The following is a 144,179-nucleotide window of genomic DNA, read 5'->3' as shown; positions in this document are numbered from 1 at the left end:
CAGAGGGCCTCACCTGTGATCTTCTTGTCTCAGCCTCCCAAGTACTAAGATTACAAGTTAGTACTAAGATTACAAGCACACTTGCTCTGTCTGGGATTTAAAAATAAAACAATTTTTATTTAGAATTGAATCAGCCAAAGTATTTAATATATCCATTTTTCTATAGAAGTGCTGAATACATTGACCATAGTTTAACTCTTAGCAATAGTTGACCTCTTAGAATAAATGACACAAAATAATCATAGAATTTTTAAAAAGAAAGTTTATATTTAGAATATATATTGGACACCAATTTTGAATAAAGCATAGTGTTTATAACAATGATTTAGAAATTCTAAAGGGCAGAGATTCTGTAGGGAGGTTGATTATATAGATCTGAAAAAGTAACTAAGATTAAGAGGCAATATAAACATGATAAATGACAAGTAAGAAAGAATGAATATTAGAGCAGTTCATATGAGAAAATAATAATGAAGTAGGGGAGTGGCTCTGGAACTGAGCTGATTTTTTTTTTAAGAAAATTAAATTAAAAATGAACCTTAAAGAGTCAGGTGTGGTGGTACATGGGTGTAATCCCAATACTTGGAAAGCTTAGACAGAAAGATAATAGGTTTGAGGCCAGCCTGGGCAGCTAAGTGAAACCCTTAGCAATTTAGCAAGACCCTATTTGAAAAGAAGAAAATAAAAAAGATTTGGGGATGTACCTCAGAATTAGAACACTCTCCTCTGGGGTTAAATCCCCAGTACCAAATTAATTTAATGTAATGGACCTTAAAGAATAGAAAATATTTAGCAAAATAGTTTGGCACTTCAGCCAGGGTTAATTGCATGTTGAAGGTGCACAAAATAAAATGCAGGTGTTGGTTCAACAGCAGGAGAGGTCTGTTTGGGAGCTGTTGTACTTGGGTCACATCACAATCATTACACACCCTTTCTTCAAAAATTGTACTGACATCACAGAAAGCAAGGTACCAATTAAAGTCGCAAATGGTCAGGGCTTTCTGTAAACAGAAAGTGAATTGGAAGTAGAGGAAGCAAAAGAGAGGAAAGAAATCACAATGGCAGAAATAAAGGACTAAGAGAAGAAGGCCCTTCCCAGTGGAGGCCCCGAATCCAAACTCAGATTAAACAAGCACAAGGAGGAAGGATGTACTCAGCATTCACTATAGAGTTAATTACGTTAATCCATAACCAATCATACCATAAAATATTTAACTAATTAGTTATGACTAGAGATAAGTTAATCAACCATGTCCTTAAGAAGGCACTGGAACAGAAATAGCATCCCCCTTCTTCTAGTATATCAGCGGCAATTGTTTATATCCAAGTTTGTAATTTGTTCTAAGAAAATGCAAGATACCTATGTGTGTGCATATGTGTGTGTGTGTGTGTGTGTGTGCTTGTGTGTGTGTGTGTGTGTGTGTGTGTGTGTGTGTATACATTACTTGAGTTGAAATCCAGGGATACCTTACACGCAGCTACATTCTCAGCCTTTCTATTGTTTATTTTGAGGCAGGGTCTTGCTTAGTTTCCCAGGCTGGTCTCACACCTGCTATTCCCCAGCTTCATCCTCCCCAGTCACTGGGATTACAGGTGTGTGCCACACACTGGGTGAAATGCAGTATATATTCTGAGTGTATTCCTGGATTAAATGTCAATGACAGAAAGGGCAATGCTAAACCAAACTGAGAATGTCCATGGTGGATAAGGAGGAATTTATTATTATTATTATTGTCATTATTTTTTTAACCAAATGTGAAAGCTCTTAGATTGCCTGTTTGTGGGTAATCTCCTGAGAATACCTTTCCTTCATTCTCAGCATACAATGGCTTTCCCGTTATGTAAGAGGCCTCCTGGGGAAATACACTTACATAACTATAGTGAAAATAAATACCATCTTAGCCTAGTCACTCAATGAAAAGTATGAAGAAAGACCCAAGGACCACCAAATATAGGACAGAAAACAAAAGTATGCAAGAGAAAGATCAAGATGAATAAAGCAAACACCTAAATGAATACTGAGAAAGAAAATAATTCATAAGACAGAAAAGAACTTCCATACTTTTAAAGTCAGTCCCCACACAAAAAGTCAAAAGTATTATATCCACAAAACAAAAACTGGTTGCTCCAGAAAAGGAAAAATCAGAATATTAAAAGTATGATTGCTAAAATAAAATATTTACTATAAATGTTAATTAAGAGAGTGGACCTAAGTGAAGATTGACTTAATAATACAAAAGGTAGAGTGGAATATATTTTCTTTTTTAATTTTTTTATTGGTTCATTGTAGTCATACATCCTAATGGGGTACAAAATGGCGGAGGCATACATGCACACATCACCCAATTAGCCCCTACCCAATTCCCACCCCATTCCCTCCCCCCTTTCTCTTTCTCATGTTTGGCTTAGTGATTGACTTTAATATGCTTTTGAATGTACATCATGTACATTAGAGAATTTTTCTCTTCCTCCATCCCATCTCCTGCAGGTCGACTTATTTGCTCATCTATAGCATCTCCTTCTTAGTCTAGAGTTCCTCCTATGACCCATTTTCTCCCTAGCTTCTGCATATTAGGGGGAACATCTGATTTCTTACTTTTTATGACTAATCTCACTTAGCATAATGTTCTCTAGTTCTATCCATTTTTCTGTAAATGATGTAATTGTGTTTTTCTTTATGGCTGAGTAAAATTCCACTGTGAACATATACCATAATTTTGTAATTCATTCATCTGTTGATGGACATCTTGGCTGGTTCCATAGTTCGGCTATGGTGAACATAGATATGTATGCATTAGTTTGGTAGTTTGGTTTCCATTCTTTTGGGTAGGTACCCAGAAGTGATATTGCTGGATCATATGGTAGGTTGTTTTTCATTCTTCTGAGGATTCTCCATACTGTTTTCCAAAGTGGTTGCACTAATTTGCAATCCCACCAGTAATGTATTAGAGTTCTCACTTCACATCCTCGCCAGCATTTTTTGTTGTTTGTGTTTTTAATGATTGCCATTCTAGTTGGAGTTAGATGAAATCTTGGGGTAATTTTGATTTGCTTCTCTATGATTGTTAATGATGTGGAGCATTTTTTTCATGCACTTATTGGCCATTTGAATTTCTTCTTTCATGAAATGTCTATTTAGTTCACTTGCCCATTTTTTGATTGAGTTATTAGTTTTTTGGGGGCTGAGTTCTGTGTATATTCTAGATATTGGTCCTTTATTGGAGGAATAGTTGGCAGAATTTTTCTCCCATCCTGTTGGCTCTTGGTTGAGATTCTTGATAGTTTCCTTTGCTGTACAGAAGCTCTTCAGTTTAATGCAATCTCACATATTGATCCATCTTTTAGTTTGTTGTCCCTTCGGGGTCTTGTTGAGAAAGCTTTTACCTGTGCCTATGTGTTGCAGTGCTTGACCTATGCCCTCTTCAAGGAGCCTCAAGATCTCTGGTTTATTTCCAAGTCTTTGATCTATCTTGAATTGATTCTTATGCAGGGTGAGAAAGTGGGATTTATTTCCAGTTTTTTGTACATGGTTAACAAGTTCTGCCAACACCATTGGTTTAAGAGGCTATCTTTTTTCTAGTGTAAGTTTTTGGCTCCTTTGTCAATCAATTGGCTGTAAGTGTGCAGATTTGTTTTTGAGTCTTCTATTCTGCTCCATTCGTGTATGTATCTATTTTTGTGGTGCTATGGATTGAACCCAGGGGCATTTTACCTCCAAGCTACACCCCCAGTCCAATTTTTTATTTTTTCTAAACAGGGTCTCACTAAGTTGCTGAGGTTGGCTGCAAACCCAGATCCTTCTGTCTCAGCCTTCCAAGTACTGGGGTTACAAACATGCACCACCATATTTGGCTCTCATGCTACCATTTCTAAATGAAAATTGCTGATTACTTTTGAGAACTTATAGCCATAAAATTTCGACTATGAAGAATTAACCAATAATTTTTGTATTTTTGTAATTTTGATATTTGTAAACTGTATATTTTTAGTTTTCAGTTACAAAAAATGACAAAAGTATTTCCTGTGTGTTTTTAGAAATTTTTATTTTGACATTGAGATTTTCACTAGTGAAAAATTTTCTTCATAGGATTAGTTATTACAGAGAAAACATATTTTCAAACTAGATATTAATAAATATTAACATAATGACACTTTATACTTGTCCTTCAGAAACAAAGAGCTTTTATAAGCACAATATCCGATTTGAAACCCACAATCATGGCAGCAGTTATTGTTTTGTGCTTTTAACGATGAAAAAACTAAAGTTTTGAGAAGCTAGGTGACCTTGGAGTGTAAACACACAGTTGGTTCTAAGCCAAATCTTTTAACTGAACATTTAATACATCTGCTGGTCTCCCATTCTGCTTTCCTAATTAGAAAAACAATGTTGACCATGATGTTGTATCTGTTGCTTCATTCCATGATGGGGAGGGAGCCATGTTCTAATCCAAAAGCAAGGTGTCTCAATCTTCTCTCTTGACAGTCTCAGTGGATGTCAGCTACAAAGCCCTATTAACAGGAGTACGCCAGTAACTCATTAAAAAAACCCACAACAAATAAATGATAATGTTTACAATTTAGAAAAGCTTCAAGGGATCCTGACGCATAAACAAACCTGAGTATCAAACTGAAGAAAAAAACAATTTTAAAATTTCCCAGCATGGCCCACATGATATCACCTTGTGTGCACTTCTTTCTGGTATATAAGACCTCACATTTGAGCTTCTGATGTATTATGTGCTTGTTACCTTCATTCAGTAACTGAGAAGTCAGAAAGATGAGTTTTACAATCAGTTTTTCCACTCTTTCAGAAAGTCAAACTTTCAGTCATTAGTGTACTGATTCTTAGTAAAGCTACAGATTCTCTGTGAGTGAACTTTCCCCTGAAAATACAAATAAATGCTATAATCTATCTTCAATAGCATAAGCCAAGAAGTCTTTTCTTCTTTCTTACTTGCTTGGACTTGTCCTTGCATTAGCCCAAAGGCAATGTTTCACTTCCTTGTTGGACTCACTTGGTGGTACCGGGCCTGAGGAGCTTTTACACACCCTCAAAAAAGTCATCACTTAGGAGCAGGGAGGGTCAGAAATATTATCCACACAAGCCTGCCAGGAGAGGACACAGATTCTTGTCTTCATTTTTTCCTGGAAAAGTTATCAGGAATAATATTAATAATAATAAATAAGCTTAAACATCCATTCAGTATTTACATGCCAAATATTACTTAAAATGTGTAATTTATATTATTTCACGGCCCTCACAGAAACCCAGTGAGGATAGTAATATTTTTACTCTGATTTTATATCTAGAAGTGAGAAGACACTGTAGTTTGCCTGGCAAAAAGCCTAGATTTAAACTCAGGTTGTCCACTAAGGGGATTGCTTCTAAATTGTTCTGATAACTTTATTTTTTATACAAATAGATGTTTTTCAATACAACACCTCCCCCTTCCCAACTTTCTCAATTTCTGCCATGTCCTTTCATGATAAGCAAATATGCCATGTTTCCATATGTGGGCCAGAGTTGTAGATAGAAACATCCATGTGGCTTAAGTAACAGAAGCGCTTGCATTTTCAAATGAGTTCTTGAAAGCAGATTGTAAATTAGATATGAAATCGTTTTCACCATCTGTCCTTTCATTTTCATTTAGTTTGTTCCTGATAAACTCCCTTTCACATTCTCAGAGGCACTGTCCCAAATCTCTAATCGTCCTCTCACTATGACTCTTACTCTCATCTCCAGCAAACGCCTTTGCCTTTCTTCTGGCTCATGGACAAACACAGACCATAAGTCAGGAATCCTCTGAGTTTTTCCTTTTACACAACTATGCCCCACTGATAGTGCCCAGTCTCATAGTCCTGCCACTTATGTCAGAGAAAGAAATGTTTTGTATCCCGGACAGGTTAATTTGCTCCTAATCTATTTCTTTTTATCTCTTTTGAGATGTTGAACTAGCAATTTATCTTAATCATCTCTATTTTCAATATTTCTCTTTTCAGAGTCTGCTTTTTCTCATCATAGAAACATGCTAAAGTCTTTGTATTAAAAAAAATAATCCTCCTTCCTACAAAAAAAACAACAAACTATTGCCTATTTCCCTCCTTTTTATTTACCACTAAGTTTCTGGAAAGTGTCACATAATTTGTAGTGCACTACTTCCAAAGATGCTTTCATGCCTCACTCCATCTCTCTAAAGATCATCTTCTTCAGTTTACATTTATCTTCTAATTATCAGACTTATAATCAATTTTCAGTTTTCATTTATGAGGATGTTTAAAATATTCCTTTCTTGATAGTATCTTTCTTTGTCTCATTGTTTTCTTTGGGGGGGAGTGGAGTGTCATGCCTTCTAAAAACATATTGCCTAAATATTTCATCAATTTTAAATATAAAAATACCAAGTCGATGTTACTATAGATACAGAAATATTCTAAGCTATTGATGCATGTATACTTTGTCAAGTTTCTTTAATATGAAGTAGATTCATCCATATTTTTGTTTACAAGAACAAAGTAACATTATTGAAAATTAGTTTACAAAACAAACAACCTTTCTACTCTCTGTCTCTACCATTTTGACTCTTGGGAGGATGTCATGAGTTGAATCGTATAATATTTGTCTTTCTCTTGATTATTTCACTTAACATAACATCCTCCAGGTTTATCCATGTTGTCCCAAATGACCAGGTTTCCTTTTATTTTTATAACAACAATTTTCCATAAAATAAATGAGACACATTTTGTTTATCTATTCATCAGTTGATGGACACTTGCCTTTACATTTTAAATATTGTCAATAATGCTGCAGTGAATATGGGTGTACAAATACTTCTTTGAGACTCTGTTTTCCATTGTTTTAGATACATACCAACAAGTAGAATTGTTGAACCAGATGACATTCATATCCCTCTCTCTCTCTCTCTCTCTCTCTCTCTCTCTCCCTCTCTCTCTCATCACCAAACTCTTTTCTACAGAAATTATATTCATTATTTTACTTTCCCACCAGCAGTGCACAGGGTTTTCCACACCTTTTTTTTTCATAGTAATTGGCCTAATTGGTGGAGTATTTCATTGTACTATTGATTGTATTAATAATGTTGAAAATTAGTTATGTTGAAAAGCACTTTATTGCCAAATCCAATGTCATGACATTTTTTGTTTTTTTCTAAGATTTTTTAAGTTGTAGGTCTTATATTAAGGTCTTTTTTCTGTTTGGAGATTTTTTTATTTTTTCCTGTGTGTTAAGTAAGGGCCTACCTTCATTCTTTTGCCTATAGGCATCCAGTTTTCCTATAAATATTTGTTACAAACACTTATCTTTTCCCCTTTGAATAGTATTAACCTCCTATCAAATATCATTTGACCATATATTTAAGGGTTTATTTCTGAGCTATTCTGTTCCATTAATCTGTCTTTATTCCAGTACAACACTATTTTTATTATTGTAGGTTTGTAGTAAAATTTAAGATGAAAAAGTAGGATCCACTCATTTTGTCAGTTTTTCAAAATTATTTTGGCTATTTAGGGTCCCTTGAATTTCCATATGAATTTTAAAATGTAATTTTCTATTTCTGCTCAAAATGTCACTAGGATTTGGTTAAGAATTGCATTGAATCTATAGATCACTTTGACTAGTACTGGCATCTTAACAGTAAAATCCTCCAATCCATGAAACTGGGTTGTTTCCCCATTTGTTTATTTCTTCTTCAATTTCTTCTGTAATGTTTCATAGATATCATTATACAGGTCATTTACTCTTTTGATTAAATAAATAAATTTATTCATTTTAAGGCTATTGTTGATGGAATTGCTTTTTTATTTCATTTCTCAGTTATTATTATGCAAAAATGAAAATGAGTATTGTGTCAACCTGATATCCTGCTACTTTGCTGAATTCATTCATTAGCACTAATGACATTTTTCTGAAATTTTTTGTTTTCTGTATATTAGATTACTCAATCTGGATATTTTGTTTCTTCTATTTCAACAGTGGTGACTTTTATTTATTTTCTTGCCTAAGTATTCTAGAGCTTCCAGTAATATGGTGAATTGAAGTGGCAAAAGTGGGAATTCTTGCCTTGCTCCCCTCTTAAGTCATAACCTTTTATTCTTTTACCAGTAAATATTTTGTTTGCTGTGGGGTTTTCATAAATGGCTTTTATTATTTTGAGATAGTTTCCTTATCTTCTTGGTGGAGTTTTTTAGTCTTTTTGTCATGAAAACTTGAATGTTATCAAATGCTTTTCTGCACTGAGATGATCATGAAGACTTTATCAGTCATTCTAGTATGGTGTAGTTATTGATTGTTTTTTCATATGTTGAAATATCTTAGCAAAGTACAAAAAGACAAATCTTCATTGGCATCTATGTTAGTTGGCTTTGCACTGCTGTTACTGAGGTACCTGGCACTAAAATCCTAGAGAATAAAAGGTTTATTTTGGCTTCTAGTTCCAGAGGTTTCATGGTTGACTTGCTCTGTTGCTCTAGGCCTGAGGTGAAGCAATAAACAAACAAACAAACAAACAAACAAACAAACTTGATTGAGGAAGGGCATTGCAGAGGAAGTCTGTTTAGCTCATGACATCTGTAAAGCAGAAATGGGGGGAGAAGATGAGTGAAGGGGAGAGAAACAAGATACAGTCCCCCAAATCACATCCCCTATGACTTACTTTCTTCAACCATGCCGCACCTGCCTACATTTTCCCCCATGTCCCAGTAATCTGTTCAGCCATCCATGGATTAACTCAAAAAGTCAATCACTCCCAATAATCTCTACCTTCAATATTGAAAGCCTTCAATACATGAGCTTTGGGGGACATTCCAGATCCAACCATAACAGAGGCCTCTAGTGAGGGTGTCACATGTTATTGTTCTTTTCATCTCCATAGTTTATTTTTAGTTCCTCTTTAGTTTTCTGTAACTCTGTAGATATTTCTATTTTGCTCATACATTAATTATCTTTACTTTCCTTTATCTTTATTTAGTACTCTAAGTATCTCTTTGATAATTGTTTTAAAATCTTTGTCTAGTAGATTGGCTATAAGGTTTTTCTATTGTCTAATGTTTTCCTTTGAATGGAACGTACTTTCCTGTTCTATTATGTGTACTATGATTTTTGTTAAAAGCTGAATATTAAAATTAATAGTGCCATAGTTCCTGAAATCAGATTCTTTTCTTTCCTTAGGGTTTACTGATATGCTTGGTTTTGATTTAATTTCTGCAAATTATTCTTGTGCTAAACCTCTGTCTGATACATAAATTGATGGTCTTTTCCTGACCTCTATCCGTCTCTGGGCATATATGGTAACTTTCTAAGTATTTCTTTGTATGTGTTTGTTTTTGAAAAGCCTATTCTTCTATGTCTACCTTCCAAAAGGTAATAGAGGAGAAAAATAAATGAGGAGAAGAGCACTAGCCCTTTAAATCTCCTGAAAACCACTGGAGGGGAAAGAACTGCTAACAATGAAAGAAGATGCAACTAAAATGATTTCCTGTCTTCATGTTAGTATCTCTGTGATCATAGGCATCAATCATCATTGAGAACACCAATATCTAATATTTGAAAGACAGATTTCTTATTACCCAGCCTAGCTCCTGCAAGCTGCATGTAAGCTACTTCAGGAACACATACATAGCTGCCTGCCATAGGGATACGAAGGTGGTGAATGGGTAGCTGCTGCCAAGCTAAGACCTGATATTGATTAAAATTACCATGTATTATTGTACAAACTCTTCTTGGAAAATTGCAAGCATTCAATAGACTCCAGATTTCCAAAATAGTTGTATTAGATAAATTCTGTTAGTGTCATTATTGTCTGTAAAAGGAGATGCATTTCTGGTGCTTTCCACTCTGCCATATTCCCAGTGTCTCTCATGCCAATAGAAACATGTTTAAGGCCCTTCAGTAGCTTCTTATACTTGAAATAAATGAAACAACTCAGGTGGATAAAAATATAATGTTCATATAGTAATTTTTAAATTGGACCTGAATTATTACTAAAGACCTTGTCCTATGATTTGCTCAATACATTATATAATTTTGATTCTTTTTCAGTTATTTCATAATATACTCTAAAATATGTTGAAGAATTAATTCTGAAGATTGCCAAATATATTATTTATTTTCTGCATTCTTTCTTATAGATTATTCTACTTTGTGACTTTCTACTTCCTTTATGGGTTCCATAAACTCCTATTGACTGGATTTATTTTCCTTGCCTAATGATATTGCCAGTGTCACCCAAAGTATTTGTTCTCACAGTCCCAACTTTGATTTTAGGGAAAATCAAGAAGTCAAACTCAAGAAGCAAATATTGTCTGAGTCACATCTGAAAAAGAAGTGATATATGTCCATATAAATCTTTAAAAGAACCATAATCTGTTTGTTAATAATTAAATCAATATCCCAAATTTAAGAAGAAATAAATACCAATATATAATTTTTGTGATGATAAGGTAAGTATTCTGGTGTAAGGTATGAAATCAATGCCCTGCTTTGAGGACTTTGGTCCCTTTCTTTATGAACTATGATGGGGCAGAGATGGGGATTCTCCTTTACCCTGGAAAATCCCCGCTTAGAACTGAAAGGGATTTACTCTGTGTTTTGAGGCTACTGGGGAATTTTAGCTAACTTCTATGAGAAAAGGGATGGAAACAATCATTCCTCAACAATCCCACTGACCAACCACAGGTTTCTTATGATCATCTCTAGGATTCCCATGCGTCCCACTGAGGGATAAGTGGTCAAAACAGAATCACCACATTTAGTCACACTCACTATACTGACTGCCACTAAGTAACAATTATTCATTCCCCCAAAACATGGATCCAACTGCAGCATGCTAGAAGTTAAGAAGCCAAGGGAGGCTTCCTGGCATGTGGAACAGTTCAGCACCAATATAAAAGGATATCTATGAAGTCAGACACCTGAACACTTAAACTCATGCCACTTCCAGAGTTATCTGAAACTGAATCCCATGTATTTTATGAAACCCAATATATTTCACTTCTGTCCAATCCACAACTCCCTACATCTTTCTCTACTTAGTTGTCAAAACTGAACCTCTCAGCCAGGCATGGTAGTGCACACTTGTAATCCCAGTACTTGGGAGGCTGAGACATGAGGATCACAGGTTCACAGCTAGACTCAGCTACTTAGTGAGGCCCTCTGAAACTTAATGAGACTCTGTTTCAAAAAAATAAAGAGCCAAACATGATGGTGGCTCCTGCTTGTAATCCTAGCATTTGGGAAGCTGAGACAGGAGGATCATGGTTCATGGCCAGCCTTAGCTTCTTAGTGAGGCCCTTTGCAATTCAGTGATACCCTGTTTCAAAATAAATAATAAAAAAAAACGGGACTGGGCTGGGGATGTAACTCAGAGGTAGAATGCCCCTGGGTTCCATCCCCAGTACCACAAAAAAAGAAGAAGAAATAGGGCTGGGAGTATAGCTCAGAGACAGAATGTCCCTGGGTTCAATCCCGAGCTCTGCAAAAACAAATAAACTGCACCTCTCTTGCTAGCATCCCATCTCTCTTCTGCTCTTGTCCCTCCATGCATTTTTTTTTTCCTGCTGCTCCCATTCCAGACTCTTCTACAGGTCTTTAGAATCATCCATTATAAAAAACAGAAAGGCAACCCCAAATCTCTTATACCATTAAATCTTTATATTCTACCAGGGTGCATCTTTTAAAAAGTCAGAAACCGATTTCTTTAGATTGATTTTGTATCCTGCCACTTTGCTGAATTGGTTAATCAGCTCCATTAGTCTTTTGTTGGGTATTCTAGATAAAGGATCATGTCATCTGCAAACAAGGATAGTTTTAATTCTTCTCTTCCTATTCAAATTCCTTTGATTTCCTTCTCTTGTCTTATTGCTGTGGCAAGAATCTCAAGAACTATATTGAAAAGGAGTAGTGATAGAGGGCAACCTTGTCTTGATCCTGATTTTAGAGGAAATTCTTGCAGTTTTTCCCCATTCAATATGATGTTGGCTTTGGGTTTAATGTATATTGCCTTAATGATGTTGAAATTCCTTCTATTCCAATTCCTTCTATTCCAATTTTCTGCAAAAGTGATCTGTAGATTCAATGTAATTACTGTTAAAATACCAACGACATTCTTCATAGACCTAGAAAAATCAGTCATTAATTTTATATGGAGAAAGAAAAGACCCAGAATAGCTAAAGCAATCCTCAGCAATAAAAACCAGGCAGGAGGTATCACAATCTGAACTTCAAATTATACTATAGAGCAATAGTAGTAAAAACAGCATGATATTGGCACAACAGGCAGACTGACCAGTGGAATAGAATAGAATAGAAGGTACAGAAACAAATCCACACACCTATAGTCAATTGATCTTTGACAAAGGGGCCAAACTTGTACGCTGGAGAAAAGACAGCCTTTTCAACAAATGGTGCTGGGAGAACTGGCTATCCATTTGTAGAAAGATGGAACTAAATCCTTACCTCTCACCAGGCACATGAATAAACTTGAAATGGATCAAGGACTTAGAAATTAGACCAGAGACTGTGAAGTTATTAGAGGAGGGCATAGGCTCAACACTCCAACATATAGGCACAGGCAGTAACTTTTTCAACAAGACCTTCAAAGCGCAGGAAAATAAAGCAATAATTAACAAGTGGGATGGCATCAAACTAAAAAGTTTCTTCTCATCAAATGAAATTATGAAGAATCTAGAGAAAGCCTAGAGAATGGGGGGAGATCTTTACCAGCCACCACTCTGATGGAGGCCAATATCCAGAATATACAAAGAGCTTTGACTCCCCTGATTCATTTTGTGCTTCCTCTTCATGTTAATGGACATCAATTCTCCTACCTAAAACCCTTTCTGCTCTTCAACAACCTGGTTTTGTTTCTTTCAAGACTCAGCTCAGGTTTCCCTTCCTCAATGACTACATCTCCAGTCTCTCTATAAAGCTAGATAAAGGGAAATTTTAATTGACTCTTTAGAAGATTCAGGGAGATTTTCTGAAGAAAGATATATGTAAATGGGACTGAAAAAAGGAGTGACAGAGAAATGGATTGGGATATATATGTGTATATATATGGATTGGGATGTAGATACATATATATGTATATAAATGTATATCAATATATACATATATGTACATGTGTGCATCTGTGTGCACATTGGTATATATATGTGTGTGTGTGTGTGTGTGTATATATATATATATATATATATATATATATATGTATGTATGTATGTATACACATATATAGTGAGTCAGGTGATATCAGTGCATAGACTTGACTTTGCATGATGGCATTAAGAATAAATATTGTAAAATGTAGATGACTCAGAACAAGGTTGGGATCCTCCATTACTGGTTCTGTTTTCTTGTCATGAAAGGAAAATATAATATGACTTATAGCCTAACTCAGAGTTAGAGTTTTATTAAAGAATTTTGCTTCATTTTTTATTTATGAAAAATATTTACTCTAAAACCTTTAAGAACTTAATATTTCTATTTCAAAACCGAGTGAAGATGTTACATCTGCACAGTCTGCTAGCTTGGCACGGATCTACACATGGAATTGTGACTTTTCTGGTATCTTAAAAATAATCAACTCATAACAAACAGCCTGTGAATCTGTAACTGGTCATGAGAAATGCACTCTATCCAAACAGCAGCAGCTTCTTTGCAAGTCTATTGCTTCTGCTTTCTTTTTATTCTCTCCCTCTGATGAGACTGTTACTCTGTCATCCTCCACACTCCTCCTCACCTCCATAGCGCAAACACAGTGAGCCCTGAACCTGCATGAGACCAGCACATACCTGCAAGCACCTACCTCATCTAAGAAATGTATGAAGAGCTCTCCAAATAAATCCTATTCTTCATTTCCTATGCAAACAAAATTGTCCCATCTTAGCATGTTTGTAATCCTTGTGAATGCAGAAAACAATATTACTCTATTGGACCTGGCATTTTACCCAGACCATTATCTGTTGATACTTGTTGCTATCCATTGTGACCTGTCATTATCCATCACTATCATTCATAGGCATAGGTTTTTGTTTGTTTGTTTGTTTGTTTGTTTGTTTGTTTGTTTGTTTTCTGTTGGTACTGTGGTTCCTGGAAACCTTTCTACCTCCGGGCTACACTCCCAGACCTATTTTATATATTTTTTAAATTTGAAAACAGGGTCTCTTAAGCCATCAAGGCTGGCTTCGAACCTGCGCAATCCTCCTGTCTCCGCCTCTCAAGCGCGTGTGCCACCACACCCGGCCATAGGCATAGGTTTTAATAATCATCCATTAAGAAATGGATAAACTTGAGGAGGAAAAATATTGTTAATCAGCTTTCCTTCAGTATAATGAGATACCTGAAATCATTAATTTATAAAGAAAAAAATTGTTTTGGCCCACTATTTCAGAGGCTCCAGTCCGTAAGCAATGTCCCAATAATTTCAGGTCTGCGGCAAGAAGGCACATAGTTGAAGGATGCTGTAGCAGAGCAAAACTAGTTACATCATGAGCCAGGGAGCAAAGATAACAAGAAAGGGCCTGAGGTCCCATTTAGAGTTCTATTTCCAATGACCTAAGGAACTCCCCCAAGGCCTGCCTGTCCAAGATTCCATCTCCTCCCTGGAGCGTCACCCTGAGGACCACGTCTTTAGTACTTGTACCTTTGAAGGACATTCAAGATCCAAAATATAGGACAGATGTTATCTGTCTCTTAAGGAAGAAAATATAAGGATATGAGTTGAAGGACTTAGGGAAAATTGCAAATATATCAGGTGATATCTTTGGCACTTTACCAAGAGTATCAATTTGAATGTGTTTTAATTTACTTTTCACAACAAATACGTGTTACACTCTTTCTTTTACAGATGAGAATCCTGAGGCTGAGAAAGAATAACAGATATAAAGTAGTGTAGGTACAACACACATTTATTCTACTAAAATGTTGAGTTAAAGAATGGAATAGGTATAAAAGTTTCCCTTCATATTTGTTTTGTAATAGTTATGACAGTACTCTTCAACATAATTTTTTATATTTTCATGCGCAAACTGACCAAAAATTAATCAGGTGGGTGTGCATTGATAAGGATTTAAGCTAATTATAGACTCAAGGATGAGTTTCAAAATCTAAGACTTGGGATATCACTTGTTTCTAATGGAGACAGTAACAAAGGACACAGTTAAATGTCTACCTATTACATCAATGATTCCTTCATTCATTTATTTTAATAATATCATTGGTTCATTTTAAAATCAAGACAATACTCGAAACAGAATGTGGATCCTATACTCTAACACATTTCTGTGACCTTAACATATGTATCCAGACTTTTATCACTCACAGTCATGCCCCAGACAGAGGAAATGACTCATCTTTTTAAAAAACAGGAAGTGTTCAATATGTAATATAAAAGTTTCATGACAAGTATTTCTCTTTATATAATATAGGAAGTAGTTACTTGTGTTTTATAAATTTAATTCATTTTCAAGCCTTTAATTCTTAAGCATTTCTGTCAAAACTCAAAATGTCAGTAAATTTATCAGTTAATTAAAAATAAATGGGTTATCAAAAACAATAACACCTATTATTTGGTTTAATTTTACCTCCAAACTTTATGTGAAACCTTAAAATATCACCTATTTTAAAATATTCAGCTGGGCATAGTAGTGCATGCCTGTAATTCCAATACTTGGGAGGCTGAGACAGAGGATCAGGTTCAAGACCAGTCTCAGAAACTTAGTGAGACCCTGTTTCAACATAGAAAAAAGTAAAAATAAAAAGGTCTGGGGGAGGGGGGTTATCATGGAGGTAGAATGCCCCTGGGTTCAAGTCCTAGTACTAAGAAAGAAGGAAGGAAAGAAGGAAGGAAAGCAGGAAGGCAGGCAGGCAGGCAGACTCATCTATTTATATTCCAAAATGCAGACAAATTTCCAAAACTGTCAAGAATGAGAATCTATAAAATATATAGGTTACTACAAATAAAGTATGACTCACAAAAACAATAATTTGGCTATTGAATTTAAATATTTAACTATCCCCATAGTCAATTTGAGGCAGTAATTTAAATTATTGAAGGGCAACCTGATTTCAGTACAGGCATTCAGTAGGAAAAAAATTTCATGCAATGATGCTCAGTTCTCAATATATATTTTTGATATAATAAAGCACAGCATCCCAGAAGACAGAGAATAGCTTCAAATATATGTCTCAAAATAAAAGAAAAATCAGAATACTATAGTGACACATGCATATTCATGTTTACAATTGCATAATCCACAATAGCAAAATTATGGAGCCAACCTAGGTGTCCATCAAGAGATGAATGGATAATAAAAGGTCATACATTCACACAATGAAATTTTACTCCATCATAAAAAAGTATGTTCTTTTTGGGAAAATGGATGGAACTATAAAATATCATGCTAAGTAAAATCACCCAGTCTCAGAAAGTCAAGGGTTATATGTCTTCTTTCATATGTAGACAGTAGAGAGAAAATATAAAACAAAGGACTTCAGATAAATGAGACAGAGCAGTAGACAAGTGGAAGGGAATTGGAAGAAGAACATGGAGAGAGGAGAGAGGAAGCTTGAGGAAGAACACAGTTCAAATCGTGTTACATCTCTATAGGAAGGGATCACTGCTGATCTCACTACCAGGCAAGGGGGTAGTGGGGTTGGGGCAGGAAGGCAATATATTAAGTGATCTATGCATGGATATTTATATGTTTGCATCACATTGAACTATAATATATAATTACAATATAACAATAGAGAGTTTTAAAAAGAAGCCCCAAAATAAAATAAATCATCTCAAAAGGAAGAAACAAAAGTTGGAGGTCTTGCTTCAAAAATGTATTTGCTTTGTACCTTTGTGCATGTCACACACAAAAAGCTATACATGATAAGGAGAAAGGATTGTGTGGCTCAGGGTTTGAAAGGTTACACTCCACAATCAGGAAGACCTATTGTTTTAGGTCTGTGGTAGGCTAGCACAGCATGGCAACAGCAGGCATAGAGTAAAACTGCTTACATCATGAGCCACGGAGAAAAGGCGCAAAGAAGAGGCTGGGGTCCCCATAATCCCCTCAAGGGCACACTCCCAATGACATAATGACCCTCCCTAAGACCCACCTCTTAAAGGTTCCTCCACCTCCCAAGAATACCACCCAGGGTTGCAAGCCTTTAACTTACGGGCCTTCAAGAGACATTCAAGATCCAAATTATACCTAGGCATGGTGGCACACACCTGTCATCTCAGTGCTTGGGGAGCTGAGATAGGATGATCCCAGGCTGGAGGACAGCTTCAGCAATGTGGTGAAACTCAGCAACCTGTCTCAACAGTGAGATCCTGTTTCAAAATAAAAAATAAAACAGGGCTTGGGACATAGCTTGGAGGTAGAATGCCCAATCTTTCTTTGAGAAAGAGAATAAATGACAGACTTGCTGTTTACTGGAGGAGTACAAGGGTGTGAGACACAGCAGTTAAAAAGCTTGACCAAGTACAGTATTCTGGAAGTGCCCCAAAGCAAAAGCATTGAAATAAAGGCCTAAAAAAATGCCCTGAAGTTTAAGGTTGAGACCAAACATGATTGCAAACAAAACTAGGAACCAAAGACATAGTCTAGGGTTGAGGCCTCACAGAAAAAAGGTAGGAGATTAAGGGAGGGAGGTCAAGGTGGGGAGACTTTTGAAGAGGGCAATGCAAATAATTCTATGTACATAAAAAAATTATCAACACCAATCTCAATAATATGCATGGGGAAGAAGAGGGAGCGGGTGGGATCTGGGGAGAAAAACACCAAGTGCTATGTTCACGTATGTTTCCATCACTCTGAGCTTCATTCTGATATATAATTACAATGAACATACAAAATCATACATTTTTTAAAAAAAGTAATGAGGGGATCCAGGTGTGGTGGTACACACTTGTAATTCCAGCACTTGAGAGGCTGAGACAGAAGGATCACAGGTTCATGGCCAGTTTCAGCTACTTAGTGAGGCCCTCTGCAGTTAGTGAGACCCTGTTTCAAAATAAAGAATAAAAAATCGGGCTGGATGTGTAACTCAGAGGTAGAATTCCCTGAGTTCAATCCCCAGTACCACCACCACCAAAAAAAAAAAAAGCCATTCTTATTGGAGCATGTTGAGAGTGGTGTAAGGCCTTGAGAAGGCAGTCTTTGCACCTGGTGAAGTTGTTTTAATGGCGTGCTTTCTTTGGCATGGATATGGAGGAGGTGAAGAATATGGGGAGTTGTTGGATATGACTTAGCACTTAGGGGATCTTGGTTTAAATAAACTGTTGGACATCCAGTAATAACAGGCAAGACATTTCTTAGTTTTTATTTTCCTTTTCTCTCCTCTGGCTTTTTTCCTGTAATTCCAGTCTCAGTTAATGACACCACCCCTCCCATCTTTGCATGACAGAAACAAGGGAGTTGTTTAATATTTAAAAACTATATTTTATTTAATAACTACCACTCAACCTCATATTACATGCTTGCCTTCAGGATTATCTGGCATGTTTTATTAAAATAGAAAATTATTGTTGGGTAGTATAACAAAATTATTTTTTATGAAAATAAGGCAATGTTATTAAATTTTAGCAGAAATTGACTCCTTCCCTCTTTATTTAAAAGTCTGATTAGTACATGCTAATTAAGACACAGATTAACTTCAAACTAAAGCTTTCTCCTTGAATTAATCATAAAACTTCAAAGATAATTGAAATGGTCCTCAGCGTCCCTGCTCACCAGCACAGGACAGGATGGGAAACAGGTAGCCTCCAGCGGATATTTGTCCAGGCAGAGTAAATCCATGTGCTCAGGGTGGGGCTAGTGCAGGATTCTAAAAATCAAGGGTTGTGTTTGTACTCATGTATGGAATCTAGGGAGAAAATAGGAAATATAAGGAACTTTAAATAATGTGGAAGGGGGTTAGGAAAAGGAGGATTGAGGAAGGAAACAGTTCAAATAAGCCTATAGCAATTTGTAATCGCTTTATATAGCGATTACTACCAATTTCACTAACATGTACAAGGAAGGAGGAGGAATAGGGTAGGATTTGGAAGAAAAGATACCAAGAGTTGTGCACATATATGTTTGAATTACAATCAACCTCGCTATCATGTATAATGGCAATATACTAATAAATGTATTTTTAAATAACTGAAAATAATTTTTGATTATGTGAAAAAATATGATTTAATGTTGCATCTTTATACCACCAAAAGTTTTCTGTAGGTGAGTTTCACACTTTGAGAAGCACTAGACTATTGGGTGAATCCAAATTTGATAGTCTGGAATAGTCTTACTTCCTTAAAATTACCTTTAATTCTCATCTCCTGCCACCTGAACTATATTCCAGGCACAAGACTTTATTTGGCCTCAAGGATTTCTCTATGGTGTCTGCAGGGAAGACTCTTGTCTCTTGCAAAGCCTGTGAAGTCTACAGGAACCCACCTAGCCAATTTTCTCCTTAGCATGAGCAACGTTTCTCTTATATAATACTGTTTTAAGTTTCCAACTTTCCCCCCAGAACCTGGAATCTTTTAAGAAAGATAAAGGTTGTTGAATGCAAAAGTAGTAAACTGAGAAACAGAAAGGGCAGGTAACTTTAATATGGTTGGTATATTATTATAGCCTTATTGACCAAGGCTCTGATTGCTATAACACTAGTAGACAATATGAAACAACAATATTTTTTCTCATAGATTAATAAAGGAACACTTATCAGAGATTTTTAAATAATGGATGAAAATTCATTTTAGATGCTTAATAAATGTAACTTAAGTACTATTTAAGCTGGGAATGGTAGAACACTTTTGTAATTCCAGTACTTGAGAGGCTGAGATGATAGGTTCAAAGTCAGTCTCAGCCACTTAATGAGGTCCTGTTTCAAAATAAAAAATAAAAATAGTACTAGGGGTGTACCACAGAGGTAGAATGGCCCTGGCTTTAAACTCCAGAACCTCAAAAATAAATAAATTAGTTATTTAATTAATTAATGTCAAGTAGCCTAAAACAATAAATTTGCCACTATGTTAAAGAATTTAGAAGACATTTAATTATGAAGAGTTCAGACATTAGGATACATATCATTTTAGTACAAAATAATGCATTTAAACCTGAGTTGACCATTTACCTTTATGTGCAAACTACTATTGCATACTTTCAGAAATTAGGTAAAAGTCTGTAAAAGAAAGACAGCCATTTAATTCTCAAACATAAAAAGAAAATTTAAAGTGTATGCTCATTTGAAGATAGGGTATCAGAGAAAAGCTCCGTATTGTAGAAACTTTTAATCTATTTTATATGGAACAATCAATATAAAATAGTGTGATTTCTTCCTGTTCCCCAGCAACATTAGGAGGAGACACAATATGTCACTTTGTCTCCTGTAGCTTTCACTTCAAAAACTACAATTAATCCTGAGCCAATCCTTTGTTCTGCTGCTTCCTAGCCAACCATAAAACTAAGATGCAAATGTTATTTCATCTGGAGTGGTGGCAACTTCTGTGGCAGGATGGCCTTCACTGGCTGGAGTCCTGCTCTTTACAACTTGATGAGGGTGAATAATGCCTAATAGAGATAATCTCTGCAGATGGCATGTCTCATCGGTTTCATTTCTTATGCACCTATGTGGAAAGGGGCAAAGAGACTGATCTTTTTTGTTGTTGTTTTCTTTTAAAGGTACTCTGCTATAGGATGGTATTTTCTAAGGTCAACTTTCACTTTTTTATATTAAAATAACTCTTTAAATTGCCACAGTCACAATCCTTTGCACAAAGCCAGAGAGCCTGGGATTCAGTCAGGATAAAATAGTTCTGTACAGGGACAGAGAGAGAAAAGGGAGCCATCCAGGGAAGATATACAATATTAAAATAAAAGATCGAACAAAGTGCATCGACTTCTAGAAGAGGTGGCACAAAGGGAGAAAGAAAAGACAAAACTGAAAATAAGGCAGAGAAGGACGCTGAATATAAGGATAATAGAATAAGAGCTAAAAGTTGACAAGGGACAAGGATAAGAAGAAAGAGTAAAATTGGAGAAAAAAAGAATTAAACACACAGCAGGAATAGCAGAGTAGGATGGGAAAATAAAGATCAGGAAAAGAAAGCAGGAAAAAACACTACAGCAGATGAAGTATTGAATAGAAAAGAAAAAGTGTCTACATTAAAAAGGGGCTGTCTAGATTATTAGGGTTAAATGCAAGCAGCTAGGAAGGAGGGCGCTGGCAGAGCAAAGAGCCACAGAAGGACAAAGATTTGGGGCCTTGTCTTTACAAGTGGAGTCGACGCCACTTGAAGGGAGCTTACAAATGCATGTGAATTATTTTACTGTGGTTAAAAGTCCTGCCTTGATGGTGTGAGGAATTTGACATAGTAGTGTCAGCCTTAACTAAGACCACCAGATTTTCTTCTATTAAACCAAAGCAGCTGAATTTACATCCTTATGCAGTTTGCAAGCTTTTTTCAAATACCATGAATTGGCAATAAGGAGGGAAAAAATTCTGGATGTTAAAAAAGAAAGTAAAAAAAAAATCTATTGTATGAAAAATAATCACTTGCTCACAGTCTTGTTGCTTTAGTTTATATGTTTTTTAAATCAAGTTTACTTAAATTTAGACAAAATATGGAAATTAAAATTGCTACTATAAGGATCAAATTGATAAAATAAAACAAGCCAATAAAAAGGGCCCTTTGTTTAAGTAGTAAGTTGTAAAAACCACTTGGGGGGGTGGTCTGCTTCAAGATATTGCAAGTGGTATCAAGATTCAATTTTTTTTCACTTATCAGGTCAAAAGAGATCAGAAATAATTTCTTAGCTTCAAGCTGAAGCTTGATACCGAGTGTATTTTCTGCCTTTTCCTCCTTAATAACCTCTAAGCAAACTATTCATCGAGTGAAGTTTATATCTTCAAGTTCAACTATGGTTACAGGTTCATTTTTATCTCTTCATGGGAACAAACACATTACCATGGAAACCGGGTAACACAAAATTCAGATGGTACAGAAAGCCTTATAGAAAAAAAGCTTATAACACAGCATTAACTGTCAAATGCAAGTGTGGCTGGGCTCTCTAATACCCAGCCTGATACAGCATACCAGCAAGAATAACTTGCTCTTGCAACTTATCAGATTTGGGGCAGTAAAACGAAATAAAAAAACTCGAGTGTTGTTTCATCATTAGAAAAAATGTAAAGGTTTGTTTTTTATTAAGAATAATGTTAAAAACATCAGATAAATTGTGGCAATTATTTGCATTGGCTAAAAAGATACATTCAAGATTTCCTTCTTTATGAGGAGTGTTCTGTATGTTATCTTATATTACATACCACCACAAGTGTTTGAGATGTGCTAGGCCTTAGGTCAGGGAAAGAAAAGTAAGGGAAAAAAAAGAGGGGCTGGGAGCAAGGATGTGAACACGGGGTAAATCACCAACATTGAGGGTAGTGAAACTGAGTTTCTGAGCCAGGAACAATTTTTATGGGGTTATAATCTGGTAGGGAAGATATGATAACAGAAATTCCAGGCAGTGCTAGGGTTTGGGTTTCAGATTTTTTAAAAATTGTTCATTCAGTCAGAAGCTCAACTCCTACCCAGGGTGTACAAAATAGGGTATGAAATTCAAGATCAAATGCTAGTTAGTGGGCAGAGCCCCTACTAAACAGGTGATTTAGCTTAGGGTACCAGTTGCAACAAAACGTGGAGGATATCCGCTAGCATAAGCATCCAGCAATGAGGTTTAAGCAACAACATCAGTACATCAGTGGGTGGGAGCTGCTGCACACCCCACAGGTATTCTGGATACTGGGTCTAGAAACAAATGGTCAATTCTTGATTCCATTTAATGAAGCTGAATAGAGCTCTTCATATTTATCTGGTTGAATTAGGATTTATTCTAAATCTGGATGGAGTGAAGTCTGAAACAAAGAGATTTTAGAAAGCCAGGTATAGTTGTGCTCACCTGTAACCCCCATACTTGAAAGGTTGAGTTAGGAGGATGACAAGGTCAAAGCCAGCCTCAGCAACATAGCGAGACCCTTATTTACTTATTAAGGTCTTGTTTCAAAATAAAAAGTAAAAGGGCTAAAGGGTGTACCTTAGAGGTATAATATCCCTGGGTTCAATCCCCAGTTTTTCTCTCAAATTAAAAAAAATAAAAAGATGGTTTTAGGTAAGTGGGTGGTACTAAAAGCAATTGAAAACAAAAAGGAAACCCAACTTACTAAATATAAACGAACACACAGTACATACAGAATTCTGTATTTACTATTTGATGTTGGTTGATTGTATACAGGAAGAAACAATCACAATTTATTGGCAAAAGAAGAATTCCCACACTAATGTCACATATAGCCACATTTTAATAATAAGGCATGCTATCAACTATTGTTTGCTACCTTTAAGTGAGAAATTATCCAAGGTGACTTCAACTTCTCTAATAAAAGCAACAAAATAAAATTCAGTAAAGGAGCTAACCACATCAAAATCATGCCTAGAAGCCATTTCAGTACTCAGGGTCAGCATTTTTCAGGGTCAAGCAATGGCTGTTGGCAGAAGCTCAGAGCTACTGCAGGGAACCAAACTGAACTGAACTGTGGTCCATGAAGTCTGAGATGAATGGACTGGCAACTCCTCAGCTTTTGAAAACAATGTGGTTGTTTTGTGTGTCTCATTGCACATTTAGGTTATGGTTAATTCAATTTTATGGAATAAAACAAGCCTCCATGCAAAGGAGCATTTTCACCTCTACATTTGTAGTAAATGAAGCCCAACTATTTTAGATATGTGTGTGTGGCACTGGGGATTTAACCCAGGCACATTCTACCACTGAGCCACAACCCAACTCTTTTTATATTTTTTCATTTTAAAACAGGGTCTTGCTAAATTACTATTAACTGGCCTTGAACCTGCAATTCTCCTGTCTCAGCTTTCCAAGCACAGGAAATACAGGTGTGTGTGTCACTGTGCATGACTAAGCACAATTAATTTTGAAGTAAAAACCTAGTCTTTCCTGTAACTTGTATGTAAATTCCCTGTGCTATAATAATAGAAATGTTCTATCAATTTAAAACAAAAGATTGTTCAAAATTCACTGACTGTGTGTGTGTGTGTGTGTGTGTGTGTGTGTGTGTGTATGTGTGTTACTGAGGGTGGAACCCCGGGGCTTTCTACTTCCGGGCTATCCTCCCAGACCTATTTTATACTTTATTTGGAAACAGGGTCTCACTAAGTTGCAGAGAGCCTCACTAAGTAGCTGAGGCTGACTTTGAACCTGTGCGATCCTCCTGTCTCAGCCTCCCAAGCGCTGGGATTACAAGTGTGTGCCACCATGCCCGGGGACAATTGTTATTTTAAAGGAAGAAAAAATCCAAAGGAGGAAGTTGTGAGATTTAATGGAAAAATTCTATTTATAAAGAATTCTGTAAAAACCAAGAAAGGTAGAAAGTAAAGATTGGCAAAATGGTCAAATAAAGGCACCTTGCACTCACCTGTTCCTCCACAAAGAATCAAAGCAACAGGTGCATGTCTGTATATTAGAGCAAATGACCATGAGAGAACAGTGGAATTCCACAGCAGAAAAATGGACATTCACAAATATATTAGCCAATCACTAAGCCAAACATGAGAAGGAGGGATGGGAAGGTAATGAGGGGAGGAATTGAGGAAGGGCTAGATGAGTGATGTGTGCATGTATGCCTCTACCATCTTGTACTCCATTAAGATGTATGATTACAATGCACCAATAATAAAAATCAGATATCTAGGATAGTAGCACAGCAAGAGAAACAAAATATTTATCATCTGCTACCCTGGCTCCACATCTGGGGGAAGAAGAGTCTCCCCTTTGTAGCATAAAGATGAGAGAAAGAATCCCATCAAACTATAAGCACAGATACTGGTAAACCTGGCCCTTGCCAAGTTTCACAGCTCTTCCAGGCTTACATTCTAGATAATAAGAGGCTCCAAATTTGCAAAATATCCCTGGGTTATTTTGCAGATTTTGCAGTGATAAAGTAATGCACTTTGTCTCTCATCACCTGGAGCCAGGAACCATCTTCAGAAAGGAACTAGTGTCTGAAAGTGAGCTTCTTTGGGAACAGAATGCCTTGTATATTCCCATCTATGGAACCCCACAGACATTCTACCACACTAGCTCATTAGGTAACTGCCTCATTACTCAGTCTAACTAACACAAATCCTACAAAAGTGTGACACAATGGGGAATAGGTGGTGTAAAGTAGAGGGGAATAGGAGGTGCCACTCTCAAGAACTGGGGGCCTGGGGACCTTATCATCTGAGACCAGGAACATGGCCAAATCACGTGGCCTCGTCTGGGTGTCAGGACTGCTGGCAGTTGCCTGCACCGGTCACACCACCACTTGCCCAGAGGGACTGTGTAAGCCTGTTACTAAAAAGGCATAGAAAGAACTCTGAGATTCTCTGCTCCCCCACTCACAGAGGCATCCTGGGACAGTCTCAAGTAATGCTGTTATGGCTCTAGCTGCATCCCTGAGGCACAAAGCCTAAGAAAACCCAGAGAGAAAGTTCACCAGGTGCCAGCTGCATCCTGCTTTGCTCACTTCTGCCAGCATCTCAGCTGAGAGGAATTTTGTGTGGCTCCAAGTGTGACCCGCTCCTGCCCAGGCCCTGGTAGGCACTGCAGTTGAATAAATCAGGAGAAAAGCCTCTGACCATCACTTATTCCTCAGGCATGCACAAGTAGGGGGCCAGAGGTCCTGCTCCAGGCTGGACATCCCCACAGAGCAGCAAAAAGGAAATAGCTTTAGCTGCCGTTGCCCTAAATGGGTCCCCTGCATCAGTTGCCCCACTCAACATCCCACACCTCTTTCGGATCACTTATTGCTGACAAAACTGAATATGAGGACCACAGATGTAAGTCCCGTTTCCATTAAGCACATGGACCCACACAAGTACCTAAACAGAAGACAAATGCTTTGGGCCCCTCACCACTACTGAGGTAGCCAGGATCAGGTATTTTTTTTAAGTACCATGACAAATATCAACAGTGCCCATCACCCAGTAGTGGCCACTGCCGCCTTTTTAGGAGTAGCCATGCAGGGTGCACTCAACACACTCTACTGTCTACACCTTATCTATCTGAATTGATAGAGTATTCTCACTCTTGCATGACCCACAGTGATGATGGGTCTCTCCAACTCTAGTGTGGTGTATGCTGGGCCAAGTTTCTAGTCACAGTCAAAGAAGCTACAGGGATTTTACACTATTGTGCCTAGTTGGAAATAAACTTAATATTGCATAACAAACCTATATCACAAAATCTTCAGGAGAAAGCCATTTAAGAAGGCCATATAATAAAAGTGGTAGAAATAGCCATTCCACAAGATGCACAAAGCTCAACAGAGGGACACAGGAAATATGAAACAAGAATGACATTTTCTGAATATCGTAACTCTAGGTTTGCTATGGTTAAATCATGAAGGCTGTAATCTCATCAGTAGATAATCCATTATAACAAATTTATCTGGGTGGTAACTTTGGCTGGTAGAAGGTGGGTCCTTGGAGTCTTAGGGATTGTGCTGTGTCTTTGAATTCCCTTATTTGTCCTCTGCTTCCTGACCTCTGATGTAAGGAACAGAGTCCATGTTTTGGGCTCTCCATTTCTGGCCACCATGCCCTGAGATCTGTAGACCCTGGCCTCACATAGACTGACACTTGGAGACCCGGAATCTCCAAGAAACAGTGAGAAAATAAACCTTCCTTCCTCTAAGTGTGGTCAGATCTTTTGGATGATATCAGTGAGAATGTTGACTGTGACTACAATTCAAAAGTAATGAAGTCAACATACTAAAGATACCTATATGTCCAAGTTTATTGCAAAATCATTTGCAATAGCTAAAATGTGGAATAAATCTAGGTGCTGTGAACAGATTAATGGAAAATAAAATACTACCTATATATTGATGATGATGATTCAGCCATAAAGAATAACAAAATTCTGTCATTTGTAGGAAAATGGATGAAACTGAAAGACATAATTAAAATAAGGCAGATACAGAAAGACAAGTGCCACAAGTTCTCTCTCATGCATGGAAACTAGAAAAACAAAAAACAAAAACATTGTAGAAAACTAAACACTAGAGACAGGGAAGAGTGCCCAGGATCAGGGTTAGGGTCTGTGTGTGGACAGAGGAAAGGAAGGTAGAACTTGACCATGTATCATGTATTTATATATGGAAATGTCACAGTGAAGCCTATTAATTTATATAATTAACAAATGTTAATAATAATAAAAGAAGAAAAGCACGTGATAAAGATTTTAAAGTTGTTTTACATTATAAAATTTAATTCATTGTGTGATGTCTTTCTTATCGTTTAGAGGTTGAGATGAAATTTAAGCTGTATGTTAATCCTTTCCTGATGGCCTGTTTAGAGAATTAAGTTAATTAACTTATTTTCCTCCTTCTTTGTACGTAGTTATTTAAACTTCATGATTTTTCCCAACAAAATACCATATCAATGGTGGATGGGTATCTATTTGACAAAATACTAGTTATTTTACTTTCTTAGCCTATGAGTAAAAAGAATATTGGCCATTTCTAATATAGGAGGCACTATACAGACACTGACCTGGATACCTGGAGTCAAAACTGAACACAGCATTGAAAATCAAAGTTATGGTTGACTGAATAATTTCAATATAGTGAATTAGAAGCAGGAATAAAATGCTATCAAAGATAAAGCTTAACACTAATTAAAGTAGTAAAGACAGATGCTAATAAGTAATCTACTATTGTAACAGGGGGAAAAAAGAGTCCAGCATCATTTTAAATAAAAATTACAAGCCGGGCGTGGTGGCACATGCTTATATTCCCAGTATTTGGCAGGATGAGACTGGAGGATCACTGTTCATGACAGCGTCAGCTACTTAAATAAAAATTACTATAAAATAATACCTAGTAGTGATGCTTAAAATGGTTATTCTAGAAGATTGGTACAAAGAACAAGTAGTTGTTAACATTAGTGCATCCAATAAAAAAAAAAACCAATGCCTACCTTTCAATATTTTATTCTTTCCTTTTTTTGCTAGAGCTGAAAGAGTCATAGATGGATAGGATATAACTTTTCATTTGAAAGCACAATGGAAAGAGAGAGGAAGCACACACCAGTACTCCAGGAAGCCATGGCTTCTGGTAGATGTTGCAAGAATGAGTTAGATAACTGACCTTTCTTCTGAAGCCTGTGGAGTTTCCAATTGCACAATGAACTTTTGGACAGTTCTGACATCTTTATTATACACTCTGACGTCTTTAAAAGCTATCATTTTGCTTAAAGATGATTTATTTAAAGATTTAAACAATCTTTTCTTAAGTTTCAAAGATAATTAGTCCCATAATTCAATACCAATACAATTATCTTCTCAGGTCTGCTTCTCTCATAATCAACATACCAACGGTCAAATTGAATCAAAATTAAAATTTGATTCTCCAATGATACTAAAATTTGAATACATTTATTTGTGAGATCTAATTCTATTTTTAGAGTTGTTTTTCACTGAATAAACATGGCTTAAATAGCCCATTTTACAAAACTACTTTCAAGCAAGATCATAAATTCTCAGAAAGTCAGACTGAGGAATTAATAATCATAGCTCTTGGTCGCCACCTAAAGGTTTCTTTCTTGTTTCATTTTACATGAGACCTACTGTGTTTAAAATAAATTGTCATTTTTATTATCACAGGTTTATATAAAATTATAGGGTAAAGAGACTCATTTTAGTATACTTTTTAACTTTTATAAATTTCAATGAACAGCATACATAATTGTATCCACCATTCAATATTCAGTACTAAAAAGCAATTTAAACTACATCCTCTAGGTGCTTGAGAGCTTTCCACTCATTCAAGAAATATTTAATTTGTCCTTTTTATGTACCATCCCCACTCTTGGACACCACTTGGAAATAGAAAAAATAGTTAAGTCATGTTCTCTAACTTCAAGAAGCATATAGTAGTTACCAATTCAAGAAGCAAGTTTTTCCTTTGTTTTAATGTGTACTAAAATTACCATTAATTGGAAGTCAAGGAATAAATCTACAGAAAGCCTAAAGAAAAATATGTCTTTCAATTTTCTTTTTTTTCTTTTTTTTCTTTTTCTTTTTTTTTTCCTTTTGGTGGTACTGTGGGGTTCCTGGAAGCCCTTCTACCTCCGGGCTACACTCCCAGACCTATTTTACACTTTTTTATTTGGAAACAGGGTCTCCTAAACCAGCACGCGTGGCTGGCTTCGAACCTGGGCAACCCTCCTGTCTCCGCCTCCCAAGCGCAGGGGATTACAAGCATGCGCCACCACCCCCGACTTCTTTCAACTTTCTAAGGTAAATGAAATTAAACTTGTTTTTTGTTGTACCATTGCTGAGTATAATTTAAATGCTAAAGTCTCAAATTCCATAGAGAACATTAATAACAGGTGTAATCATTTTTTTCTTTCTTTTCTCTTTTTTTCAGTACTGAGGATGGAATCCAGGGGCATTCTACCTCAGAGCTAAACTCCCAGCCTGATTTTTTATTCTTTATTTTGAAACAGCAGGGTCTCACTGAGTTGCAAAGGGCCTCACTAAGTAGTTGAGGCTGGCCATGAACCGCAATCCTCCTGTTTCAGCCTCCCAAATGCTGGGATTACATGCATGCACCACCACACTATAATCTCTTGATTATGCTTGAGAATAGATGAGATATGAGAATTAATGATTCTCTACCTCATACCCTATTTTCATTCCCTTTATTCTCTTTTAAAAAATGCTCGATCAAGCCAAATATCTCTGATTTCCTATTTGGACTTTGACAAAACCATGTTTGTATAATGGAATCCAGGTCATCTATGATACAATACTGAAAAGTTAGTTACAAACTCTACAAACCTCTCATTTCAAAATCCACATGGATAAAGCATCTATGAATCACCTACTCTTGTTAAACACGGAGACATGTTATATTGACATATGAGCTTGCTATTAGAGATTCTTTACATTTAGCTTGTGATTTATCTACGAAACACCATTCATTCAATCAATTAGAAAATATTTATTAGGAACCTACTATTGCCAAGAACCTTTCCCCTGCCGTATTTTCTTTTGTTTTTTCAGTACTGGGGATGAAACCCAGGGCCATTCTACCTCTAAGCTACATCCTGAGCCCTATGTGTTATTCTCTATTTTGAAACAGTGTCTCACTGAGTTGCAAAGGACTTCACTAAGTAGTAGCTGAGGCTGTCCACAAACCATGATCCTCCTGTCTCACGCCTCCAAATGCTGGGATTACAAATGTGCGCCACCATGCCTGGATCCACGGTAATTGTTTAATAAAGCAGACTGGTCTTTGCCCCCATAGAGAGAACTTGCAAAGGAAGTAGAACTCTGTGACCTGACTCAAGGGAACCAAACAGCACTGGGATAAAGGATAATGTTGGGGTGAGTTGGGCCTACATGAGAGAGAGAAGTCATGGAAGAACTCTCTGAGAAGGCAGTATCAAACAGAGACCTGAAGAGTAATGAGCCAGCTCTTTCAAGAACAGAGAGAAAGATGCAGAGATAACTAGCATGCAAATCCCAAAGGCTGAGAGAGGGCCATAGGAGCTGGAAGAGGGCCAGCAAAGGGGTGCTGTGGGATGGGGATTAGAGGAGTGAGAAGGGGCTGAATCAGGAGGGCACTGAAAGCCACAGTAAGGGCATGGGACTTTATCTCAGAGACTGGAAAGCCAACCACAGTCACAGGTTAAAGAAGAAAGTGCACAGAGAAGAGTTTGGGAAGAGGAGCTCTCTTATAGAAACACTGACGAAAGAGATGGGATGATGTTGATGGGGACAAAGACAGTGGCAGTGGAGGCAAAAAGCAGTGCACACGTTTGAGATGAGTCTTAGCGCGAGACTCAGTCGGACTCGGTGGTAGATCACATTACCCTTCCATTGCCTGGAAGCTTGTTAGTGTTTGCAGATATCATCATAGCTCTAAAAGGCCTGTATAGTTTTCATCTTAGATTTAGATTTACAGATTAGTTTTTGTTTTTGTTTTGCACTGAGCATTGAACCCAGGAACCTTTTACCTCCACGCTATACCTCCAGCCCTTTTTATTTTTAATTTTGTTTTTTGTTTTCTTCAAGTTTTTTAAAATTTTATTTTATTGGTGCACTATAGTGGATCATGTTGACAATGACATATATTCACACATTATTATGGAACAGGGCCTCGCTGCTAAGTGGCTGTGGGTCTATCTAAGTTGCTGAGACTGTCCTCAAAACTTCTCCAAGTAATTTCCAAGTATTGGGATTATAGGTGTGTATCTCTATGCTCATCTATATATTAGATTTTATGTCACACTTAAGATTTTTGTTTTCTGTGGTACTGGGGTTCCTGGAAACCCTTCTACCTCCGGGATACACTCCCAGTACCTATTTTTATATTTTTTATTTGGAAACAGGATCTCTTAAGCCAGCGCGGCTGGCTTCAAACCTGCGCGATCCTCCTGTCTCCGCCTCCCAAGCGCAGGGATTACAAGCATGCGCCACCACGCCCGGCTCACCAAAACTATTTTATTTACATTTATTTATTTATTTATTTATTTATTTATTTATTTATTTATATTATTTTATGATAGTACTGGGGGTGGAACCCAGAGGCTTTCTACCTCTGGGCTATACTCCCAGACCTCTTTTATATTTTATTTGGAAACAGGTTCTCACTAAGTTGCTGAGAGCCTCACTAAGTAGCTGAGGCTGGCTTTGAACCTGGTGATCCTTCTGCCTCAGCCTCCCAAGTACGGGGATTAAAAGCATGTGCCACCATACCCAGCAATTTACACACTTTCAAGAATTTTTTCTAAACTTTTTAATATTTCTCTAATCTCTTTCTTTTTCTTTCTTTTTCTGTTTTTCTTTTTTTTTTCTTTTTTTTTTTTTTTTTTTGCAGTACTGGGGATGGAACCCAGAGACATTCTACCTCTCAGCTATACCTCCAGTCCTATTTTTTATTCTTTATTTTGAACCAGGGTCACACTGAATTGCAAAGGACCTAAGTAGCAGAGGCTGTCCTCAAACTGCAGTCCTCCTGTCTCAGCCTCCCAAATGCTGGGATCATAAGCCTGTGCCACCACGCTCAGCTTCCCTAATGTTTTTAAAAGGATATATTTAAAATAAGTTTGGGCTTTTTTAAAAACTCAAATTTATCCCTATCCATGTATCATTTTTTAGTGCCCCTAAAAATGGTCAATGATCAGATGAGACTGGACATGTTCAGGGTGATATGGCCATAGAAAAGTAGTGACATATCAGTCTGGTGCAGGAACCCTTGTCTATAATTCCAGTACTTGAGAAAATAAGAAAAGAGGATTCAGGTTCAAGGTCAGCATCAACAACTTAGTGAGGCTCTCAGCAACTTAGTGAGATCTTGTTTCAAAATAAAAAATAAAGCTGAGGGCGTAGGTCAGAAGTAGAATGCCCCTGGGTTCAAGCCCCAGTACCACAAAGTAAAAGAAGGAAGGGAGAGAAGAAAACAAAATCTGTTTTCTCTGAAAAACTGAAAATTATTCACCTGCAAAAAAATTTTCATTTTGTCATCTCAGTTGTTTTTGGTTTTCATTGTGCCTGACCAACATCAACCCCATCCGAACATGTCTTCCTTTTGCTGTAAACTGGGAACTTTGCTATCACATATTCACGCGAGCTCACAGTCACTACGCTCCAAGGAAATGATATAAGATTTAGTTTTCTATTTTGATTGCACAGAGGGTTTTTTAACGTGCTGACCTCTCAAGTCTATTTTAGGCTGTTGAAGTTGCTTGATCAGCAACATTTATGTCAGCGCAATGTCCCTCTCATAGCATTTTATTTACCGCATTTTAAGAATGCTCCTTGAAAGTGGAATTCACGTTACCATAGGCATTATCATTGTAAGTTTCTACAAGGCTCCCTTCCTTAGGAGGCAACCTCGATTGCGCCACTGTAAATGTTGGGTTTTCATTTGATGCCTAAAATCTAGTTTTCAAACCTAACGTGAAGCTTAGCCATAGAAACTAGACTTAAACAATAATTCCAAGTGTCTTGACTGGGACCATAATGTTACATATTTTTTTTTATTTTGGCATGTCACAAAAACCCAAACAAATTAAATGTCTGTAAAATCCCAATCAGCAGCACTACTTTCAAAGTGTTTTTTGACAAGTAACACATGTATATTAGAAACCCAAAGGCAACATTTAAAAGTGGTTCTTCAAGACAGCTACATTCCTCAAAGCTGTCTTTATATCACCACCTTGTTTCATGAAAGAAAATGTGTAAATGAGTAAATGGTTACAGCATTAGTATAAACAAAGAACATTCTTAACGTACCTAAAAATTATTTTGAGTCCCCATTGAAGAACCAGATCTCAGACGTTTGTGGCCAGCCAGCCAAATGAATCGTCAAGATATAGGTCCAGATATTTGCATTTGGAACAAATATGCCCCAGCTGATTAATACAGGCATCTCTTAGAAGAGTTTTTGTAGCCGGGCGTAATGGCGCACGCTTGTAAGCCCAGAGCTTGGGAGGCTGAAACAGAAGGATCACACAGGTTCAAAGCCAGCCTCAGCTACTTAGTGAGGCTGTCAGCAACCTAGTGAGACCCTGTTTTCAAATAAATTATAAAATAGGGCTGAGGGTATAGCCTGGAGTAGAAAGCCCCCGGGGTTTCACCCTCCAGTACCACAAAAAATAGAAAGAAAGAAAAAGAAGAGTCTTTTTTTATAGTACTATGATCAACCTCAGGTAAGTAGTCCTCATGATTTACTTTTGCAATTTTGTGGCAGATTGTATTTTCCAAAGGTGACGGTGTCAATATGCAGCATAGCATCTTATATGCTCATTCTGTGCTAGGGCATTGACCTTTCCACTAAGTGATGGAATTCTGTTCAGTCAGGCCTGAATTGAATTCTGTTCAAGTGGCCTTGACCACAGTAGATGACGCTATGGGACTTCTAAGAATAAATATGCAGTAAAGCTTCTACTTGGTTTACTGCATTTGTGGGGATGTTTGCCCTACAAATCCAGCCAACATCTTGAGAAAAGGCCAATTGACCACCTGAAAAGGCCATTCATGATGTTTCTGCCATTGTTCTAGTTGGAATCCCTGTAGGCAGCCAGCCATTAACCACCAGGCATGTTAGTGAGAGAGCCTTTAGATGATGCCAGCCCCCAAGTTTTATGTTACCCCAGTAGAACGAAGACAGGCATGTCCCATCAAATTTCAGATTTGTGAATAAAACAAATATTCCTACTCTTCTAAGTTAAAAGTTTGATAGTAGCTTCTTATTCAGCAATAGAGAAACAAATTCCAAATACTTCTGCAACTTCTTCAGTTGAAGTATAAAGGCCATACAAACCTTCGTGTATTCCAGTTTGCATTTAAGGGTTTCTTATTCTATTGAGTCAGTTTCACTGCCATCCTAGACCAGCTGACTGGGTCCTATTTATGTAATTCTCTAGATCTGCCATTTTTAACCTGGAGTCATTTTGATCCCCACAAATCATTTGACAGTGTTGAGGGACATATGCAGATTGTCACAACTGGAGAGGGGTATGCAATTGGTACCAAGCAGTTAGAAATAAGAAATATTATTGAACATCCTATAATCCATAGCAAAGCTTCTCCCCTAACAACAAAGAATTCACAGGTGTATAGACTGGTGAAGTTGAGAAACTCAGGCCTAGATCTGGTCCATTCTGTAAGCTACTTAGCTCTCACCCATGGCCTTCTTCACAAGCATGTACACAGGGTTCTCCAACCAGAAGGTAAATAAGCAGTATGTGTGAGGAATAGAGGGGAGGGTTAGAATGTCAGGATTATCCACAAGTATTTTTAACCTATACTTAAACAAATACTAGGGCTGAATGCCTGTGCCTCTCCAAACCCAACGTGTTGAAACCTAATTCCCAGTGTGATAATATTGATAGGCAAGGCCTTTGGAAAGTGGTAGAGTCATGAGGGCTCCCATGAATGGGATAGTGCCATTTTAAAAGATGTTTGAGGAGACTCTTTTCTTTGGCTTCCTACCATGTACACACATAGCCAGAAGGTGCCATCTATGAGAAAGGGGCTGTCACCAGAAATGGCATCTGCTAATACTTGATCCTGCACTCCCAGCCTCAAGAACTGTGAGCATCAAATTTCTGTTGTTTCTTAATTACTCAGTTCAAGTGTTTCTGTTACAACAGCAGGAAAGGACTAAGACAACATATTAGCCTGGCATTCAAACATGGCTACAAATTAAAATAACTTTTCTCTTTACCCCAAAATACTAATACTAAATGCCCATCCTGAGAGATTATAATTTTAAGGGCACTGGATGCTAGTATTTATTGTTACTGTTATTATTGTTATTATTATTATTATTATTATTATTATTATTATTATTACCATGATATGGTACTGGAATTTGAAAGCCCCAGTTTGAAGGAGATTTCTACCTTTGAACTACACCTTCACGAATTTTCATTTTTTTTTTTTTTGAAGCAGATCTCCCTAAGTTGCTGAGGGTCTTGCTAAATTGCTGAGGCTGGCCTTGAACCTGCCATTCTTCTGCCTCAGTCTCTGAAATATCAAGATTACAGGCATGTACCACAACACGCAGTTGGGTACCAGTATTCCTTAAAAGTTCTAATTAATGTAACCCTAATGTGTAACACACACAAGAACTAGAGGCATTTGCCTCTTTGCCTGGAGATTGTGGTTTCTAACTTAAAAGAGGAGCACTGAGGAATCCAGAAGGTAAAATCAGAAATCCAACTGATTTTGATCCCTTTCCCGTTTCCCACGGAGGGCCTTTGATCTACCTGTTCCTTTGCATGGAGCCAGCCATATTCTGGCAAGAAAAAGATGTGGGCTAGAGTTGCCCTTCATTCTTCTGCACTTGTTAAGTTAAACAAGTAGGCATCATCATCCAGGGAATGCTGAACAATGGGTCCAGTCTGCCGTGTACCTCTCACCAATAAAATCATCCCTCCTGACTAGATTGTTCATTAATTACCTAAGAAGTATGTAAAAACATCAGTATTTTGAAGATATTAATACCTGAATGCCAAGCTAAATCAAATAATTTATATGACTTACATAGTTCAAAAGGATGATAAAAATTGCCGATAGTGTGCCACTCAGTGGAAGCTCAGTTCATCTCCCTCTAAACAGGGCAGACCTTGTCCCCTCCCAATATACTGCTCTGACATCTGCCTCAGATGCTAAGCAGATGAAAGTCTGCTCATTAAAAAAGAAATGATGGGCTGGGAGGGGAAAAATATGAAATAGCCTATTATTATAACAATTACCTCAGCAAAAATATGTTATTTCATCATGACAATGAGCTTTTCTGAACATGTTATTATTACATTGCACTTGTGGTAAAAAGAAAAAAAAATCAAAACTATGTTTTTCTTTTCAAAATGCATTCATCAAAGGAAAATACCAATTTAATTTAATAGCTTCTCAATGATTATTAAGTTACAATTTTTCTGTCTTCAACGCTTTCTCACTAAAGTCAAAATAAAATCTTTCATGTCACAGTTAGCTCACTGACATCTAAAATAATTTTGAGTACTAACTGACCAGTATATGTGCCTATATCTTTTAGACATCAGTCATGACTATGGGTTTTTGAGTCAGATTGCCTGGGCTTAAGTCCTAAGTCCACCACTTACAATGTAGTCTTGGACAGTTATTTTTATCTCTTGTGACTCAGTTTTCTCTTCTGAAAAATGGTGATAATAATACTGACATAATAATTGTCTTTGAAAAATAAAAGATAAAATGAATAGAAAGTGCTTGGCATAGTCCCTGTCACATAAGATATACTTAGTGAATGAATATATTTTTATTCCCAAATCTGTAATAACAATTCATACTTCTTTTTAAAGCTTCTGACCTATACTTCCAACTGCCTTCTGGATATCTCCATCTGAAATTATCTTCCCTCGTGTATATTACTTTTCCTCCAATACTCTTTGACTAATAATAATTTGGGCGATATCAAGTAGATATACTAGGGTAGGCCCAAGTTTGTGAATTAGAAATAGTTGTCATAATCGAATTCAGTGAAATTTATTCACTCACAGGTCCGTTTTCTCTCAGAATGATAATTCAATAAACACCTTCTGAAAATGAGGAAAAAATCAGTTTTACACAGCTGAAATGGGCATAATATATTTCTAACTGAACATCAAGAAAAAGAAAGTTCTTAACTTGTATGGTGACACACACCTGTAATAGCAACACTTGCAAGGATGAGCTAGTAGGATTGCAGGTTTGAGGCCCACACTGTAACTAAGCAAGACTCTGTTTCAAAATAAAATAGGGTTGGAGGTATGTGGCTCAGAGGAAGAACATCCCTGGGTTCAATCAGTACCATAAAGAGAGAGGGTGGGGAGAAAGAGAGAGGAAAAGAAAAAAGTTCTCAATTAAAGGGTATTTTCAATTGTAAAGTAAATCCAATTTAATGGAAAAGAAGCTGTTACAATTTGAAACCTCTTCCTATATGTCAAATAAAACACAGAATAAATGCAATGGAAGGTGGTAAGGGCTAAAACACTGCACAGGTTAACAGGTAATATATTTTGGCAAATGGAATTATGATAGAGAACTAGAATTTTTAGCCATGCCATATTCCACTGGCCATAATGTAGTTCCTACTAAGCTAATATTAAATATTTATTTGATCTTAAGGAAATAAGGAGTTAGAGATTGGACACTGCTCCCATTGTCCATGAATCATTAATGCAGGGATCACAAATCTAAATGCTCACAGGACTTGGGCATATAACACATACAAATGAACCCAGGCATATGGATAATAATAACATGATCAGAGTGAAAAATGACAACTGATACTTGAGAGGATAATAGAGAATGGTGAAGACTGTGGAAAATAGAGAAATCTGGGTCCTTTTTTTTAAAATGTAAAAAAGATATTTAGCTTCAGCTCATTGTCTTAGAAAAAAGTCAGTATAATTTTTACATTTCTTGTGCTAACTTTGTTGGGATAGAAAATTGGGAATGAATCTCTGATCCAGATGTACTACTTTTTAGTATCTTTCCAGTGTTTGAAACCAGAGAACTATAGTAATATGTGCATACTCATGTTCAAAGCAACACAATTCACAATAGCCAAATCATGGAACAAACATAGGTCTCCATTAACAGATGAATTACAAAATTTTGAGAAATACACACAATGGAATTCTACTCAGCAATAAAGGAGAACAAAATTATGTCACTTGCAAGAAAATGGGAGGATGTGGAGAATATTTTGTTAAGTGAAATTAGCCAATCACAGAAAGTAAACGGTTATATGTTTTCTCTAATATGAGCATCTAGGGAGTTACTAGAGGGACTCCAGGTAATGGAGGAGAAACCTCAGTGGAGCCAGGGAGAGAAGAGGAGGAGGAAGATTGAGGTTCATTAATGGAAATACTACCATTGACTATGTGTACATTTCAGTCCTCTGTACTGGCAAGAGGAGAGATAGGCATGGGGGGGCGCCAGGTGCTGTGTGCATGTGTGTCATTATCAGCCTGATGTACATTATGATGTGAGCTTATAATGTACCAATAAAAGTACATTAAAATAAATAAAAAATTATTAAAACAATAAAATCGGGGTGGAGGTGTAGCTCAGAAATAGAACTACCCTGGGCTCAATCCCTAGTACTACAAAAAACTAACTAAATAAATAAAACAAAATCAAAATCTTGACTAACAATAAATAAAAGGGAGAAAACAGGTCTTGCCAAGAACACAGACTATGAAAAGTCAAGTGAAAGTGGTAGCAGCAAGCCAGGACGCCTTGGGCGGAGCATCGGTAGGTGGGGTTGGGAAAGGGTAGGGGAATTCATAGAAAAGGTCACTGGGAATATGATTTGGATCAAAATGTCCAAGGTTTCATTATTGGTGCTAAATGTCCCTTTTATGGCCTGGGAGGGAGGTTGGGGAATGGCACACAATAAGCCACAGGAGGGTTTAAGGAAAGGATAACAGTTTTAGATTGGAGTTTCAGAAGGGAAGCTCTTCATGACATGTGGAGAAGGGCTGGCTAGGAGTTCCAGAGAAGGGCAAGAAAGCCTGTGCTAAGGAGACTTATCGTGGAGATTGCAAACACCTCACTAAGGTAGAATTTATATAAATAACAAACTAGTCATACTCAGAGGTACCCAAAAGGAATGAACAATCAAAGGAAACCAAGGGAAAAACCATGACACATTTCTGACATCTCACGGTGTTCTGCAAGGTGGAGAAAGGAAATCTCAACAAGACTGATTCAAACACCCAGGTCAGCTGTGTTCCCCACTGAGAAGAGGGAGAGGCCCGTAGACACAAGGATCATGTCCCGGTACTGGCGCCTCTGGTACTGCTGCCACTTTTCCTGCTGAAGTCCACGGCTACATCTTCACATAACACCCATCTCTGTAACGACACACCCCAACTCACCATATAATTACTTATTGATCATTGGTGAATGGAGAAGTTACTTATAAGTATATGTTTTTAATGATTTTCACCATGATGTACCATTAGACTTCCCACCCAATATTATTTCATATCTTGTTTGGGGGGAATAAAAGATTTCTATTACTGTCCTGCTATCTATTACTTAATATGCTCACTCATCCACGTTTTGTTTTCCAAAACGGAAGTCAGAAATGAATTTTCTCTTCTATTCATCTAACCAGGAATAAACCGTATAATATTTGTTAAGCAACTATATACGGGGCTGCAGTTTTACGGAGTCCTGGGGACTCAACAAAGAATTACATAAGCTTGTACTCTTCTAGAAATTAGAAGGATTGGAAAACAAGAAACTTAACGAAAATGGAAACATCGCAGGAATATATACAGAGCGTGGTGTAGGGAGGAACAAACCAAAGAGTAGCACTCCTGCTACTTGAAGTTGAAAATTTTGATGAAAAATGTGAAGAAAAACTATTCTCCAGAAAATAATACAAGTTAAGGTGGAGAGGTTAGAAAATTCATGGGGAATTCAGGGAGCAACAGGTAACTCTGTGTAAGAGAAGAGGCGACTAACTGTAAGATGTTCAGTGGTTATCATCCAAATTCCAAGAATATGGGCTGGGACGGCTTTGATTATGAAATGCATATGGATTTTTAATTGTGATTAATGGATTGCCATTTAAGTATTTTAAGTGCAAGAATGAGATGACCATATTTATACTTCATAAAGATGCTCTTTTCTATAAGAACAAATTTGAGGTTAATTAGTTTTTGGTGGAAAGATCTTCATTACAGAAGGGCTACAGATGGCAAATGCTGTAACAGACCAGGGTTGCCCAGCATATGCCTCTTTTATACAGGAAAAACAATATCTAGGGTACACTGAAAAATGCTGACAATCTTTTCTGCTACTTTAGATTGGAAAGGGTTCTACTAACAACAACAAAAAGATGTTTCCATCTTTTGTTGCAAATGCACATCTTTAGATATTTCTTATATTTCTGAATTCTTTTCTTTTTTTCTGTACTGGGGATGGAACCCAGAGTCATTCTACCTCCAAGCTACACTCTCAACTCTCAGCCCTATTTTTTAGTCTTTTTATTTTTTTGAAACAGGGTCTCACTGAGTTGCAAAGGTCCTCCCCAGGTAGCTGAGGCTGTCCGCGAACTATGATCCTCTGGTCTCTGTCCCCCGAGTGCTAGGATTACAAGCATGAGTCACCACGCGCAGCTTATTTATGAATTCTTAAAGGATTGATTCCTTAGACATGGTACTAGTGTCCCAAATATTTTAAAGATTTTATTACAAATCACCAATTTACTGCAGGAAGATTAGAGACAACTTATAATTCCACTATTCATTCTTATTTTAGCCCTGTATTGCTAGCATAATGTATTGTTATTTTGAAGTCTTTGAGCATTTGATGTGCAAAAATGGCATCTCATTTCTAAAACTAGGATTTTTTTGATAATGAATGAAGGAGAACATTTCCCATATGTCTTTAAGAATATGTATTCCTTATCCTTTTCATTCATTTTATCTACTGTACACTAAATGTTTTCTAATCTGATGTGTGAACATACTCTATAGTTTATACTTTCACTCTTCTGCAAGTTCTATAAACATGTAATGTTTTTAAGAAATCATCAAATTATTGATTTGTTTTCTTAAATAATGTTTACATTTATGCATAAATTTTATTACCAGTACCCCCAAATTATATCTAAATCCCATCATTTTACACTAAGCCCTTTAATCTATCATACATGTACTTTGATATAAAGAAAGTTTCTAAGAAATCTCTTTTCTAGATAGCTGAGAATTGTCCCATTGTTAAAATGCCATTTCATTTTTTAAATTATTTTTCCCCTCTTCATTGATTTCTGAAGTATGTTTTGTGTTATATTAAGTTATTAACTGATATTACGGTCTATTCCTGTGCTATTCTATTTACCAATTTACCAACAGAGACTACTTTTTTCCAAATCAGATTATATATCTTTGAGAAAAAGGATTAGGTTTCATTGATGTTTGCATGTTCCACAGGGTCTATCACTTTACACATAGTAAATGTTCAATAAATATTTATATATTTTGAAATGGATGCTTAAATTGAATATCCTGTGCCTCATCCACAAAGAATTTCCTCGCTATGTTAAAAGGTCGCATTCTTCAAGGTGAAACATGAAGTCATTTTGAAATTAGAGAAGGGGGCTGAGAATGGCAGTATTCCAAGTATAAAAATTCCATGTGAATTTGATTAGAATAATTTAAATTTGTGGTGACTTCACTCTCCAGAGGCCATGTGATCATGAGAAAATGCTGAGCGGGAGAATTGTGGTGGTCGGCTCACTTTGAGTTATTGAGGCTCAGAAGGCCCTTTAGCTGTGCAGTGATGTGCAAACCAGTTCACACACCACAGTGGCTTAACAGATGAGCTATGTCAATGGTGAAGCATCATCCTAATAATGTCTGCTGACACATCCATTTCAGAGAGCCAGCTGCCAGCCCTTAAAACAACTATACATTTCAAAAAATCGCATGAAACCCTTATTATATATGTTCATTTGCTCCCTAACTACATGTGAGTTTAATCACGTTAAGTTTTAATTAAAAGGCAATATTAAGTATACATGCCCCTATCATATTTACGTAAATGAATCCATCCTATAGTTGCATACTAAACTGTGCAAGGGTAAGTTTAGACTAAACAGACTGCAGAACAGTTCTGTTTGAGTAAGGGGACATAAAAGAATGCTAGGGTACAAGCTTCTATATAAAAACATGTTCACTGTATCTGTTAAGGCAAGGAAAGAACTGTAGTATTCAATTGTAGAAAGAGTATTGTAGTATTCACCAGAAAAGGTATGTATTCATGAAAAACAAAGATATTTTATGTTATTTTTATGATCAGATGCAAGTCTGAAAATATGTATTTGTGTATTTTCAATGTTGTACATATTGTGAAATTAAGATAACCTTAATTATCACTGTAAAACCCTTGGAATAATACATGGTAAATTCTAACATGTTTAGTTCATGATCTCTTGTTTGATTTTCAAAGTTTTACCTGGTAGTTTTGTTGTGGTATGTATGCCTACTCAGAGTATTTTTTGGAGCAGCTTCAGATTTAAATCAAAATCAAGGAGAAAGTACAGAGAGTTTCCATATATGCTGGCCCCAAATGTGCACAGCTTCCTCTACTCTCAACATCCCACACTCCAGTGGCCTGTTTGTTGTGACTGATGAACCTATATTACCACATCATCACCCAAAGCCCATACTTTACATTAGGATTTACTCTTGTTGAAAATTCCATGGGTTTGGAGAAATGTATAACCACATGTGTCTACCTTGTAATAGCCTACAGAATAGTTATACTGCCCTACAAATCCTCCGTGCTATATCTATTTGTCCTTCCAGCTTAGAGTTGAAATCAGATAATATGTAGCCTTTACAGGTTGATGTCTCATAAATAATGTATATTTATAATCCCTCTGTGTCTTTTCATGGCATGATAATTCTTTCTAGTGCTGCATAATATTTCCCTGTCTGGTTGTAGTATAATTTATTTATCTATGAACTAATTTTATAACATCTTGATTGATTCCAAAGTTTGGACAATTAAACATCCATGTGTAAGTTTTTTCTGTGGATATAGTTTTTAACTCATTTGGGTACATATCAAAGAGTATAATTGCTGGGTCACTTAGTTTTGTAGGAAATGTCTGCACTGTCTTCCAAAGTGCATTCCCACCAGCAGTGACTGTGGTTTCTGTTGTTACCCCTCCTTACCAGAATTTGGTATTGTTAGGTTATTAGTGTTTGTGATTTTAGTAATTCTAATAAGAATGTCCTGGTATTTCATTTTAATTTTCAATTTGGATAGTTATTTTAATAGTGTCATCACATCAATGAACAAACTGAGCCCAAATAAATTAAATAACTTCTCTATGATTTCTATAGCTACTATGTTACAGACTCATAGTTTTTTTTATAAAAAAAGAAAAGATATTCCAAAGCCCTTGTGCTTTTAATTTTTATTCTGTAGTTGTCTTATAGCTAAATAAGAATAGAAAATCACATTTGTATATTCATTTACCAAAGGTTAATTATCAGTCACATTACCTACTTACCTTTGTTTCGGTTCCTTCAGAAGACCCTGAGACAAGGAAATACCAGGGAGCAGCAGAGATGAGGGAGGGAAATGCAACAGAGGATAAGTTTAAATCCAGGTCTCTCTGCGGACAACTGCAGCTCACTTCTACCAGGATCATGGGAAAAAGGTACTCAACATACTCAGAATGTGACCTGTGAGAGCGTAGTCCTTCTATTGGTTGAGACTGGTCCAGGATGAGGAATTGATGAATATTAAAAGTATTTAGAAACTTTTACATCTTTAGACTTCCATTTTTTCTAATAATTCATTTTATTTTAGTTTTGAAAGTATCAGTCTATGATCAATTGAACATACAAAATGAGTCCCAACACAGTGTGGAATACCAGGCACAGGTGAGTCCAAATAGAAGCAAGGGACCAGGGGTATTTATACCCCATTTCCTATCTGGTTGCTGTAGGGTTGAGTCAACATACAGAAATTTTCATTCCCTGACTCTTCAAGCCATGTGAAGGAGGTAGGAGCCACGTCAGAGAGGAGAAGGCCAATGAGAACATCGTCTACTAAAGACTTGTGTCAATAAAGCTAGGAAATTAATTCAAATACGTTCACATCTCTGTGTACCATAAAAGGATAACAGAAAGCTGGGATTAGACTCTGTGCAAGTAAAATGTTTCATTCAACGGTACCCATATTTTTTCACTGACCCATGAAAATTAATGAACTTACCCAAGGTGAAGGGATGGCTAGAACTCATTCTTTTGAGTTATATACTTACTGGTATGGTTTATTCCTTTTTTGCTTTCTGGCTTTGTTCAGTCTTGATTCCAGCATCCTACTGATTCTATGGGTTCCCAATTTTCTTCTAAGAATTTTCTTTCTGTTTTCTTATAATAGTTACAGTATGGCTCTATTATTTGAAGTCATCATTGACAGGTAGTTGTTGGAAATCATTGGAGCTCTAATTCATGCTTGATCAGGAATTCTCTTATAGAAGTGAGGTTGGACTACTCTTTGTTATTCTGTGTCTTAGTTTCTATATTTGTAAAATGGCACCAATTCAGTGTGATTGTGATTTATGGGAAATTAGTCCACAAGATGTTCCCTGAGTAAAAGGTTTTTCTTCTACAGAATCTAATGCATGGTGGCATACTTGGATTTCTGGAAAATTCTCTAGGGAAAAAAAATTAACCCAGAATTTCCCCAGGTTAATCATGGAAGTCTTGTCTCAGAAAACATTAACATTTCAGGGATTCAGTCATCTGTAGACTATCTTGGCAAGAGCTATTGGCTCCAGAAGTTCATTTTTCTTTTTTAAATTTGCACCTGACACTGGACTTTGTCAGTAAACACTCATGAAAGACTTTGAAGAGTCTCTCTACTAACCCATTATAGAAAGGAGTTCTTCAACTTCCAGACATGTAAGAACCATTTCAGGAGTTTGTTATAATGCAAGTTGCTAAGCACCATACAAGACCTACTAATTTAGAATTTCCTGGACTAGAGAGAGGGAAATAAAGCTCAGAATTACCTTGCAAATGATTATGCTATAGGCAGTCTTCACAGTATGATGAGAAGTGCTATCTTATTGAAAATTTCAGTGAAAAATATCTTTCAGGAGCTTATCTTTTTATTACATGTCATGGTCACAATAATATATCCTACTGGTCAGACCATTTTCTGAGGATGGGCAACTTGTAACCATCCACTGAAAAGTCCCTGAGTGGCTCTGATCTTAACTCCAGAAAGACATAACTTGAACCGTGATTATGGTAGTATGTACAACGATTAAGTCAATTATTTGGGTAAATTCTGGTTAAATGAAAGAATTAGTCTGTCAGATGTCGCACGTTCCCACCTATAGCTTATTCATTCTCACTACAAATTTAGAGATAAATCACAAAGGAGTCGGAAAGAAAGTTAGGTCATTTAATTTTATGACTTATTAACAATTCAAAGAATTTGATGATAGGAAAGCTGGAATGAATAAGTAAAATGTTATTTTTAGACTATCTCTGAATTTCATTTGCTCTCATTATCACGAATGATGAAAAATTAGCTGTCCAAAATTTCAAAGTAACACAGCAGAACACGGTAGAAAAATAGGAATTAGTCATGTTATCATGTCTTGGACATTTCTTTTCTTTGTTAAAATTCTTCAGGTAATATGAAGATAATACCACATTCTTTGGAATATCCTATGTATATTTTACAGGAAAAAGGAAGAGTTATGGTGGCCAGTGACCTGTATTGGAAATAAACTTTGCTCCTAGGCTACTAGTAAGATTATCTGTAAGAAACCCCTACAGAAAATTTCCAGGACTTTGAGATAATTTACTTTTTATCTTTATAGCTACAAACATACAGATAACTTGTTTGTATATAACTCGCAAGGTCACAGTCTAACGGCTAGGATACGGTGTCTTATTTTATATTGATAACCAGAGATACAACCTCCTCTCAACTGGAAAGTGGTGATAAATGGTGCTGTGTTTACTCTTCAGTGACCCCATAAATTGGCACCCTGACATTTGCCTGGGCTTCATATCACAAAATGTGCATGTCTGTCTTTCTAAAGGGCTTCAAGCTATCCTGAAATGGATTTGTGAGCTTCGTTTTACTCCTCTCGATACAGACTTGTGTGAACTTGGTGTACAGAATACAGTAACACTGAACAATAGAGCCGCCAAAATCAGTGCATCACTCACCAGTGCCACCAAGTTACATCCATTCTTATTTCCATGTTTACACTTTATGGATTATTGCAACTGCCATTTGCAATTAAGAAACAAAAACCAAAATTTAAAAGTGTAATGTCACAGTCACTTTCCAGTGCAGAGTGGACTTACTTATCCTTATAGACATTAGAAATTTAATTTTTTTCCCTTCATTGTAACACTGTCGTCTCACAAAAGTGGCTATATTTTGGGGGCCTGTGACATGATCTCTGGAAAATATACAAGCTGCCCAACTGAAGAGCCACTTATCAAAGATCTTAAATGTATTACTTTTGGGTTCAAAATTTCAATTCCTCACCCCATCTCAACTACTTTTCAGGACCTTACTTCGAAACCTCTAAGAACAAAACCATAGCTGCCCAGTCTTAAAACCAAGGGAACCTGGGCGTGGTGGCTGGTGCACACCTGAAATCCCCAGTACTTGGGAGGCTGAAACTGGAGGATCAAAGGTTGGAGGACAGCCTCAACAAGTAGCGAGGCTCTCATCAACCTAGGGAAACTGTTTTCAAATAAAAATAAAATCAGGCTGGGGTGTAGCTGGAAGGTAGAATTCCTCTGGGTTCAATCAATCTCTAGTACCACACAAAACAAAACAAAAAGAGAAAGACAGATAAGAAAATTTATAAGTGAAATGGAGCTGATTTCCCTCTATTTTTTTTTAATAGTACATCATTTGTGAACCAGGTGTGGTGGCACACACTTGTAATCCACGTACTTGGGAGGCTGAGACAGGAGGATCATAGTTTCTCAAGGAGGCCCTCCACCACTTGGTGAGACCCTGTTTCAAAATAAATAATAAAATATAGTGCTGGAGGTGTAGCTCAGAAGTAGAATGCCCCTGGTTTCATCACGAGTACTGGAAAAAAAAAAAAGTGCATCACCTGTAGCTGTGTATACCAGTGTCACTTGCTAAGGTTTGGGCCGTCCTTTGGTCTCTCCTAAGGATCTGCTTTGTAGAGTTAGGGCACTTTTCCAACTGGGTTGCTGGCTTGCTTTAGGTTATTTTGTGTACCCCAAATATGCGGTCCTCACCTGGAAAGTGGGAGTTTTCGGATGTTGTGGTTTATTAACCAGGTACTTTCCGTTCACTCAGTTAACAATTAGAGAACAGAAAGAAAAAAAGAGAGCCTCCTACTTGTTTTTCTGACTCGAAATAAGGAGACGGAAACTATTAAACAAGAAGGGAAACTCCCGCATATTTCACCTTGACCTGGCTGGACTGGTCAGATGTAAGAGGTGGCTGTTCTGCTACGTAGACAGGGGAAGCTGGTAGCGAAAAAGGAGAGCGCAGACTTCAAGACTCCAGCCCCTAAGGAAAAGGAGAACTGTCATCACCCTGCCCCAAACTGGGAACAGTACCTGTTTCCAAACCAAGAACTGTGTTTCCCCACCCCCATTGCCGCGAATTGCTGTGGCTACGATCCGTGGCGCGCAGCGGCCCCGGGGTCGCTTAACAGGGCCCCCTCCAGCATCTAAATTTCTGAGCTGCAAGTCCACAGAAACGCCCTCCCACCTCCTCTCCCCCTGGGTCGCGGCCCTCCTAACTTCTTCGTTCTGCTTACTGAGAAGGTGACGCTTAAGGTCAACACACCCAAGGTAACCAGCAAAAGCCCAAAGCCACAACCAGACCCTTGGAAAAAAAGCAAGGCTGTCGAGCCCAGGACTGAGCTGGGAGTGAAGGAGCGGCGAGATCTCTCGGCCAGGAGCTCTGGGAACAACCCTGCGGACTCGTCCAACTCTCCAAGGGCTGGGGAGACGCGGGACAGACTTGGGTTGGGACGGAGGACGAGCTCCTAACTCTGCGAGCAGAGTGCGCGGTGCACCCGGAGCAGGGCGCCGCGGGCGGGGAAAGGCGCCGGAGTGCACCGTGTAAGCCGCAGCTGCGGGGCTGTGAGTACCGAACAAAGGAGTGCGCAGCGCCGGGGGAGAGATCGGCTTTGCTCCCAGCCGCCGCGGATGCGCAGCGAGGCTGCCCCCCGCCGCCCGGGCGGGCGCGGGGCTGCGGGGCGCGGGGCGGGAGGGGGACGGGCAGAGCCTGCGGTTCCCGCGGCGGGGCTGCGCACCGCGAACTCGTGTGAACGATGGGAATGGCAACTATCTGATCCAAGGGGGAGAGAGCGAGCCGGAGCTGGAGTGAGCAGAACAAAGAGCGAGTGTGGGCCGCGGTGACTTCATGCCTCACCAATGTCCCGCCCACGCTGCTCCGAGCAGTTGCCGCTCCTTGCAGCCGGGGGCCGCGGCCGCCTCTGCGGGCGACCCAGGAGGCGCGCCATAGCGTGGGGCGGTTTCCTAGCAACTCGTGGCCCGGAGCGCGCCGGGCTACCCGCAGGTTGGGAGCCCCGGGGGGGGGGGCAGGGCAGGACCACCCCACCCCCGCCCCTCGCCGCCCTCCCTCCACGCCCGGTGCATCCCAGGCGCGCCAGCTGCCAGGGCTCCGGGCGGCGGGACGCCTGAGCCGCGCACTGGAGCCAAAAGGGCCCGGGCACGAAGCCCCCGCCCCCGAGGCTGGGCTCCGGCGCCCCGCGGCACCTCCCCTCCCGCCCGCCGCCGTGCGCTCCACTCCTGGCCGGGCTGGGAGCCGAGGTGCCTCGCTGCGGCTCGGGCTGCCTCCCGGAGCCGCCTCCCCGCTGGTGACAGCCGAGCTCCCTCCCTCGCCGGCCAGGACCCTGCGCTCGCCCCTGCCCGCGGCCGGCCGCTGAGGCTGCCGAGCTGCAACTAAGCGGAATCGGGCTCCCTGGCCACCTGTGGGAGAAGCTCGCGCGACCGATGCGCCACCGCCGCCGCCGCCCCCTCCAGCCCCCTCGGCTCCCCTCCCACAAACGCAGCATCACCCAGTGAATATACATTAGGGTGGCTCCCCCCAGCTTCGGGCTTTGTTTGGGTTTGATTGTGTTGGGCGCTGGGCTAAGCTGATTTATGCAGCAGAGCCCCATCAGCTGGAGAGACACAGAAGCTCCTTTCTTTGTCCCGGAGCGGGCTTCGGAGCCCTGGATCGCGTCGCCGCCGCGGGCCCTCGGCGGTCGGAGGAGGTGCTTCTGGTGGAGACTGCGGGGCCAGCGGTGCGGAGCTGGGAGGGCCGCGTGGGCCCTGAGATGCACGGCAGCGCCCGGGCCCACCTACCTGCGCAGCTTGCTCCGAGCCGCGGGGGCCGCCTGCCTGGCCTGCGAGAAACGCCCTAGGGACCCCCGGCCCGCGGGCCCCGAGGTGCGCCCCCGAGGCGCGAGCGCGGCGCGGCGAGCCAGCCAGGCGGGCGCGGGCCCGGCCGCTTTGCAGGATGTGCGGCTCTGCCCTGGCGCTTCTTACCGCCGCATTTGTCAGCCTGCAAAACTGCCGGCGAGGTCCTGCCTCGTTCCTCCGAGCGGCCTGGGTGTTTTCACTTGTTCTTGGACTGGGCCAAAGTGGTAAGTTGTTTTGTTTTCCTCTCTCCGCCCAAAGTCTTGAGCAGGCTCAAAGAGCTTGGCCGAAACATCCCGGCCAGGTAAGTATGGGATGCACGCTCGAGGTCGACCCTGCGAATGTTAAGAGGGCAGGTGGGTGTGTGGCAGCGGGCTCTTTGCTGGAGAGACCAGGTGTCAAGCATTTCTGCTCCCGAGTGACAGCAAGAGTCAACTATACTAAGAGATGCCCTGCTGCTCCAGGGTGCTGGGGAGCCAGTAATGAATGGAAGTTCCGCAGGAAGGGTGGTGTTATTTATGGTAGTCAGTTTAGAGGTTCTGGTCCATCCTTGAAGGTATCTCAGTACAGAATGTGCTCTCTGTCTTTCTAGGATTGGGATCGACCAGCCACTAACGCATTTGACTCAAGGCTGTGGATAAGCTGGCTGTAGTAGTAGGCAGTCTTTCATTCTTTATAAAAGAAGAGCAACATACAAGTTTTTTTCTCTATCATAGGGTTCCGACTGAGCGAATTAAATACTTGTAAGGAATATTCATGTTTTAAGTCACCAACCTTGCAGATTTTTTTCTTTAAAAACAACAAAACTTGGCTAGCTAATTGATCCCGCACTGAGCTCAATCTTCCAAGAGTGAAAAGCATAGAACCTTGGGCCAGGATCTACAGTTTTGACAGTCTTAGTCCAGGCTAACCATTTATGTCAAATTTAACCTTGATTTAGAGAGGTCACAACCACTTTATAAATGTTATTGTCCTCATCTGTAAAGTGGGGATAATAATGCCTGCTTTCCTTAAGTCACAAAAGTTCCAGTGCACTAGAAGGGGTTTTGAAACTTTCAATTTACATAATCAAATCAAATGTAAGGTAGAAGCATTGTATTGTTGGCACACCCCCTCAAAAACAAGTAATGATATCCATCAATTTAAAATGAGTTTAGGATCAGTTTTCCATATCATTTTTTTTCAAGTGCAGTGACTTACATTCTTTTTTTTTTTTTAAAAAAATCACCTTTTCTCTGTTTAATCATTAATCCCTTAAATTCTATAGAGCCTTACTTTAACTTCTGACCCAAGGAAAGTTTAATTAATAATTGTGATTATTTTGTAGACTAAAATGTATTCCTATGCTTTGAAATGATGTGTCAATTTTCTGCCTGAAACTAATTGAAACAGTCATCATAGCCTTATAAATAAAGGCTTATCATGGAAACCTCAACTTTTTTTTAACTGTTCTGCATATAGTCTAATACTTGTTTCAGGGACAGTTGCCCAGTTATCTGAAGTGGAGGGGGTAATTCAAGTAAATTTTTATCTTGTAGTGAATTTTTGGCTTACATGTTGATGGCAAAATGAGTGAAAATTAATGTAAAGGAAAAAGTAACATTCATTATCAATTATCTCTTAAATGGAACATGTATTGATTGCAGCAGATTTTCCACTGAGCATAATTCCATCCTGTTTTAATAAGTAATAAGTGTTTTTCTACATTTAATAAACATACACACTAGTAAAAATGACCAAAATTTATGCCAACAGAGTATAACTTGTTCCTAAAATACAATCAAGGGGGAAAAGTCCCACTTGTCTCTACTGTTTTCTAATAATAGTAATTTTTAAGCACCCATTGTGCCTGTGAAGATCAGTCCAGTTCTTGTGTAATAGTACTGCATTTCTACCCAGTGAGTACAACTGACTTGAAGCAAAGAGCATGAATGGGTCCCCTCGCACCTGCAGACCTGAAAAGGAACTCTGAATTCAGAACAGGGCATCTTTTTCCCAGACTCTGTCAATATACAAAGATTTCTGATGTATACGGATTTGAATGGCAGTTAAAAGGAGGCAAAAAATTTTTTTTAATTATAGGCAGTACAACTCAGAAAATTAGAGATCAGCCTAAACTGTTATACTTTTGCGATATAGCTGCAAGTCTCAAATTATATGTTGTTACAGTGCAAATTAGACGCTTAAAGCAGGCTAGAAAGTTAGGTATCAGTTACAAAGGAAATCTTGTTCCCATGCTCAGTAGTTTACACCAAGAAAATGTTGAGAGCAATACAATCATACAAAGCAGACCATAAGCTACAGAAGAACAACATAACTTTGAATTTAATTTTTGAAATAGCATTTACAGGTCTCAAATACTTTTAATGATGAATTCATAGTAAGCAGCAGGTGTCATGAATAAAATCCAATGATTTCTGTCTGCTGTAGAGAATATACTGGAGTCTTTCTCCCTTTCTCCCTTCTCTCCTCTTCCCCTCTCTTCCCCTCCCCTCTCCTCCCCTCTCCTCCTCTCTTTCTTTTCCTTGGTGGGAATTACCAACAATTGGACAATGTTGTTGACAATAACACCATAAAATAGTTGTTGAGTAACTGGGAAACAAAGAATACCTATTGGTTAATATTGGAAGAGTTACTATAGCAACATTGTGTTCTTTCCACATTTTGCTTATTTTAAAAGATTAAGGTTGATTTTAATATAGCAATAGAAGAGTGACAAATTTCAAAAATCATATTTTCTGATTTAAAAAAAATAGTAACTTACTTCAATGAAAACTCATCTTTTATTTATTCTGCTATCAAATGTTTATGTTTTTTAAACCACAATCAACTGGAATAGTATTGCTTTGTGACTGGGCATCACTTTGCCTCAAAACATATTTCAAAGCATTAGGTATTCTCAGAGTTCCGTGTACTTTCCTAAAGTGATGAGATACTTAAGAGAATGGAAGCTTTTTTTAAAAAAAATTTATTCTTCCAAATTACTTGCATGCAAACAATTCAAATTCAGTTTTAAGTGATCAAGACACTATAGTATTTGTTAAAAAGACAACTATGCTTGCTCTAAACATGAATACAAGTAGCTGATATGACTTGAAAAGTATTTGACAGGGTTCTGAGCCTCAAAATAATACCTTATTATTACCAAATTATCAGAATTTCACTACTTATTGAATTTCTTTGGGTTAAGCATAGTGTTGGTCCTCTGTTTCTTTTTATTTTTTAGCATGGCATCATGGACATTTTCAAACACATACAGAAGCAGAGAGAATTGTATTAGGAAGCACCTCTCACCTGGCCTTATTAACTATCAAGTCAAAGCTAACTCCTTTCATCCTGTTCCCACTCCTACCAAGCTCATCCTCTTCCTCCAACTAAGTTATTTTCAAGTAAATTTCTCATGTAATTCTATCCTAGTTTAGTATATTGACACACTATTTAAAAGGAAACACACTGCCATTAAATCCTAACCAGGAATTTTTAATACAATTTAGGGCCACAAAAATGTTCATAAGCTTTAGAAGGAGAAACTGAAGAAGAGAGTAGTAAGAAATTATAGAAACACACTTTTAACACTTTTTGCTGGTTCTATTTAAAATATTTTTTCTTAAAACATATGCACGTGTAACAGCTTTTATGGTATGCATATATGTGAAGAAGAAACAATAACATAAATCTACTTATCAAGACAAATGTTAGTCTATCCCAGTGAAATCAAAGCAGTTATATTTTGCTAAAATGTTAGGTTCATGAAGATTCCTCTCCTCTCTCTTGCATCAACAATATATGGATATATGGATGTTATATAATATAGCATTATATTATATGATATCACAATATATGGATATTATAGTAATATCCATATATCCTATGATGCCTCTCATCTTCTATTTCTCATTCTTCTTTTGCTATAAGTCCTTAAAGAGTTATTCATACTTGTTCTCTCTAGTTGTTTTTCCTCAACTCTGAGAGTCTGCGGGGGCCAAGCTTTCTTTATATTGCCTCTATAGTTTCTTATTGTTCAGATGAGGTGACTTCTTCATTGCCTAATTTGATGGCCAACTCATCGTCTTCATCCTGTTTGACCTATCACCTTTCAATGAGTTGACACTTGTGGGTATGCCCCTTATTGGGAACAATTTTTCCCTTAGTTTCCTGGACCTACAATCTCTTAGATGTAGTACCTTCTCCATTTCTGGTGTTGGTTCTTCTTTATCTCCCAAATTCCACAAGTAGGAGTGTCCCAGGACTCATTCTAGAGGATTTTTCTTCTCCATGTGTACTGAGTCCTCAACTGGATGGATCAAGTCTTGGGTTTAAATACCATGTCTGTGCTGTCACCTCCCTGATATGTATCTCCAGTTCTGACCTCTTATCTGACCTCAGAGATTCCTGCAAACTGCCCGTTCAACATCTCCACTGTGCATCTAAAGGCAAAGTTGACCCTAAGGTGTTCAAAACCAAATTCCCAGTTTTCTCCCCTAACCTTGCTCTTTTGACTCTCTTAACCAGCTCAGTCCCAGACTCCAAGTGGATCAGGTCCATAGTCTGTGGCATCCTCGATTCTTCTCTCTCTCTCACCTTCAACAGCTGTTTCATGAGCTCTGCTGCCACCACTCTGCTTCACTTCAAGTTTTGCTCAGACTCTTGAAAGCCTATATTTGAGGTTCCCTGCTCTACAATATAGCCAGACCTATTTTTTAAAGATGCATATCAAAGCCTTCACTCCTGTCAACTCCCAGTGGCTTTTCATCTGTCTCAGATGGAAGGCCCAGTCCTTCCATGGCCTTCAGCATCTTATGTGAGCTATCCCCTGAGGACCCTGTGGACCCCTCTCCTCCCTTCTTTCTTTTTCTCACTTCGTTCCAGCAACACTGGTTCTTGCTACACTCTAGATGCACCAAGCACAATCCTGCCTCCAATACTTTTTAAAATTGTGTGTGTGTGTGTGTGTGTGTGTGTGTGTGTGTGTGTGTGTGTGGAGGGGGTGGACTGGTGATTTTACCCTGGAGCAGTATACCTCTGAGCTACAGCCCCATCCCTTTTTTATTTTTATTTTGAAGCAGGACCTTGCTAAATCACTGAGAGTCTCTCTCTGCATTGCTGTGTCTAGTCTTGAACCTGCAGCCCTCCTATCTCAGCATCCCAAGTACTGGGATTACAGGCATGTGCCACCATGCCTAGTCTACCTCCAGTCTTGAATGTGCTGATTCTTGTTTTGGGGATGCTCTTCCCTAAGATATATTGCTGAATGCCTCTCAATGTCTATTCAGATTTCCCTGTATCCTAAAGGGCTTCTCTGTCTTTCCTGTCAACTCCGAGTAGATTCTTATTCTGTATCTTCTCCTTTGATAACCCTTAGCATCTGCCCTTCGCATGCCCCTGGTATGACATATTGCTTTGCTTACTGTCCCATTCCCCTCCTCCCAACCCTAAAACTAGAATACAGCTCATGAGGGAAGGTACTTCGCTCTCTTTCTTTGAAAAAAAAAAAAAAAAAAAAGCCAACCATGTAAAGCATACCCAATATATACTTGATGGGGACTGAAAGAACAAATAAGTAAGTTTTGTTTCAAGGAAGTCTCAAATTGTTTCTCTCTTCATTCCAAGACAGAGTCTCGCTGATTTTCTCTGAATCTTTCTTCTCTTTGTAATAAAAAGATGCATTTCAGAATTCAGTACTATTATACTTTAATAGAAAAATCACAGAATCTCCTTAAAAAATGGCATTTCTACATGTAGCATAGAGATAGGCAAACAAGCTGCCCCTAATAATACCAATTTTGATGTTACTTTTTTTGTCCATTCAGATTTATAATACATGAATCAGCCGGGTGTGGTGGCATATGCTTGTAACCCCAGTACTTGGGAAACTGAGACAGAAGGATTCCAGGTTTGTGGCCAGCCTCAGCTACTTAGTGAGGTCTTCTGTAACTTAGTGAGACCCTGTTTCAAAATAAAAAATAAAATAGGGCTGGGAATGTAGCTAGGAGGTAGAATGCCCCTGGGTTCCATCTCCAGTGCTGCTGCTGCTGCTGCTGCTGCTGCTAATAATAATAATAATAATAATAATAATAATAATAATGATGATGATGATGCATGAGTCACTCCTATAACTCTATAACTCTGGTTTTTTGGAGAATCATGAAAAGCATTTTCAGGTGATACAACCATATATGGGACCCTAAAAATTAGATGACTGACAAGATAGAAAAAGTTTTTCAAATATTTCTACCAACCAGTAATTCTAGAAAATGTATGTTTAAGTTTTTTTGTTTGTTTGTTTTGTTTTGTTTTTTTGGTGGTACTGGGGTTCCTGGAAGTCTGTCTACCTCTGGGCTACACTCCCAGACCTATTTTATATTTTTGAAACAGGGTCTCTTATGCCAGCGCGGCTGGCTTCGAACCTGCGCGCAATCCTTCTGTCTCCGCCTCCCAACCGTGGGGATTACAAGCGTGCGCCACCATGCCCGGCTAAGTTTTAAATATATTATTTACCTATGAATATGTATGCCTACCAAGCTAATTATGCCTTGATTACAGACTGAAAACAAAATTAGTATTATAATAAGCCAGAAGATGTAAAGGAATATAGCTCAGAAACGGGGAACTTTTTGAATAAAATCTAATACAATCTAATACAGGCAATTAACATAAACATAATAAGTTTTCATTCCAACTGGATTTTTATGAGATCTGAGAAATATCTTGATATCATAACACCATATTGCCTTGCAGATTTTCCTGTACTCTTTTTTAAATGAAGTTTTCTTGTAGAAAACACAGCATTTGAGGCCATGTGATCTTTGTTCTTTTAATACTTGGGAGCCTTTCCTCTTCCACCGGTTAAATTCTCATGTAGGGCTACGTAGAAAAGAGTCACGAGTCAGCAAAGGGGTGACAGGACAATAAATAAGAGGGTGGCGTGAGGTAAAATGATTCAAGGAAAATAGATTTTTCACATATTTCTTAAAATCAAATTTTTGTTCACAGTGGTTTCCCAAATCTGTCCCTGCCTTTTACTACAATGCCCAAGAGGAGAGAAAGCCTGGATTAACCATCTTCATATGAACTTCCTAGGCAATCTCCATCATTTCAAGCCTCTCTCTACACTTGCCCTCTCTGCTCAGAATTTGCCATGGCTCCCCCACTGTCTTATGCTTTTCATATGGTCCATAACTCCCTACCAGAGCACGGCATGCCTGACCCTCTGTGCCTTATTTGTGTCCCGTGTCTCTGCACCCACCTGTGACCTCCTCAAGGAGAAACACTGTGCCCATTGTTTTTGTCTCCAATGCTTGGCGCACAGCAGGTTGTAATAAATTATTTGGAGTAAATGGTTTCATGAATGATGTGAGCGTAGACAGTGCGTGGTTTAAAATGGGGCAGTTAAGGGGAAAAAAACCCTAGTCAACTCTAATCCTAAGTAGAATTTGAGTTTAGAAAAGTAAGGTTTTCTTTTCAAAAGTGGGTTATACCATAAAAGACCCTTGTTTCTGCTTTCTCGGGCAACTCTAGAACAGTCTCTTGACCTTACAAGCAAATCTTTAACAAAGATCAAAAGCTTAGACTTTGCATTCTTGAATCTTATCTTTTTAAGCTTGTTTTTCTTTCAAAATTTCCATAACAATTGTTTCTTTTGTTGGTAAGTAAGAGAAGTGATCCTGATCCTGTACTCTTGGTGTTGATTTTTAAATTGATTTTTATTTAGATTATACAAACTGAAATTTGTAGTTTTTTTTACCAAATACTTTTAAAAACTAATAAAAACGACAAACTATTCTAATGAAGCTAATCATTATTCATTCAGACCTTCTTAAGGCACCTACCACTTTTTGATAGGCACTATACTGAGCTCTGGCGTTAAACAAATAACAATTGTTGAAATTTGTAGGTTTCTACTGGCCAGACAAGTTCCTGAAGACATGATATGAAAATATAACATGCCTTGAAGGCTTTTGTCCTCTGAGTTATATAATGTAAGAAAATCACACAAAAAAATTGAACAACTTCTCCAAAGTCTCTTACCTAATAAGGAACCAGAATTCAGAGCTGTGTGGGTTTGAATCGGCATTCTGAATCGCCCTCTAGACTGCCCTCCAGGGGTGAGCCGAGTTCCTACCCTGGACAGCTATGAGAGGGCCCAGCTTTACCCCTCCCCTGGCCATCCCCATCCAGGGGCAAGGAGTCTTTGGAGCATGTCTATCCAAAGTCAAGCATACCCTTCCAGAACATCTCCAGAATTCTCTGCCCAACAGCCCCAAGTTACTTTCAGAGCCTTCATTCTCTGGGTAAACCATGCCACCCATGTGCCAAACCCCTAGGTTAGGGTGGCTTAAGGCTGCTGATGCAGAAGTAAGAAGAACTTGGACTGTAGGCTGAGATGTTCAGGCAGGTAAATAGCAGATTATTTGTGGTTCAGATGAATGTAGATTTGGGAGAGGAGAGTGGCAGAGTCTGGCCTGGAAGGGCAGTACTTCACACATTGCCAAGTTCCCAGCCAGAAATCTAAAGAGTCAGAAATTCTAAATCCAGATCCAGCCTTTTAGGTCATTATAATTGTAAACTTATCAAGGACAGAAGATAGTACTTATTATACCAAATGATTTCTTGGCATAGTTGTTAACTGTTAAATATGCCCACTCTTCTTTGTACTCTTGCCCTTGGCCCTGAAAAAGTTAAGGTAGATTGTCGGCTAGTTAAAAAGTGATTTTGGGGGGAGGTTCAGACAAGAAAAAAGCACCAGGAACAATTGTATAGGAGCTACCTCAAATCAAGGAGCTTTTATATTTCAGTAAATAAATCCCTCTTGGTGAACTCCAAGATGGATACAGATTACCCAGAGTTCTACCCTCTTGCAAAGAGTGATATAGTGTAGCTAGTGTGTTCATATTCTTAAATTAGTTTTACTTTTTGCTTCTTGAGATTAATTTAAAACTTGTCACAGCAAAGAATTTTAACTGACATGAATGAACTCAATTTGGTCAAATTATTCAGCTGGCATATATTTAATATCTATAAGTGAATGAATAAATAAAAAAATGCTACCATGCTGCCTTCATGGAGTGAAAGGACTATTTTCAGTTTAAAATCAGTTTCAGTGTGACCTTTCTACCTTCACAGTAAGTGAATTAGTATAATTTACATACCAAAGAATACTATAATAAAAGTCAAATGGTTTCCATCACAATTTTATAATTCATTTAAAACAATCTACCTTTTAACAAAAGTGCAGCCATCAGTTCTTGCTAGGAAATTATAATATTAAGCATATATGCTAAAATCACTTTTTCAGGCTGGCAGTGGAACTCAGTGGTTTGATTACCAGCACAAAATAGTAATAAATAAAATTATCCTTTGTAATCCCTGTGCTTGGGAGGCTGAGACAAGAGGATCACGCGGGTTAAAAGCCGGCCTCAGCTGGCTTAAGAGACCTTGTTTCCAAATAAAATATAAAATAGGTCTGGGAGTAAATCCTGGAGATAGAAGGCCCCTGGTTTCCATCCCCAGTACCACCACACACACAAAAAAAATTATCTTTCTCTTTCTCGAGTTATTTTAAAATCTCCCCTTCTACAATCATTTTAGCAAATAAGATAAATATCATTAAAAGTATAATATTAGATTATAGTGGTCTTATTGAATATGTACTCTTAAGATGATTTTTAAAGATGCTTTTGAGTGCTATTATTCAAAATATTAAAAGGTCATATTTAAAAAAATCATATGAGGTCATTAAAGATGGCCTTTCATACTAATCTTATCAATGGGCCAACTGTCATTACTAGTGGTCTCAGACATGTTACTTCTGTTTGCAAGGTGTTTGTTTTGTTTTCACTGACAAAATATTGTTATATTTGTCAAAAACAGAGACTCTTGCCATCCCAGATAAGTACTGCTTCTGTTTGATTATTCTAGAACACACACACACACACACACACACACACACACACACACACACACACACACCACAGTCTCTAAATAGCACAGAGGTGGATACAATAGTTACCATCCAAGGTTTAGTTCAAGCCAAAGTCCTTGGGAAGAATTGAATTTGGAAGTGATGAGAAGGGATGGTAATGAGGACAGGAGGATGAGAGATAGGAACATTTTAGCTCTGACTAATTGTGAAGAGTATGCCTTCTTAGGTTTGTGAGATGATTTGGGCAGGACTATTTTGATAGACTGCATTACTTTGGTCTTAATTCTTATTGATTTTTCAAGATACACTGATGGGTATGCCTCAGTTGAAAGCACTGCATGCAGTTCTATGTATACACGTGGTTTCAAGGTCCTTTCCTTGGAACGGTTCTGTTGCAAGTAGTAGGTATAGAAAGAGTCTGGGTAGAAAGTTCACTCTTACAGAATGAGGAGTAACCACTATGCCACAAGGAATCTTTGAATACTTGTAGACCAAATAAAGTAATTAAAAGAAAAACCCAAAATGCCTTCACAAGGATTTAGCTGACAAAAGTACCTTAAGGACTGCCAAACTAGGATGTCTTTCCTAATTGCCTGCTGGATAGGAGCTAAAAGGCCAGGCTGGCTCTGCCTAGTCATGTAAGGTATTCATTGACTGCAGTAGAACAAAGAATGCAAGAGAGTTGTGGGATGGCCAGGAATTGCTGTAGAACTGGCTGTTCTAGTTGGAAACAAAGAAGTCATTGTAGCAAAGAAGTCATTTTATCATTGGCACAAAAATGACCGTGTCTGAGCTGATCTCTTTTAATACCTAGCATACCTCCCAAAGTATTACTCCGTTGTTCTCTGTGGATTTGGTTTGAGTTGTTATGGTTAAATGAACCCAAGAAAGCCATAACTTGCAAAAGAAAACCCTCTACAAATGCTAGGTGGGTCCTGTGTTCTACTAACATTTATTTTGAGGGGTAACAATGAAAAACAAGAGAAATATTCAAGAAAGAAGTCACCATTTCAGGTATCCTGAGTTTGGGTTGAAAAAGTCCCTCTTTCTCCCCCCCCCCTTTTGTAGTACTGGGTATTGAAGCCAGGAATATTTACTCCTGTGCTACATCTCCAGCCCCAATTTACTTTTTATGTTGAAATAGGGTCTCACTAAATTGCTGAAGGTACCCTCGAACCTGTGATCCTCCTGTCTCAGCCTTCCAAGTACTGGGATTACAGATGTGTATCATCAATCATTTCAACAACCTAGAGAAAAGAGCCCTAAAGTGAGGGGCAATGTGTAAAATTATAGTGCTGGACCTTTAAGGTTGGTGATAGAAACATAAGACCTAATGTTAATAACAATCTTAGGCTCAGAGGATGGTATGTATTTGACACCTCATGAAGAATCCAAGACCACCACGGGATACCCAGTGACATCGATGGGACTGGAAAGGTGGGGGGGGGGGCTCCTGAGCACTGTCTGTGCCTGCTGAAGGCAGCGTGGTACAGCTGGAGATTGCAGCCCAGCACTCTGATGAGGGTGCATTTGACAACAACATACATGGCCAGAGCTGATCCTCAGCTGTGTGGAGGTCAGAGATCACTGTTCTCTGAGGCTGGATTATCTGGTGACTAACTCCCAGACTTTGGGGACCAGAGATTGACTTTCGACATTATAACATGTCAGACATCAGGGCTCTGGGGAGACATTCTGCCTCCCAGAGATGTGTTTGATGTTAAAGGCCAAAAAAGGACAAGTGTTGCTTTTGACTAAACTATGAGTGTATTGTAGAGACGTTTGACAGTGTAGAAATGTTTGTCACAGGATGTTTCATCCTTTGTCCTCATGGATAAACTTCTTGAATATGGCCAGATGGCTTGGGATGTTTTTTCTTCTACACTAGATAATTATAATTCTTTGGGGAGTAAATTTTAACTACAAAACTATTTCATGTGTGGAATGCACATGTTTTTGGCCCTCTGTACAAATTATCTACTTCTAGCCTATGTTAAGATATATTCTGCTACAAAATACACAAGAATTTGTGCTTTTGAGTCCTGTTAGGCTGTCACAGAGGCAAAGGACCCATGATTAGTCCAGTTTAGGATCTTTATGAAGAGTGTTTATTGGCAAGCAGGAAACTAAATACCCTGAAAATTCCCCTCCCCAAATACTGAATTACCCCAACATTTGGAGGCCCACCTCTCCAACATAAGGTCACTCTTCTGTTTTTCTAGGAGGAATTTGGGCTCCCATTAAATTTGCCTTCAGTAGTGCAAACTCATCTTTCTAGTGCTTTGAGAATGGTAGAGAGTAAGAGGCCCAGGATAGTCTAAATAACTTGGGATGTGAGTCCAGGTTTTCTAGATGTTGCTGAGATGCACAGTGACTTCCTCCATCTAAAAGGTTTTGGAAGATGCAGCTTGAACACTAGGAAACTGACAGAGGATTCCAGAATTCAAGGGCATTGCCAGTCATGTACATACTCATGATGTATTTGATAAAAGTACTTTATGCATTTATTTTCCAAAGTTTTGGCATACAAAAGTGAGTTATGGAAGAGGTCTGGGCGCTTCAGGATTATTCAAGAGGCAAGAAACCAACACAAGCACTCAGACTGTATATGAAAGGGAAAAAAAAAAAAAAACCCCAAAACACTGAGTTTGGAGTTTGGTTGGCATTTCTTTGGCCATAGAGCAAATCTTTCCAGACCTGAAGAGGTAGATAAACCCATTCACCTCTTCATGGATCAACAACTCTGCAACATGGGTCTGATAAAGTCAAGAGACATCCCGTAGACTACCCCGATAGTAAGGGCTAAATCTGATATTACCCATTCAAATATGACTTGACTGTGTAATTTTAAAGGCCCCTGGGCATCTTTAGCAGAAGAGTTGGGTTAAACTTGAAATGGGCCATTAAGTTTTGGAAAATAAAATAGATCTGAGGTCCAAGGGGAAGCTGAATAGGAATTGGAGGGGTTCAAGCAACACAAATGAAACTCCTGTTGTTGGAGATGGGAGAATGATTTTGTGTCTCAGAGCAGGTTGCTGTTGTTTTTCCAGATGTACTGATCCAGCTGCATGGGCCAATTCTCAATAGCTTCCTAACAATATGGTGTGACTTTTAACACTCAATATATTTGGAAACCAGACAGAATTGCAATCTTGTAATAAAAGGACCCAGGAAATTCCTCAAGGAAGTTTTCTCTGGCCCTGCCTATCTCCCCCTGAGGTGACATGTGCCAGTGATCTGACGCCATAGCACTCTGCCTGTTCCTTTTCAGGACACACTTCTTAAGATTCTGCCTTATGTCAGGTTTGGCTGATACTCCATAAGCTTCACAAGAGCACATACCAGATCCCCAAGACCCTGTGCAATGTCATGACTTAATAGCAAGTATTAAATAATGACTAAAAAATTTACGGATGAGAAATGCCATCAGAATCATTACAACTCCGAAATCCCACAAGAAGTGGAATTTCCTGCTCTCTTCCCCCAAATGATAATGTTAGTTCCCTTTTAACCAAATCTTTGTCCATCTCTTCCTCAGTCAAGCAGCTTTAAATAATTCTAACAGTGCTGCCCACAAGAAGAGTTACAGTAAGACTCTTGCTACCTAGAATATATGTGAAAGGTGGCAATTTAACTAATGAAATATTATGGTCATTTATATTCTCTTTTGCAAATAATATTTTTAAGATGTATAGGACACTTACCTGTTTTGGGAAGTACACCATTTAAATTTCTTTGATATTTGAGGAAAGCTTCACCATTATCACTTAATCAGATTTGCAAAGCCTCATCACTGCCACTTAATAAGTCAGAAATGACTGCTTGAGCACCTAGTCAGTGAAGATGGCACTGGACTAGCTGCTGTGAGCAGAGAGTTTCATGTTGACACTCTTAACTCCCCCTGAGGAGCTATGCACAAGCCTTAAGAGATGGCAGGAGGGCTGGGGAGGAGTCTATGCAAACCAGTGCTGCAGGACTTTGGATTTCTCCATCAGACAAGAAACAGTCCAAGTGTGTTCTGATGCAAATCTCTTATGAATATTAATACTTGTGTTTAGTATTTTTTCTGTGAGCAGAGAATTAAGGTATAAAGCCCTGATTAATGAAAGGGACTGCTTCGATTTTACAGGACATGTGATTCACCTTCCTATGTATAGTATGCTCCTAGAGATCAATATAAAGTAAAATTCATGCTGTTTCCTGTACCCTAATGGTGTACATGATTTACCTGCATTGTTTTTAGCAATTAGTAGAAGCTGTTAAAGGTGTGTCTAATAAAGAAAGAACAGAAATGTGAGGCTTCGTGGACACCCATTCAACAAATACATACTGTTTTCAGTGGGAATATTTTTCTAATATCTGGAATATGGTAGTGAACAAAATAGACAAAATACCTGTTCTCTCAGACCTTACATTTTAATGTCAGGAGATAAAGAATAGATAAAATAAAGACATAGACTGCAGAGAATGCTGGACAGTCCTGTTTCTAGCATGTTCTAGATAGAGAAAAAAAAAACATGGAGTCAGGAGCACTGGAGAAGGAGTTGAGTAGTGAAGCTGTAGTTGAGAAGCCTACATCTGAGCGGGTCCTTAACCTCAGGAAGGGAAAGATGAATAGGTAGTCTCCGTTGCAACCTGTTACTTTGAAGTAGGAGATTTACATTTAAACATATGTTATAATCTAGTAAGTAATTCCTTATTTCCACTTAAGTCTAATAAACTAATGATAATTTTTTGGCATCAGGGAAGTTCTACCACTGAGCTATACCCCAAGCCTTATTTTATTTATTTTATTTGGAAACAGAGTTGAAGTTCCAGGAGGCATCATGAGGTTGCTGAGTCCGGCCATGAACCTTTGAGCCTTTTTGTCTCAGCCTCCCAAGTACTGGGATTACAGGCATGGGTCACTGCTTCTGGCTAACTAATAATATTTAAACATGTGTTATAGTCTAGGAGGTCCTATCTCCAGTAGAGTTTAGTAAATGATTAGTCATTTGATATTTTTCAACAATAACTGTGGAGCAAGCTCTGCTTGAAAAAAATGGGAAACAAAAATTTCTGTCCTTATGAGTTAAATTTGTGTGAAGAGAAACAAATAATAGACATATGGTTAGAAGTAAAGACATAGCATGTCATATGGTGATAAATGCAGTGAGAAAGAGTAGAGCACGTTTGAGGAATGGAGTGTTATTTTATTTATTTTATTTGGAAACAGGGTCAAAGTTGCAGGAGACAGTATGAGGTTGCTAAGTCTGGCCATGAACCTTCGAGCCTTTTGTCCCAGCCTCCCAAGTACTGGGATTACAGGCATGGGCCCAGGAGTGCTCATTTTAAGAGGATGAGACAGGTTGGTCCCTATGGATAAAGGTGATGCTTAAGTAAGGGCTTGAAGGTAGTGAGAGCCTCCTGGATGACTGGAAGAGCGATAGAGAAGAGATGGATATCAAAAGATGTGAGAGATATTCAACAAGAAAAATGATCAAAGGATGGAGGTTGCAGACTGTTGGTGTCTAGATCTTAAAGTGCTTTAGATTGAAGGAAAGGTAGTGGTGATTCAAAAGAGAGTGTGTAGAATCAGGATTGTAGAGAGATTGCAGTTACTGGCAACAACCATTTCTAAAGCTGTAACCATGGAAAGGAGTGACAAAATCAAGGTAGTAGACAAAATAAATAGAGGAGAAAAGAACAAGGGACCAGGACATATAGGTATTGCAAAGATGATCTGTGCATATACTGAAACTGCAAATAATTTAAATAAGAGTGTGGAGAGAGTGATAATAAGCGAGCAGCCACAGATTCCTAGACATGAGAGGGAATCACCCTAGAGACAGTGTCAGTGAAAGCCTGAAGCAATTCAGGGTATAGTGGATGGTGTGACTTGAAATATAAGTATGAACAGTGGGGTTGGGTTCGTGGGGATGCAGAAGGGAGGATGCTCTGTGAGTGACGATGAGGAGGACACTTGTACATCTCCAGCACACACCCTGTAGGTTATGACAGAAAGATCAGTCATGACTCATGTGGTCTGCAGTTAAAAACAGATCCTCAGGGAAGAGCCAGAATTCTATTAGATCGAGAAGGTAAGGAGAGTGTTCAGAGGACACTGAGATACAGGCCATTCTTTTTGAAATGCACAAGGAATTTCAGGGAATACAGAGGGTCTGTTCCTGGAATCATAAAGAATATGGAAGGAGAAGAGGGTTCGTGCAGATCCCTGTTGAGGTGAGAACATGGTGGGAATATCAAGGCTATCTGGGGAGCGTGGTGCATCTTGTAGAGACTGATGTAAACGAGAATGGAAAATATTCATCTTTAGCTACTCAAGGCATATACAGACAAAGATACTAAGACACTATGAGTGGTGAGGGAGAGGATTTCACTCTTGGTTCCTGTGAAAGAAAGGAAAGAGACCTAGGAAACCTGACTTGGTTCCAGTATGAGAGGCTCCTTCTAACCTCCTCTGGGTGTGTGTGTGTGTGTGTGTGTGTGTGTGTGTGTTTGTATTTGTGTGTGTGTGTGTGTGTGTGTGTGTGTTTGTATTGGGGTGAATGGACTTTCTTCAAGTGACCTGAGTTACTCCTGACTCTAGGTGATGAACCTGATTGCCCAAGAAGGTGCACAGTGCCTGAAATATTACTGAAGATAGTACAAGCCATCCTTTGGCAGAAGTGGTCTAAGAAAGACTTTCTAAATTATCTAAAACTCTCTCTTTCCTCAAAAAATTTACTTCCTGATAAATATATTTACATATGGGTAAGATATAAATTATAGACACATGTAATATACAAAATAAAAACAGCACACATATAGATAACTATATAGAATACAAGGATTACAATACAAATTCTACAAAGATTTCAAAGCCAAAAAATCAACTACACCCAAATAAAGGAAGCAGAAATATATGTGGTATGTGTCTACACTGGATGCTGGAGGACTGACTGGGTTATACCAGAGAAAGGTGCACAAGATGGCTCTGCAGAGTGAGAGGGACACTGACTGTGAAATAGGCCATCAGGAAAGAACTCAAAGAAAGAGCTGTAGAGTTAGCAATAGTAGATATTTAAGGACTTTTGGCTATGGTTCGAATGTTTATGTCCCTCCAAAGTTTACACATAAAAATGTGATTCTCAAGTTTGATAGTATGAAGAGGGAGCCTTAGGGAAGTGACTAAGTCATGAGGGCAGAGCCCTGTGGATGGTATCAGTGTCCTTATAAAAGAGTCCCAAGGACATTTGTTTGCCCTTTTGTCCTTCTGCTATGTAAGAAAACAGTAAGAAGCAGCATCTATTAGGAAGGGTTTCTTACCAGAGACACCAGACACCACATATGTTTGTGCCTTAAACCTGGACTGCACAGGCTCCAAAACACTGATTAACAAAATTTGTTGCTAATAAATTACCCAGTCTAAGTATTTTGCCACAGCAATTTGAACAAAATAATACACTTACTACTTCTCAGGTGGAGGAAAATTGCCAAAGGTTTTGTTTGTTGTTTTTTTCTTTTAATTTTTATTTTCTTTTTATGGTAGTTTAGTCATGTGATCACACTGTATCTGGCAGTGGATCTGGCAACAAGGGAAATAATCATGATTTTTTTTTTAAGTGTCAAATGCTAGCTGTAAGAAACTGTAAGAAGGTTATTACAAAAGACCAAATGACAAACAAGAAGGGTGCAAAATGGGATGAAATCGATGTTAATTGAAGGGGAAGATATAAATGTTGAAAATACTGAGGTAGAAGCAGAGTCCTGGCAATGGATGGGCTGTGGGGACTGTGACAGAGGGAGGGATCAAGTTTGCCACAAAGACCTGAATCAAAGTGAATGGGAAAAGAATATAATTAACAGAAAGAGGTGATTCAAGTTAGGAATGAAAACATGGCTTTCATTTGCGACTTGAGGGTAGTGCAGATGCACCAGGAACCTAGGGGGACATTCAACAGATGGTTGACAATTCAACACAGAAACCTGGGCAAGAGTTGACAACTGAAGGTAAGAATTTGCTGGTCCCCTGTGAGGGAATGGGACCTTCAAATTCTGTTAGCTCATGAAGCTTCAATGTGTGGAGTTTAGAGAGGGCTGTCAAAACAGCCAAAGACCTAAAAAGGAATCATAGTCAAAATGGGAGAGGTGACAGAGTGCCACCCACTGTTAAAAGCAGAGAACATTTAGACATTGCTGGACGCTACTTGCTAAATATAATTAGGAAATGATTGTTTGCCTTTGAATGAGCAATTCACTAGACACAGAGGAAATAATCTTGGCAAGGAAGAAAGCTCTCCTTTTTCCAAACAGAGAACAAAAACAATTTTGAGTGGAAAAGAAGGAAAGTCACTTAGGTATTCTCTGTGGTAGAAAGGTAAGTTTAAGGTCATACCTTAAGTAGGACGCCTTGTGAACAGTCCTAAGGGTTTAAGGAGGAAGAACTAGAAGAGTGAATGTAAAAAAAATGGAATGGAGAACAAGGAGGAATGAATGAAAGCAGGACTCAGGAGCTAATGAGAGGAGGAAGAAGCTTAGAAAGGACTTGACTGTCCTGGGCTCATGATGCTCTTTAAGGCTCTGGATGCATCAGGCCATCTTGTCGGGCCTGCTTCTGTTGACTTTCACTCCATGTTTTAGGGCTTTTGACTCAGTGGCCTGATTTCTGTCCCATTCTCCCGATTTATCACTTATTCTTCCTTTTTTGGTTTTTTGAGCCTAAACTCTCTTACATGGAGTCCTGATCCAGTGCTCCTTTGAGAATTCCCACTTCAGTGTCTGGCCTCAGAGATTCCTGATAGCTCTGTCCATGGTGGAGTTACCGAGGCACGGGGGTGACTTCGATACGGCAGAAAAACCTTGAGCAAGGGAATAAATGCATTGCAAAATGCAGAAAAGTACCTGGTGAATACAGCAAGGGGCATGTTCAGTGAGACCTGTGCATCTAGGAAGAAGAGAGACGGCGGAGTTGGGGAGATGGGTTTAGGTAGAATCTACATATTGTCAGCGGGGATGTTAAAGCCCTGTTTTAAAATTTCTCCAAGGAATGATGAGCTCTGTGTAAAGCTGAGATATGATGAAGGGGAAATATTAGCTGGACTATTGGGAAAATATGGAGAATATGAAACAATAATTTCAAAAGACAATATATAAACTGTGGTTTATAAGATAAAGATAGCAGTAATATTAAAATCACTGAATATACTCATTCTACTGTGTGTGTTTATTCAAATCCTACCTAGTCAAGTCAAATCTGCCAAATATCAACTTAAAAACTTCAGGGCAACTTAGATATTATAGAAAATTAAATATCTACCCTATCAGATACAATTAGGTTAAAATCTTTTTATTATAATTCAGAATTTTCTTTTGCTTGAGCCCCCAAGTAGAATAAATTCTAGAAAATATATAAATATTTGGAATCATCTTTGACATTGAGATAAGAAAGAATCTATTTTAGAGAATAGAATATAAATTAATGTGTAATGTAAACCGCATTAGTATTATTAGTGATAATAATAGTACTATTTACTAAGATAATCTTACATTGGTATCACTGCCCAGTCTGTTAGGATTATCATGCTGCTGAGAGTTTTTAAAAATCCAGTAGAGTATAAAATAAATAATTTTTGAATTTAAAGAAATGTATTATCTCATCAATTGAACTCAATCCATACAAAGTAACATTCAAATAATATATATTCTTATGATGCATAAAAGAAGATATATAAATTAGTCAAATACTATTCAGGGCTAAACAGCCTTATTTAACCATTAAGTGAAAAGATTTCTACAATGTGTGACTGGCTTACTTCTTAAATGCCACACCGTCTAATTTAATGTTTCTCTATATACCATCAAGGAAAATATGTATTTTCACTAAACACTGATTATCTTTTATCTAAAATATAATTCTCTAATTCTCTATCAAGTTAACTATAATCTTAAATTATATTGATATCATTTAAAATAAACTGCAGCCATTTAAAGTGTCTGCTGAGACAGGAGGATCGCACAGGTTCGAAGCCAGCCTCAACTACTTAGTGAGGCTCTCAGGAACTTGGTGAGACCCTGTTTCCAAATAAAAATATTAACAGGTCTGGGAGTATAGCCCGGAGGTAGAAAGCTCCTGGGTTCCATCCCTAGTACCACCAATAAATAAATAAATAAATAAATAAATAAATAAATAAATAAATGTTTAAAAAAAGTGTCCATGTGTAGGTTTTTTTCTCTCTCTCTTTTTGGTGGTACTGGGGTTCCTGGAAACCCTTCTACCTCCGGGCTACACTTCCAGACCTATTTTATACTTTTTATTTGGAAACAGGGTCTCTTAAACCAGCGCGGCTGGTTTGGAACCTGCGCGGCTGGTTTGGAACCTGCGCGGCTGGTTTGGAACCTGCGCGATCCTCCTGTCTCCGCCTCCCAAGTGCGGGGATTACAAACGTGCGCCACCACGTACCGTATGTAGGTTTTAACAGACATATACACCTGTGAAACTACTGCTTCAGTTAATATACCACGCCCTTCCAACCCACAAAAGTTTGCTTCTATTTGCCAACAATGTCAAAATATAAAACAGTTCATCATTACACATTATGGGCAACTGCTGTATCTAAAGTACAGAGATTTTGATGGTCTTCTAAAGTATTTCCCCTTTTATGTTGTATGTTAAATTAGTGCATAAACTAACAGAATTTTACATGCTAGAAAGTAAATACTCCCCATCAACCATGTCATTTTAACTTGTACTCCTATTTATTTATTTATTTATTTATTTTTGTACTGGGAATTGAACCCAGGGGCATTCTACCTTCAAGTTACACCTCTAGCCTGTGTGTGTGTGTGTGTGTGTGTGTGTGTGTGTGTGTGTGTGTGTGTGTTACTGCAGGTGGAACCTAGGGGCTTTTCTACCTCCGGGCTATACTTCCAGACCTATTTTGTACTTTATTTGGAAACAAACAGGGTCTCACTAAGTTGCTGAGAGCCTCACTAAGTAGCTGAGGCTGGCTTCAAACCTGTGTGATCCTCCTGTCTCAGCATCCCAGGCACTGGAATTACAAGCGTGTGCCACCACGCCCGGCTCATCCTCTAGCCCTTTTTGAAATAGGACCTCACTAGGTTGCTGAGAGCTGCACTAAATTTCTGAGGCTGGCCTTGAACTTGTGATCCTCCTGTTTCAGATTCCCGCATTCTGGGATTATAGGCATGCATGCCACCATGACTCCTACTCTACTTTTATTTTTAAATCGTTTTAAAATAATGTGTGTGTCTCTGTGTGAGTGTGTGTGTGTGTGTGTGTGTGTGTGTGTGTATGTTGCTAAGGATCGAACCCAGGAACATTTTGTCTTTGAGCTCTATCTCAAGCCCATTTTCTTTTTATTTGAAAACAGGGTCTTATCAAGTTGCTGAGAGCCTCAATAACTTGCTGAGGCTGGCTGTGAACTTGTGATCCTCCTGTCTCATCCTCCCAGGTCTTACAGGTCTGCACCATGATGCCCGGTTCCTACTCTACTTTTAAAAACTGTCTCCATGGCTCAGTGAAAGAAAACAGCATGTGGTGAGGCGGGGGAAATTTCCCCACTTGATCAGCAAAGAAGTGTAGTCTCCATAAAGTTAGTTGCTGAAGCCAAGGGTAGTAAAGGGTTAGGGCAAGAAAAAGTTGTCTTCTTCCCCATTCCAGATTTGGCTTCCATGGCAGAACTGAAAACTCACAAATTCCATTTGTGAACACTGTGAACACCATTTCGTGTGCATCTGCCTGATTAGCATGCAGCTCAGAGCCATCCCTGGCAAGAGACTGGGGAAACACAGTTGTAAAAGGAGCTGCTCTCCCGGGCTGAAATAGTGCCAGCCAATCTGATGCCTGCACACAGGGAGACGTTCAGGCCGGACTTCCAGGCTAAAACTCAAGCGTTTCCTTGTGCATAATAATAAAATGAATTTTGAAAAGGGCACTGAAGTATTAAGGGAGGTCTTTGGCACTGATGGGCTATAATAATCCTACTGGGGAGAATCTAACATCCTCATTTTTGGAGCAGCACAATGAGATTACATTAGAATAGATGGGATATAGGACAAAATGAGGTCATTCTGGTGTACTGAAGAATTACCTTGAGGTACAGGGGAATTGTTACTGAGTCATCACTTCAGGACTAATAATAGCACTAGTAATAGTACTGGCGAAGGGTTTTCAGGCATACTTTGGAATAATTTTTTGTTATTCTCCATACCTTCTAGGACAGTATTCACAAGAAGAGGCTTTGTAGTCAGAACTGGTTTCACATTTGGGCCTTGCACTTGTTAGCTGTGACTCTTAGATGCAGCTTAGCTTCTTGAAGATGCAGTTCCCCATCTGCAAAATGGTCATAGTAATGCTTTCCTCCTAGGATTTTTACAGATTTCAACGAGGCAATACATACTTAGTGATGAGTACAGGGCCAAAGTTTTTATTTTCCCTCAGTGTATGTGGATTTGGTTTTTTCAAGTGGTAGTGTTCAGTTTTTTAAACCTTTTTGAACTTTGAAATGGAATACAAGGAAAACTAAATTCTAAGTAAACTGAGATTCACTTTGGTTTTATTTATATTTTACTTGAAACTTAATTCTATGCAATTTAGGGTGTTACTTTGTTGTTCTAATCAAATGCACACCTAAAATGTAACTTTAGGTTTTACAAATACAAAATTGAAAATGCCTTTTACCCATCCTAAGATGCTTTTTTTAACCTCCTCAACTGAGGCATTTAATTTTTTGACATAAAAACGGGATTGTTTTGTTTTGTTTTGTTTCTTTATAAACTGTTAGAGAGGAAATTCATACCTGCCAAGAGCTGGAGAGGAAAATAGGAAGAACCTCTGGAACTCTTTCAGTCTAGTATGTTAAACTGAAAACACTGAGAGGAACAGAGTGGGAAACCGGTGAATATTTTGGCTTTTATAGAAAGGGAGTGTGCCTCATAAACAGGAGAGTTGGAATGTGTGGAAAAGTTCCAGTTAAAACAAGAAACAAAGCACATGACTAATATTGCTTTTCCAAGTTAGACAAATGCAGCTTTAACCAGAATTTACCTCAGGGTCCCCAGGAGCCTTGGGATGGTGAAACTCTCTTAAGTTACAAGTCTGAAGGAGAAGGATGTGCGGAGATGCTGTGCAGCCAGCCGCCAACTTCCTTCCTGAGTTTCCCTCACTTTTCTAGCTCCCAGATTCCCAGCAGGTGAGTGTCAGAAGACAAGTTGGCGGGCTTAGGTAAGTAAGCAACCACAAAGCCATATAGATTCTCTTCAGAAACTAGTCTTGCTGTATGTTGAGGGACCAGTTGGCCCACTCAAGAAAAGTCAGGGCCTAGCTCATGTAAAAACTGCAAAGTCATTGTCTAATGCGGATATGATATATATCTTCTTTATGTTCTTTAATCTCCTTTGCTCATCAAATAACACATCAGATGTCCATAGGATGGGATCTAAACATAACCAACTTTCAATCGGATTTTTACATTTTACCTATCCCTCAAATCCAGCTCCAGCCCAACCTGTATCTGGAGAGAGCCCTGTATGTGGAGAGACACTTGCTGTATTCTTTCTCCCAACATCTGCATGAATTGCCTTGTTTTTTTTAATTTTTACTTCTCATTCTGCACCACAAAATACTGTGAATTTAGGGTCACCTTAGCGACCAGGCTTGCCTAAGGGGTTTCAGTTTACATTTGTTTTATCAGTATAATTGATAGTGTGCTTAGCCAGGTGTTGTGGTTGGTGTATGGCTCTCGTACTGAACATGCTAAAACATAAGGAACCCAGACTCAAGGCCGGCATGTGGTACCTTACCGAGATCCTGTTTCAAAATAGAAACTAAAAAGGGCTGGGGTTGGAAGTTGGAAGTAAAATGCTCCTGGGTTCAAACCCCAATACCGAAGTAAGTAAGTAAGTAAGTAAATAAAAACAAATAAGTATAGTGTGATTTTTGAGGTAAAAATGTGGCCCAGGGTAGAACATAAATTACTCATTCATCCAAAGTTTGCTATGATCAGAGCTTTTTCAAAGCAAAACAGATTACAGCGTGTATCAGTGAATTACAATGAAAAGATTCTGATAGGATCCCATCTCTGAGCTTTTTGTGAAGACTAGTTTCACAAAAAGGCTAGCTTCACAGAAAGCCCAGAGATGGGATCCTATCAAAGAGTGTCATGAGGCTATACTTTAGTTCTTCTTGTAATTCCATCATGAACTAGAGCTCAAATTTACGCCATGCCAGCCCATTTGAGTTCCTACTCATGTTGGAAATACCCCAAAATGGGCAGGGCAGATAAGTGGGATGTCTAGTGTTGCCCCAACATTTCTTAACCTGCCTAAGATTGAAAAGGCTTTTTCTTCACCTCCTTTTGTTCTCCAAAAAAATCTTTTTGTCAGCAAAACACCCCACTATAATGGCATGAATTATTTGCTAAATAACAGGGAGTTTGAAATTTGTCCCTGAAACATAAAGGTTACATATAGTAAGAGACTAAAACAACCCAGCTTAATAAGAGCAAAGATATCAGTGCCATTTCCTAACACTGGCATTAGAAGGAAGTTCTGCTCAGTAATGAATTACCCAAAATGTAAAGGAAGAAAGGAACAGCTGCTGCAGCAAAATTTGTTTTAGGTCTGAGCAGTAAGAAAATGTAAATGAGTTTAGTGGCTTTTCAGCTGATACGGGTAGTATTAAAAAGTGCTATTTTAATTTAGTATCATTTATCATATATTAAGAATTATTGAGAAATAAATTTTATTTAAAATACATTATAGAACAATATATTGAAAGATCAAATGTTAAAAAATAATGTTAGAATAGATATGTTTGTTTTCACACATTTAGAACATCGAGATAAATTCATCCAGATTTGTATCATTACCAATCATAGCCAGATTGCTTTTTGAAATAAATCACTTTGGGAAATGAAAATTATTTTAAAATGTAAGTGATCAAGAGCTTTGAAACCCTCAGGAATTAAATTGCCAAATTAATCTGCCCTCCCAGAGACTGGGAGACTGAATATCTTACTTTTCTGAGGAAGAACAAACAGAACATGAAAAGAAAATGCATCTCTCTGTAGCAGATTCTTTAGAAAACTAAAACAGCTTTTTTTTCCACCTTTGAATGTCCTTGGGCTATCTCTTTAATCACTAAGACTTGAAACTATCATACTACCTCTTTTTCTAATAAGTACACCTTCAGACCTAATTGCTGGAGCCTCTAACAGAGAAGGCAAAAAAGAATGGGACCCAAATTAGAATTTTGCTAAATATATGTTTTTTCAAGTGAAAGAGGAGACAAAATTATTTAGACAAGATGGTTTTCCCATGAAGATGCTCATTTTCATTGCTGTGTGCTGAATGCTTATTTTCTACAAGTTTGAAACAAATAATATGATAGAAGAAAGGTAAAGAAATTTTCTGGTTGATGCTACCAGAGAGCAGTATTTTTTGACTCCACAGCTTAGGAACAAACTACAGATACTGAAGTAAATTTTTCAACAACATCTATATGGACACAGTTGAAATACACATTTGTTATTTATTAATTATTTTAGTAGTTAAAGTTTTGTCACAGATGTTATATCATTTTTAATTATGTCTGCTTTTGCCTATAAACAATAAAATTATGTTCCATATATTCTGAAGACTAAATAAAATATCAAATAAAAATGATAGTAAATAATGTGGCCTGTATCATGTATTTGCAAAGTAAAAGGATAAACCTAGAGGAAAAAGAGAATTGGAAACATTTATACCAATTTCTTGTTCCTGGTTTTGAGATATCATTTTTTTTTACTAACTAGCTGGTCAGGTGTCTTCTTTAGCTCTCCCACTCAGACTTGACTTTTCCAAGGAGCGCTCCATGCTTTCTCTTTCCCATCCCCTTTTCCAAGTTCCTATGAAAGTTTGACTTTTGTTTTATTGTTTGATTTTCAAAGAGGTATGTCTAACCACCTTGCTTTTGTTTTTTTCTAAGAATCTTTAGGAAACTTCCAGTCTTGGAATAATAGCACCAATGTATTTCTTTGCCTTTATTTTCATACCAAATGATAGCATATATTAAATTTCTGTGTGACTTGCAATAATCTTCAATAATCACATTTTGTATTTTGAAGACACCTATAATATTGACAAGACCAAGAAAATGCCAAACTCATACTCTAAACTTTCCCTTACAGGTGCTCAATTTGTCTGCTTTTAAGAGTAGAATATGTGTTCATTTTATTTAAGAGTAGAATATGTATGCATTATCAGATTAGAATATGTATTCATTCTAACAGTGTTTTCTTTGATTTTTAAAAGAAGTAGCTTTATACAATTATCTAATTTTAGTTACTTTGTATAGTAAAGCAACCAAGGAAGGGATACTTTCTGGGGGAAAAAAGCACATTTCTCACAAATCATTCTGTCTAGACATAATAGGAATATAGAATGATTGATTCTGAATATCAGGGATTTAAACCTTTATAAGTGTTACTTATTTTTGTTCTAAATAGTGTTTGTTGTAAAAATTTACCACAAAGTTGGGTGTGGTGGCACACACTTCTAATCCAAGAACTGAGAGGTTGAGACAGGAGGATCTAACATTCAAGGCCAAGCTCAGCACCTTAGTGAAGCCCTCCTAGAAGAATGTTCCCTTGATCTGATTGACTTTTGGAAAGATCTCAATCCAGAATTTAAACTTCTATTGTTTTCTTTTCCTTAGTTTGGGAGGTTCTCCCCAATTTGCATTTCTTCACTCTATAGACTAAGTATTCTTAAAATTATAAGAATAAACTGCACCATCTAAAACAAAGAGTACTTATATGGGAGTCATGAGAATATAGTCTCCTGATTTTTGTGTACTCTATACTGTTGTTGATAGACATTTTTATACTTTATGGCAAGCAGTATAGAGATCATTTCACATGTGTTATATACATTTAATTCTGGGAAGTAATTCAGAATCATTCAGCTTTAGTCAACGTTTACATCACAAAATGTAAATAAAATAAAGGTGTTCTAAGACATTTTCAGTATCAAATCAAAATTATATTTGTAATGGATTGGCCTGATATATGTTTATTTAACTTTCTTGCTTTTAGGAATCATTGTAAACAATTAAACTAAATGAAGTTACTTTTTACTTAACTGTGACTTTTATATATTAGCTATATTTTGAAACTTTTGTCTTTATGACCCAAGTGACGTTATAAGGGCAGCAAATTACATTTACCATAAATTTAGATACCTAACATCTTTTTGATTTCTGAACCTAGAACTAAGAACTACACACACACACACACACACACACACACACACACACACACACACGTAGAGGCATATATGTATGTATTATGTATGTATACACTATATATGTATATATAATAATGATAGTAACATTGTACCAGTTCCTTTATTGAACACCTACTGAATTCTGTGCTTGACATCCTCATCTCACTTCATTTTTGTATTAACAATCTGTCTGATCAGGGTATTGCCAATCCTATGATCCTGTGACACAGTCATGGAAATGATGGCTCAAGTAACTAGCATAGCGCCACATGTCTAATAAGTGGCAGTGCCATGGAGGTTTGGAGTTTCTTCCCAGTAACCATTTATCAACTCTACTTAATCACATCTGTGGCCTCCAGTTGTAACCTAATGAGAAGTAAGACTCCCCTTTATGCTCATGATCAAGGAATACAATTATCTAGAATGTATGCACTTATCAACAATACGTCACTAACTCACTTCCTGATTTCTGTCAAGGCCAGGCAATTTTTAATGACACGGGGCTCATTAAAAGTGACTAAAGGACTAAAAAAAAGGGGCACGTAGAAGGATCCAGAGCTACATAGTTTAAGCATCATCATTCAGCTTTCAGTCCTTAAGAATTTTCATTAGGATCGATGCAAGTTATCTTTCATAAAAATGTAGCACCAGAGAATAAGGAATAGAGGGCTGTAATACCACTCCACTGGCCCAGATAGCTGAATATACAACAACTGCAAGGGTAAAATGGGAGAAGGAAGGATCCAAGAACATGGTCTCGTGAGGGCTGGTAGATAAAGCCTGCAGAAGAGTTGTTTCAGGAAAAAACTTCGCTGAGCAGACCCGAAGCCTGGTGACAAACTCCCAGTGTCTATAAACAGCAGATGTGTGTTGGTGTGTACACAAAGGCTTCTACTCTCACAGTAGGGTGTGTGTGTGTGTGTGTGTGTGTGTGTGTGTGTGTGTGTGTGTGTGTAAGAGAGAAAGAGAGAGGGGAGAGAGAGAGAGAGAGAGAGAGAGAGAGAGAGAGAGAGAGAGAGAGTGTCATGCTGACTGAAAACTCAAAATAGTTTGTCCATTCAGTGACAAAGGATTACTATGATTGGTGTGATACTTGCATGTTAGACATCTTCCTGACTGGCATATTTTAAAAAGAAAAAGAAAACCTTTACAATTCTGCCTGTCAAAGTATATCTGGCATGTCTTCTGTGAAGCGTAACCATGACACTCTCCAGATGTAATGTTTGACACTGTTCCCCTGGAGTTCAGTTTATGGCCTTCCTCCAGTCCTGCAGAGCCATAAGCGTGACCTCTTCAGATCCATTTATGGGATCTTTTTTTCTGCAGCTACGTAGACTCTGAGAAATGTCAGCCCTGGAACCTGGGAAGTATTGACAGGACCTAAGTCTTTATCTCTTTTGGTCAACATCTTTAGGTGTCTGCAGTTTGAGAACAGAGCACTATAACTTTTTAAAGAAAGAAAATGCAAAGCAAAGAGATTTTTGCTTGCAAACTTGTTATGTACCATGCATGCTATGGGAGTAGTAGCTGGACCTGAGTTGGAACCTCGGTTAACTTGGGAGAAAATCTATCAATTGCTAGAAACAAAAACCAGAGCCTGAGATTTTGCAGCTTCCCTTCCATGAGATGCAATCTTAACTGCAGACACAAAAGTTGTACTCGCTGAGTGAAAGCTTGGTCAAATGTAAACTGAAATAGACCTCGCTACATGTTCCACTTGGGCCAAGGCCAACAGCTGGTAGAAGTCAAGTTAGGTCTGTGTCTTAGTGTTTTTATGTTACTAAAACAAAACACCCGACATACGGTAATTTATAAATCACCGAAATTAATTAGTTACTTATTAGTGGTGCTGAGGATCCAATCCAGGGCCGTAAACATACTAGGAATGTACTCTAACACTGACCTATACCCCAGCCCCAAAGACTTAGTAATATTTCTGTTGGCTTTGCAGTGCTGGGGATTGAACCCAGGGCCTCATGCATGCTAGAAAGGCACTCTTACACCACTGAGTGACATCACCAACCCCGACAGAGACCAGCAAGTGGGGCTGCGAAGTCCAAGATAAAGACACTTGGATTCAGTATATGGTTAGAGTTTTCTATCTTTGCATGGCAAAAATAAATAAATAAGTAAAAATTGTAAAAGGGCTAAAAAGGGCAAGCACTGCCTGAAGACACATTCTTTTCACGAGGGGAGTCACTGACCTAATCATGTCCTTAAGACTCCATCTCTTAATACTGTTGCACCGGAGACCAAGTCTTAGCATATAAACTCCAGGAGACGCACTCAGATCATAGCACTTTGCCAATGTGCTTGATTTCTAGACCTATATTATTTTTTTTAATCTGATAACTAAAATTTAAAAATTCATTCACTCTTTTGAATATGTCAGGAATAAGCTGTTTTTGCATTTTGCAGGCTAAGCTAGATGGAAAGCTTTTAGGCTAAGGAGATTTCATACTTAGATGATAAAGCTGGTAGTGAGGGAGCTCAAAACAGCGATTTCTTAGTTCCTGGAATTCTAGGCCAGATCTGGGAAGATCAGTGAAACATTTGTAGATAATGTATGTAAAAACTGATATCAAGCCAAGGACGAAGGGTAGAGAGACATAGCATAAGAGTATAAATAAGGGAACATTAGGGGTATGAAGAAAGATGCTTTCAGCTTAACCCAAACCATGCCTGGGGAAAACAAGGAAGGGAGCCCCTGTACCCCTACACTGCTAGTTAGCACTCTGTGCTTTGGTCCTGCCCTTGCTCCCACTGCCAGCACCCTTGTGCCGTACCCAAGTCAAAACCGACTTTACCCTGGATTCCAAGATGTTGGGGACAGTTGAGAGAAAGAGATGGAAAAGAGAAACCAATTGGAATGGGGTAGGGTTATGATCTCTTTAAAACTGCTATGTCCATGTGTGGACACACACACACACACACACACACACACACACACACACACTTTAAGGCCTATTACATTTTTTTAAAGAAGTAAACACAGGTTAGAAAAACAAGAGGAGATGGTAAATAGCGGTACCATATGTCACTGTCCCCAGGGAGCCATACTGAGAGCTGCCCTCCTCCTCCACCACTGCCAAGTCTCAACCCCAGGTTCCCATGGCGACTAGGTGAAATCTCTCTAGTGCTCGTCATGGTGCATGTTATTGTTTGCTTATGTGGTTCCCTCTTTACCTGCATAGTGAGCAAATTACAGTCAGGATGTCTGCCTCATTTACTGATGCCTGGGAGTGAGATTAAGAGAATCACACTGACTTCCAGTGGCCTTAGGACATTTCATGGTGGAAGAAAAACTGTAGAAAAATGTGTTGTTCCCCAACAAACTCATGATAAACTCATATGTGAGCCATTCATTCTGTATAGTAGCTTGTGTGTCTCATGTCTATAATAATGAACTTTGTTTTAATTGTTTAAGTAGTTAGTTCATAGAGGAATAAAAACAAATAATTTCCAGGTACAAGAATGCTACTGAAGTATAACTTACCGTAGGAATCTATAGAAATGTGAACTGTCCATGACCTTACAGTGATCCAGTCTGAGACATTAAATTGGGTTAAACAAGTCATTAAGTTTAACCCTTTCCTTCTAAAATACTGAACTGTGCCATTATGTCTGCCTCTAATATTCTTCACAACACAACAGTAGATACTAAAGCAATCGGAGTTTCCACTTTAACTAGTTTAAATGTTTATCAAGATTATTTCTCAGAAACTTTTTTCACTATGACTCAACAGAGCTTTTAAATGTTGAAATTTATGTCTGCATATGCTAATCTTTACAGGAAGCAAAATGGAACACCTGCTTGGTTCAGAAAATCTAAAATATGGCCAGACTTAAACATACTAAAAAACTTGGAGGATTCCTTTGTATTGCAGAAGACTTCAAGCCAAACCCCCAAATTTTGCTGAAATCAATTTATATCCCTCTACTTTCTTCCAACCTTATAAAAATAAATAATAACTATCCAGATATTTAATACAATGAGCAGATTCACACTTTTTAAATAAAGTACATGCTGTTTGATGTTATGTATTTAGAACAAACAGTTATCTTATTTAAGTTTTGTATATATTTTGCTTAGAATGGTGTACCTTGCTAATTTGAGAGCAATTATAACATCTCATTTTCTCCTTCATTACAGAAGACAACAGATGTGTCTCTTCAGACGCAGTGGCCTGTGCCAGGTGCCTTGCGCTGGGTCCAGAATGTGGATGGTGTACTCAAGAGGTGTGCCTTTTCTTTTTTTTCTCTCTTTTTTCCCACCCTCAGAGTTGACTTTCTCCCTCGCAGGATCTCATTGCCCTAATATTCTGTGCCTTGAAGGTACACCAGGAAAAAGAAAGATAATGCTGAGCATCAGAAGAAATATATTTGCAGGGAAATAGCATATCTGGCCAAGTAAAATCAAAGTATACATTTTTTATTTGGAAAATTATGGTAATTTTGAGATGAAGTGTAAGTCATTTTATGTTTTCCATCTGTTGTATAGAGAGAATTGGCCAACACAGATAATAAACTTTGATAGTTTCATAGACTTTGGTGTGAAATTCATGCTGTGGCTTGAGGCACGGGGTTATATGCCCAAGTTGGATTGTTCCCTTGTATGTGTTTCTTTAAAAAGACAAACTAAAACCACTCTGGTCGTACCTGCCTGTAATCCCATTACTTGGGAGACTGAGACAGGAGTATTGCACTTTCATAGCCAGCCTCAGCAACTTAGTGAAGCCCTCTGCAACTTAGTGGGACCCTGTTTCCCTGTTTCAAAATAAAAAATAAAATAGGGCTGGGGTTGTAGCTCAGAGGTACAAAATCCCTGGATTCAATCCCAAATTCCACCAAAAAAAAAAAAAAAAAAAAAGCAAGGTAGGCCAGGCACTATGATGCACTCGGGTAATCCCAGTACTTGAGAGCCTGAGAAAGGAGGATCTCAGGTTTTAAGCCAGCCTCAGAAGTCCTTAGCAATTTAGTGAAACTGTGTTTCAAAATAAAAATAAAAATAAAAATGGCTGGGGGTGTAGGCTGGAGGTAGAGTGCCTCTGAGTTCAATCCTCAATACCACAAAGAAAAAAATAATTGCAAGCTAATTTGTTGGTCCACTTCACTTGTTTTTATTTGAAATATTTGAAGATAAGTGATTACTTCATTTTCTAATCTTGTGCATAAATGTATTGGTCATATATGGAAAATGTGATACTTTTGACCTGTGACCTTGTTCATAAGATAATTATGTATACTTAAGTTCTGTGGAATGGGAAATAATTCAGAATTCTTTATTGTCCAAAATTAGTGTCATTGTATCTACCTAGAGAAATAAATCCTAATGACAAAATTCATAGTAAAATAATTTTAATAGTTTTATTCTTTCTTGGCTCTAAAAGTTTTTTTTTTTTTTTTTTAGTTTTTTCTTTTGTCAATAACCTCCTATTAGAACTACTTGTATATGATAAATTTCACCAAAGAAGTCATTTGCTAACTGAGGTTTCTTCTCTAATGAGACTGTCTACATGATTTTCCAGTTATTTGCGTAGCTACTGAGAATTGGAGCTGATAGATAGGATTTAAGGGCCTTTTGCTTGACATGGAGCTAATCTCCAGGTTTCCTGTCCTCTGATTTAACTCAACAACTGTGCTCACCACCTTATCTTCCTTTATTCTTCCTTCCTTTGTTGCTGATGCCCTGAGGTATTCCCAGGAGAAAAAAGAAAGATGAAAAGTAGCCAGGGATGGTGGGCCTAATGTTCTTGTGTGAAGTAAGTCAGGAGGAGGAGAATGTTCAAAATAACTACCATGCCTGAAAACCAACCTTCCTTGCTGACAATCTGAAGCTCAGCAGATGCACCCTGGGTTATTCATGAACTGAGAAGTGCTTTTCCACAACCCCTGGAACCAGGCAACACAATAGAGAAGTCAATTATTGGGTGCAACTCCAACACATTCTGTGATCCAAAGACCTGACAGACTAAACTCATTCTCAGAGCCTCCCTTTCTTCATTGCTGTAACCATGAATTTTGAGTTTATTTGGAGTTTTGTCAATACTGTGTTATGGCTTAATATTTTCTGATCCTAAACTAGCACTCCATTTTCAATTTCTACTTCCTCACTGAGGAAGATCCTTAGAGCCCTGAAGTGTGTGCTGACCTGTCCTTTACTGCTGAATGCTTTAGTGAAGGTAGTTTGGAGGAACTTTCAAAAGATGCTTCAGAAGATCAGTTGTCACTCAACTGGCAGGGCAAGTTATAGATGGACCCCTTCTCCTATCCCTGACAGGCACAGAAATACAGAGAAGCCACAGAACTGGCAATAATAGTCCGGCCATAGAAGGAGGGATTGGGGTAACCTAGAGGGAGGATACTCAGGTGGAAGGAGGTAAAGAAAGGGGGGAGTGGCTGCTGGATGAGAGGAGGCAGACCTGTGTACACCACTGGAAATTTCTATATTCTGAGAGTTTCAGGTGAAACTCTCAGCAAAAACATTCAAAATTTACATGACCCCCAATTTTCTTCTACACAATGTAAAGTGTTCTAATTTATGTATTGAAAAGGCAGGCTCAGAAAAGAGACTAAACTGGATTCAAATCCTAGTTCTGCCAATTTCCCGGTAGATTTGTGCATCTTAATCACTCTGAGCCTCAGCCTTCCTACCTCCAAAATAGGAATAGTCATTGCACCTGCCTTACACTTTTATGAAGACTGAAGACAGAATAAAGCAATGTGAGAGAGGCATCTGGCACACAAGTACCGCTTAGGAAATGGGAATTATGACTCTGAAGAGCTTTGGTGAGGTTTAAAAAACTAAGAAGATTAGCTAGGTGCAGGCCTGTAATCCCAATACTGGGAACACTGAGACAAGTAGATCACATGTCCCAGGCCAGCCTCAGCAACCCAGAAAGGTCCTTGGCAACTTAGTGAGACCCTGTTTCAAAAACAAAATGGCTTGAGGGTGTAGCTCTGAAATAGAACACCACTGGGTTCAATTCCCAGAACCCAAAACAAAACAAAATAAAAATAAAACAAAACAGCAACAACAAAAGAAACCTCTGAGGATTGCCTAGGATGGCTAATAACAGGCTTCAGGGGAAGCGTGAAGCTTTCGGACTTGGTCACTGTGCACAAAAATCACTAACAGAAGGAGCTGTCCACTCCCTGAAGGCTGACCTGACATTGCTGTGAGGCAGCCTGGATGGTTGGATTTTGGAAGATCACCCATCATTTAGGTGAAGATACAACTGATATCTGTGATTTCCCAGCTAGCAAGCTGGGAAGTTTTTTGGTTGTTTTATTTGTTTTTGTTTTGTTTCTTCTTTTGCTCGTGATGAGAACAGATAAGTAATACCATACACCTGGACTGTATAATTGTCAAAACTGGTCAAAAGTAAAAAGTAACTCAAAAGTTGAGACAAGGTATATTCTGTTGTTTGCATTCTTACGTAGGCTTTAAATCTGAATTTCTATATTCTTTATTTCTCTTTCTTTACATGTTACATGAAAGTAACCAGAAAATAATTAGAATAGAAAGGAAGGACTTTATCAATATTAGGTTTAATGTCTTATGTGTCTTGGTAATGTTCATGAAAGACATAAGTTTTGAAGAATTCTCTTCCTTCCCAGATAAGATATATCTGATACCGGGGGTCACAGCACAACCAGATTAGACAACCTGGTGTTATAGTTATTCTAAAATATGATGTGAAGGACATTTTCTGTTAAAATAAAGATGATAGAATTTTTCTACTCTACACAGGTTGCCATATTTGGCAGCCAAAAAGTAAAAAAAAAAAAAAAGAAAAGAAAAGAAAAGATAAAAAATGAGACATAGCCCTGTGTGTGGTACACATCTATAATTGTAGGACTTGAGAGGTTTAAAGAGAAGGGACATATGTTTTCTCTAATATGTCCAAGCTAGGGAATAGTGGTAATACCAGAGGGACTCCAGATGATGGAGGGGAAATCTCAGCAAAGCTTGAATGAAAGGATAGGAGAGGAAGAAAGCTGAGGTTGTTCAATGGAGGAGCTACATTCGAATATGTGTAATAGTATAAATATAACATGGTTAACCTGGACACTCTCTTTGGGGGGGGGGACAGAGGGGGAAGAGCATGAAGCACAATCTAAATGTACACCACTTTCAATATGTTCCACTTATAAAAATAAATAAATTTTAAAAAGAGAAGGATCAAAGGTTTGTGGCCAGCCTCAATAATCTAGAAAGACCCTCAGTAATTCAGAGAGACCCTGTTTCAAAGTATAATAAAATAAATATATAAAATAAGGCTGAAGTGTGGTTTGGAGGTAGATTATCCCTGGGTTCCGTCCCTAGGATCAAAAAACAGAAAAACTTGGACAAAAGTAGGAGGAAACCTTGGCTTATTCGTACCACGAGAATATTGCATTAGAATGGGTAAAAGTAGTAACCGATTAAAAAAAAAAAAAAAGAGTGACTTCAACTTGGGCTTTTCATTCTCAAATATGTTTTGGATACAGAAAGTTAGTATGAATTTGCCTGTGTTTTTCTGGTAGAAAAATAGAGCTTAAGAATTAGAAAAAAAAATTGAACTGAGACAAAAATACTAAAAATTAAAAGGGTGTGCCTTTAAGTTGCTTTTCTTTCTACAAAGAAAAAGTAGGCCACAACTGGCAGGAACGGCATTCCATTCTTGAGTTTTATGCCATGGTCTTTTCTTGCCTTTTCAAACCTAATTGGCCAGTTGGCAATGTTTTTCTGACTTAGTTTTTACTGTGGGATAAAAACAGCCATGCTGATTCAGATATTGCAAAATAATTGAGAACATTTTGCCGATTTCAGCAAAACTATTTGACATTTAAAGGTCACATGGTGTACCCTGATGTATAGTTACAGTAAATTAACCACCCTTCTTTCTTCTCCATTCTGTACACACAGACTGCCTGACTGGCTGAATAGAAAACTAAAGCTTTTTGTACTTTATTTCCTGTCCACGATTTGAAGTCTTGGGGCTTCACATCTGTAAAACGCACGTGGCCCTTTGTCTGTAGCATGTCATGGGAATCTCAAGGAGCGAGTGTTTCTTATGGCCTCTCAGCATTCCCAGCCCTCTAAGAAATGGGGTCCTCCTCATAGGCTGGAGCTCCCTGGAAGAATGTAACACAGACCAGAGCAATTATTCACCGCCTTTCTCTGAGGAACCCCAAGCGGTTTGTAGCTTGTATCTCACCTTCACTGCCTAAGTTTTTCCAGTATATAGGATAAATTTAGATACTAGAAATTGAGGCTTGGACTATTTTAAACTTCTGGCTAAAACCTAGGTGTTTGATTAATCACAAAGAAAATTTAATGTTTTCTGTTCTATGACGCTATTTATAAAATGACACCTGGTTGGAAAGAAAGGCACACTTCCTTTCTGCCTTCTGACTATGCTGAGATTGCAAGCGTGACCCATACTCTAATTCAGGATTAATGCTGCCACGGACCACATAGTCAACTCTTGGTTTGGGGGGGGCCACACCCTACCTTTACATACGCTATTCTCCTTGTTTTGCTGTTTCAAGTCTTTTATTGGCACTGGAACCAGAGAAAAACAAGCCAAAAGCTGCATTTGTCTCACTGACCCTAATCTGTCGGGTGCCCTGGTCTAACTTAGAAAGGAATAAAGATTTCCATCTGGATGTTTTTTCTGTTGCCTACCACCATCCTAATTATTCACCAGTGCCAGGGATGTCCTTGTTTATATTAGGAGCTTAATATTTAACACTCACTGTCCACTAGAGTTGATAATCCTCTTTCTCCATAGTCGTGTGACATTCTGTGTTTCCCCCGAGTTTTATTACCATACCCATATTTGTTGGCTTAATGACTGAATCCACCCATATTCTGTTGACTTTGATGAAAGGCCTCTGTTTGCCTGCCTCTATTTTGTGCCACTAGTACCGCATAGGCTATTGTCCCTGGGCACATATTCAACAAAAAATCTGTAACTGAATAATTGTTTAGAAATACAGTTCTCTGTACCATCTAAATTAAAGAAGGAATGACTGAATAATGGATCAACATAGCCACTGCCAAGAAAATCACTGAAAGAATATTCGGCTCATGTTTAAGCAGATATCCCCAATACTACGTACCAATGTAATATATAAAATAAAGCACATTTCCATGTTTTTCAACATGCTTTTCATTCTTAGGGGGGGGAACCTGGTTACATGAAAATTAAAACTAGCAATCTTTTACTTCACCAGGATAATTCAAACTTACGTCATTATTTCAAGTGTATTGCATGGCTCTTAGATAACTATCAACTACTTAATGGTGTATGATAGTAAAAGTTTTCGATTCAATTACAAAGTCAGGAGAATTTGAGCTCCACTCTGTTATCTCTCTACCTCATCATTAATATCTTCCTTGATTTATTGAATTATTTACAGGCCGCTGCATGTATAAGAAGCTAGGCAATTTTACGCTCTAAGAAATTTGATTTTTAATTCATTATTTTATGAATGTTTAGTACTTAATTAGGCATGTGATTTCTAAGGATTTGCTTTCATATTCCAAACCTAAAAGTATATGAAAACATATTGAAAACTGAGGCTCACATTTGAAACCAACAAATGGTCTATTTTGGCTACATTTTCTTTTGGATCTGTCTTTCCAAAGTAAAATATTTAGAAAGAATTAAATTGGCAGAGTTTTACAGTGATCAGTTAACATTTAAAATGCTTGGTTTAGGTCTCCTTTTAAATAATTCATTTTCTTCTTTTTAAATGAAATTTAAAAATTAATATTTTATTCATGTCAAACATGCCAGCAGTCTTTATTTGAAACACGCAGCTATTTATAACAGTTGCATAATTTGTTCTACACTTAAATAGCAATATTTGCTTATAGGTTCTCTTTGGTTATAACTGAGATGATTTGCGCTAAAAACCTCAGTGATTTTCCTTCTTTTAAACAGGATTTCATTTCAGGTGGATCAAGAAGTGAGCGTTGTGATACTGTTTCCAATCTAATAAGCAAAGGCTGCTCGGTTGATTCCATAGAATCCCCCTCTGTGCGGGTCATAATACCCAGTGAGAATGAAATTAATACTCAAGTCACACCAGGAGAAGTATCCATCCAACTGCGTCCAGGTTTGGTGATTTTTCAAATGAATCTGTGATAATCTTTAAAGTTACAACTCAATTTTCTCACTTTCCTTTTATGCAACAGGCGATATTGTTGTCGTAGAAATCAGAGTGAGCTCAGATTCAGAGGGCCAGAATTCTAGTTTTTATCATGCTTCTAGCTAGCCGGCTGACATCAGACACCCTGCAGACCTGACCATGATATAGCATATCGTTACATGTTCTGACCACAGAACTCTGTGAAGCAATTGTGTTTCTGCTCCACTAGAGCTCAGCAAGGATGGGAACAGTTTCTGTTGCATTCTTTCTTCAAGCCTAGCAGAATGATGGCAGAATGAGACTCCATAAGTACTTAGTGAATTGATTGATTGATTGATTGATTGATTGATTGTTTAATGGGACATGTGAATTAAGCTAAGTACCTAGAGCCTTTGCAATGAACTTTTAAGCACAAAACTTTAATTCATGATTATCATGATTACGTTGAGCAGCCTTAGGATAGCAATGATATTAATACACACCTGTCATCCTGTACTTCTCTGATACTCCCATGTCCATCACTGTGTATTTCACAGTTTTCTGTTTGTTTGTTTTTACTTTTTGTTTTTGTTTGTTTTGTGATACTGGAAATTGAACCCATGTGCATTCTACTTCTGAGCTAAACCCCTATCTCTTTTCACGTTTTTGTTTTTGAAACAGGGTCATGCTAAGTTTGCTCAGAATCTCGCGACATTGCTGAGGCTGTCCGCAAACCTACAATCCTCCTGTCTCAGCCTCCCAAGTACTGAGATTATAGGCATGCACCACCATGCCTGGCATCTGTCCTACAGTTTGACAAATGTTGTAGACCTCTGGGAAATATTTCTTTCCTCCAAAGCTAGAGACTTTCAGTGTATACACTACATACAGCAAGAGAAGTCAAGGCACTCAGAAGTCACACAGCACTCAGCTAGATGGACTGATTTAAATCCGTATGAAATAGATTTCAAGTCTTCATTATTTCCCTGTAGGTGGTCCTGTCTTGTGATTAATTTTTAAAATAATCATTCTTGACATACTCCTCATCTCACTCCAAATGCTGAACCATTTCTTCCAGAATCTTTGATTACCAGAAAAACAAAGTCCACTTTTCTCTTGGCCCTCGGAATGCTCCCAGCTTCCAATTAAAATGGTGCACTTCACCATATAAAATAATGACACAACCCAGTGTGACCACTCATGAGAAACAGTTGAAAAGGGACATGAAAAATTGAGAGTTACATTGGTAAGATTATGGTTCTTGCCACTTTCTACTGCAAAGAGATATGTGTATATTTAGTATGGTCGAGTTCTTTTTTAGAAAGAGCAAGGAGAAACAAGAATTACATGTTCTTGTTCATTTAACTCAATATGTTCACTAAAATCTTCCCTTAAATGCTCTTATAATTGCACATGGGTCTGTTTTGCACATGATAGCCTTTTATGATTGCTCAGCTGTCTTTAATGATTTTTTTTTCTCTTCATGCTATTCTAAGGTTAATTAGCCCAGTTTTCCTGATCTATATAAGCTTACCTAGTATTCTAGGCTGCTTCCAAAATCCTTAATTTCTTTTGCATTTCCGTATCTCCAGCAACACTTTCTTCTAGTGCCTTTTCCACTGTTCATCTGCAAGAGGCTTCAGGTCTCTCCGGGCTGTTGCCCTTCTTAGGCCGTATCGGTATCAAAGAGTAGCACACAGGTAGCTCAGTTATATTTAGACTTTCTGACTCAAGCATCTCTGGGACTATCTCCCAGTATCCATTTGAGTTTGAGGGCAAGTTAAGATTTTCATCTTCACTACACATTCTTCTTCCAATATTCTAGACTCCTGCTCTCTACTCTTCATTTTCTTGCATTATATCTTTATATTAGGAGAATTTAAAAACATACCCCTTAATACTTACAGATGTGGCAAATAGGCGTTATATAATAGAACAACTGAACTTAGTCAAGAAGCAAACTTAATGCCTTGGTCTGTTTGGCTGTAATAACAAAATACCATCCATTTGCTACCATAAACAATAAAAATATATTTTCTCACAGTTCTAGAAAGGCCACAAATATGAAAGACCAAGGTCATAGTGCTAACAGATGTGGTTCCTGGAGAGGGCTTACAGATGTTCATTTTATTGATATGTTCTCACCGAGCAGAGAAAAAAAAGAGAAGGGGAGAAAACTAGAGTCAGAGAGAGGGAGAGAGAGAGAGAAAGACAGAGAGAGAGAGAGAGAGAGAGAGAGAGAGAGAGAGAGAGAGTCAGAGAGAGAGACAGAGAGAGAGAGAGAGAGAGAGAGAGAGAGAGACAGAGACAGAGACAGAGAGAGAGAGACAGAGAGAGAGAGAGAGAGAGAGACAGAGACAGAGACAGAGAGAGAGAGACAGAGAGAGACAGAGAGAGAGAGAGAGAGAGTCAGAGACAGAGAGAGAGACAGAGAGAGAGACAGAGAGAGAGAGAGACAGAGAGAGAGAGAGAGAGAGAGAAAGCAGTATCTCTTTTTAGCAGACCACTAATCCCACCATGATGGCCCCACCAACAAAGACCTCATGTAAACCTAATGTTAAATACGTTAGCAATTATCCAAGGCCCTGTCACCAAATCCCATCATATTAAGACCTAGGGCTTCAACATAAAATTTTGGGGGAAGGGAGGATACAATTTAGTCTATAACATTTGATGTATAAAATCATGTTTTTAAAGACCATTGGATGTTTTTAGAAATTAACCATTTTTTAGACAGGAAATTCAGTTTCAAGAAGTGAAAACTTTTTGCTTTTATAAGTCAATATCTTTGAGCCCAGTGAAATAAAATTTGAAATCAACATAAAATGATAAATATCAAGTAACAGCAAAATTAAGATAACCTCTCCTAAATATTTCTTTTTTTTTTCTTCTTGTGGTACTGGGGATGAAACCCAGGGGCTTTCTACCCACAGGGTATACTCCCAGACCTATGTTTTATATTTTATTTGGAAATAGGGTCTCACTAAGTTGCTCAGAGCCTAACTAAGTAGCTGAGGCTGGCTTCGAACCTGAGCAATCCTTCTGTCTCATCCTCACAAGTACTGGGATTACAAGTTTATAAGTGTGTGCAACCACACCCGGCTCTCCTAAATAATTCTATCTCCAAGAATAAATCAAAACTTTAGTCATAGATTAATAATAATAATAATTAAACATATCAAAATATAGCCGGGCGTGGTGGCGCACGCTTGTAATCCCCACGCTTGGGAGGCAGAGACAGGAGGATCGCGCAGGTTCTAAGCCAGACGTGCACGCTGGTTTAGGAGACCCTGTTTCCAAATAAAAATGTAAAAATATGTCTGGGAGTGTAGCCCGGAGGTAGAAGTGCTTCCAGGAACCCCAGTACCACCAAAAAAAAAAAAAAAAAAAAAAAAATCAAAATATATGAAATTCACTGAAGTTGTTCTCAAGAAAATTCAAATTTTGACTTTTATTTTTTAGAAAGGATAAAGAAGACCTAAGCATCCAAACAGTTATGAGCAGGAAAAGCAAAATAAGCATACACAAGACCAATGAATTCATAAGCTTAAAATAATAATGAAATGCAAAATAAAAATTAAGATAAAGTGCATATATAAATTCAAGAACTGATTTTTCTGTAAAGCCCAATAAAAAAATAAAGTTTGGCAAGTCCAATCAGGAAAATGGGACAAAAATAAATAAGTTGTGCAAACTATAATCACACAAATAAATATTTTTTAAAAATTTTTTTAAATTATGGCAAAATGTTAAAATCTTGATAAACATAACTAATCCTCTGGGAAAATATATATGTCTAAAATTGACTTAAGAAGCAGAACCTTAAGAAATCTAGATATATAAAAGTTAAAAAAATTGCAAACACCCCTTTGTTAAAATCAGAAAGAAATACTCACCAAAGAAAAGTGTTAGTCCTAAATGTTTTCATGGTAAGAAATGTTTTATGTTGAACCAAACATCCAAGTAACACATTATCCCTCTGTCCTATAAAGTCTTAGATTTAGAAAAGTCCTAGAAGTTGCTCACTCAATTGTTATAATCCTGCCTACTGTCAAATCCTTCATAAAAGTTTAGAAAATCAAACCATACTGCATATGCTAAGAATTATATTATGAAACAAACTTAAAGGTAGTTAAAAAAGGTAATTGGTTGTTGGAATTAATGTATTTTTTGTGATCTTAGTTTGACAAAAATACATAAAAAATATCATTATCAAGCCAGGTGTGTTGGCACATGCTTGTAATTCTAGTACTCGGTAGGCTGAGGCAGGAAGATCCTGGTTTGCAACCAGCCTCAGCTATTTAGTGAGGCCCTCTGCAGCTTAGTGAGACCCTGTTTCAAAATAAAGAATAAAATCAGGCTGGGTATGTAGCTCAGAAGTAATATGCCCCTTGGTTGTTTAAACTTTATTAACACACACACACACACACAATATATATATATATATATATATATATATATATATATATATATATACACACACATAAATATTTACCTCAATAGATACTGTAAAACTATTCAGTAAAATTTAGTGTCCATTATCCATTTCTGGCAATAAAACAAACAAAAAACTTCCTATTAAGGAAGTATTAAAATTCTTAGCTGGGCGTGGTGGCACACACTTGTAAGCTGGGCGTGGTGGCACACACTTGTAATCCCCGCATTTGAGAGGCTGAAACAAGAGGATTGCAGTTTGCTAACAGCCTCAGCTACTTAGTGAGGCTGTTTTAATCCAATCCCATTTCCTGAGGCCTTCCCCTTTTCCTGCTCAAATATAATGAACAACGTTGGCATCCCTTTCTTCCTCCTACAGTTCTCTACATTTTCTTGTGGTTTTTCAGTTTCATCTTATGCAGAACATTTTTCAGTTGTCTTTTCTTGGTGTCCAGTAGTTTTTGTTGTAGCCAGAACATCTGAGATGCTCACAACATCATTTGAGTAGTCAAAACTCATTCTGACCGCTTTTTGTTTCTTTGGGCTATTCAATCCAGTCACTGGCAGTAGCTCTAAGTAGGTCGTCAACTTCCCTCCAAGTCCTTCTCTCACTCTGTGTCACAGACTCACTTCTTCCTTTTGAAGTTAAATGAAGGAAATAAGGAGTTGATGCTTCAGAATCTCAAAAGATATGAGGAGGTGAGGAGAGGAGGGGCTTCTCAGAGATAACACCTGTGTCACCACACAATGTGGGGCCAGCTGATATTCTTTTCCTCTAAACTTTCCTTACACTGTGGGAAAGAAGTCCTTTATACTAGCTTGCTTTCTTGGCCTTTTGGAAATGCCATCCCAAAGTGTATTCCAAACACAGTGTAACTATAGAACATTACAAGTGACCACATGTGCCAAGCGCAGAGGCTTCAGACATGAAGAAACAGCTCTTACTCTCATGCTGGGAGAGAAATAATCTACTATCAGTAATAGAAATAATTACAAGCACATATGTATTCACTGGATACCAAACACTGTGTTAGATACTCTACATAAGCTATCTTCTTTGGTAGCTTTTTAGCCTCTAAAGAAGATAAAGATGCTCTGTCTGTAATCTTATAATGATATGGTACATATAATGGCTGTATGAGCCAGTTGCCATGGAAACATAAGAGAAGGAGGCTCAGCCCCAGTCCAGAGAGGAGCAGATTACTGAGCAGTGTCTTGGAGTGGTAATTACACGAAAAAGAGAGGTTAGGACACCACAGACGAGGGAAGAAACAAGCAGGACATAGGACTATGTATTTGTGGAGTATATGTGGACACTTACAAGCAGTTTTGTTTTGCTAGAACTAAAGATGTAGATAAAAATCGATATTATGAAGGTATTTTAATCTGGCATGTTCAGCCACTTGAATGATGGCCATCTGATCAAGAGCTACTGACAGCTTTTTTTTTTTCTTTTTTGCGGGTCTGGGGATGGAACCCAGGGGCATTCAACCTCCGAGCTACATCCCTGCCCTATATTTTATTCTTTATTTTGAAACTGGGTCTCACTGAGTTGCAGAGGGCCTCATTAAGTAGCTGAGGCTATCCACGAACCGGGATCCTCCAGTCTCAGCCTCCCGAATGCTGGGATTACAAGCGTGCGCCACCACACCCAGCTCTACTGACAACTTTTAAATAAGAAGTGACACGGCAATTTTGAGTTCTAAAATATGGACTTAAGCCAGGTGTGGTGTTGCACACCTGTCATCCAAGTATTTCAGAGATTGAGACAAAAAGATCACAGGTTTGAGGCCAGCCTCATTAACTTAGCAGGACCCTGTTTCAAAATAAAAAAGACTAAAAACTAGGGCTAGGGGTGTTGCTTGGAGAGAGAATGCCCCTGAGCTCCATTTCTAGTACTGCAAGAATAAATAAATAAATAAATAAATAAATAAATAAATAAAGGCTGGGGATATAACACAGAGGTAGAATACCCATGGGATCCATCTCCAGTATAAAAATAACCCCCCAAAAAAAGGTGGACTTTGTGGTGTAGACAATTATTGCAAGAAAGTGACACTATTAAGGAAGAAAGTATGGAAATAATTCAGGCAAAATCCAGGAAAGGCTTGAGTTGATAGGGATATTCTGATGTTGTGGCATGCTGAAGAAGTTCATTTGAAATATTTCATTTTATAAATACTAAGTAAAGAAATTGGCTAAACATTAAACTACCAGATCCCCAACCTCCAAACCCTTTAGTGTGTCAAAAGCAATGAGTTTGAGTTAGGAGATTAAAATTAACATGATCTGTCTTATGTTTGGAAATTCTATATCCAGAAAGAAAAAGAAAAACCAAGTAGGAAATGTTATGGTCAGCCCAAATTATAGTCAATTATTACTATTTTCCTCAGAGTTAGCTTTAACTAGTCATCAGCTATGTTTAGTGGTAGGAATAGATTGTTTAATATTGGAGGGTAAAGACCTAAAATTGATGAGAAAATGTGATTTAAATCCTGGGGGAGGAGAGAAATAGATAGCCCTTAATCCAGAAAATCTGGTAACATTTTTAAGATATTCACATAAGCACACACCCATATAGAGTCTTCATATTTACCTGTTATTCCAAAAATAGGAAACTATTTAGAAGGAAGTATTTGTACCATGACAATAGAAAGGAACAAGAAAGCAGCTTAGTCCCCACCAAGACCTCATTTCTTATTGTAGAAAATCCTTATTACTTTCTGAGATTGGTGAAGAAAAATTCCAGAAACATAAGTAATCATTACCCTTTATCTTCAACACCCAAGACCCTTGAAATGACAAGAATAGCTATATCTAACTTCATGTGAAATAAGGACACACTGACTTATATCCTCTATTAAAATTCAACCTTGACCAGTGTAGCATTGGGAGAAAAGCTAGAGAGTAGCTTTGTCCCAGGACAGTGGAGGAAGGTGGATGGAATGGAATGTCGCTTCCATGTATCTTCTAGTTTGTTAATGTGTCTGAGAGTCAGGATTCCTGGGTCCTGGGCCCTGGGAATCTCAAGCTCCTCTTGCTGGAGGGGAATTAACATTTTTCCACGGAGTATTACATATGGCCCAAGGAGCCAAGAATAGTGCTTGTTCCAGATCTCTTTACTCTGCATGTTCTTTGCCCACCTTGCAGAAAAATGTGAAAACATGGCCACTCTCAAGCCAGTGTGTGGGGTGGGGTAAGGCCCAAGGGTTGGAGATGATCCAACAGGGTCATCTCTTTATTCTCTGCCCAAGTTCAGCTCCTACTTGTCACCAGTAGAACCAGTAGCTCTGGCCCTAAGGCTGATAGGTGGTCTTATAATGTTGAACTCATGGGGCTGGGCATTCTAGCCCTGGTTTCCTGTCTTTCCTTGGTCACTGAATATGTCCCGGGGAAAGCATTACATCTGCATGTGGTACATACTCACATATCTGATGAGGAAATGAATGATTGAAGGAGTAAATGAATAATTAGTCATGACCTTGATCAGATTAATTTATCATTCTAAATCTTGGTGTCTATATCCATATTAAAAAAAGGGATTATGAGCCAGGCTTGGCAGTACATGCCTGTAATGCAAGTACTTAGAAGGCTGAAACAGGAGGATTTCAAGTTTAAGGCTAGCCTCAGCAGTTTAGGGAGACCCTGTTTCAAAATGAAAAATAAAAAGGTAGCTTGGAGGTAGAATGTCCCTGGGTTCCATCCGCAGTACCAAATAATAGCAATAATAATGATGATGATAATAATAACAATAATAAATAAAACCCAAAATGCCCCAAACTATAGCAAAAATCTTATAACCTTATGAATCACCCAGCAAATTTTAACTTTAAAAGCTAAATTTTTTAATTTAAGTTAAAGTTTAAAAATATTTAGCATCCACATTTTAATGGAAGTTAAAATGAATTAAAGTCTGATATCAAATATGTGACTTTATGAGCTAATTGTTTTTAAAAGTAAGTTCAAAATTTATCATCCCCAACTTTTTGACCTGCTTTACCTTAAATAGATGGATTATTTGATACCAGGATGGGGCTGGGAAATCTTTATCTGAACCCTGAGCTTCTCTTTGTACTGGAATGGTATAATTTCTTCAAAATCTTAACAACGTAATTCAATTTCAGTTTCACTGTAGGGCCTTTTCTGTCTCACTTTTTAAAGATTTTATGGTTAATGGGATACATAAGATTATCCTAACACTGGCCCATACCAACCCGATTACAAAAACAAGCCAATCTCAAGCCATTTAGTATTTCCGGTAGACTAATTATGTTCCCAGCACTGGAAACACGCTCCAACCCAAAGGCAGTTCCCAAGACCTTGGCAGAAACTCAGTAGTGATTTAGTAGAAGCTCGATAGTGATTTTTTCTCAGTGTTATCAGCAAATCCATATTACTTTGTGGAATCTCTGCGCACAGCCAGCTCTGCTTAGCTCCTTTCTCAACACAGCAGGAAAGACATTGCTGTCTTCACAGATAACCTCATAGTGGCAACAGTCACAGATATTAAATCACATTCATTTTTAGGTGTATTTCTCTCAATTGGCCTTTGAGTCCTGTGTTGGTAGATCTCCAGCAACCATCTAAGCAAGGAGTTTTACATAGGTACACAGTATCTGTGTTGCATAACAAGGCTCTCCTACAGTCTCTTACCATGGAATATTAATGCTTATGAAACCTGTCTCCAAGATTTTTCTCCCTCATATACAATTACCAAACCAAAGCCAACTTGAGATCACAGTGTGGAGTCTGTCTTAATCTCAAGAGCAAGCCATGGTAATGCAAGCTTGACCCCTTCAGTTTTCTCCTTAACAAAGTGGGATTTAGGATTAGCCTATGTAGGGCTACCAACCTTGAGCTCACTACTTAAAATTAGAGCCTCACTGGAAGCACAGGAGCCTTGCAATGTAAAAGTAGCATTTATTGTTCTCTCCAGAGGTGGCAAAAAGGTCTGTGTATGGAAATATTCTCTTTTTATTGAAAACTTGTATTATCAAGGCTGAAGATGACAGCTGAACCAGATTGAGCCACAGAAGCCTGTACCCTCAAACTCTGACCAATTGACAAGGCTGCCTCCTGCCTTTTCTTTGCTGAGGCCAGAGAGACCAGAGTTTGCTTGCTAAGCTATGAACAGGTGGCATCTGGTTAGGTCCGCTGTGGCTAGCATTTGGTTGGAACCTTCTGATAGCCTTAGGCCTCCAAGGACTGTGCCTTTATTGAGACTACACAGACTCAGCCTTTTGGCAGAGGTCACCAACCCATACTTTTTCCAAGGCCACTACACAACATGCTTAATATCTGCTGCTTCAAGAAATGCCTCTCCAAAAACAGGCAGCCATTCATCTTCAGACAGAACCACCATGAACTGCAATGATTCACCAAGATAAAAATACCATGTGGACAGTGCCTAAGGCCTTGCGATATGCCCAAGTCAACAGTTAAAAAAACAAATCCACAATTTATAAAATTGTTTTTAAAAAATTGATGGCCACACATTAAATTCAAATCCTCCCACATGAACTAAACTATATGCCCAGTCATGTTTTATGTTCTAACATTCTTCTGAAGTTAATTTCTTCACCCAAATAACAGAACACTTTCACAGGGACAGAATTTTTCACCAGAAGCCCAAAAGCTGGGCAGAATAAATGTCTGGAGACAGCTCAGCTCCTCAAGGGAAGGGGTCAGGGAATGAACTGAACTGAGCTACACATGCCCAAATTCTCCTTCCAAATCTGTGGGCCGCAAACTAGGAGCTTCACACCAAAGGGGTCTCCTAAACATGCAGCAAATTAGAAATGAATGCATAGCTTCTTTATCCCATAATTATAATTATATGCCAATAGAACTTTAGTGCTTTGAATAGATTAGAGAATTTAGCTGAGAAACATTTTATTTGTGAAATAATGTAAGAGGAAAGACTGCTCATTTAAAGTGCATCAAGATTTGATCCATTAAGGGATTCTTTAATAAGAAGACCTGCCTACCAATTATGTATACAAATTGGAATTTATTTTTAAATGCTTTCTACTCCAGATATTCTCCATGAACAAATAATTATTGACTTGCAAAGAATTTGTGCTGGGCACAGTGGCACATTCCTGTAATCGTAGTACTTAAGAGGCTAAAACACAAAAATTGCAGGTTGTAGGACAGCACATGATAACTTAGTGACACTATTTAAAAATAAAAGTAAAATAGAGCTGGGGGTAGGTCAGACTTATAACACCATTGGGGTCAATCCCCAATACCACACACACACACACACACACACACACACACACACACACATACACACGCACACGCACACATACACATGCACACGCACACACACACACAGTATTTGGAGCTGGCTATGGCAGTGCACACCTATAATCCCAATAAGTTGAGAGGTTGAGACAAAATGATCACAGATTTTCCACCAGCCTCAGCAACTTAGTGAGTCCCTCAGCAACTTAATGAGACCCTGTTTCAAAATAAAACATAAACTAGGGCTAGCGGTATAGCTCAGGTGTAACATGCCACCCCTAAAAAAAGTCTTATTGTTCAAAATAGCAAAATCTTCAAATGATAAATAGTTGACTTTTCCCAATATATTTTAATTAAAAGCAGAACTCCCAACTCTATAGGGCCCTAGAGGAATAACTCAAGTTCATGCCTCAAATGATAATGTGGCAAAGAAGAAAATAGAACTGTGTTGCAGACAGTTGTCCTTAGGAGTCCCCCCATATTTCTTTTTGGGGTGACACTTTCTTCACACCTACTTGTTTTTAATCAAAGGCAACGCCTCAACTCTGCGATCCCCCTTCCACATGTTTTTATAGGAGCCCCACTCTGTGCTGGGTGAATATACTCCAGGTGTTCAATGTGGCAGCCCCGGGTACCATGCTGCAGTCCGCTGTCTCATTCACTAGCCAATGAGAAGAATTTATCAGAGTTCTCACATCTCATATGTAAACGTGCCTTTGCCCAAAAGAAGGCACATAACACCTGCATCCAATCTTAAGCTATCAATCTGGTTGGCCTCAAACCATTCACTCCACAGGTGCAACTGCCCTCATCCTCTCCAGATAGAATGCGGCTTGCTGCTTTGCAGGGCTCCTTGCTATCTACTGAGGGCCAGGGCCAGTGCAGGTTTATGTGAAGGAATCCTGTTGCATTTATGCTGAGCTGGCCCATTTCTTATTATCTTCAGTCACCCTATAGAACTGTAAGAAATGCATTATAGAATTTGGAGACTAATAAATTGGTTTGTGAAGTGCTTTAAAAAAAACCTGAGATGTGGAAAATGATCACTAAGTCACATTTTTCTTACTTTAAACTAGGAGCCGAAGCTAATTTTATGCTGAAAGTTCATCCTCTGAAGAAATATCCTGTGGATCTTTATTATCTGGTCGATGTATCAGCGTCCATGCACAATAATATAGAAAAACTAAATTCTGTTGGAAATGATTTATCTAGAAAAATGGCATTTTTCTCCCGTGACTTCCGCCTGGGGTTTGGCTCATATGTTGATAAAACTGTTTCACCGTACATTAGCATTCACCCAGAGAGGATTCATAATCAATGCAGGTATTTAATGTTTGATTGGATAATATTAAATAATTTTCTTATAAAATCTCATTTTATTTGTTATAATTTAAAGAGCTTACCAGATTTTATAATTTTGTCTTATTGAATAAGAATCAAAAGTATTTCGAGGAGAAAGTTTACTCCTGTCTGAAAACCTTTATCTGTAGCTTGAGTTTTTATTTTATATTTCTTCAGTATTATTTATTAAGTTTTTACCACAAACAATCTTGACTAACATTAGCAACTTTGCTTAAATTTTCTAAGAATCAGATTGTCATCTGTATAAATACTTCTTTGGATATTCTGTGTTTTTCTTTTTGGTTTTTTTCAAATGTGTTGAATTAAGGTTTGACTCATTTTAAAGTATTTATCTTGTCAATGATGAATCTTTCTCTCCATGACTATACATACATGATTGTATATAATATGTTGCTTTTGATGTGATTACAAAGAAAATTCAGCTGCCACATACAGATTAGGCCAAAAGATGAGGATTCGACATCTAGAAAGTGCATTTTTTTCTAATCATTTTGGAATTCTGATTCTAAAGATCACATACCCACCATAATAAGAGAGCTAACAAGTTCTCACACAATATTGCCTTTAGCCTGTTGAATTTTCAGAGAAATAAATCTGTATAGTTTTTGTTTCATAAATCATTTATTTTGTGGTACTCAGGATGGAACCCAGGGGAATTCTACCTCTGAGCTATACCCCAAACCCTATTTAATTTCGAAACAGGGTCTCACTAAGTTGCAGAGTGCCTACGTTGCCGAGGCTGGCCTTGAACCAGCAATGATCTTATCTCAGCCTCCCAAGTACTGGAATTACAAGAGTCTGTCACCATGCCTGGCTCAAAATATTTTATATTAACACATTTTCTACTTCCATAAATTACTCTGATCATCTCACACTACACATTCCAATTTACCAAAACAGTTCTTGCTATCTGTTGTACCCGAATGAGATAAATTTCCTTCCTAATGCAGTTTCACAAGTCTTCTCCTTAGAAGTGAATACGCCTGAGGAGTGAGCCTCACTTTCTGAGACTCCAGGGGATTGTCAGAATGATGCTAATGTTTTTCAGGTACTCACCAGTAATTCCACACTAAGCATCATTTTTTAAATTAGCACAATTATTCGTTTGGAAATTAAGCATTAACATGGCATTTTGGCTAAATTCCCAAAGATATTTTCCAAGAAAGTGTTTCTTAGCTAGTCTGTGGCCAACTGTGATTTGGAAATGACTGTATAGACTATTGCCTTTTTAAAATGTGCAGTCTCTACTAGTATTTGGAAAGCCCTTAGTTGCTTTGTATATATACATATATACATATATATTTTTTGGGGGGTGGTACTGGGGGTGGAACCCTGGGGCTTTTCTACCTCCGGGCTATACCTATTTTATACTTTCTTTGGAAATAGGGTCTCACTAAGTTGCTGAGAGACTCACTAATTAGTTGAGGCTGGCTTCGAACCTGTGTGATCCTCCTGTCTCAGCCTCCCAAGCGCTGGGCTTAAAAGCGTGCGCCACCACGCCCGGCTCTTAGTTGCTTTATATTAAAGAAACATGTTTAGCCTTCCTCATATTTTGAATACCAAACCTTATAAATCTATTTTCTGCTTCCAAGGAAATACTCACCAGTATAGAACTTCTATCTAATTTTGTAAATTATTATGTTATAATATTTCCCTACCAAAAAAAAAATTCTACTTTCATCTCAGACCAACTATACAATTTTGTTAGTAATATCCTGGAACTTTTAATGGAGCATAACAAAATAGACTTTCACCTCTTCTTTTCCCACCTAGTGACTACAATTTAGACTGTATGCCTCCTCATGGATACATCCATGTGCTGTCGTTGACAGAAAACATCACTGAGTTTGAAAAAGCTGTTCACAGACAAAAGATCTCTGGAAACATAGATACTCCTGAAGGAGGTTTTGATGCTATGCTTCAGGCAGCTGTCTGTGAGGTAAGAAGCATCCTGTTTGGAGAGAGTGCTCAGATGCAATGCCCCAAAGAACCAAAGATCTTTATTTTTTCTTTAATTTATGGAGCGAAAACATAGTAAGGAAAAATACATTTTCCTGCTCTCTCTCACTGACCACCAATGTTGCTTATTTTGATATGTGCCTTGGACACGGGGGCTAAGTTGAGAGAGGGACATAAGTACAAAAAGATAAAAGGAAGGAATATCCTGTGGACCTGGATAAAGCCTTTCCTAAAAGGATGCTCTTTTTCTACATCACACTCCAAGAAAGAACCAGAAATAGCCTGTGGTCTCACTCACAACACGTTTTACCCTGCTTCAGAACCTGGCTCATTCCTCTTCCAGTAGAACATGGAAATATCTAGCCAGGGACTAGAGTGTTCAAACAACCGTGGTGAAGTAGAGGGTGTACAAATACACGTGAAGCTATTTATGAAGCAGCGTTGTACTCACGCATGGCATTCTAGCCTGGCAATGTTTGTCCACTCCAACATATCGTTTACTTGAGGCAAAGACCACAGTACAGATCTCTATGTTTTTGTACAAGGGCTAATTACATGTTTATTTTAAGAGTCATATTGGATGGCGAAAAGAAGCTAAAAGATTGCTGCTGGTGATGACGGATCAGACATCTCATCTCGCTCTCGATAGCAAATTGGCGGGCATCGTGGTGCCGAATGACGGAAATTGCCATCTGAAAAACAACGTGTACGTCAAATCGACAACCATGGTAATGTAGCAACGGCTCCTTCCCAGCTAGGACACAGTTGCAACACAAGTTGAACTTGGCAATTCAGCTGTTCTTGTACTGGCAGAATACCAAACAGCAAGACACAGAACCAAGATGAGCCACCAAAAAAAAAAAAAAAAAAAAAAATGATCGTAGGGAGCCATGGAGTCTACAAGTGCTGCTCAGTGCTATATGGCTGAACTGTTGACTGCCTCTCTTAGCTGGCCCTTTGATGAGCAATAGGCACTGTCTAATGTTTCAAAATAAAAGCAGTACAGGAGTTTCCTTTAATTCAAGGACCTGGGAATGAAGCAGAATGTGTTTTTGCTTTGTATAAATAGACTAGTTACATAGGATTGATATCTATAGAACTATTAAGAAGATATAATAAAAATGTAATTTGCCTAAAGACTCTTCAGATAGACCCTAAATGAAGACCAAAAATAAAAAGGTAAGGCAAGGGGGGCTTTGTCTCCTTGGTGATGCACTCCTCCCTCTGAAGCTTGGCTTTGGGCAGGGCCACTTTTTAGACAGCTTCTGGAGGACAGATATACACTCTGAATCTTATGTTTAAAATTCATTCTGCCCCATAGTCCTTGATGTGAACATCCTATAAAAACTATACATGAGCAACAAATATACCACTTATGGTAACTTTGACATAATATTTGAATATTTATTATGTTTGCATAGTTGGAAACTTGGAACTTACTGGGTATACAGTCTTTTAGTATCATATTTTCCCTCATAGCAGTAAAATCTAGATGTGACAAATGAACAGCAAAGCATCATTTATTTCTTATGCTGGCACCTACGTCTACATCCTTGAAACTGTTAGAACAGAAGCTATCAGACTTTCCCAGTTCACAGACCCAAGTGTCCCAGAGGTTTTATCCGTAGCACCCCTGTTTGTTAAGTCATTCCATCTAAATACCCAACTTACTTATGCACTAACAATTTAGCAGTTTAAAAATAATACACTTGAATGCATGGCATATGTACATATGCGTTTATATCATGTTTAGCAAGTTACTTTTTAACAAGAACTTGCAATCAGATTGCACATGGCCACCCTCATTCCCTGTTTCTCGTAATTTTTATATTGACCAGCTTGGCAAAGATATGATATCACTTATAGAAACTGAGCCAAATATATTCTTAAAACTGACCTATCTCTAGCTAGTAGTTTATGGCCACTTGACAAATAGCATCAGCCTGTTGATTCTCTTGAAATTTTAAGACATTTTGTGCCACTCTTATCAGAGTGCTGTGGTGCTTCCAGGCACCCTGCACATAGTTTGGGAAATAGAATATTAGAAACATATAAATTATGCTCAAATTTGTGTGATTTTCATGTGAAAAATTCAAGTAGATCACCAGTTCACCTAGAATACCCTACCAGACTCACCAAAAGTCAAAGTTCCACATAATGCAAGTTCAACCCTCAGAATATGTAACAATTTGGAATCTGTAGTTATTCAAATGGTGCCTTTTCTTTTGCTAATTCCGTTGATGAAGCCTCCTGCTGCTTTAGCAGACCCACCTACTTCTACTTAGTCATTTCTTATCTCTCCTTCCTGCCCTTTTTACCTCTATTAATCTAAGGTAGAGTTCTAATTTATTTATAGGGAGTAGCGAAGGAGAGAGGAGGAACTATTCTATTGTGAGACAAGAGAGAAGTTTTTCTTTTTAAGGAGAAGTAACAATGACATTATTCTCAAATTGTATGAATTTTTTGAAGTTTTGCCAAGTCAATGAAGTCATCCCTCCATAAATGTATTTTAAAGAATGCTGATGCTCATCTAGGGAGGATCCCTCAGGGAAAAATATGCTCTCATAACTTAAGATTTATGTCATGTCTTAGAACCTTATATAAATAAATTGTGGTAGAAATTTAGACAGTGTTTGGTTCTAGTGATATCAGGAGACTGGACAATCTATCATGAACTTCATTTGCCCCTGTGGTTATTAATTCCACATATCTTTTTAAGGAATGGACCTTCCACATGTGATAGATGTAAAATATTAAGTAAACCAAGGAGGAGTGTCATCTTCATACCTTAGAAGAGTAGATGGGCATGGTAGCGCATGCCTCTTATCCCAGTGCTTGCAAGACTGAGACAGGACACTCACAGGCTCATGGCTAGCCTCAGCAACTTAGTGAAACCCTCAGCAACCTAGTGAAACTGTTTCAAAATTTAAGAGTCGGGCATGGTGGCACATGACGGAGACAGGAGGATCACCTAAGTTCAAAGCCAGCCTCAGCTGCTTAGTGAGGTTCTCAGCAATTTAGTGAGACCCTTTTTCCAAATAAAATATAGAACAGATTGGGGTATAGCCTGGAGGTAGGAGGCCCGTGACTTCCATCCTTAGTACCACACACAAAAAAAGAAAAAATAAATAAAAAGGGCTAGAGGTGTAGTTCTGAAGTAAAATCACCTGTAAAATACATATATACACACACTATGTTTATTCCAGTTACCTTATGTCTGTGTCCTTATTTCTCTCATTTCTAAAGATAAAGCATTATGATGGATCTCTTTGCCCTGCATATATATATATGGTGTACAGCTTCTTTGAAGCCTCCTATAGCTAAGGTTGCCTCGACTCTGACTCTAGACATATTTACCAGCTCATTTTACTTACTTTTTTGGGGGTATTGGGAATGGAACCCAGGGGCATTCATTCTACCTCTGAACTATACCCCAGCCCTATTTTTTATTCTTTATTTTGAAACAGGGTCTCACTGAGTTACAAAGGGCCTAAGTAGCTGAGGCTGTCTGTGAACCACGATCCTCCTGTCTCAAACTCCCAAATGCTAGGATTGCAAGCGTGTACCACCCTGCCTGTCTACTTGCTCATTTTAAAATGACTTTCATCCTTTCCTATTTAGCTATTATGGAGGAATTTCAGAATTTGTATAAGTTAGACAAATAATCAGCATTTTGCTTCCTGGTTTATCTCCAGTAGCCAGCACCAATAATGCTGAATGGGATTCAAGTTTCTTAGTTCAAGACTCTGATTTCTTTTATTTGTAAGGACAAAAAACTTGATAAAATACATTTTATAAATTATAGGAGGTAGAGTACTACTGCTTTCACTACTTCATGAAGGTCAATGTGAACCCCAGACTAAAAAGGAGTACTGTTTTTTGAGTCTGTAGTAACTGAAATAACTGTAGCAAACGTTTTACATATAGTGTCAGCTTTATCTTTATAACCACTCTTTAGGGTGGTTGTAATTATTGTCATTTTACAAAAAAAAATATTGAGGATCATGAAAGTTTAAAGTTGCCTGAGGATAAATAGCTAAAAAAATAATATAGCATATCTGGGGTTCAATTCATCTCAATCTTATATTAACATCTTTATTCTTAATCAGTTAGTGACAGTGTCTTGACCAAAAAGTAGAAGAAATAGGGAAACAGTGTTCTTTGTGTTTTCTAATATAACATTTTAGCTTGCCGTCTTAATTTATAGAACTATAAACTAGGTATTTGGCTTATATAAGTTACAAAAAAGGTATAATTTGAAATAATTTCTCTATGCATTGCCCATATTTGTGCATGGCTATGGTGAATGATACTACTCTATTGAATAAGTGACATCTTCCACTGCTTTTTCTGGAATATTAAATAAAAAAGAGAAGTAATGCAGTTTTATAATCTGCCAAGTAATAATGACATCCTTTCTAAATGGTAGATGTTTATACCAAAATTGTTAATGGGTGGAAGATAAGTTATCAATATTGAAGGCCTGGAATTTCATCCTGTCTCCCTATCCTCTCCTCTGGAGTTATCTCCATCCTCATCCTCCTTGGAGCTCTCCCAGAAACCACTGGCCCCAGCTTGGAAAAGGCCAAGAATAGCAGGAAGATCTTCAATCTCAATGAAAGGAGACCAAGAATGTGGAGATTAAGCAAGGAGCCTCAACCGTGGGGATTTTCAAATATTGTGACTCTCAATCCCGAACAGACCGATCAAATAGGAAGCTCTCGCCACATTCGTAGTGTGTGTGCAACAAGCACAGTGTACTGACTAGTATTGCCTTAGTATTGCCTGGTTTAGGCTTGCTGTTTTCTTTTCTACACAGCTTTTTATGTCCCCCATCATACCATGCTCAGTGAGTCTTCCCCCTTTCTCTCTTAGACCTCCTTAGAATTAATTCCCTGCTGCTGGCTTTGCAGCTCAGTCTTTTCCTGCAGCCTCATTGGGACAGACTAGTTGCTAAATAGATAAATATTTTAAATGATTGAGGCAGGATTGCAGAAGGCATATTATGCATTCCCAAAGACTTAGGCTTCCTTGTGGATAAAAATAGCCATCACTCTTGTGCCTCTTCTCAAGCAATTTTGTTTAATACATGCTCAACTTTTAGAATGCTACTTAGGAAGCTTTTTATCATGAATTACATTCAGTTTTCCTAGAACTGCAGATGAAAAGAGCTTAGGAGCATACTTTAAGTGTGTGTGTGTGTGTGTGTGTGTGTGTGTGTGTGTGTGTGTGTCTTGGGATTGAGCCCAGGAGCAATCTACATCTGAGCTACATCCCCAACTCAATTCTATTTTTTATTTTAAAACAGGATCTCGCTAGCCGGGCGTGGTGGCGCACGCTTGTAATCCCCGCGCTTGGGAGACTGAGAGAGGTTCGAAGCCAGCCTCACTGGTTTAAGAGGCCCTGTTTCCAAATAAAATATAAAAATATTTCTGGGAGTGTACCCCAGAGGCAGAAGGGTTCCATCCCCAGTACCACAAAACAAAAACAAAAACAAAAAACAGGATCTCGCTAAATTGCCAGGGCTGGACCCAAATCTCCAATCTTCCTGTCTCAGCCTTCCAAGTACTGGAATGACCAGTGTGGGCCACTGTACCCAGCTCATACTTAACTAATTTAATCCATAACTTCACTATATGAGTTAACAAACTTTTAGTTATTATATTTATATTAGTGCTTTTTTTTTTTCCAAAAGGGGTATTTTTATATTTTCAGAGTTTAGAAGACTTTTATAACTAACATTGATATCAGACAGAGTTACATTTCAGGAGATAATTGCAAACTTTTTATAAAGAAATGTGCTGATTATTTATGTTGCTGTGTGACTAAGAGCCTTGTCAACTTCAGAAAAATGTTAAATAGCTTTCTTTCTCTGCTTCTCCGCTTCTTGTCTTGAAAACATACAAGTGACAATCGTAATTCATTGAGCAGTTCTTCTGTGCCAGACAGTGAATGCAACTGCAAAGTTTTAAGTCAATGTGAAGTTTTTGAAAAAATATTGCTACATTTTATGGGGTTTTTAAAAAGTAACAAAATGATGGCATGTTTAGTAGCCCATACCTATAATACTAGCTACCAGGAGACCCAGGCAGGAAGATCACAAGTTCGAGGCCAACCTTCGTAATTTAGTGAGACCCTATCTCAAATTTTTAAAAATATTTATAAAAGGTTGGGTATACAGTTTAGTGATAAAGTGCCTCTGGGTTCAATTCCCAGTGCCAAAAATAAAGTAAACCTTATAAAAAAAAGCCTAACTTCAGCTTGCTGAACTATCTACTTTGAATTGTAAATACTGTGAGAGTATTTTTACAGTCATATCATGAAAACTAACTTGAATGCCTTTCATATTCTGAGAAAACGTAGCCAGTAAATGATCTCTGCAAACAATGTTTAGCTGGATTTCCTTTTTATTGAAAGCAAAAGTTGCATGCAAAAATCACCTGTACCGGGCTTGCAGGAGCCTGGCTTTGCTTCTATAGTACTTCCGGAATTGAATAAAATGAAGGTTAGGAAAGGCAGCCTGCTGAAACTCAACTTTGACTTAAAATTTATGGAATGGAATATTCTGATTAAATAGATGTTTTGGTTGAATCCTATTTAAGCAGCAAGCCTTTTGTTACCAATTTTATCACAAAGCTTATGGAAATTGTTGGTGCATGCCCTCTTTTAGTAGGTAAAGTATCACGATTACAACTGATACCATTTTTTGGCAAAAGTCACAAACACAAAGGCCTGAGGGTCCAGTGATGAAGGGTTAATAAGTGAGGCATGTCAAAGCGTATCCAAAGAGCATATCTAGGAAATTTAGTAATGGCCTCCAAATGGCTCTCATTAAGTAGTTTTATATTAAAAACTGCCTTTTACCAACCAGGCCTGTGGTGTTTATGCCTATTTATTTACTTTGATTTTATTGGTGCAGTGTAGTCATACATCTTAATGGAATACAAGATGGTAGAGGCATATATGCGCCCATCCCTCGCTGTATAGAGGATTGAACTCGGGGATGTTCTACCTCTGAGCTTCTCCCCAGCCCTTTATATATTTTTTTAATTTAGAAATAGGGTCTTGCTAAGTTTCTGAGGCTAGCCTCAAACCTCCTGTCTCAGCCTTAGGAGCACTGGGATCACATACGCATCTGCTACCTTAGCTATCTTTCTTCCTTCCTTTCTCCTGCCTTCCTGCCTTTTTCTATCCCTCTTCCCTTCCCTTCTCCTCCACTCTTCTTCCTCCCTCCCTCCTTCCCTTCCTCCCTTCCTCCCTCCCTTCCTTCCTTCCTTCCTTTTTTTCTTTCCCAAGGATTGAACCCAGGAGCAAGCTACACCCCCAGCCCTTTTTATTTTCTATTTTGAAACAGTCTTGCTAAGTTGCTGAGGCTTGTCTGGAACCTGCGGTCTTCCTGTCTCCACTTCTCAAGTACTGGGGTTACAGGCATGAGCCACTGCCCACCTTGTCTCTTTATGAAACATCACTCAACATTCTGTGAGACAGAGATACTGCTTTGCTTCTGTTTTGTAAATGAGAAAACAGACGTTCTAGAGGTACTAAGGCCTCAGTACCTTGTCTGCAATCATGCTTCCCTTTCATAGCAGAGCTTGGTCTGGGGACCAAGCCTCAGACACAGGCCGTTGGGGACATTTAAGATCTAAACTACAGCCAGGAATGCTGGCCCGGGCCTGTAATCCCAGTACTTGGGAGGCTGAGTTAGGAAGATCGAATGTTCTAGGCCAGCCTCAGCAACCTAGCAGACCAGTCAGCAACTCAGAGAATCATTGCTTCAAAATAAATAAGCCGGGCGTGGTGGCGCACGCTTGTAATCCCCACGCTTGGGAGGCGGAGACAGGAAGATCGCGCAGGTTCGAAGCCAGTCTTGCTGGCTTAAGAGACCATTTCCAAATAAAATTAAAATTAAAATTAAAAATAGGTCTGGGGGTGTAGCCCAGAGGTGGAAGGTTTCCATACCCAGTACCACCAATAAATAAATAAATAAATAAATAAATAAATAAATAAATATATAAATAAATAAATAAACCAAAGGATAGCACATAGCTAGCGATTGCAGAGCTGGAGGATGAAGCCCCGCTTGGTCTGTTTGCAGAGCACCTGCTCTTGACGTAGTGCCCCCTAGAGGACACCTCCCTGTCTGAAGACATTTTGCCTACCACAGCTAGGGACAGAAGATGATCCCCGCTGGTGGGTAGAGTTCAGGAAGCCGCTACACATGCTGCACAGTGCAGGACAAGTCCCTGCAACAGAGACTATCCTGACCCAAATGCTAACAGCAGTGCTGCAGGGAAGCTTGGTCTACGTGTTACTATTGTATGGCCATATCCACAGACACTAGGCTATCGGGATGGATGCGCACTGACCACATATAATTTTCAAGCTTTCATCTTTAAATAAATGTCTGCTAGCTGGTTATTTGCATGTTATTTGTTTCCTTTGAAAAGCAAATGCTAGAAAACAATCTAGATAACTGAGTCTTTTATTAAACTAAGTTACTGGGATTTTTTTAAATAGCTTACTATAATATTCAGTGCTCGAAGTTCTAAATTATCATAAAAGTTTACTGCTAATTTTACCTGAGATGAAGAGAATTTTAAACACTTCTCTTTTATCCAGCTAGATATACAAGTCTCTCAAATTCCACCATAGGGCTCTACACAGTTTTCTTTTAAACCAAAATTGCTCCCAGTGACTCTTTTCTCCCTCCTCTTTCTTTCTGACATTTATAAGTTACTTCCCACAGCCTTAATGACTTAGCAGCTGCTTGGCATATCGCTTTCCCTTCTCCCTTTTGCCCCTGAAATGCCTGTTATCTCTATTAATTATTTTCTGAGTTTAGAGAAACACTTCGTAATGGGCCAGGCAGGGGGAGTTAGATTTAAGGCACAGTGACCTCACCAAGGCAGGACAGCTGCCTGAAAGGGAGTGTGCTCTCCTGGTAGCAAAATCAAAGACATAAAAGATAAAATACTTAGAAGATTCTGTGCTTCATGAAAGAAAGGGGAAGGGGCCTCGGGAAGGGCCATTAATCCACAGGTCTCCTGTCAACGGTGGTTTATTTAAACATCTGTTCTACATTTGTCATTTTTAAAAATCTGCTGCAAGGTACTGGAATTTTCTTTGAAAACTGATTTCTTTCTAGGGTTCAAAAAAAAAGTCTTCTTTGAAACTAAAAAAAAAACAAAAAAACAAAAAAAAAAACAAAAAAAAAAAACAACTTTTAACGAGCTTCTGACCAAACTAGAACATTCTAGATTTAAATTTTGTGTGTTTTTGGTCAATGTGACTTCCTGTTTATTGAAGGGGAAAGAGATTAAGAAGGCTCCAAAAGCTGCTTACATTTTCGACTGTTCTTTAAATATTGATTTTATGTGAGTTAAGTATAAGCTGGTTAAAGACATATAGATTAGATTTTTCTTAAAATATGAATGGTTTAAAAAATTAAGAAGACTGAGTGCTTGACAAGCTGCAATTATTTTCTGTCAAAGCAAAAATATTTGATAGGTAGTTGTTGCCATTAAAACAATTTCCCCAGCTGGGCTTGATGACATAGGCCTGTAATCCCAGTACTTAGGAGGCTGAGATAGGAGGATTGCAGGTTCAAGGTCAGCCTCAGCAATTTCTCAAGATCTCATTTCAAAATAAGAAATAAAAAAAGCTGGGAGTGGGGGGTGTAGTTCCATGGTAGAGTGCTCTTATCCAAAAAAAACAAAGCAAACATGCAAGCAAACTCTACCAGTATTGGGAATGGCCTAGGAAGATTTGAAAAAGCTCTGATTATTAATAAATATATTTCAAAAATTGGGTCAGGGGCAGATCTGTGAAAGGACTTGGTTTCTGCCAAGAAGCAGGCAACTATTCAAATGTAAATTAACTTAACTAAAGGTAATTAGCAAGTCCATAGGAGAGGGGAACTAGGACTTCCTCATCCTCATTCTAAAGACAGGTTTACATAATTGGATAATCTAGCTAGGATGGGAGGTCAACCTTCATGAAAAGAGACACCTCAGTGGGAAAAAATAAGGGGAGGAACTTTACAGGGACTTTTACTATGTCAGAATTACGTGAAACAAGATGGAGGATGTCGTGTATAAAAAGTCTGCTCCGTGTTTTGTTCTTTGGTGATTTCCTTCAAAGCACCCCCTCGTGCTACCCTGGGTAATATGAGGATGTTACCCCTGGGTAACATGAGGCTGTAACTATCTTCTGTATTTCTATCTTTTTAATAAACTTCTTTAAATCTTCAGCAAGAGTCCGGGCTGTTGCATATCTATCCTTAGCTCAGGACAAGAACCCGCGGTTTTTGTGTTTTTTGGGGAATTATTCACAGGGGCCTAACAAAGGTCCCTGGGGACAGTTCCCCCAAACCGTAACACAAAATCAATATCCCCAATACAGCTAGATTTACTTTGCCTTTATTTGCTCTCTTTAATTTACAAAGTATTATGCAAATTGTCATACATTTATCTTAAGATTATACCTTTTATTAGGAACCTGAATGAGAATTATGATGGCAGAATTTGTATTTTGGGGATTTTGTTTCCTATAACTTTAAAATTACATTCTTAAGAATTTCTCCTGGCTGGATTTTTCTTATGCAAACCCATGTCATAACACTTTTCAAATTTATTTATAAATGGGTTTCATATCTTCTTTAAATGTGACTCATGAAAGTTTGGGTTGTTACTATCACATCAAATGCTGACAATATAGAAATAAATATTTACTATGAATTCCTAGAGATTAAGCCCAGCACCTCATGCATGCTAAACACATGCTCTAGCACTGAGCTATATAGACCCTTGGCCTTGATAGCATTTTTTAAACATAAGGATATATTTTATGTATGTATATATAAATTGTATATGTGGATCATAGGACTTAGTCCATAAGTGAAAGTAGTTAATTTCACTTATTTATATGGTTGAGAAAATAAAAAAATGTTAACCGAGTTTATATGACAAAACTTTCTCTGAAAGAAAATACAATTAGCATTGGAGAGTTCAACAGAGAGCAAAAACTATGGAGTCATTTGAACTTTATTCACAGAGCACTAGTTAGGCTGTGACTTATTCCTACAGGAGCATTTATAGAAAGAAAAATCACTACTATGTCTAACTACATCTTCAGATAGCAATTTCATAGTTGCCAATTTCTTGTATTTTCTTTCTTTCTTTCTTTCTTTCTTTTTTTTTTTTTTTTTGGTGGTGGTACTGGGGTTCCTGGAAGCCCTTCTACCTCCGGGCTACACTCCCAGACCTATTTTTACTTTTTTTTTTTTTAATTTGAAAACAGGGTCTCTTAAGCCAGCGCGGCTGGCTTCAAACCTGCGTGATCCTCCTGTCTCTGCCTCCCAAGCGCAGGGATTACAAGCGTGCACCACCACGCCCGGCTCAATTTCTCACATTTTCTAAACTAAATTTTATTTTCCTTGCCCTTACTCATAATTAGCTTCCTTACTGTCACAAAGAATGTCACAATTGGCTTTGCAAACATTTGATTTTTCAAAGGTTTAAAGTATATGCATGACACTAAATAGCTGAGGCTGGCCACAAACCTGCGATCCTCCTATCTCAGCCTTCCAAGTGCCGGAATTATAAATGTGTGCCACCACATCCAGTTCTTAGCCATAGTTTTCTTTTTTTGCCTATAAAAATGTTTTTAATACATTAGTATCCATGTCATATCTGAAAATAATTTAAATGTGTCTTGTAAAACCCTAATCTTTCCCAAGTAAGTACATTGTTATCTAAATCATATGGTTTTCTTCATAATAGATGTCTGGATGCGTGTGAGACTGAGTTACTAAATTTCACTCCCTTATTTATTTCATTGTCCATTTCAGGAACATCCCTCACTAGGGCAACTTTCAGAAAAACTAATAGACAACAACATCAATGTCATTTTTGCAGTTCAAGGCAAACAGTTTCATTGGTATAAGGTATGTCAATTCCCAAAATGTATGTTTACCTTAATGGTTAAAATTAGGATACTTCTTAGAACCGGAAAAAAGGATTTTGAAGTTATTATGCATGGTATAATCTAAATTTAATACTGTGTGACTAAAATGTATTTTATGATATATTAAGCTACCATTTGAGTTTAAAAATCTATCTAGGTATGTAACACCTAGAACCAAGTGTAGGCTGTTTGAGAATTATATTCGGTCCACATGGCTACCGTCTGTCATGTATGTGACAATAACAAGGATGTTAGCATATTTATCAAAAGTTTGAACGAATCATAATAATAATAGGAGTATAGTATTGAATGATGGCGGTTTGCTGCCATTAGTCCTCCCTCTTAAGAATGAATACCTACATGCAAAGAATTTGAAAAAACATATGCTCTCTCAAACTGGATCACACCTTGGATGGAATAAGTACTAAAATATTGTCACAGTAACTGTTACAAACCAGTCCCTTTCCAGAAGTGACTTCATTTAATCCTCACACTTGACCTATAAGTCAGGCATTGCTACTCCCATTTTATGTTTGTAGAAACAGAGAAGTGGAGCAAATTAACCAGGTTTCAGAAACCCAACAACCCCTCCGAGATCCCGTGCATGCCCCGCAGCCTCCTAGGTTGACCACCCGGGCTCTTTTTTATCAGCCATCTCTCATCTGGGTTCTAGCAGCCTTTAGCCTGTCTCCCAAATCCACACTCCACCTGGCTCCCAGGATAATCTACTGACATCATGAGTTTGTTCACAGTACTCCCTAAAGTAAAATGTCCCAAGGGCTCCCCAGACTCAGAGGACCAAGTTTCCAGGATGGCTTCTGAGACCATCTGGCCTCGCCTGGTCTCTTGGCCTGGTTTCCCTGTTGTTGTCGGCTTCATGCTTGTGTCTCCAGCCATGCTTCCAAGGTTCCTGTGTGCACCCACTCACCAGGCTGTTTCTTCTTTTTGTGTCTTTGTTCTTGCCGCCCCCCATCTTCACTTCCATACCTGGAAGTCATCCTCTCTCATTATGTGGTTAACTCTTAGTCATCTTTTAGACAGAGCTCTTAAGTCATCTTCTCAAAGAAACAATCCCTAAAAAGCCTCACCAGCTCTGCAGTCCTTACCAAATTTCTCTATTAATAGCATTTGCATAATTGTCTCATATATTAGCCTGTGCAATCATCACTTATATACCTGTGAAATCCTTGAGGATCAGAACTAGGTGCTCAATGAGAGTTGGATAAGTGAATTTTAAAAATCTGTAAGTGGTGTGTTTTCTCTAAGACTTGAGAAATCAAATTGTTAGTGTCTAATTGTGGCTGGCATACAACAGAAACTTAATGATGTTTGTGGGTATAAAAAAATGAGTAAGTGGATTTACAGGCTTTCATAATCAAATTTCTTATAAATATTCAGGCTGGCTTCTCCTTTCATAGACCTATAAACTTTTGCCTATTCTCACTTTCTGCCCAGAAATACCTACAGTCTTCTGCGTATTATTGAGTATTGTCCATCACAAACACTTCTCCATGAACTTCCCACCTGTAACTATGACTTTTCCTATTGTCTGCCCCAATATGTGCCAAAAAGGTCATTCCATGGAACAGAGGTTTCATAAAATATGTATCTATATTACATGAAAAAAAAGAGTTTGGTAACTAAAAAAGCATTGGGAAAAATGTTAAATTATTTCCAAATTGCAGGTGTTCTCTGAACATTATAATTTGCAAATGTGCATTTTGAATCTCTTAGGTGAAAGAAATGGTATGTAGAACTTCCCAGTTGTATTTTCCTCCAGAGGGCTTTTTATGCTTGGAATTTCTTGGGGCTGTGTCCCGTGGAAGATGCTTTGGGAAGTCCTGGTCTGCATTTTTCTTACGTTTAGGTCATCATGCCCTTCAGGATGTACACACTATCACACTCACTACCATTTCAGGGGTATTCAGGTTGGCAGTCCTACAGTTGCTTATATTTTTTATATTTGCTTTTTTCTTGTAATGCTTCACTTCCCATTGATACCTGAAAAATGTTAAATATTTGTTGATCACTGAACCATTGCACAGTATCATCACTATGAAAATGCTGATAATGTTTTATAGGACCTCCTACCCCTTCTGCCTGGCACCATCGCTGGTGAAATAGAATCAAAGGCAGCAAACCTCAATAATTTGGTAGTAGAAGCCTATAAGGTATGTATCTATCATACAAATTTTTTTCCAAATACACACTTAATCGCCATGTCTGTGGCAGTGTATAAACTGGTGCTGTATCATCTTGAGAGGAATGGTAGAAAGAACATTGGGATTGGGATGGAGCCTGGCTCTGCCACAGTTAGCCATGATACCGTGGGAGAGTCACTCATTTTTCTGTGTCTCACTTGCCTCATTGACAGTAAACCAAGACTGGGCCAGAGGCTATTTGCATTTCCTTCCAAATTCAATGCTCAGTGAGTCACCTACTCATGGCTATATAATGCACTTTATTACCAAGAGATTATGTAACTTACTATGTTATTAATTAAGAAACTCACACCAATATTTAAGCAACAACACTAGGAGAAATGAACTATCTGGCAGTCCAGAGATTACTAAGAGGATTCTGCTAGGGTCATTATGATCAATCATTTGGTTGTTCAATCAAGTATGTTAGTAGATTTATCAAAAGTTTGACTGAAATAATCATAATAATGAGAGGAGTATAGTATTGAATTGATGGTGCTTTGCTGTCATTAGCCCTTTTAAGAGTGGATACCTGTATGCAAAGAATTTGAAGAAACATGCTCTCAACTGGATCACACTGGGATGGAATAAGTACTAAACTCTTGTCACAGTAACTGTTACACACCAGCCCCTTTCCAGGTGTGAATTCCTTTCATCCTCTCACCTGACCTGTAAGGCAGGCATGACACTCAGTCCATTGTATCTTTGTAGAAGCAGAGAAGTGAAGCAAATTAACCAAGGACCATGGAGCTAATAAGTGGAAGCCACAGGGTGCAAATCCAGGTGTTCAGCTCCATTCCCAGGGTCTTCTTGCTATATAATAAAACCTGTTTTTAATTTTTCTTTTTTAACATGGTGTCAAAAAATTTTGCTTTAGTCTACCTTGAATTTATGAGCCAGTTATAAATTTTCACTTCCCTAATCCTCTGGTTCTCTTCTGTAATCGTATAAAGAGTCACCAAAGCGTTGTGAGAAGCCATTGGCCTCTAATTGTCTTCAAGCAACATCTGCCTTCAGCTTTCATAACAAAGGAAAAGATGGGAAGTAGACACAGAATATAAAATAAAGAAACTTTTGAAACTTATTTTTTTAAGTGAAAACAAATCTTTCTAAATTTTCTCTGCAGAGGACTCCTCCCCCCCCCCCCTACATTTGAAAATTGTGTTGAATGAAATAAGGAAAAACATCCTCACATACATCTCTTTCTCCCTGCTGCAAATGAATGTTAGGGCAAGGAAATTTTTATCAAGAAAAGTTAAATATGTATATAATTTATTTATATCAGTAGTATGCTTCTAAGAATAAGCCAAATAAGAAAGGAGTTTGTACTGCTAAAAGTCACCCTGAATTTTTATAGTGTGAACCCATTTATTGCCCCAAGAAAGGCATATAAATTGACAAGTTTTTACTTGCTTGTCAGAGTATACCAGGGGATAAGAAAATAGCAGTATTTGGTTTTATGTTCTTTATGTACTGAGAACAAGTGTGGGATGCCTTAGCTAATCATGGTTCTGAGTGTGCCAACGGGAGAAGAATAGTAGTAAATTCAACAAAAACTTATTCTGACCAACTGCATTAAGTTGAGACTGTTATTTTTTAGTGTCTATGTTTTCAAAATTCTTTAAAATTTCATTTTGTCTTCATAGTCCAACTGAAACAGCTCACAATCTATTGAAGAATTACACAGCAGGAGAAAACACAGTTGGTCTCAATACCTCTTAGATATTAAGAGAGAAGCTTAATTTTTAAATGCCAAGGCTGGGAAACATTTTATAGTTTCCTCTTCTTTACACATTGCTTGGACAGACATTGTCCTAACTGGCTTAAAGTCTTAAGAGAAATGGAATTTCAGAAGGGCAAACAGAGAACACTCATTGTATTCGGTATTTCCTAACAAGTCATTGCACAGCAGCAGCATTTGTTTATCACTGAAGTTTCCATTAATTTGTCGAAATTATTCAAGTAATGGTTACAGTGCATAAGCTCTCTGAGAGATTAAAAAATATATGTTTTCTATGCATGGTGTCACATACTTAATTCCAGCTATTCAGGAGCTGAGGCAGGAAGTTTGCAACTTCAAGACAGCCTGGGAAAATTAGTGAAATTCTATCACACACAATAATCACACACACACGCACACACACACACACACACACACACACACACACATATCAGTAATAACATATCCCTTTTATTGATATACTGTTGAAGAAGTAAAATTACTCAAGTAAAAGATGAGAAGCCTCTGGTAATATTTTTTTTCTTTTTCACTGCTCCTTGCTCTCTTTTCTTTCATACCGACTTTTTTTTTCCCTTCCTTTTGGTTACAAATATATTAAAGATTTTTGCATACAGTAGAATCTTAATTGTATGGAATAAAATTCATACAGGTCTAAAGGATATAGTTTAAGTAGATAAATCATTTGTAACTGAGAGATTGTGATAGAAAAAATTTATGTGTGCTTGATATATAACAGGTATTAAATAGATGCTTACTGAAGAAGTGTATACATAAGTAAGTGACAATGATTTTTTGCCTAGTTAAGAGACCCTATTTTGGAATTAAGAATTGGTACAAACTTGATTGACATAATCAAGCCCTGGGAACTTGACAAAAATTATAGGCCATTTTTGAAGAACTTTATAGGACTATGTAAGTCAGAAAATTCTTGTACCCACTGTATAAAAATGGCCTCCCCCAAAATGTACCTATCACCTCTGTATCAATAAGGCTTCTTAGCTTTTAATTGTCTAAAGCATCTGAAATTAAAATGTTGCTTTAGAAGCTGTATGTGTCAGAAGCATGTTCCATGTTTCAGCTGTCAGAATTCACCCTTTGCAATGATGTGTTCTTGATATTTCATTTAAATTTTATCATAAAATATAAGTAGTATTGGATTTTAAAAGATTATTTTTGTAACATAGGCTAGGTGAGAAACGGTTTTGAAGCAATCAAAATACAGTCATAGATATGTGTAGAAAACAAAACCATTTACATGCAGATAATCTAATAATTCAGAATTTCTTACATATTTTACTCATTCTTTTATGGAGTCAGACCCCTTGATTTAGTTAAAAAAATAAATCTAGAATGATTTAATAAGCTTGACTCTGCTTTGTTGCTTACGTTTGCAACTATTACAGAGTGTAATTGAAAAATAATTTCTCTGCAGAAGCTCATTTCAGAAGTGAAAGTTCAGGTGGAGAACCAGGTACAAGGGGTCCATTTTAACATCACTGCCATCTGTCCAGATGGGTCCAGAAGGCCGGGCATCGATGGGTGTGGAAACGTGACGAGCAGTGACGAAGTATGTGGGTGTGCGTTTTTCTCATTTAAAATAAGTTGTTTGGCATGGCTTCTCATAGCAAAAGTCAAATCACTCCCAAAAGCCTGTACTAACTACTGACTCCGAGAATCTTATTTGTGCTTCAAAGTAACTTTCATTGTCTCCTCTCAATACTTTTCTTCTTTCAACTCAATTGACTGTTCCCTGAAATTTCCAAGTTAAAATTAATGAACACATATTATACTAAACATTTATTTAGCAAAGGTGACTTTAAATTTGGGTGTCACAACTGCTATAGATGAGGGAACCTCTTCAGACAAGTAGTATCTGGTAACGATGATGCCTTTTAGGTTTCAAATTTGCTAATTCTCAGAGAAAATGTGCCATTGAAAGTATTAGGCCATTGAAGACACCGAAGCAATTGATAAAGGCTAAGAATTCCAAACTCTTTCACTTTCCATGTTGCTGAAATACACTCAGGATGAGGTAGGGAAATTTTTCAAGAACCATATAAAGGAGAAAAGGTATCATTTAACTTTGGGGGTGAGATATAAAGAAGAGAGGCCCTGATTACAACAGCACTGGAAAATAGGACCAGAAGGATAAGGCTTCTCCAAGAATCAAACCAGTAGGGAAAAACATACAAAATAAGCTCCGAAAGAGGATCCTTGTAGGGTGATGTGATTATCCGTGAGCCATTTACCTTTCAGGGCATCCATCACCTCATTTTTAAATGAATGGTGTGGACTAGAAGATTTCTAATCTCCATTTAACTCTAAGGTTTTATAATTTTATTAATTACTTCAATGTCATGTTATAGAATTATTGAAAGAGACAGAACATAAGATTCTAAGATTAAATAAAAAAGGACTTTCTTATTTTCTAAAGAAAATTAAGAATATATTTTATTTAAGAATATATTTTCCCTTTGGAGAATTTTTAAATCATGAGTAATGTAATTTTGCCCACAACCTGTATATTTTAAATTTATTATCACAAGTTCCTAATTCTGGAGTTTCCTCTCTAATCACACTTTGGATTGGGTCCACAAGACATCATACACCAGTTTACAAAATACTCATTTGATTTTCATTAAATAGAAGACTTTTTCTAGCAAAAGATAACAATAAATTACTCTCTGAAAATGAAGTAGTTCTTTCAAAAATCTCAAGATTAGAATTGTTTTCCTTACTCCTTACATTTATTTTTTTTCCTTTGCCTACATCCCTTTTTCCCCCCTTCACTTTCAACTCAAGTTGTATAAACAATTTGACCCTATGAATAGTCATCTGACCTCTTAATTATATAAACCCCAAGTCTGCTCTACTATTAGTAAGGGCAGTGACCACATTATCCTATACATCTGTTAATCCTCAACATACTTAAAGACAAAAACATTTTAAGTACAGCATCAGTACCAACTGAACTGATTTAAATACTACAAACCGGTTCAGATTTCTAATGTATATGGAAGCCTAAACTTAGATCTTTATATCATGATATATACATATATAGTTTCTTACCAAAAAGTACAAATATTTAAGTTATAATGAATTTCACTATGACACAAATGTTTTGCATATACACACACCCAATAACTTTCTCAACCCCACACTCCTTATTCATCAAAGCACTTGAAGATGCTAAGGCCGATCAACAACTGTAAATAGGCATATTAAATCAATTGTGTTGTGCAAAAAAAAAAAAAGAAGAAAAGGACAATTTTGTGGGTGTGAGTGTGGGTGGTATTGGGTGGAACCCAGGGGCTTTTCTATACTCCCAAACTGATTTTATACTTTATTTGGAAACAGGGTCTCACTAAGTTGCTGAGGCTGGCTTTGAAACTGTGCAATCCTCCTGTCTCAGCCTCCCAAGCACTGGGATTACAAGTGTGCACCACCACACCCAGTGAAAAGGAATATTATGCAGGACAAACTGCAGTTTCATGGTAGAAGCTAATGCTATCAGCCACTGATACAAATATGGTTCTGGGTAGGGCTCTTAAGAGTTGATGATGAGAGTCCTCGGCCTCTTTCTCTTGAGTAACATCAGAGTGAGTGTGATGTTTTTCTCGATTGATAGCCTGTATATTTAAAATAATGTAACTCTGAAACTTTACTTGGGCCTCTAGAAAATAGGAGCAAAATAAAAATTGCTCATATGAAAAACCTATCTGGGTTATTTTGTTTTTTGTTTTGGGAAGGGAGAGCTAGAGATGGAACCCAAGGACCTTCTACTTCCAGGCTGTACCCCTATATTTTTGTTTATTTGGAAATGGCCCCACTGGGTTGCTAAGAGCCTCACTAAGTTGCTGAGAGCTGCCTACCCAAGTACTGGAGCAAACGCCACCACTCCCAGGTCCTGTCTGGATTTTAAACCAGTAGAGCACAAGCCCTTCATTTTGGCTTACCTATCCCTAGTGCCAAATAGTCAATAAGCCCATATTTTAAGTACTGTGTCCAGAACATGATATAGTATTTCTCAAGGTTTCTAAGAAATCAATCATCAAAGCTGCTAGACACCAGGGGCTGTGGCACATGACTGTAATCCCAGTACTTGGAAGGCAGGTTTAAGTCCATAATAGCCTATTTCAAAAGAAATAAAATAGGGCCGAGGATGTAGCTCAAAGGTATAATGCCCCTGAGTTCAGTCCCCAGTACCACAAGTATACACAAAGTGGAGTAGACACTTCATTTAAGTATACTCAGTTCCTCTTAATAGTGCATTATAAGCAATTAATAATCATTTTTTTCATTCTCTAATTAATTGGGAAAGAGATTATATTAAAAATGATGTTTGTAGCCAGGTGTGGTGGCACACACACCTATCATCCCAGTACTTGGGAGTCTGAGACAGGAGGATGGCAGGTTCAAGACCAGCCTCAGCAACTTAGATCTTGTTTTAAAATTGAAAAAAAAATAGGGCTGGTGGTATAGGTTAACGATAAAATGCACTGGGTTCTATCCCCAGTAACACACACGTACACAAAGAGATTTTGTATTTACATATGAAAGAACTTGCATGTATATTTTATAAAGATTATTCATTTCTCTAATACAGTATATTATTGACTGAAACATTACTAACAAGATATAACATTTGCGATAAAAAAATATCAAAGGATGTAAACATATCTTCCTTTCTAATTTTAGGTTCTTTTCAATGTAACAATTACAATGAAAAAATGTGATGTCACGGGAGGAAAAAACTATGCAAAAATCAAACCTATTGGTTTTAATGAAACCACTAAAATCCATATACACCGAAGCTGCAGCTGTCAATGTGAAGCCCACCGAGGACCCAAAAGCAAGTGTGCAGAGGAGGCTGCCCTGGACTCCAAGTGTCTGCACTGCGAGCAGAGCGAATGCCATTTCGAGGAAGATGGATTTCCGTCTGAGAGCTGCAGGTCACATGAGGATCAACCTGTCTGCAGCGGTCGAGGAGTTTGTGTTTGTGGGAAGTGTTTATGTCACAAAATTAAGCTGGGAAAAGTGTATGGAAAATACTGTGAGAAGGATGACTTCTCTTGTCCATATCACCATGGGAACTTGTGTGCCGGTGAGTACAAATAGATAGCAGGTGGTTCTAAAAACCACTATCACAGTAGCATGTATGCCAACTGCCTTTAAGTGGATGTTATAAATCACCACCTCTGAATGTGCATTTAATGTTCATAGTTTTATAGTCTATAAAATTGGATTGTGGAACAGATTTATGATGCTTTTTAAAAATAGTTATAGCTTAAGAATATAGGATATACTTCAAAATAAAACCCTAAAATTAATTGTTATTCTCATGTGTTCCTTGATCTTGGAAATATTTATACCAGAAAAGGAAATTGCTGGTGATGGCTGACACATTTTCTAGAAGAATGAAGGCATTCTTCTGTAAGGCCCTGATTCATTCTGGCAAAAGTTCGCTTACTCCGGCTTGCCCAAAAGATTTTATTTCTGTCAAGATGAGGGGAAGTGAGCTATAAAAATATACTTTTCATTCACTGGAAAATTCTTAATGCATCATTATAGATGGTATTGTAAGTTTGTGGTAATTTAAACCTCTCCAGTTTATTTTTGGAATGCCACCAGCCACAGAATTGCCAAAAGACAGCATTCTTCAACAAAATGCTGGATTACTAAGCAATCTAGAAGATTAGTCTCTGCGGCCACACACAGACCAGATTTTAAAATGAAATAAGTTACAATAAAAATATCAACACTACTTTTTGGCCGATTCTGCTTACTGCCACCTACAGGTTAGAGTCCAGAAAACTCTGTGGGACATTTGAAAATTAAAACCAAACATTGTTTTTAAATAAATTAAACTGACTGTCATCCGAGTTCTGTAGTAGTCTTTCCTTGTCTGTGTAATAAATTCATTTACTGTAAAAGTACCTCTCTAGTATTTGAATTTTAGTAGATAAATATTTGTTTAATTACTGATGAATGGAAATATTTCATTGTCATGCATATGGAAAGTAACCTATAAAACAAAATTTACATTTTAACATAAGCTAAAAGTTGGCCTATATTATCTAAATATGTGAAGGCAAGTTGTTTTTATTCCATTATATAATAGGGTAATTTATATTCAAAATATTTGTTCAACTATAACAGAAATCATGGAGGAGATGGGTTGTAGATGACTTTAGAATGAACCAGCACTTGTCTCTATGTTTCTCAGTGAAATAAAATACTATTTCACAGGGAAGAGAAAGAATTTTTCTATAGATGTCAGCCTCTCAAATCGATTTAAAATACACTGGGGATCCCAATTTCTATGGTGAAATATAAAAAATCAGTGTACAGACCCTTCTATTTGACTACAACACTACTAAGGCACAGGCAACTGAGAATCTGCTTTGAATAGCTTGTGTTTAAGTGCAAACTGTAGCTGACATCCATGTTCTCCACCAGTCTCCTTTAGGAATAAAAACACATGTTCACAGGTCAGCTGGCTGGGATTTAACGCGCGGGCTGCACAGGGGGGCAGGGCCTGGAGGACATCTGTGTGGCCTGGACGTCATTAATTTTTCACTTAGAAAATTGAGTTGATCCAACAGTGGACTCTGTGGGCAAGTTAACCTGTGAGGCGCTCTGCAATGAAAGATGGGAGAGAAGGATTGAGGACAAGGAGGAAAGGAAGAAAAGAATGAAGGCAGAGAAGGGAGAAAGGAAGGTGGTTAGTCTGGTGAGATTGAGAAATACCATTTAACACCGTAAAATTTTCCCCCCAGAGATTTCTAGTTCGCTTGGCATAATAAATTTTCGACATGTTTGGCAGTCTAAACTCCATTTATTATGTGTAGCCAGTGTCTTTTCAACTTATTTGTCTGCATAAACACTCTCGGAGCCCCCATACCCACCACCCTTCATTGATCACCTTTACAATAGCTCACAGAATAGACTATGGCTGCCCTAGGTTACTACTGTAGAATATGCCGAGGATGTGAAATGACCGTTTCAGTCTGCAGAAGACCTTGCTTTTAAACATGGCACTCCTGCCACTGAGTCTCTAGAAGGATTGACCCATGTCCATTAAAGTTTTCTTGGGCCTTTAGTAATAGTGAGACTAAGAGAACAGATTGTGTATATCTTTTTTTTTTTTTTTTTTTTTGTGGTACTGGGTTTCCTGGAAGCCCTTCTACCTCCAGGCTACACTCCCAAACCTATTTTATATTTTATTTGGAAACGGTCTCTTACCCCAGCGCGGCTGGCTTTGAACCTGCGCGATCCTCCTGTCTCCGCCTCCCAAGCACGGGGATTACAAGCAAGCGTGCGCCACCACACCCGGCTGTCTATATCTTTAATTAAATACTCTTGCTTTTCTGATTTCAGATCAGACATTACTGTAGCTTTTGTAGCTTCTTTATATTTATGTGTCTTAACCTAAAAAACTGAATGCACAGTAGCATTCAAAGTCGGGCAGCCACCATGGAGTGACCCCTTCACATTTGTTAGCACAACATAATTAGTCTGGGGAGATATTCTGAAATAGAACATCTTTAAAAATAGACACTCTGAAATCCTGGCACTCTTTATGTCAGCCAAGTAGAAAACAATGCCGTTTCCATCCACTTGGCGGGCAGCATGCTGCATGGGGGTGGGAGGGAAATCACGGTGAGAAACTCTTCCCAAAGTCGGCGGTCTCATAACCCAGGTCCTGGCGTTTCTCTGTTGCAGGGCATGGGGAGTGTGAAGCAGGAAGATGTCGATGCTTCAGCGGCTGGGAAGGCGATCGGTGCCAGTGCCCATCAGCATCAGCCCAGCACTGCATCAATTCAAAGGGCCAGGTGTGCAGCGGGAGAGGCACGTGCGTGTGTGGCAGGTGTGAGTGCACGGATCCCCGGAGCATTGGCCGCTTCTGTGAGCACTGCCCAACCTGCCACGTGTCCTGCAGGGAAAACGGGTACGCTCTCTGTCTCCAGCATGCACGAGGCAGCCAGCTCCTCACAGATGTGTTTGATCTGCTTTATTAACTACCTTCCGTTTTCTTAAGAGTAGCCAGATAAATTGTTACCATCAGGCTAAAAAAGATTCAAATGGGGAAATTGTAGGGATCAGGGACTTTGATTCCGATCTTTTGTCACTAGAGAGCTGCGGAAGCATCAGAATAAGTCCAGATATTTACTTCCTTATTACTTTTCCTTTTTTAAATAAGTTTTAGAAAGTAGGAGCTGCCTGCTACCCAGCTGGCTTCCAGGTCATCGTGCACTCTAGGACAAGTTGTTGAAATCTTCTTGGCCTCAGAATCCAGACATTGAAAGTAAAGATGATATTAATGACACTGAGGTATCAGTCTGTGAACCAATTAAATTAAGGGATTTGTGCAAAAGGCAAAATAAAAGCATCTTCGTGGTTGGTGCATGGTAATTATAGAATGAATGTTAACTAAGTTATTATCCTGTGTCATTTTAAATATTTTCATGATATAGAATGATGGTGGCTATGAAGCACTCTAGAAATGAGCTAAATGTAGTGCGATACGTTAAATGAAGGTGACCTTATTGTTTTGTGCTAATTGTTTTGTTTTTCAGTAACAATTACAGACCTGCTCAAAGACTACATATTTATCTAGTTTTTAATAAATTTTTATTGGTGCATTGTAGTCATATTTCTTAATAAGATAAAAATCTTGAGATATACATGCACACATCACCCAATCAGCCCTTACCCAATCCCTAACCCCTACCCTCCCCCCTCCTTCCCAGGTTTTCTTCTAAAAGTTTATAGTCTTAAGATTTACATTTAGGTCTTTTACCTATTTTGAGTTAATATTTGTATATGGTGTTAGGTAAGGGTCCAATTTTATGTCTTTTCATGTAATTGCTATTTTTCAACACATATTTAAACATACTGTACCTCCCAATGTGTTTTATTCAAAATTTTAAAACATTTTATTTCTCAGCTCAGTCACTCAAGCATAGTGTTTAAAATTATGTATGGTTATTTATTTAAACCATTTCAAAATATAATATTGCAGCATAATGACTGAGTTATTTCTAATGGACCTAACCAAAATTTGCAGTACCTATTCTTATTATATTATTTCTCACAGAAAATACTACAGTCTATCAAATGCATAGTGATGCACACCTATATTTTCAGTACTTGGGAGGCTGAGACAGGAGGATCATAGGTCTGAGGCCAGCTTTAGCAATGTAGTGAGATCGTCATCAACTTACAATACCCTGTTTCCACATACAAAATAAAAAGGTTTGGGGGTGTAGCTCAGAGGTAGAATGTTTCTGGGTTCAATCTTTAGTGCCAAAATAAATAAATTAATTATATAAATGTTTTAAATTCCTCTCACAGGAATTGCATGCAATGCCGTCACCCTCACAATCTGTCTCAAGCTGCACTGGATCAGTGTGAAACTTCCTGTGCCCTCATGGATCAACATTATGTCGACCAAGTATCAGGTAAACCAAAGGTTCATAGTCAGAGCACTGAAGAGTGTCCACAGGGAAACATGCTACCCCCAAACCCCATAGTTCACCATGCTAAAGAAAGAACTAATGGCTTCAATTTTGGTTTCATGAGAAAACATTTTAAAAGGATTTTTATACAGCTGCAGTAAGAAACCATGCATGTACAGAAACCGCACATGTTTATATATGCAATTTAATGAGTCTTTTATTCACTTTTTTAAATTTCCCTAAGTTAGGCCTCTAGCTCATCTCCTCAGCTCTGTTCTTATGCCGTGTGCCTCCATGGCGGGGTATCTAAATGGAGAGGCCTTAGTGAGCCTACAGCATGGGTTTTCCGTGTAGATTCTTCACTAAGATGGTTGATGGGGCCATAATTTTTCTTCATAACCCAAACTTGCTTCTAGTCCAGTCCTCCCATTTGTCAACATTTACTCTCTGGTTTTTCAAGTGAAGCCATATAATTTCAAGTAGCAATGATTTGCTTTTGCAATATACGTAACTTCGAAGGAAGCAGTCTTTCCTGGTATTTATGATTCTGATACAAATATGAATGACTATAAATGTGGCACTATCAAAAGGACATGGGACTTTCGGTCAGAAGACCTCAGCTTAAAGCCTTTTAATTATTATTGTAATATTAGTTAAAATATATCAGCCAGGCATGGTGGGAGGTGCACACCTGTAATCCTAGAACTTGGGAGGCTGAGAAAGACTGAGATATTGAGACTCTCGGCAACCTCGCAAGACTCTGTTGCCAAACAAAAAGTAAAAGTAAAAAAATAAAAAAGGTTAGGGATGTGGCTTGGAGTTGCAGAATGTCCCTGGGTTCAATCTCCAGTACCCCCAAAAAAAGGAAGAAAGAAAAAAATATCAACCTTCCTACAAAATTTCCTTGAGCTTCAGTTTGAGTTTTCTCATCTGTAAAGTGGGGGTAATGATACCAACCTCAAAGAATTGCATAAAATTAACTGAGCTGGCAAACATGAAAGAAGTAGCTAAGGTTAAAAGATGACACAGAAATGGGAGAAACACACGCAAGCTATGCTCAAAGATGACTTTTAAACAAAAGTCCATCAAACCCAAAAATCTGGGATCCCATTTTGGACAGACAGCTGTGCAAGTGAGTTAGAAATAAGTTTCCAATTCTACATATTGGTTAGAATCTAAACTTCAACCTAGGTCTTCATCAGAAAATTTCTGATTGAGTCCATTATTTCAAGTCTCTCCAACCTGTTAAAAAAAAAAAAAAAGTCCCAGCTCTTAGGGGCTGTGGAGAAGTTCGAACCTTCTGCAGACCCCTGTTTCTTCTTCCTTCATATCCACACTGATCTTAGCCCATAGTGAATTTCTCTCTGAAAAGAGCTCCCTGTGCTACCCGCTGAGGCTATGGACATCACTCCAGAAAGCTAAGTGCCTTTCTAATAAGTGGGGCCCTATTAACATGTCATTGGTTATGTTAAGTAAACACTACAGTGACTTTTAAGTGTTGTTACAAACAATATTCCCTTAAAGCCTCTTTGGAAAAGCCCTTGCCTAACCTAAACTAAGAAAAGACTAGGCCAGGGGTAAATGTTTAACTATCCTTCAGGACATTAAAAAAAAAAAATGCCTGCACATTTGAACCCTGAACTTGCCTTCTGACCAGACCTAGTCGAAATATTTCTGAAATGTATGCACATCCAGCAGGCTCCCCTGCTCTCCACAGCACTTGTGCAAAGAGAGGGCAAGGGCATGGGGAGGCATCTCTGTTATCCATCCCTCAATCATACTTTAGGCTGTTCTTTTCAGTCTTCCTGGCTGAGTTCCCACAGGGAGGACAGTAAGTGGGGTCAAGCCAGGGGCTCCCTCTTGGAATCTGCCTCAGCCACCTGGGCAGGGAGGGCAGCCCAGGGAAAGGCAGGGAGCATTCTGTCAGGGAGAAAAGCACCATGGCTCCCAACCCAGGGCAGCTGTGGAAGACTGAAACGCACAACCTCTGATCCTAGCACTTGAGATTCTGCCTCTGTGAGTTCCATAGGGTGAGCGATGCCCTGGCTTCAGGGGGCTTCACTCCAGGGAGTGGCCTTGGGGTCTGCTTTGATCTTCTTTGCAAGGCTCCTTTTCACTGACCAAAAGAAATTGGACTCTGAAGTTTCCCACTGGGAAATGACCTTGGTTATCAAGTTCTTGCACTGTTCCAGAGCATACTTGGCCATTGCTAGAAGTTTACACCTGAATCACTCAGGACTGGATGATGCGCTCTTCTTGACCTTGGCAAGTTCTCTCCCTCCTGGCTTCTCAGGGGAACTTTGATACTTAGACAAGATCCCCAGAGTGTACAGAACGGGCAGTGGAACACATACCTCTTCACCCAGGATATAATTTTATAACCCTGGGGCAGCTGGTGAGTTCTGTGGCATACGCACCCATGAGGAAACCTTGTTCCTCTAAGGTTAGGGGAATGTCTCTGGCAGCAACAGAACCTGCAGATTTTTTAAGGAGCACTTGCCAAAGCCAAAGGTCTGGGGCTGAAACAGAGATCCCGTGCACCCTTTACCTTAACACAGCATTTCCGTCTGTATATGGTCAGCATGTGTCCTTGGAAAAACACATAATAAATTTTAGAAGCAAATGAAATGGATTTTATTAACAGACAAATAAAAAGTAAATTAATTAAAAAAATGAAGCAAGAGATTTCTGTACTTGCCCAAATTGGACACTCCTATTTCCTGGAGAAGTCGTGTGTAATAATAATGAAATCCTACACTGAGATTTCAGGGGAAATGTTTGTTCATCTATTAGAGTAGGGCTGAGATTCGCTTCTGCAGATGTTTATTTTCCATTACTGGTATGCAACAAAGAGGAGAAAGCATAACCAGGAAAACACATGCTAATGCCCAAAGCTGTCTGTTGAGTGTTTTAAATCCTATTTTCCACTTATTGTTCAACATTAAAAACTGCCCTTTCCCTATCATGGATAAAATTATATTTGAGTAAGGGACTTGGGCATATTCCAGCAAATACAATTATGAAATTGAGCTGCAAAGAAATGATGTTATTAAATACTTTCATTGTGTCCATCCCCTAAAGGAGGTTTTCACTGTTAAAAATTTTTAATATTAAATGTGCAATAAAAATTTGCTTTTCTGAAACCACAGTAATGTCAATCCCCTGGCTTGAAAAAATGCAAATTTATAGAAGTCTCTGTTTCTATGAATGGTGATGTGAGCATCATTTACTTAACAGAATCCTCTGATTGACTCATTCTAATTTTTAACCTGTTTTTGTTTGCTTTATTGCAGAATGTTTATCTAGCCCAAGCTACTTAAGAATCTTTTTCATCATATTCATAGTTACATTCTTGATTGGCTTGCTCAAGGTCCTCATCATTAGGCAAGTGATATTACAGTGGAATAGCAATAGAATTAAGTCCTCTTCAGATTACAGGGGGTCTGGCGCAAAAAAGGTCAGTAAATTTGGAAACTTAATGACTGGTGGTGTGTTATGGTCTCATTTCACTATTTAAACCCTTAATTAATAATAATATTTCTTCTCCACCAAGGATAAATTGATTCTGCAAAGTGTTTGCACAAGAACAGTTACCTATCGACGTGAAAAACCTGAAGAAATAAAAATAGATATCAGCAAGTTAAATGCTCACGAGACTTTCAGGTGCAACTTCTAAACAAGATTTTTAAAAGACCACTTTATGGAAAACTGGATTTTAAAATAATTGCTCCTAAATATATATATATATATATATATATATATATATATATATATATATATATATATATATATATATAATTTTAGAAGTCACAGAAGGAGACAAATTGTTGGAGATCTTTCTGATTCCTGGTTGCATACTCCAGTGGAGACTGACAGGCATCCTCGTCATCATGTGACTCATGTAGCTGCTGAATTTTTCAGAGAAAAATGTGTCTTACTACTGTTTGAGACTAGTGTCATTGTAGCACTTTACTGTAATATATAACTTATTTAGATCAGCATAGAATGTAGGTCATCTGAACAGCACTGATTACACTTTACAGGTACCTGCCATCTCTACACTTCCCAGAGAGATGTGATGCTGTGGGACCAATCAGCATCGTGTCACTACAAGGGTGCAGTCATTCCTGTGCAGAACATTCGGATGAAAAAAAAAAATTCAGTACTTACATACTGAAGTGCCTACCATGTCAGTGGTTGGCAGTGGCTAGACAAGAACAATGAAATGAACGAATGATTAGTGTTTCACTCTTTCAGACGCCAAACACATTGAATCTTAACCATAAGGGATGTTGCTTTTGAAACTGTAGTTTGATGCATGTGTGTTTATGTTTTCTTCTTTTTACAAGGTGGATACTAATTCCAGCGTCCTCTCCTTTTTGCATTTATATTTTGTTTTCACTGCTTCCGGGATAAGTTTGTATATGTCACAGATGACTGGATTAATTAAGTGCTAAGTTACTACTGCCATAAAACCTGTAATACAATGTCACTTTATTAGAATACTGGCTTTAAAGGTTGAATGTTAATAAGGTACACTGTAAAGTATCTAAAAATGAATGGCTTCATTGTTTGAAGACACAGTATCTCCTTACCTGGTAAACTGGATGAACTGTTTCACCTGTTCATTTGTCTATCTGTAAATTGAAATCCTCAAGATCTTTAGAAAATCAGCCTCAAGCAAAGTACTACACTTTTTTTGTGAGTGTGTGTGTTACTGAGGGTGGAACCCAGGGGCTTTCTACCTCTGGGCTATACTCCCAGACCTATTTTATATTTTTATTTGGAAACAGGATCTCACTAAGTTGCTGAGAGCCTCACTAAGTAGCTGAGGCTGGCTTTGAACCTGTGCGATCCTCCTGTCTCAGCCTTCCAAGCGCTGGGATTACAAGCATGCCCGACCACGCCCGGCAGTACTACACTTTTGATTGAGCTTTCTCTAGATTTTGACTCCAAATATATATCATTTGATATCTGAAAAAATAATATTTTTCAAATGAAGCGCTATATTATTTTTGCTCTTCAATGCAGCCTAGGGACATTCTTTTCCCCAAATCATCCCAGCCCTTCTCACCAGAATTTTAAAATTTATATAACTGGAGGAGGGTAGGTGATATATCTTAGAAATAAGCTAATTCTCCCTCTTAGTCAGGGAACTCAGTCTCAGAAAGTCTGACTTCTTAAAAAGCACCCAAGTGACAAAAGTGGCAGCATTAGTAAAGAGCTTTTGTCTTCTAATTGCAAGCCAGTTTTCATTGCACAATATCAAGCTACCTCTTGAATCTTAAATATTCAATTGGCAAATATATTTAAGTGTTAAGATTTACTGAAGTCTTAAATGTATGGGCATGGAAAAATTTCAGAAGTAGAGAAGAGTGATTCTGACTGAATTGTCCATAATGGGCTTCCAGGCTTTCCTGTTAATCAGCATCTGATAAGAAAGGACAACATGTCTTAACTATGGGGCAGTCCCTTCACACTGAAACCTGTGTGAACAGCACCCCCCCCCCCCCCGCCCTGGAGTTGTGCTCTGCTCAGAGGCCTCTGAGCCAATGGAAACTTCTTCCCAATTGCATATTCCCGCAGACTTACCCAGTCTGATTTTAATGGCTCGCAAGCCAGCTGTCCTGTGTGCAGCACAGAGTCTTACATGTGATAACAAAGGAATTTATTTAAAATATCTTCCTACAGTTAATGTCCAGATTGGCAATCCCCCAGCACTTTGTGCAAGTTCTAAAGGAAGACCAAGCTCCATTCTGTATTCCCGCAGAGGACTGAGTTGTTAGAAAACAGCTGAGTTGTTCTGGAGCCAACAAGCACAGCCACTCCTCAAGGAGCTGAAGGCAAGCAAGAACGATGCTGAATTGAATAAATGAGAGATTAGGGACACGGACACACTCGGCTCTATGACCCACTTGTATAAGAAAACTTTGGTCACTAAAGATACAAGAAAAATTGTATTTTGTAGCCTACCATATATAGTATCCTTTTTAAAATACATAAATAGGTGGATATTTGACAACTTTTCCTAAAGGAAAAAATGAGATATCCATTAGTCAAGATGCTGACAATTTAAAAATGAACATTACAATATTTATAAACACCAAACTAATTTCCATGTGGAATGAGCAAAAGAGTATAAGAAACTAAAATCCTTAAAACTCAAGGATTTATATTTTTTAAACCCTCACTAGTTTGCACTAACTTTAAAATGGACCAAGGCAGTAAACTGGTAGGCAGTTCGATGCTAGACCATGACTGTAGTTATACTTGGGGCATCTCGTGCTTGTCTTTGCTTTTTCTTTATAACTTAAAAAGATAATTCTTAAAGGTTTTAGGGCTTATATTTTACTTGAATAATTAATATTTTTCTGTGTAATAGTTTGTAAGAAGAGAATTAATATTTGACTAGTTAGAATTAATTAAAAGTAAGGGGAAACAGGGTATTTTTACATTCAATAACTTATGTAAATAGAGCCTATTTTCAACTAATATAACTACAGAAGTCTTTTGAGATTCATTGAGACTAAACACAATTTATGAAATTTTAAATTATTAACAAAAGTAAGAACTTGAAATACACTTTTGGTACGGCATCATATTTGTGCCCTAGAGTAAACGATGATTAAATAATGTGCCATATATACACTACAACGTAACTGAATGAAACTTATCTCTCTGGGACATCTTTACACTGCAGTGCACATGTGTTTATAAGTTTTTGATACGTTTTTGGAAATTTGTTAGTATTTACTAAGCTATAGGCATTCTATGAAATACTTAAAAATTCATTAAAACGTAGATTCTTTCCTAAATGTTTAATTTAGTTTTGATTTATAAAAATAACAAAAAACAAGGTATATCTGAAGGCAAATTATCAAAGTCAAAAATGTTTAATTAGCAGATACATCAGATGCAACACTTCACAAAGAATAAATCCCCCAATTTTTAAATGTTTGCTGAATTTCCATTGGTGACATCCTTATATGAAATGACAGGAATCCATGAGATCCTGAAATATTTTATGATATACTATGAAGATTTCCCTCCATAGAATTACATGGTTCCTGGCACCTGGTAGAGTGGATGAGAATCCTTGCTTGCCTGACTCCTGTTTTTCCACTCACTTTTCCCAAGAGATTAATGCTTTAGGCTCAATCAGCCTAATTGTGAAAAATTATAGAAATTAATGGTAAGATCTTCATTTCGAAACATCCTTTATTTTAACACTCATTTGAACCTGTGGTCCTGAACAAAGATAGATAGACCCATTAAAAACTAAGAACCTTACATTTTACAACTGTTTGAGCTTCTCTCCATTGCAAAGGATTTGAGATCGATAGGTTTTCATAATAGTAGCAAGTGAAACACAGTTACTTGGGAGATCAGTCGTGTATGTTTTTTGTTTACTCTTAATATTTAATTTATTGCTATTCTCAACTACATTGACCTTAAGAACACAATTTCATGCAATGCAGCCTTTTCAAAGGAATGTAGAATAAGCATTCTTTCAGGTCGTTTCACTTTTATAATTCTTTGATGGAAAATTTATTACATGTAAGTGATTATACATATTCATCTGTGTTTCTCCTAAGTCTATAAAAAGTTTTTAATTTAACATCGCTGATATTATGGTGTTTCTTGAAATGGTTGGCATCTTAGATGCAGTGTAATTGTGCTTGAATAAATATCACACTAATTCACCTTTATATATTCATTAGGTATAAGGATATTCATTTTAAATGTTTATCAATTCACTTATTGTAACATGCAAAGCCAATTTTCAATATAACTAAATCACATACAACTCGATATGGAACCTGATTATTAACTCAAATCCTGCCTATCCTTAAGTTACAAAAGCTCTTTCAGGTTTATGTTTTATGCTAGTGGCAATAATTTTGGCAAACTTAGCTTGACCAGCAAAAATTGGTGGGACTCTCACACTTTTCTTAACAATTACATATTTCTTTCCTAAGGGGTCCTTTATAAATATAATCATCTCATTGTAAACAAAATTAACTGGAAAAATGTTATGTGAAATCATTGTAATTAGACTTTGCAGCATCTTGAATGCCTTATGTTAATGGCAGGAGAAAAACATACAACCAAGCAGTTTTGTGGAAAAAATCTTTCCTCTTGGGTCCTCCTACTTTTTGTTCTTCATCCTTTCTGTTCTTTGAATGTTTTCTTTGGCTCTGATAAGTTTTCCTTCAAGCCCATGAAATGACTGTTAGAAAACTGCATATTTAAATTAGCTTAGTTATGTGAAACAGTTGTTCAGCTTTATGGGCAGCTTTCAATGAAATACCTGGGAGTAATAACACTACTCTTGTATCTACCTGAAATACTTTTCTAAATAAAATTTATCTTTGTAAGCTAATGCTGTTGATCAGATTTCTAACCTCTACAACCAACTTCAGTTAAAATGGTTGAACACGATCATCAAAAGTGGGAAAAGTGTGATTTGTGTAAAGAGCTTTTATCTGTGTCACACTATCCCACAGGCCAATGTGATTTTGATAAGTTCTACACAATGATGTATGCTACACAGGTTTTATAAAAAATGTTGAGTATAAAATATTTTAATTCTAAATTATAAGAAAATACAAATTTGCACATATTAATATAGAATTTCATTTTGTGTATATTTAACATATGTTTAAGACTATTTTGCATTTATCTGCTACTTTATTGAGGTTTCTTAAATCTTCAAAAAAATTAGAAATGTTTTTAAATTATCAGTAACAAGCTTATTTGTTTCATTTAATATGTACTGCCTTTGTAAAAAAAAGTTTACTATAGAATGTGTTTTTAAATTAAATATTTGAATATAAAATAGCTCTAAAAATAAACAAATTCTTATTGAACGTGTTTCATATTACTTCTGGCTTTGAATTATGCATAAAGTCAAAATGCCTTAAATGACACAAATGATTGAGAATATAACTTCACAAGATATACTATGAACCTGTTCACATAACTCTGTTGACTACTAACTTTGTTTTATGTATTTATTAAAGAGCTGACACTGTAGATTGTTGTGAGATGTTTATTTTTCTAACAGAGCTTATATTAGTTTGACAAGGCATTCATCAATGCACCATTCTGTTTTAAAGTAGCTGTTAATATGATTTTTTGTTTTAAAATAAAAATCTAAAGACTTAAGAATACACAGAATGCTTCTTTATTTACCATGTGCTACATGACCCTCAAAGCTCCTGGATACCACATTGTCAAGTGAGGAAATGTTATGTGTCACTGGCAGATGTTACATAATTCTAAGAAGCTGGTACTTATAAACTTATCGTGGGCCCCATGGTGAAGAAGCGGGCCCATCCTAATTTCCCTTTTCCCTTTTGATAGCTACCCAGTGGTAGAAACAGAAGGAATATCCTAATGTCAAAGAACTGACAACTTAGCTAAATGTTAAAGCAGGCCATTTCTACCTGCAAGGGACTTCTGCCATCAAATGTATAGTATAAATCTTGATAGAGATATAACATGTTCATAAACTTCAATTTTACATTCTAGAGAATCGACTTAAATTAAATTTATTGAATTCTTGTGCCGTATGATTTTCTTTTATTTAACCTAAAGGAAAAAATACGTCAAAAGGGCGGAGGGCACATTAAATATTAAATTACACAAATTCCCTGCTTGTCGTGAAGGAAGTTTTAATAGTTTGAAGAAAAAATATGCATAATGCACCTTATTCTAGAAGGGCTATTCTGAAGAGATCAGGCAGAAGCTATCAAAAGGTCTTATTATTGATTGATGATTGACTGATTCATTTGTTGTTACTGAGGAATTACACTCAGGGATATTCTACCTCTGAGCTGCACCCCCAGCTCTTTTTATTTATTGTTTTGAAACAGAGTTTCACTAGGTTTTTGAGGGTCTCCCTAAGTTGCTGAAGCTGACCTCAAACCTGCAATTCTCTTGTCTCAGCTTCCCAAGTATTTCCAAGTACTATAAGCATGCACCCCATGCCTGTCTTCACAAATCTTTATTTTTGAGAACTTACCCAGTTGTGATAAGACTGCTCAGAATCCTGATGTTTTATTATGGCTATTGTTTGACCCCATTCTTAACCTCCTCCACTATTAAAATTACTTCCAGGCTAAGAATGTCAAGCCTTGATTACTCTGAAAGAACAAACTCTGAGGTTTTTACATAGAAAGTGATATTATTGGAATTAAGCTTCATTGGCATATATTTGCATAAGATATAATTTTAAAGTATAATTTTATATTCTACTAAATATAAATACTATTTTTATTAAGCATTTACTACTATTAAATTATTTTATTAAGTTTAAATACCATTTAATACTAGTGTGAAAAATTAAAAGTAGTAAAAACAGAAAAAAAATTCAAAATTCAATCCCCTAGTGGCAATCATTTCTTAATACTTTTACTGGTGCATTATAGTCTCATATGGGTTTTTCCCCTACTCCCTCCCTATTACCCACTTCCTCATACAGGGTATTGAGATTAGTACTAGCATTCTCATATATGTACATAATAGCCATGGAAGTGATTTCTTCACTGATCTTCTTCTACTCTCCCCTTTCCCTAAATCACCTCCCTGGCTCCACTGCAGTTTCTCCTCCATTATCTGAAGTCCCTCTGGTGTCCCAATGACTCCCTAGCTTCTGCATATGAGAAAACAAATATGGCTCTTCAGTTTCTGTGAGGGCTAATCTCACCTAACATAAAGTTCTCTATGTCCATTCATTCCTGCAAATGACATAATCTTGTTCTTCTTTATTGCTGGGTAGAATTTCATTGTATGAATATCCCATAATTTTGTGATGCATTCATCTGTTGATGGACATTTAGGTTGGTTCCGTAATTTGGCTATTGTGAATGTGCTACTATAAACATGGATATAGGCTGGGGTGTGATGGTTCACGCTTGTAATCCCCGCGCTTAGAAGGCGGAGACAGGAGGATCGCGCAGGCTCACAGGCTCAAAGCCAGCGTGCGGGCTTAAGAGACCCTGTTTCCAAATAAAAATATAAAATAGGTATGGGAGTGTAGCCCGAAGGTAGAAGGGTTTGCAGGAACTCCAGTATCACCAAAAACAAAACAAATAAACAAACAAAAACCACGGATATACATGTATTACTATAATATTCTTTTTTTGTTAATTTATTTTTTATTTTTTATTTTTTTAATTGGTGCATTCTAGTCATATATCACATTGAAGTACAAGACTTGAGAGGATATACAAGCACACATCATCCAATTAGCCCTCATCCAGTCCCCATCCCATTCCCTCCCCCTCCCTCCATCCCATGCTTCTTTGGTGATTAACTTTGATACATTTGTTTATGTACCTCCTGTGTTTTAAAGAGGCTCCATCCTCCCCTATTCCATACCCTCTGATTGGTCACCTTAGTTGCTTCACTATAGGGCCCTTTCTATAGCTCGACCTCTTCCAGTTGCCCCTTTCCTCCTAGTTACTGCTGATTAGGGGAAGCATCTGATTTTTATTTTCTGCGATATTTCTCTGTGCATGCCGAGTTGCAAGTACCGATACCACTCTTGACGGCCCCAGTAGTGGCCTGGCTACCCGGTGGACTGATCTAGATAGACCTCGCTGGCTCAAGCAGCGGCCTTGCCTTATGGGAGGCCCCGATTCTGGTCTTGCTGGCCCTGACACCAGCCTAACCCCTCATCTGGCTCCAATCCCGGCCTCAGAGGCCCCAGTAGCGGCCTTGCCTCATGGCAGGCTCCGATGTTGGCCATTGGCCCCGGCACCGGCCTAACCCCCTAGGCAGGCTCCGATCCTGGCCTCGGAGGCCCCATCACCAACCTTGCCTCACGGCAGGCTCCAATGACAGCATCGCTGGCCCCAGCCCCATCTAACCCCTTGGCAGGCTCCGATTCAGCATCGGAGGCCTCATAGCGGCCTTGAAAACGGGAAGGCTCCAATGCCAGCCATTGGCCCCGGCACCAGCCCAACCCCTTGGCTTGCTCTTATCCTGGCCTCGGAGGCCCCAGCACCGGCCTTGCCTCATGGCAAACTCCGATGCTAGCCTCGCTGACCCCAGCACCAGTCTAACCCCTCAGCAGGCTCCGATCCTGTCCTTAGAGGCATCAGTAGCGGCCTTGCCCCGCTGGCCCCGGTACAGGCCTAACCCCTTGGCAGGTGCCAATCCAGGCCTTGGAGGCCCCAGCACCGGCCTTTCCTCACAGTGAGCTCTGATCCTGGCCTCACTGGCCCTGGCACCGGCCTAACCCTCGGCAGGCTCCAATCCCGGCCTTGAAGGCCCCAGCACCGGCCTTGCCTCACGGCAGGCTCTGATCCCGGCCTCACTGGCCCCAGCATCAGCCTAACCCCTCGGCAGGCACCGATCTCGGCCTCGGAGGCCCCAGTAATGGCCTTGCCTCATGGCAGGCTTCAATGTCAGCCATTGGCCCCGGCACCAGCCTAACCCCTCAGCAGGCTCCGATCACTGTCTTGAAGATCCAGCACCGGCATTGCCTCACGGCAGGCTCCGATCCCAGCCTTGCTGGCCCCAGCACTGGCCTAACCCCTCGGCAGGTTCCGATCCCGGCCTTGGAGGCTCCAACACCGGCCTTGCCTCATGGCAGACTCCAATCCCAGCTTTGCTGTGTCCGTCGCCGGCCTCACCCCTCGGCAGGCTCAAATCCAAGCACCCTCTTCGCCCAACCAATTGTCCCACGTTCTCGAGGGTGCGTGGTGGTAGCATTCTGCCTCTGGGGTTATTATTTCAAAGGTTCCAGATGTAATGCATCAGATCTCTGCCTCCCCTGAGTACTGGCCACTGCCATTGCCACTGCCTCCACCATTTAAAATCCTTCCCAGGCTCTTTTTCCACTCTGAATGTTGTCCAGTGTTCCTAAGCATGTGTGACGGTAGCATTCGACATTTGGTCTAATTTTTCCAAAAAAATAAGGTTGGTAGGCTCAGATTTCTGCTTCTCCTGAATACAAGTCTCCACAGCCATCACAGAGACCACTTTCAACACCGCCCTTCTCCTTGGTCTCCGCTAAACTCTCTCCTTACAGGTGATGTCCAAGATTTTTAACAATATAGAGAAACAGCAGTCCTCCTTCACAGGGAATTTTTCCATAAGTTCTAGTGCATTTGGATAAGTTTTGTCTGCATCTCCAGTGTCCTGGCATCCGCCACGGCCTTCTTATCCCTCTCCGATATTTTTCCTTTTTCTTTTCCTTTTTTTTTTTTTTTAAATAAGAGAAGACAGTATATGTGGTTTGAGGAGGTAGTGGGATCAGGCACTCAGTAGCACTGTGACCCAGTCAGTTTCCCCATGGGTCCAGCATGCTCCACACTACTCCGCCTGGGGCCCAGAATCCCGCGACCCAGGCCTGGGCTGGTGTGCCCCGCGCGACCCCCACCCGGGACCCAGGGTACTGGGCCCGGTTTCTCCAGGGGTCTGGCATGCTACGGGCCGTCCAGCCCAGGGCCTAGAGTTGTATTACTAATATTCTGAATTTGGTCCCTTTGAAAATATACCCAGGAGTGGTATAGCTGGATCATACAGTGGATCCATTCCAAGTTTTTTGAGGAATCTTCACACCAGGGACACTATTTGCAATCCCACCAACAGTGTAGAAGAGTCTCTATTTCCCTACATCTTTGCCAGCATTTATTGTTGTTTGACTTCTTGATTATTGCCATTCTGATTGGGGTTAGATGGAATCCCATTGCAGTGTTAATTTGCATCTTTCTTGCAATGATTTTTATTTGTAAGGTATTTTATCCAATTCTTCTATGTACTTTATCACTGCTAATGTGGAGCTAGCTATTTGCTGTAAAACATCAAAAATACCTATACATTAAAGTTAAAATAAATATTACTTTGATCCACACACACACACACACAACTTATTTTATATACTTTTATCAATGCATTGTAATTATACAACATAGTGAGATTCACTGTGGTACATTCATTCATGCGCACACTTGGTATGATTCCCCCACACCCCACTCTGTGCACCCTCTTCCTTCTCCACACATGCTAGTGAAATTTGTAGTGATACCTTGTTCCTCCCCCCCACACACACACCTCCCTCACCCAATCCCCTTCTGCTCTTTTTCTCTGGTCTCTCTCCTAATTTATCTGAAGTTCCATTTGTTTACTATTTTTTTCTCGCTTCTACATATGAGAGAAAACATATGGCCCTTGAGTTTCTGAGAGTGGCTGATCATTCCATGCATTTCTTGCAAATTACAAAATTTTCTTCTTTATGGCTGAGAAAAATTCCATGACACAGCACATACTTATTTATGACTAAGAAAAATGCGATATAAATAGGCAATGCTTTCTGCTTTCTGAAGTTTGCTGGGTTCTACCTAGTTTTAAAAAAAATTTCTACAAAAGTACTGTATTTTTCATATCAAGATTTATAGTTGCTTTAATAGGGGAAGAGTATCTCACCCATGAATGTAGATAATATATACCTCTTATATTTATCGAGAGAACAACGAGCCAGATATGATGCCAAATGTGAAACAGTGGTAATAACCTCAGCATCCAATATGAGGAGATTGGTTAAATAAAATTGGCTTTGGATGGAAGAGATGTGCACATTTATAACATAGAAGAGAAGGAGCCAGTGTATAGGGAGATGTTTGTGTCAGGAAAGTTTGGATAAGTCTAAGATACATGGGGGCATGTCAAGTTGTGAGAAACAGGAGTGAGTGAAGAGCATGAAGACTTTCATGAAGAAATGAAGGTCTACAGGGAAGTAGGAAGGGAAGGACTGTGAGCTGTCACTGGAAGAAAGAGTTGAGAGAACTTCAGAATTGGTGAGATTTGGAGATAAGGAAAGGAGTTAGCCAAAGAGAATTCTGATGCCAACTTCAAAAGTCACTACAGGCTTCTAGCCAAACTGGATAAAACTTCCAATCTGGTCTCACAGCACATTGTTCTTGCCAATCCACTGTTAGACTAAATTCTCACTTTATCAAAATATTTGGCCAGACAAAACTAAAGCTGGGAATTGTTAAGCCATGTCAATGACCACACTTTCAAATCCAGTAAAATAAACCTAATGGAAAGATAAGTAGTATTTCTTTCAATGTGATTATTTGCATATGAATATTGTGGTCATAATTAGAAGCAGTGGTAGATGGCCTGAGAAAAGCAAAGAACACCTTAGGTTTCAACATCATAATCCTTTAGCAATTATTTCTGCTAGTGCATTACTTGAAACTGAGGCCCAGGGTTCTTCAGACTTACTCTAGTGAATTGCCTTAAGATCTGAGAAAATCTTCAGACAAGATGGGTGAGAGAAAAATTCACAATTGGGATTTGGTATGCTCTTTTCTTTTTTATGATTACAAAATTTGCTCCAAACATCATTGAAGTCATGAGAAATAATTATCCACTTCAGAAAATTTTAATTTACCCTTACCAATTTTGTTAACATTCTCTCCTATTAAATAAAGCATAATTTAAGTCAAAGTCCACCACTCTTAAAGGGCAGCCTTCAGCATTAGCATCACCTGAAAACCTGTTAGAAACACAGGTTTTCGGTGTGCCTCCCACAGTTTCTGAATCAAAATTCTAGGAATGAGGCCCAGAAATGTGCTTTACTATGCTTACTAAGTGGTTCTAATGCCCATCAAAGTTTAAGAATCACCTCTATAAAGAGGAAAAACTGGCAACAGAAGACCACAAAGTATAGACACAGTTTGACTTCAAGAGAAAAACAATGTTCTACAAGTATGCAATCAAGCTTTTCTAACCCACTAAAATTTGCTTTTTTATTTTGTTAGTATTTATGCTTTAGTGTGGGTCTGGAAAAGAGAAAAAGTTTCTCATGGGGATGATTGAATAGCAAAGGGAAAAGAAAATATGTGTATGTATGTGTGTAAGGGTCAATCAAACCAAATATATGAAGGGTCTGGAAAAAAAAATATTGTGCTTCCCATCATTGGAAAAAAGGACAACAGAATAATAACTATGGGAAGGAGAGAATAAAGAGGGGAGTTGGACTGATGGAAAATATAAAAGGTATAAATTATCTAACGTAATTTTCCATGATAATCCAATTGGAAGAAAACTATCTTGGCACCTACTATGTTAAGCTTCTGCAAGATCTGATGTTTTGTATATTCCAGTTTTTTTTGTTTTGTTTTTGGGGGGCATAGAACCCAGGGGCATTGTACTTTCGAGTTACACCCCAGTACTATTTTTTAGTACTTTTTATTTTTGAAACAGGGTCTTACTAAGTTGCAAAGGGCCTCGCTAAATAGCTGAGGCTATCTGCGAACCACCATGGTCCTCTGACCTCCGCCTCCCAAAAGTTGGGATTACAAGCATGCACCACCATGACCAGCTATATTCCAGTTTTTTAGCAACATACTAAGTTGAAACAGTCCAAAGCATAATTTTAACAGTTAACTGTTTTAGTGAAAATTTCATCTTTGGAATGTTTACTATTTAGCTAGAGCGAGTGACTGGCTCTCATTTTGGAATCTAGGTTGGCCTACTGATAAGAGGGAGCTATAATTACCCTAGGATCTCATCTCCAAAAATATTACTGAGAAAAGAATCACAGACCAGGAGTACCATGCTAAATACTGTCAAATAATAAGCCATAGATGATTAAGGAAAAGTGATTTCTGTTCTTACCTGACAAGCACAACTTAGAGAAAGAAAGGTCTATTTGGCTCACAGTTTTATAAGTTCAGTTCATAGTCAACAGGCTCCCATGCAGGAACCATGGTGGCAGGGTATACGACAGAGAAGAACTGCTTTTGATCATAGGAAACAGAGCAGGAAGAGGAGACCCAGGACATATATAATGCCCAAGCCCCACGAGGCTCACTGCATTGAGGACTTACTGTCAACACATGAATTTTCAGGGGACATTGCAGACGCTGTAATGCAATGAGTCGCCCATCAGTGATCAAGCAGACCAACAAGGAGACAGGGTGTAAGAGTGTGCTCTTTCTGTAC

General features: G+C 38.2%; 1 protein-coding gene across 1 annotated transcript; it reads left to right on the top strand.

The window, feature by feature from the left end:
- Positions 1-49,626: 49,626 nt before the first annotated feature.
- Positions 49,627-130,887, top strand: ITGB8 (integrin subunit beta 8; the record flags this gene model as incomplete). Its single annotated transcript, XM_080701840.1, has 14 exons — positions 49,627-49,753; positions 80,870-80,955; positions 87,654-87,828; positions 99,600-99,846; positions 101,659-101,824; positions 102,414-102,572; positions 113,693-113,788; positions 115,890-115,979; positions 119,183-119,317; positions 122,449-122,854; positions 125,476-125,701; positions 127,108-127,214; positions 130,505-130,668; positions 130,765-130,887. The coding sequence occupies 14 exons, from the start codon at positions 49,627-49,629 to the stop codon at positions 130,885-130,887; spliced, it is 2,307 nt and encodes a 768-aa protein (XP_080557966.1).
- Positions 130,888-144,179: the final 13,292 nt, after the last annotated feature.

This window comes from Muscardinus avellanarius, assembly GCF_963383645.1.
Source record: "Muscardinus avellanarius genome assembly, chromosome: 9".
Taxonomy (NCBI): domain Eukaryota; kingdom Metazoa; phylum Chordata; class Mammalia; order Rodentia; family Gliridae; genus Muscardinus; species Muscardinus avellanarius.
The sequence above is the reverse complement of the archived record's forward strand: the minus strand, read 5'-3'. Positions and strand labels throughout refer to the sequence as shown.